We start from the raw sequence: 113,953 nt of genomic DNA on the forward strand, positions 1-113,953 counted from the left end.
GATAGGAAATGCTACTATTCCGATCCATACAATGCAACTCTCAGTCCATTCCGTTGCAGGACTATAAATGGACATCCTGGAATTGCACCACCGGGAAGATGGGCTCGAGGACCTCCTTAGGGAGGTCCAAGGGTTATTAGAACCCGAAGCCCCATGGCCATCGACCCCTTAAGGGCCGGTGGGTGGGACTTCTCCCTCAGGGACTCCACCGTCCACAGGGACGGAGGAGTCCAAAACGTATGCAAATCCGACTCCTCAATTGGAGTCGGAGACTTCCTCGCCCCCAGGGCCCGTCTGTGCTCCCCTGGCAGAGCCGGAGAAGACAGACCTTGAGGGCGACAACATTCCCCCTGAAACGTCTGGGGGGGATGCCCCTTCACCAACCCGGGGCCCCACTAAAACACCAAACCCGATATCCACCTTACCACCGCTTTATAGGAGCTGGAGGTGACGGTGGAGCCCCTAAATATCCAAAATAGAGAAATGCCTCCTAGGGTTCCAAATTATTTGTAGAACCTCAAGGGGGCAAGTCTTAAAAGTCTATGTAACCAGTAATGTGCACCGCGGGGTTCCAGTGGAACCTCAGCAGGCAGCATCCCAATTTATATTTATATACTTTATGAAATATCGGAATTCTCTAATTCTCGGAAGGAGGGTTTAGAGTTCAAGGCACTCTGGTGCTGATGGAACTTTAAGTCCCTCAAGGGGGGCGTGCAGTCACACAGAAATCTCTCCTCAATTTGTGGGTCCGAGAGCCTCTGAGGGTGTGCACGCTGCCACAACACCAACAGATTGATAAGGTGTGAGGTTCTATACCTCCAGCACAAGTTCTCAAGGTCACCGCAGGCTCCCCCCTTGAGTATTCAGGTGGAGAGGGAGGAATCTGTGGAGACAGGTATATAGCTTACCTGAGAGACCCTCCCCTGAGAACTAATACATATAATTAAAATTCGATCAGGTCATCAGGTAGCCATTGGTCACAGAGAGCACACCTCATCTTAAGAGAGGGGGTGAGGAATGGAGTACACTTCTAGTATAAGTAGTTTTTTATCAAGAGTGCTCTCCAATAAAAGGGGGGAGGGAATGGAGTGACTACACTCCTAGTATTTTTATCCTATGAAACTATCAGTTTTGGTTTAATTGGTCAAAATACATCTAATACATGTATATAGGATCAGTTATGGCTTAAGTGTTGCCCATAGAACCGTCGGGTACTGGGACCTACCACTTAGTAGTGGAACCGTCATCCGAGTGGGGCTGGGACTTAACAAGCAACTTAAAGCCTTTCCTCACATAGGGGAATGTAAATATTGTACATATATCAGTTGCACAAATAGTTATTCTTCATCTCAGCAGGTATAATTTCATGAAGTAAGTTGCATTAACCCTCAATAAAATCCCTCCACATAAAACAGTAAATGGTTGTTCAAGGAACCCCTGGGTTTTCTCAGGCTGGGGCCTTCGGAACAACCCCAACTCCCTTAAGTTTGGATATTTAAATATATACTCAGAGTTAAATGTTAGTTAGGAAGTCTGAGGATAAAAACCCTCTGACCGTCGTCTAACACAGCAGTCATATACATAGCTGCTATTAGTAAAACAAAAATAGAATTTCAGAAATTAGGATCTCGGCTATTCTGAAAGAATCTCCCATGTGAGTAACGGTTCCAAAGTGCACCGTTTCCAGTCATGGGAGTTAGACAACAGACATAGGATTAGATCTAGCTTAAGGAGGCCCACACCCTCGTCGTCCCTCGGAAGATCATCAACCCTAGAATCTGGAGCCCTCCATGCCATTGGAGCCATGAATGCTAGGACACCCACCAATTCTTCCCAGGGAGTGTACAGAGTCCAGGAGGGGGCCTTCATAAAACAGGGAGGAGTGTAGTGAAAATCGGGGGAGTTATCTCCCTTGGTTGGAGCTCATTCCGCACGTGAGCTAGTATAAAATCCCGCGGGGTGTCAGAGAGCGGTCTCTTTGATCCTGAACCCTGCAATGCACACATACAGCCACTAAACGTGAGTACTCGTCACTGTATTGTATGGGTTTTGGGATACGGGAGCATTCAATAGTCTTCTAGAGAAGGCTGGTGAGAACCCTACACCAGTTTTCTCTACAGTACCAACCATCCTATAATTTGATGATTTTTCTGTTTCTTCCTTTGGAACTTAAATAAATTATGAGAACATCCCTTAGTACTCAAAAAGATACATGTATTGTGATAGCATATTAAGTCCAAAATAGCTACGTACCCATCAGCCATTTTTATTTGTTCCGTATCAGTGTGACATTGGGTTTCCTCTCCATCGGCCTTGTACATATGCAACACCAAAGATTGTCGGCAATCTAGCGTCTTCATTCTTTTGAGTGATTTAGGTCACACTACCCACAATGATAAAAGACCATAATATCTTAGATAAGTTTGAGTTTCAGGGTTGTTGGGTCAATGTCAAGGCCACCATACTGTAACAAGTTTTAGAAAATCTTTTCTTTGTCAGAGCAGATTCATTTCTTGGAGGATTTTAATCAAACTTCACATACTTACAACTGAAAAGAACATAATATCTTGGACAAGTTTGAGTCTCAGTTGTTGAGTCAGTCACCGTTACAATTTTTAAGCAAATCATTGTCAGCACTCTATTGACTGTATTCCTTGTTGATTTCAATTAAACTTAAGATAGTTGTAAAGAACCATAATACCTAGTAGGGGACCGGTAGGGGACATGTATTGCTAAAGCTATTACTCTTAAAGCAATACTCAGTATGCTTGTTTATCCATCAGTCTCAAGATCAAAGTACTTATTGAGAAACAGTGCATTTAAACAAGAATTTAAAAGATGGAAATGATAATTTGAATAGTCACTATCTGATTATGGTGATCACTTGCAGTTACATGTACCTTGAATATCTTATAAAGTCCAAAATAGGGCATGCACATCTAGGACCCTGAAGTTCAGATAAGCCATCAGTAACTCCTGACAAAAGCAATGGAAAAATTGTTTACAGAATCAATCATCCACATGTGAAAACTTCACCATTTTATCACGATGGACTTAAAAACCATGACAACATGTAAAAGACGATTTTGTACATATCTGACCTTTCAAACGAGAACCCAGAGGGATCTTGGAGCCCACCATTGAATAATCTTTATAGGTTCCATGTCAGATTGATCTTCTCTCTCTTTTTCCCTTCTTTCTTTTTTCCTCTTACTAATCTGATAACATGAACACATGGAACCTACATGTGAAGTTTGAGGAATATCCCTCCAGTACTTTGAGAAATATCAATAACAAATTTCAATTGTCAAAATTCAAGATGGCCGCCTGTCAGCCGTTTTGTTTTCCTGATCAATATGCTAAATTCAAACGGCACAACTAGGGACCAAGGGGAACCTACACAAAAAGTTCGAGAAATTGTGATAGCAAACTTCAATTCTCAAAATCCAAGATGACTGCCTGTCGCCATTTTAGTTTTTCTGATCAAATTTAAAAAATTCAAGTGGCACAACTAGGAACCAAGGGAAACCTACATAATGAGTTTGAGGAATACCCCTCCAGTACTGTTCAAGAAATCGCAATAACAAACTTCAATTCTCAAAATCCAAGATGGCCACTTGTCAGCCATTTTAATTTTCTGATAATAAATATTACTTCCAAAGGCACAATTAGGGACCAAGGGGAACCTACACATGAAGTTTGAGAAATATCTCCCAGTACTTTTCGAGAAATAGTGATAACAAAAATTTGAATCTAATTCTCAAAATCCAAGATGGCGCCTGTCAGCCATTTTGTTTTTCTAATCAAAAATCTAAATTCAAATGGCACAACTAGGGACCAATGGGAAAATGTACATGAAGTATGAGGAATATCCCTCCAGCACTTTTCAAGAAATGGCGATAACAAGGATTGTTAACGGATGGACGGCCGATGGACCACAGAAGCTGGGCGATTTGAATAGCTCATCATCTAATGATGGTTAGCTAAAAAACAACAAATTCTGAAATCACATATTTTTATATTTATTATCATTAAAATCCATAAACTTCTAAACTGGACAAAAAATCAATTTGCTATCTATGAAAATAACAAAATCTACCATGATCGAATGACATTAGTTTGTCTTCGCTTTGAACTTTATCCACTTCACAGATAACTTACATGTATGAATATGGGATGCCTGGAAAGTTATGATTCGTGTGAAAAATAAAAAATGCCAAAACCTCATTTCTTCATCTATTACTTTCTTACAAGTTTAATAAATCTGAAGTGATAAAATACAAGAATTGTTATTTGAAATGGGTGCAATGCTACCTACATATCCCTATCTGGTGACAAAATAAACAGCAAGTTTAAGAGCACTTAACAACACAGTTGTAATTCCTTAAACTACAAGTAATTTGTGTGATTAATGACCTTGAACTATTGAACAGAGAGGTTTCAACATCTAGGATTCATCATTTCTATCATAGTACATCTCAAAATGTCTTCATAAAAAGGTAAAATTCAGACTAACAGGTATAATTTAACAAAAATATTTTTATTTTCAATTGGTAAATAATAAACTGGTTAGTATGTAGATTAAACCAGAATAAAGTTGAACGATCGTGTATTTCATCATCCTACTCAAACACCTTATACACTTTACTAGGTCTAAGCCTCCCGTTTATTCACCATAATTTACTAATTTGCTTAAAAATGTCACTTTTGAATATAACATTTTTCTGACACTTTCAGGTTGATAATCCTTATTTCCCAAAAATTAATTGTATAGATTATTGGGTGCTAATTACGTACAATACAATATGAATTTTGAATCACATACAATAACATCTCAAAGAGACATCTTTGGAACATTGGACAAAAACCTGGAAATATGAATAGAAAACATTTTTCATAATATTTTGTAAGGTGAAATTTTGAATCACTTATTTTTACAGGATACTTTTTTTTGTTTAATCACTATGTTAAGAATATTACAAACATTTATTTCATCAGACATTTTTATTACAAAACAATCATCTGTTCCTGTTACTTTCAAGTATATGAATCAAGCATGATCGTGAAAATACACATTTGCTAAAGTTGGCGATAAGTATGAACCTGAGACCAGGGAATCAACAGTACAGCCAGTGCATATTAAAGTTAAATAGACAGTCATACAGGTAAAGGAGGCAAACAATTTTTGCTGATATGATCACTCGTCAAGTTAATATGCAAGTATAAATGAATTAATACCAATAAACATTTAAATCAGTCATGAAATTGTTTACACTAACTAAAATTTGGGTGTACAGCAGCGTTTTACAACTTAGTTCAAAGCCTAAAAGAGTAATTCTTAACAATTCTTGCCAAATCTATTGCATCAAAAAGAGTAATTTGCTACTATTTCGAGAGAAAAAAGAGTAACGACCACCACAAAATAGTAAAGATTACTATAAAATAGCAGTAGTTGGCAGGTCTGTGTATATATAACAATGGTCAACAACAATAGGAATTTGTAAATTGTTTTGTAAACAGGAATTTGTAAATTGTTTTATAACATATATTTTCCCTGTATCGATTTCATAGCAGATCTAGTTCAGCACTTTTGGCAATTTCTTTCCAACAAATCCAAAATGCTGTTCATTAAGATGAAAAGAGGATAAGATATGCCATTATGGTGTTATAATCATTTTTTTAGTGTAGGGCCATAGCCTAAAATTACACAATTCATCTTAGTTTACCTTTAATGTTTTCTATAACAAACACTGTGAATGAACAAATTAATTTCTGTGCTACGATCCATTTAAATTGGACAACGATCCATTTAAATTGGACAATGAGCAAAAACTTGAATGCACTAGATATGTACATGTCTTAAACAATTTTCCACAAAAATAGCAAGACAGTTTAAAATAATAAAAAAAGCTTAATATTCAAAGATATCCACTGCTGAATAATGTCATTTCAGGTAATACCATTCAATACAAAAATATAAAAAAAAACAACAAAAAAAAAAAACCAGAAAACAAAATCACTTGTTCATATAGACCAAACATTAAAAACAGAGTTCCACAAGGTTACAAATAGAGGCCCCGGAACAGGGGACCATATAATTCACAATTTTGATTCATCTTTGACCATAAATGCTTCCTGCAAAATTTTATCCAAAATGTTTCTAGGGCTTTGAAGGAGATAAGTCAAAAATGTTAAAATGTTTGTGCATAACGGATCCTGATCGTTAGAAATCTTATGTACACTGGAGCATCTCTGGGGGAATGTATTTACCAGAACTGAAATTCTGCAAATCTAATCTAACACTACCAATCTCAAAAGATGCTAAATACAATGAAATGTTAGACCAACAAAACCTGATTCTTTATCCACCACTGGAGAAGCAATGATCTGATAAATATTTGGTTATACAGGTACAATGTAATAAGTTTACCTAAGAGTAAATCATCATTCCATGTCCCCAAATTCTGTGATAATTCATTTCCCAATTTTTAAAGATAATCATTGATAAGATAACCAGTCATGCTTTCTGTTCAATATTTCATTATTCTTGACCAACAATATTAAGAATTTTATATGTAAAATCAAAACCTTCAAAACATATTTAAGAAATTATTGTCAGAAATAATTACAATAAACTTTGAGTTACACAAGGAGTTAACAATAGTAAGAACACCAACCATCACTTAAAGGCAGCTATTAGATGTGTTTATAAAGACAAACAGTTTTGGTTTAAAATGAAACAAATTTTTTATGAACCTCTATCTCAAACAATGTCAACAAACTCATCATTCAAATTGTGGCTTATGTATTTTCATATACTCAGTATTTTGTGTTTTTTCTGTCATAGTTGTGCTGCAGTGATCATGCATAAAACCCATTATCCTAATATAAATGTCTATTGATAAAAATCGGAGGTATTTTTCAAGGCTAAGCATGCAATGAAGTGTGCAAAAATACACGCACTTTTCATTTTTTATTAGATTTGTTTGGACTATATCTGAAATAGGGTCAGTTACAAATATTCAGAGTTTGAACTATTGTTAGCTAGAAAATTATTGTTTTTTATTGATAAACTTCTGTTCCAACTTACCACCAAATCGAACTGACCAGCAGTTTACTATGTAAAAGACACCTGCCTATAAAGAGCACTTTTCTCTGTTTTCTTGACTGCCCCATATAGACAGGTTTCACTGAATACCAAGATATACCCAATTAATTGTATACAAGGTAAAAACTATGACAAAGGAATTCTTAATATATTGCACATAATTGGATTAAAAACTAGAGGCAAATTTAATACAGAAATTTCAGCAGTTCTTGTTTTTTTCCTAAATATAATAGCAGTATGAACTGGTAATCCAGAAATAAATTGATACTGTCAAGGAACCATAATCAAATCATGAAAGGTAGAAAAAAATCCTGCCCACAAACAACAAATATTACTGTGAATAAGTGTGTAACCTCAAAGAAAGTAACGTTTCGGCCTCATATGACAGGATGGAACAAACATACAGCGGCAAGCTTATTACATGTGGACCAATACAACACGAGTATTAACAGAGGTCTCAAGTTAGATTGGCCAATCTCATTACACCTTAAGGAAATCTTTTTAATTACTTTATGCCAGCTTAACCCTTACATTTTAGTGCAGATTATTTTTTAACGGGAAAAAAAATCTCAAATATAAATATCTTTTAAAGATAGAAATAATTTCTTAGAATTTTTTTTTTGTATTTTTACTAGAAATTAAATAACATTTCACCAAAATTCTGGTATTTGGAGTGCAGCTAGATATCAATTCCTCCAAATTCTTTCTCGAACACAGAAAGCTAATTAAAATACATTGTCTTAGCAACAACACAACACAAACACAACACAAACAATACTACATCTTGGATTCAGCCTCATAACACATCGATGAGATCAGATATAAACATACATTGTATCACATAATGCATATATATACAAATATAATGTTTATCAAGTAGCAGTAGTATATATATAATATATTTATATACATCTAGTCTCAAATATGTTGAATAAATCATTTTGGAGAATATTTTCAAACATTGCTATTTTCCCCTCTCTTTTCCTCTTATCATTACCCATCTATATTTACTATTTCCCTAGCCCACATTATTCTGATATCTTACTGATTTTTTTATATCAATCTGGAAGTGATTAAACCCAGACTAATTTTTTTTAAATCAATAAAAAAATCACAATTTTTGGGACTATCAGTTTCTATGTACACAATAAATGATGCATTGATAAAAACGTCACAGGTAAGTATGTCTAACTAACATTATGTCCTAATAGCAGGTAAGTCTTGTGCTATATCTATCAAATAGTTCCCGACTCGGACAAGAGCTTAAAAACATTCTCAACCAATGATTCATCAAACAGATTTGAGCATAGGTATATATGTATCCCTTTGGAGATAACAGAAGTAACTCTTGGCTTATAAAAAATAAATAAATATGTAAACATCATACAATCAATTAAAGCCACACAAGAAAACCATATTATTACATTATTTATTGGTCAATCAACCCTGTCCCAATGCCAATGTTCCTGGACATAAATTAAATCACAAAGTAACCAATTGACCTTGACCTTGTGAAATGTCCTTAAGCTCAAATGCCACCTACAATTTTACTCACAGCTATACAAGTTGTACCAAGTACACAACTATGCCATTGTTATGAGATTAAAAAAAAAATTAACATAAATATATTTTCATTATCATTCCTGAAGATTATCACAATAATGTATTGCGTTAACAGGTGTCTTTGTGAACTACACCAAATGAATTCTCAAAAATCCTCAAAAGCAGGTGTTTCTAGAAATGGATGATTATCTAGATCCTTTACTAATGTACCTACAGGTAATTAGAACAGACCTACTTCTTGGACAAATCATTGATATCGTTAATTGCTGAAGGAAAGGTTTAGTTCATAGGCCATTGGCAAGAGATGTGACTATCATATGATTAGCTTCCACATGATGTCATCGGTTTCTAGTTGAAATCTTCAGCTTCTTGTACCTGGACACCTCTTGGAAGTTATTATGTTCAGCTGACCAAGTCCAAAACATTGAAGAGAAATTGTCCGGATCCTTAAATATTCCCATGGCTGTTCCACAACCAGTGCTCTCCTGCCAGAGGAAACAATTCACTCACCAAAGAGTGTCATATTAAATTTTACTCACTAGGGAGCACCACCATCAGTCAAAGTTTCACTCACTAGAGGGTGCCACCATCAGTCAAAGTTTCACTCACTAGAGAGCGCCACCATCAGTCAAAGTTTCACTCACTAGAGAGCGCCACTATCAGTAAGATTTTACCCCTAGGGAGCTGTACCATCATCAGTCAAAACTTTACTCACAAGAGTGTGTCACCATCAGTCAGACTTCACTCACAAGGGAGCACAAACCTCGGTCAGATATCACTCCCTAGGGAGCGACACTATCCTTTAAGATTATACTCAATAAGATCATTTTATTAGTAATATGCCACCAGAGGGTGCCTAATATACCGGTATTTATTTTCTCGAAAGGAGGCCACCTCTGTCCCTCTGAGAGTCATTACTGCTTGTCAATCCCTTCACACCAGACAGCACAACCACTGTCTCTCTTCCTCCATCAGCAAGCAACACTATCTTAACTCAAGGTTCATCCCAGTGTTGTCATGGGCACCATAGCTATTTCCTGTAACAAATTCATATAAATTTAAACATACAAGAACTGACTCATTTACTACAATTCATCCTTTTGACTTGGTTTAAGAACAATTAACATTTGGGTATATCCTTACACAAAAACATGCTTTAAGATGAAATAAAGTGATTAGAATTCTTTCTCTCTGGATGGAATAATGATCATGAGATGTAATGCATGAAAAAGTGAAATGAGAAAAGCACCTGGTTACTTAAATTTTTAAAAGCATTACAATGTATCAGTTGATCGTTTTTTAGACTATAATAAAAAAAAGTGGTACCATAACATAAATTTAAGTAGAAATTTGAGTTGACCTGCCCAAGTGAAGGAGTATAGCATTAAGTACATGTTTGTAACAAGCTTGTACCGGTTCACCAATGTAGGAGGTGCTATAGTATTGTTTAATACTTTGATATTGAATTCTAAATATAATACTAGTATAGCATGGCCCCAGCAACTTATTTAGGTCCTTATTTCCCTTTAGTATCTACCTGTAATAATATAGCAGATGTGAACACCTCCAAAAACACCCAAAAGATATTACATTTACCTGTGTATCACGTTAACATTACAGTTATTAAATTTACCTGCGTATCACGTGCACGTAAATTTTTAAACATTACACTTATTAAATTTACCTGTGTATCACGTAAACATTACACTTATTACATTTACCTGTGTATCAAGTTAATATTACACTTATTTCTTACATAAGTCTGATTGAAAATTAATGGTATCAAATACATTCAACTTCATTGATAAAGTCTTAAAAATCTCTATATAGGTGGAAGCACACTTGCCAACGAAGAATGACAGAAAATGATGGGAAGAGCTGTGATGACAATAATTCACACCAACTGTGACATGCAGTAGCTGGGGACTGCAGGAAAGTTAACAGGTTAGTGGGATATTAGATATGGGATCCATGCTGTCGAAGGAAATCTACAGCAAACAATACATATCCTATTGTCTGAAACAATACATATCCTATTGTCTGAATTGTTAAGTATGTTCTGTATATATATTACATCTCCTTTCGACTCCTACAGTATCTGACTCAAACATTCCATCCCTCATACAAACTCTAATAATATTTATTTTTGGCTCCTACAGTATCTGGACTCAAAAGTTCCATCCCTCATACAAACCCTAATAATATTTCTTTTGGGATCCTACAGTATCTGACTCAAAAGTTCCATCCCTCATACAAACCCCAATTACATCTCCTTTTGACTCCTACAGTATCTGACTTAAAGGTGCCACCCCTCATACAAACCCCAATTACATCTCCTTTTGACTCCTACAGTATCTGACTTAAAGGTGCCACCCCTCATACAAACCCCAATTACATCTCTTTTTGACTACTACAGTATCTGACTCAAACGTTCCACACCTCATACAAACCCCAATTACATCTCTTTTTGACTCCTACAGTATCTGACTTAAAGGTGCCACCCGGGGCCCCTCATACAAACCCCAATTACATCTCCTTTTGACTCCTACAGTATCTGACTCAAACGTTCCACCCCTCATACAAACCCCAATTACATCTCCTTTTGACTCCTACAGTATCTGACTCCAGCATTCCATCCCTCATACAAACCTGATTTTTCCTGGTTTGGTAGTTTTGATTTTTTTTTTACCTTCGTTTTCTGACTTAGCAGATCATGGCTATTATTGAGGAATTTAGAGGTCTATAGTCATTGTTGATATTCCTTATTACTAAGCACCATCAACACCATATTCCTTATTACTAAGCACCATCAACACCAAAGTCAAATCAAAGCAAAATGTAATGCTATAATACTGCTAGGAGTTGTCTCCCCTACTACACTCAATGTGTAAGGCTGTACCCTATGAAAAGTGATCTGTGTACACAGACAGGGATAGAAAACAGGCATAGGAACCAATCACACCAGATCAGAAACTGGAGAATTAGACCAAATACATGCAGGCAGTCCAAACTGGGGAATGTTGGTACATCAAGTGTTCTAAACAGTCAATGTGGGAGTCGATTGAAGCAAATGGAATGAAGCTATCAATATATTTTCACTTTAAGTAAAGTTAATGTGTTTATAGAGAGTGGTGATCTCTTGGTCTCTTTATCAGGCTGGTGCAGTAACACTTGGTAAATTAACAAGTTAGAAATGAGGGAGATAAAAAGCAAACTTGGTCGCTGTACATGATATCATACCCATGCCTCCTCTGTCGTAATAATAGTTTAAAACCCACTGTTAATACCTAGCTTGCACAGTATCATCCTCCGATGCTATTATGAAAAATGAAATACAATGTATGATTTATGAGTCAAAAAATCTTGCATGATGGATCTCGAAATTGGAGAAAATTAAACAAATACAATTTCAACCAGGATTACAATAGTGTACAACAATAGAATAAATACAACAATGATGTAACAATGTTTCAGTAATGTTAATTGTGCATGTCCAAATTGCAACAATACAATGCTATACTATACCTAGGCCACCTGGTCAGACTCAGTGTCAATGATAGTGGAGTATACACATTAAGATGTAAAATGTGGGGACAATAATGCAGGCATACTGCTTTTGTTAATAACTTCTTCCTGACATATTCACTCCTTTACTGTATCCTATCAGGCACATGTTATTTAACAAGCATGTCCCCTACCAGCCCCCGCTAAAAATAGTAACATTGACCTTGACCTTTACCAAAAAACTAAAACTTGAACTTGGTCTGTAGCTACTCATACTGAAGTTACATACCAACTTTCACCATGATACCTTGCATGGCTGAGAAAAGTGCGGAAAACTGAGTGGATGAACAGACAGGCAGACAGAGAGACAGAGAGACAGACGAACAGAAAGGAAACCTATAGTCCCCCTGGTCTCACCGGTAGGGGACTAATAAATAGCTGAATACAAGTAAATATAATGTCTGTGTAGCTGAATTAGGAGAGAACAGCTGGCCGACTGACCACTTCTGTTCGACCCAGCTCAGGTCGCCCCTAGGCAAGTATTTAACCCCACTCAGACAACCAAATCTAGTCCATCACTGACACAATATTCCTACTTACAGGTATATATAGTATCTCCTATTCACAACATCACTGTGGTTGGCACATGCTCATTTATGTTTTAAAACAGCTGCTTCTTGGTGGCTTTTTTTGGTAATATGTTTAATTTCTATTCATTTAAACATATTATGAAGCAGTTATTTTATACTGTTGAATGAATTTCAATATGATTAAGGTTGATGATTATATCAGCTAATATCAAACTAAAGTAAACTTCTCCAAATCTTCTTGCTTTTCATTGAAAATATATCAGCTACACTGTAAGATGCCAACTTATGAAAACTAGACAATGTAATCAGGAGGAAATAATGGACGATTACCTTACAGACGTAAATTCTGAGGAATTTGATTCTACCTGACGATGTTTACAGAGAAGGACATACAGCATACGAGATATAATTTCGACCATATCTGTTTGTTCCATGCAGGTTTATAGAACACAGACCATGCAGAAACAACCAACTCCTACAAACCTGCAGCATCAATCTTGAGACATGGCTATTAACTGTTGACTAGAACCTGTACTGTCTCCTAAAACAGAAATCTCAGCTACACATTTTCATGTGACCCAACATGTAGGGATTCTAAGGTTTTTTGTATTTATTTATTCTGTAAGGTATCGACAACAGAAAACTTTGCTACATTTCATATGTTTACCAACTTCTAGGGGTTAAAGTGTTTTTTTTTTCATATCATCTTCCTTCATGGACACAATCCCCTTGCTGGGTTCTCCTAATTGATAGGGAGGTAACAGAGTAACAGTACCTTTTTTCAACAGAGACTATTGGTTTGGAGGGGAAAGCAGTTTCAAATAAAAAAAAAAACTTCCATGTAGAGACATACATTTGATATTACCGGGTAGCAACACAATCATATGGAGATCACTTTTATACAAACAAGAGAACTTGGTTTGATTGACAATTTATGGCATACCAGGACACTTATAATGGGCAAGCTGAGACGTACCATAGATCATCACAAATATATCACTAATTCTAAACTGTAATTAGAAATGTTGATGAATCCTCGGCACCAACAGAACTACCAGAACTATTGTCTGACCACAACAAACCATGAAGACTGTTATACAATGTTATCTTAATTCTGCTGAAGTTATCATTTCTGTAATTTTTTTTCCCTTAAAAAAAAAAAAGTTACAAAGCAAATTAGGATAAAAACGAATACATTTTACATGAGAATTCATTTTAAATGATAATATGAGAAAAATTGAGTTACTAAGTGAAAAATGAGGAGAGTGAAATAACAAGGGCAGTGAATACATAGCCTTCCACAATTACGCCTAGATTTATGTAACTAGAGACCTCATACAACCCACAGGGACTTCTTCTATACTAATGATATAATAACACCAAAACATCTTTAAAAAGAAATCATTTTCTTTTTCATCCTGTTTTACCTTTTATAAATTGAGGTTTTCTTAATACTTTTCTCTCCTAATATTTACATGAAAGTCTACCTGTACTTAATATTTACATTAAAGTCTACCTGTACCTAATATTTACGTAAAAGTCTACCTGTACCTAATTTATACGTAAAAGTCTACCTGTACCTAATTTATATGTTAAAGTCTACCTGTACCTAATTTATACATTAAAGTCTACCTGTACCTAATTTATACATTAAAGTCTACCTGTACCTAATTTATATGTTAAAGTCTACCTGTACCTATTTTATATGTTAAAGTCTACCTGTACCTAATTTATACATCAAAGTCTACCTGTACCTAATTTATACATCAAAGTCTACCTGTACCTAATTTATACATCAAAGTCTACCTGTACCTAATTTATATGCTAAAGTCTACCTGTACCTAATATTTACATTAAAGTCTACCTGTACCTATTTTATATGTTAAAGTCTACCTGTACCTAATATTTACGTTAAAGTCTACCTGTACCTAATTTATACATTAAAGTCTACCTGTACCTATTTTATATGTTAAAGTCTACCTGTACCTAATATTTACGTTAAAGTCTACCTGTACCTATTTTATACATTAAAGTCTACCTGTACCTAATTTTTACATTAAAGTCTACCTGTACCTATTTTATATCTTAAAGGGTTTTGGACACATAGGGTATTTTTCCATTTTCTGTTAGCCCGACACCATAAATGTTGGCCGACACAGGTTTCCCCTCGCCTTACAAAGCTGTTTATCTATTTTAGGCCAGTTGGGGGATATTGCTGCTGGCTGAAAAATTTTAATGAGCTAGGTGGTCACGTGGTCCGACGCGTCATCTGGTTCACCTCACCAGTATCACTAGGCTAGAATCTGTCTTGTTATATGCATTTATAGAGGGAAACTTCAAAGAGCCCCATATTATTTTGTAAACATTGAAAGCAATGACAGTGAATGTCCTGATTTTATCATCTTACATGTTTAGATTTTCTTTCCACACCTCATGTCTGTAATTGTATAATCAAAATAGTAGACCAGCGGACAATATCACAACCTTGGTAATTTACTAATATCACATTTCATCTTTTTATTTATTTTTTATTTTAAAAACCCAAACAATGGCATATACACTATAGGTCTACTCAGAGATGTAAATATCACATATGTGATATATACATCTCTGGTCTACTATACAGTGAGGTGACAAAATGATCTCACTTGTGCAGTCTTTTTACGGTGATTAATTTTCCTAGCATTGTTAACCATTTTATTTTTGGCATAATTTGATAAGATTTTGTACACTTTTAAGAACATGTTTTACCCTTTCCTGACGTAATATTAACATAAAAATATCCATTTCTTAATTTTGCAAGATAAAGATTTGATAAAAATGCAGTAATTTGAAATACAGTTGTCTCATCCTGATGTTATTTAATTAGATAGTACGTAATCACAGAACTGATTTTTTTTTATCTAAGACGATACATGGGTTTATTGTACATTGAACTTTGAGGATTTCCTTTGTACATATTAAATCAAGAATTTTTAAATATTGGTTGAAATTAAAGTGTCCAGATAATTTTTTACTCAAAGCATGTTATGATGACATGTTGGAAACTAAAGATCCTTGGATTCTTTATTTTGAATCAGTAACTTTGAACTGTCAGTCTTGGGTAAATGTTTGAAGAAATCAGTTACTGTTCTGATCAATTTTACAGTAATGTATTCAAACAACGCCCTTTTTTGACAATTTCCTTAAAGAATGCTTTATGAAGGTTATGAAGGAAATGTATTTGATGTGGTGAAAATGTTACGCAGACATTCGTATTGATTTGATTAAAACATATCATTTTAAATACTATAGTATGTTTAAACGTATTCAGTTACTCAAAGTAGAAAATATAAAAGAACTTAACAATTTAGGAAAATATTTATCACTAGCAAATAAACTAAAGGAAAGATTTTTTATAAGATTTTAAATAGAATATATTCATTTTTAATGATTATTTCTCTGTTTCCCTGTAACAAATCTGACAAATTAGCTTATTGAATTATAAATCATGTAAGAGTGGATGCCTTTGTCCATTAATGTTATATACTATTTTATCCAATAAGTTGTAAAACTTATGGAATAAAGTTGAATTTAATACAGTTGTTAAATGAATAACGGGATCATCACTGGAGTAAATGTAAAGTATTCCCACATCACAAAACCTTTGGTAGATAGTGTGTAAATAGTGATTTAATGCGACACACATTTGGGTGTTTATAACGTTAGTTATACTATCATCTCGGCAGCAGTGAACCTGTGACCTAGGAGGCTGACCGACCTCGTTATCAGAATGAAATTTTGCATATAGGTCAGTTGTCCAGATGGGCCCATGCTGTGCCCTGTATCTCAGCGTGTATATACACAACCCCAGGAGTGTGAGGGTAATTTGACTGGCTTTTCAGAAAACCAACCTATAGACAACTTTAACCTTTTTGTGTCTAAAACCCTTTAAAGTCTACCTGTATCTATTTTATATGTTAAAGTCTACCTGTACCTAATATTTACGTTAAAGTCTACCTGTACCTAATATTTACGTTAAAGTCTACCTGTACCTAATTTTTACATTAAAGTCTACCTGTACCTAATATTTACATTAAAGCCTACCCGTACCTAATTCTCCTCCTTCCTCCATCCACCTCTGTCTCTCAGCCAGCAGACCATCACTGTCCAGGTCCACGGTCCGGGTAGGGTAGTTTACACCATCCCCCACACTGTAACACAATTATAACATTGAAAACCATATTACATGAAATATTCAAATTTCCAGCTAACAATACATTCTAAACAATAACTTTATTTTAACCTTTTACAAGAAACTTTTCGTAAAAAGTGGTCATTTTTCTGTTTTATCTTGCATAACTGCTATTCTATACTAAGTACATGTAAACAGCAGTCCTCATGGAGACTACTTTACGATCTGGTAAGTCAATGAATCAAAAACAATGAATTTGGCAATCAGTAAAATATTGTATTGTAGTTAACAAATCAAGGCAATAAAAAGACTGCCTAAGAGTTTAAGCCTAAAACAAAGCTTAGAATTTTCCAAAGAATATTATTTAAATGTCTATATTTTTCAAGAAGATATCAGGATGTAGAAAATGTTTGTCACAATTTATTTAGACATATGAATTGGAGAAATAAGTTTCATGCAAGAGACACAGAGATGATTCAGTGAAAAGCTTAAATGCAAGACATGCATTGACTTGTAGAAGCTAAATGTTTCAAAAAGTTAATGATCGGGTAAAATTTATATGCTTAATTCAATCTGCAGATAAATATCAGGAGTGATTTAAATTATCATGTAACATGTATTGTTATTTTGATAAGTTTATAAGCATTAAAACATTTTAAGTGAAAAAGAAATATATTGGAATGTAACTGCATTGTCTGCATTAAATATAGAATTATGAACTTCCAAAGAATCATTTTATGTCTTTTAGTTTTTCTTGCTTAAACTTACGAATAAACCAAAACATAAAAAAAAAAAAATCCAGATTCTACATTATTTAGCATATAATACTATAATTTTTGGCTAAAGCAATCATAACATAATGACCGAAGCAGCTGACAGCTCCTTAATATTTTGAGACCAGAGTGCCCCTTCCAATCCCACAGCTACTGGAACAATATAAGGTTAGCTCTGTAGAGACGAGAAAAATAATGGCTTTCATATACTATATAGAAATGTAAATGTATATTAAGCTGTTTAGTATAATAATAATAATAAAAAAAAACAAACAAAAAACTCAACAATTTAATGTTGAATTTAAAATAGAAATCTATGCTACAGAATCGAAGCATCAATAATTTTACATATCAATGGGAAAAAAAATAAACGTATACATGGTAAATAAAATAAACAAACAGGGTTTAAGGTAAAACTAAGGCCAAATGAAAATCATTTTTTATGATGACTGTTATATTCTGAGAGAGATATCAATATGAATCACCTGGAGTTACATACATGGATACTTTCACCTTGAATAACGAAACATAAATAATTAATCCCAGATATTTCTCCTTCATAATTATCTGTAAAACATTTTACAATCGTCATCTGAGAATATTTGCATTCATTTTTGTACTTTAAATGACATTGACAAAAATTCCTATTGGGAAATGAGCAAACTTCTGTTGTTACATAAATTATATTCAAGGATAAGATATTATATAACAGTTCATGTATATAGAGGTGTCTAATTACAACAGAAGATACACCCTTAACTAAGTTAGACATCACTAGCAAAAGCTACTGTTGAATCGGGAGCGATAACGAAGCTACTGTTGAATCGGGAGCGATAACGAAGCTACTGTTGAATCAGGAGCGATAACTAAGCTACTATTGAATTTGGGAGCGATAACTAAGCTACTATTGAATTTGGGAGCGATAACTAAGCTACTATTGAATAGGGGAGCAATAACTAAGCTACTATTGAATTGGGGAGTGATAACGAAGCTACTATTGACTTGGGGAGTGATATCAAAGCTACTATTGAATTGGGGAGCGATAACGAAGCTACTATTGAATTGGGGAGCGATAACTAAGCTACTATTGAATTGGGGAGTGATAACGAAGCTACTATTGAATTGGGGAGTGATATCGAAGCTACCCTTGAATTGGGGAGTGATATCAAAGTCACTATTGAATTGGGGAGTGATAACGAAGCTACTATTGAATTGGGAGTAATATGGAATTCATCCAGAAATATGCAAATTGAAACCGATCATAATTGAAATTAACACCACAACTACTTGAAATTAGTTTGTTAGTAAAAAAAATATACATATAAACCTTAGCAACTACATTTTTTTCATTTATGTGAAAATCTCCAAAGATTGAGATGGTGGTTTGGTAATTTTCTTCTCTTTAACAGAAATCATATATATATATAGTATTACACTGTGTTTCCTATCTATACCACATCACCATTCACTGTATTAAAGAAGACACCCAAACGTTAACTCACTGTCAAATTAAAAAAGCATCATCAGTGTCTTCTTAAAATGTTGTTTCTTTAAATTTAACTTCATACCAAAAAATAAAGGAAAATCAGAAAATCTTCAAAAGCCTGTTTAAATCTGAAACTTTGGAAAAGACTGAATTCTTATTGAAATTTCAACAACAAAAAATGTTTTAATTTAACAATAGTACACAAATCCAGTTCGTTTAACCATACAACAAAAACAAATTAAAAGAGAAGAAAATATAAAACCAGCGGACATGCACCAGAGTAAAAGCAAAATGGTCAGAATTCTTAATTTACTTGAGACCTAGCCAAACATAGGCAAATGTATGCGAGAAATTGTATATATTCCATAAAGAAACCTCACACCAATTCACCAGCTACAACATTACAAATTCAATATTTTAACATCCCAACCACACTTTCTGACCATTTCCCTTCAACATACAATGGTAGGAAACATATATACATCAATAGAAAGATGCATTATCCTCAAGGACTGTTTGATAGAGTTATCTCCCCTCACAGGAAAATTAAGTGAAAACATGTTTGTGTGTGAACTGCTTCAAAACTTTATAATTTATATCTATGAGTCAAAGTATAGGCTGCTTAAGAACTTTTATAATTGGGTCAGGCCAGAGTGCTGAGATTAATGAAGGCCATAACATTATAAAGGCTCATCATTATAAAGCAGCATAAGATCACTAGATAGCTCCTTAAACCCTGGCCAGATGTAAACTTTAATGCGTGACAATACAAAAGCAGCCAGTCTGTGCATTGTATTCCAGAAGTGCTATACATACCGCATGTATAATAACAAACATAGAGTATGGTAAATACTATTATATCCCAGAAACATCAAAAATTGTATTATGTACTTTTTTAATTTTTAACAAGAAAACTGAATACACACAAACATATATATATAGCGCTATTATACTAGCTGATGGGAGATGAAATTTACAGTAAATAACTACATAAATTAGTCAATATCCAGTTTATCGTTTACCTGAAATCATAATAAATATAGTAAATATTACAGAATTCGCTTTTTTTATCTGGCATACACCAGGTAAAATAATATCTGGATATTGTATACATACATCACTACAGCAATTAGCAGATTAAAGTACCTGTTGGTGTGAATACCTAAACCAGTCAAGCCCATGCATTTAGTACCCTTAGTCAGACAGCACAACAGTGTCAACCAAACAGTCATTCTAGTGTAAGCTACAGACAAGGTACTATTAAATGGTTAACTGTTAAATTGGAAAGAGTTGTAAAAAATACTGGTGTTTCGAAAATCTGATAGAATACTCCACTCCTTAACACAACTTTCTTTTTATTTGTCAAGATCTATCAATACCAAAAACAAATCCAGTGAAATATAAACTTCAATGCATATTATTGTACATCAAAAAGATTCCCGGAAATGTTGGTTACAGTGAAAGGCAACCAGAATATGACTTTTAAAATTTGACTTGAAATTATTGTAGATCTCAACAAGTTCAGAAATAAAGTTTATGTTAATGAGGCGCAGTAGAATATCTTATTTTCATTCGACAGAGTTGCAGATGCAGAGCGTTAGTCTGGGTCATATATGACAAAGCTATGATAATGCAAATATATAGTAATGACGGTATCACACTACGAAGTGAAGTCAGAGCTAACCTTTGTGTTTTACCCATTGTTTGGTACGTATTAGCTTGCTTCGTGCGAGTAGGAAAGGACACCCCGTCTCTTTGACTGTTATCATGGTAACCAACAAAACAAACAAAAACTTCTGTTACATTTTTCAATACATTTCATACTTAAAAACATTCATCTTGATATCCATCTCATATCCTTATTTTTATTTGTAGCACAGATTTCTAATCGAGTTTGTATCTAGACTGAATGTTAATCAAATTTTTCACAGTACACACCAACATTTGGAACTTGTATCACAGTACAGTATATATATATTTCATACAGTACATGTACTTAAGTTTTAGTCATAGCGATATGGACTAAGAGTGTTGGGACTTATTTTCCATAGCATATTTGTATCTGGTACCTTAAAAGGCAACAAAAAAAAAAAATTTATACAGACTACCTTGATGCTACCTTTAGAGAATATCCTCGCTGTCAGTGTGTATATTTAAATTAGCATGCATATGGATTACAACGCCAATTATCAAATGTTTCACATTTTCAATTAGCCAGACTTTGTGATTTAAAAGAAAACAAAGTCTTTTTCGTTTTTTTATTAATTACATACTGAATGTAGGAAAACTAAACATTCATACTGTCACATGGTTTCAGTTAAAAATAAAAGTGATTCTACCAGAATCACAATGGTATAGTCTGACGCTTTGGTTGGATTGAAAGTTCATAAAACACATGGAAGATTAAATCATTACTCTTTCTTAAAGGTCATAACAAAATGGTTCAGAATTTTCTTATTGTCAACTTTTTAACAAGCAGGAATGCAAGGACTTAATGAAACATAGAAATATTTTATGAAATTTAAGTTGAAAGGAAATCCATTTTCAACAGAATAATGATCATTTTACATTGAAACGACAGGCAAACCAAAGAGAATTATTATCAAAAGCATAGCATAAAGCAAGCCTAGGTTTAAGGTTTCCACACATTGTCTTAACATCCAACTGAGTTGGATAGCAGGTACTTCAAATGAAAACTTATATCCTGTATTTTTCTTCAAACCTCAAGATCTGTGACAAATCTACAAAGTTTTTATGTTCATTGCAAGACAAAATAACATGGGCTGTCAGTAATTAACTGGGGCCTTTTTCAAAAATTAGAATTTCGCTCCCTCTCTTATTTCTGTTAACATTCGAGTCAGATAACATTTTCTATATACTTATCACCTCCTGTCCCGCGGTCCCGATATCTGTTAACATTCGAGTCAGATAACATTTCCTATATACTTATCACCTCCTGTCCCGCGGTCCCGATATCTGTTAACATTCGAGTCAGATAACATTTCCTATATACTTATCACCTCCTGTCCCGCAGTCCCGATATTTGTTAGGAAACAGATGCTCTCTATTGTTAGCTATCCAACATACACATTCTTAGAATCATGACAAGATTACTTACGTTGAAAATATAGGTAAAAACCATTGCTTCTTTGTTTCACCAAAGACTTCAATAAAGTTACTATACTTTCCCAGACTGAAGCCATTTTTATCTGGACCGCTTTGGAAAATAGGGGATCTAAACGCCTCTGAAAAACATAAAACAAAATACAATGAAATATTCAATATTTACCAGAATGTTGATTCAAGCTTAAACATTTAGGCAAAACAAAATGATGGGAGGTAAGAAATACTGCTTTTATGTAATATTTTTGCCATTTGTTTTTTGTTTATTTTGAATATTAATGAATGTTTTATCTGACAGTAATTTACTATTTACTGTGACTGTACTTCAGCTAAAAATTCTGTGAAATGCTATTTCATTATCCTATCAGGACACAATTAGTCTACTTTGTGTCAAAATTGATATGTTGGTTGTAAGGCTTAAAACAGTCATTTGTTTGAAGTAACAATGGTTTATTTGAAGTAACAATGGTATATTTAAAGTAATAATGGTGTATTTGAAGGTACAATGGTTTATTTAAAGTAATAATGGTTTATTTAAAGTAACAATGGTATATTTGAAGTAACAATGGTTTATTTAAAGTAACAATGGTGTATTTGAAGTAACAATGGTGTATTTGAAGTAACAATGGTGTATTTGAAGTAACGATGGTATATAAGATATATATCTGTAACTTCTAGGTTCTGTTGTAGTTTTGTTAAAGAGACGACATCGTGAAGCAGTGGTTTAGTGCTTCAGATATTCTTGGCTAGGCGGATCAGGAGTTTTTTTTAGATATTTGTCTTATTATAAAATATACATCAAATACAATGTTGCTGTTAATCTAAAGGATGTTAATTATCAATTGTAATAGCACTGTGACTAATATATACCTGTGGTGTGTAATATTTATCTGTGTAGGCTAATATTTACCTGTGGTGTGTAATATTTATCTGTGTAGGCTAATATTTACCTGTGGTGTGTAATATTTATCTGTGTAGTCTAATATTTACCTGTGGAGTCTAATATTTACCTGTAGAGTCTAATATTTACCTGTGGAGTCTAATATTTACCTGTGGAGTCTAATATTTATTTGTGGAGTCTAATATTTACCTGTAGAGTCTAATATTTACCTGTGGAGTCTAATATTTACCTGTGGAGTCTCATATTTACCTGTGGGGTCTAATATTTATCTGTGGAGTCTATTTATCTGTGGAGTCTAATATTTATTTGTGGAGTCTAATATTTACCTGTAGAGTCTAATATTTACCTGTGGAGTCTAATATTTACCTGTGGAGTCTTATATTTATTTGTGGAGTCTAATATTTACCTGTGGAGTCTAATATTTATTTGTGGAGTCTAATATTTACCTGTGGAGTCTAATATTTACCTGTGGAGTCTCATATTTACCTGTGGGGTCTAATATTTATCTGTGGAGTCTATTTATCTGTGGAGTCTAATATTTATTTGTGGAGTCTAATATTTACCTGTGGAGTCTAATATTTACCTGTGGAGTCTCATATTTACCTGTGGAGTCTAATATTTATCTGTGGAGTCTATTTATTTGTGGAGTCTAATATTTATTTGTGGAGTCTAATATTTACCTGTGGAGTCTAATATTTATTTGTGTGGAGTCTAATATTTACCTGTAGAGTCTAATATTTACCTATGGATTCTAATATACATCTGTGGAGTCAAATATTTACCTGTAAGGTTACACTTACCTAATGTAGATCTGTTACTGGCTGTAAGGTAACAGTGATATCCAAACAGAGAAATCAGACTGATCCCAAACATGATTGAAACGAAGAAGAGGAATAACACATGAAACTTGCCCATGTCTCTGTTTCCTTCACCCTGTCAGTAAGTAAATCAAAGCATTAAACATTTCTGTTTAAAAACACACACAAACACATCAAAACCTGACAAATACCTGCCTTAACAGTAGTAACATGGAAATGGGACCTGGTCTATGTTTCACTTTCATGTTTTTCATAACCACTTACTGACTAAAAGTTATTTTAATATAAGAATACAAAAATATATACAAGTCATATTGCTTTCAATTTGATAAAAATCTGCATTAATATTACATTGTCAGAATAAATTAGGCTATAACATCTTCCTATTTTAATTAATTGGATTATAACATAAATACATAAAATGAAATTGTATGAACTTACCGACCAAAACAAAATGAAATATTTCACAGATGTAGCAGCTACATAAAGACAGTATATAAGGGCGTAACCCAAAAACTGTACGAAAAACTTGTAATTTGTGAACCCCACACAATTGTTAACCCTGAAAAAACAAACACAAAAATTATATTGATAGTTTTATCAGCCCGAGGGCTATTCCAGTAAGATATACATCCCGCAGGAGGAAGCCAAACAAACAAAGACAGAAATTCTATACATGGTGGGTGCTGGAGAAAATACAGTCTATCATACAGTACTGTTTGAACTAAATCACATCTATGGGTGGTCCCTGAAAGACAAACATGGCGTCCTCCCGTTGGGTAGATATTTTACTGGAATAGCCTTCATACAAGTACCGGGTACGTACTAGGCTAAAAAATAAATGATAATTTCTAGGATAGTGACTGCATAATATTTTATATTCAGCAACATGTGACCCATCAGTCCTTGGTGGCAGGCAGCTACATATAAACCTAACTACATGTACAGCTACTAAATATTTACTAGGATTATCTTGTAATGACAGAAGATATTTTTCATCAAAAGGAAAGTATTAAACCTAAACAGTCTAAAAATATACCACAGTAACATTTGTGTGGATAAATATGAGGCATCACTTGCGAGGTTCAGCAAAATATTCATTAAATCACCATCAGACAGCCTTCCATTACACTTACCATGGACAGTGGTGGTCCATCTTTAGTACACACCTGGAATGATAAAATCATCAAAAAATTATGACTTGTCTACCTGAAACAGCTTTTGATCTTAAAAGGCTGAAAACCTCATTTGAAGTGATAAGGCTAGCTGTAGATATTTCTCTCTCGAAAAGTCATTTTCTTTAACTCTGTTATTGTTTCCTCAGAAATAAACAAATCAGTATCCTTTGTTAACACCAAAGGGGATAACTACAGTCATACTTACGCCCCACACACAGAACAATGATGACATCTGTCTGGTTTTATACATTTACACTTTTCACAATAACGTGGCACTGTAAACAAAGAGGAAGCAAAGTCAGAGATTGTAGCCCGACTAATTAGACTAACTAAACTATGAAGACACGGTGATTATTTTAAATTGTATTGTCTCTAGAAAGTTTGCAAGATTGATATTTGAACAACTGGCTAAAAACAAATTTACCAATTTCGTAACATGTAGAATAAGCAGATTTACTTACATCCTTACAAACAGGACATACCTTTTTTTGGTAATGATTTACTTACATCCTTACAAACAGGACATACCTATGTTTGTTAATGAATTACTTACATCCTTACAAACAGGACATACCTATGTTTGTTAATGAATTACTTACATCCTTACAAACAGGACATACCTATGTTTGTTAATGATTTACTTACATCCTTACAAACAGGACATACGTATGTTGTTGTTTTTATGATTTACAGTGCATTCCGCTTAATTGGGTAGCCTATTTGCGGGGCCTTTTTACCTGATTAACCGGCTTATGCGATTAGCCGAAAATGCATGTCGCCATCTTAGATTCGGTCCGTTATGTTGTCTTAATGAGTTGGATCGAGTTTGGATGAAAATATTGATGTTTATTATTGTTATTAATGGGTGTTTTTGTTTGTGGTCTTACCAATGTCGAATGGTCCAATTACTGTACTTACATCCTTACAAACAGGACATACCTATGTTTGTTAATGAATTACTTACATCCTGATGATGTTCTGTTCACTATTGGCAGATCCTTGGCAGCATTCATTAATATTGCCTTTTGTACGTCTTCATTTGTTTCTCTTGTCAGACGGTCCGAATCTTGTTTATTTAAGTAAAACTACAACAATAAAATTATTGCCAATCTAAATATCTTCTACTTCAAACAAAGTACAAATTAACAAATACGTTATTACTGGTATTTGAAATCATAAACATCCATCTTTGATGGAAACAAAATTATTTGTTTAAAAAGAATTTTTTTTTTATTGAAGTTCCTGTATTTCAAAATTAGATCTGGTCTACAATTGAACAAATAAAGACAATTCAGAAGTACTCATAAGATTATGTCCATCGCAAAATTGTACTGTAATTAGTGCAATCAAAAGACAATCCTTATGAAATAATCAAATTTTATTTTCAAACAATGCTGAGAGGTTGAACACAAGATGTCTTGCAGGACACAAACTTGTCTACTTGAGTACTGGGATTAAATCCTTCTGACTGGGCACACTGGTAAACTAGTGTAACACAGTTGTAAACTAGTGTAACACATATACCTGGTGTGTAATACATACCTGACGTGTAATACATACCTGGCGTGTAATACATACCTGACGTGCAATACATACCTAGCGTGTAACACATACCTGGCATGTAATATATACCTGGCGTGTAATACATACCTGGCGTGGGACTTTGCCTGGAGCAGCCATTATAGTTCGAGCATATGACCACATAAACAGGATCAGCAGTGGATGGTACAGGATCAGGTATACAACTGGAACAAAGTGTACATACTGGTCATAATATAATACACTACTAATTACATCAAAATTAACGTGTGATCATGATCAGTAGCTGCTGAGTATACAGAACAGACGCCGACATTGATATTGCTATTAAACTTTCAATGCTTTCTGATATATGTGTACTAAAATAAATATTCTTTTTACCATTTCAAAACATAGAAAGTTGTTTTTACAACAATTTTGATTGATATATTTGAATAATGCACAAGAAATGTAATACACAAACAATAATCATGATTACCTGTTTTTGTCTTGTGTGCAATTGCAATTGCATGGTAATTATATAGAAGTTATATGTTATTAATATATATACAAATCAAAAATACAGCTGTATATATCTTTTTAAATAATGCTCTATACATTAATATGATTTAATGGCATGTATTTTCATTTTGAATTCACAAAACAAAATTTACTATCGTTTATTTTCATCTGTACTGACCTTTTTCTATTATGCTGGGAACTGTTACTGCAAAACATAAAACAATGGCATTATCATTTGAACTCTTGTATATTTGTAATGATACATTTGGTTGTTTGTATATTGTAATGATACATTTGGTTGTGTGTATATTCTAATTATATAATGATACATTTGGTTGTTTGTATATTTGTAATGATACATTTGGTTGTTTGTATATTGTAATGATACATTTGGTTGTTTGTATATTGTAATTATATAATGATACATTTGGTTGTTTGTATATTGTAATTATATAATGATACATTTGGTTGTTTGTATATTGTAATGATACATTTGGTTGTTTGTATATTGTAATTATATATGATACATTTGGTTGTTTGTATATTGTAATGATACATTTGGTTGTTTGTATATTGTAATGATACATTTGGTTTTTTGTATATTGTAATTATATAATGATACATTTGGTTGTTTGTATATTGTAATGATACATTTGGTTGTTTGTATATTGTAATGATACATTTGGTTGTTTGTATATTGTAATGATATAATGATACAGTGATTTATGTCCCTGTCACACATACAGTCTTGGTATTGAACACTATGATATGTCCACAGCTACTATCTTATATGCTTGTAAACCTACACCAAAATGTAAATACATGTTACATATAATTGTTAAGAGTATAATGTACATTGTAGGTTGTGATGCACAATATTATTACCCACAAACTAGGGTAGTAGATCCAATAAGAACAATATATATTAGACCTGTGAAATTACCATATATTATAGATATGGTATATTTAGAGAAAAACAAAAATGGACATATTGGAATAAAAGAGGAAAAACAACTTCAGTTTGATTTTTATTCAAGTGTATGTTGATAAATAAACTACATTGATTTTTCTCTTTAATATGTTCGCAATCACAATTGCTTTAAAAAAAACTCTGTGGGATTTATTAAAGACTAAAATGCCACAAAATGTTCTTTACCCTTTTACTATACATATGGTCATATCGAGACCTAGATCACTAGTATTTTAATCTGAAGGACATTTAACGAACCGCATTTAACAAGCAAGTGGCCGAGTGACTATGCCAGTAAGACACAAATGTACAGCTGATAGTTATATCATGATGTCCAGCCCAAAATGATTGGATGATATTATCTGTTTATGTTAAAATCGTGTGTGTCCAAAAACATGCTATCAACAGACAAAGAGCGTGCGATTTTTATTACTATTTGGAGACATGAAGTCGAATGGGGGGGGGGGGGGGGGGGGGGGTGTAAACATTGTGATATTGCAGCCAAGAGTGATCCCTGACAAATGGTACCGTATGTTGGCCTTAGTCCTGCTTGTACATCTATCATATGAAATAACCGACACTGAAAAGTACAGTCATTAAATGTTCAGTAGTGCTGTCACGCGCATGAAGTGAAGTTAACTTAAATCCCGTGCTGATATCACGTACGTAAGGTTAAAACTACGTAATAACTTCTACATAAAACCTTATGGAAATAATAAGTACCCTTCTACAACACGGAAATGTTTCAATAAGGAATGTTATCAACGTGCAATTATCAGAGTTCAAAAATGAAGTTCATCTATATTGTCCAGAAACCAAGGATATCTAATCGATTTTACACCAAAATAGGCCAAAACATAAATAGTGTGTCAGATCAAGAAATGTCAAATCATGCTTTGCTTTAAATCGTTGATGGGAAATAATGTATCGATCATCGTGGAACTTACGAGCACAAAGTTGGACAACGTATGCATAATACGACCATACAACAACAGCCGTTATAAATACGACTGGAAACCATCGAACAACATCACAGCACAATCTCAGTGCGTTCGCCATTTCGATGTTTCTCTTCCGGCATCAAGTTTGCGATGTACGTCATCAGTTTTGTTTAGTTTACTTCATTTGCTAGCGGGTCATATGTACGCTTTAATAAAAGCGGTATTTGGTAGAGTATTACAAGCGTCAAATCTAAATTTTATATTAAAAAAAGAAATATTTAAATGTATCTCTATAAAAATGGCATGGAAATATATTATTTTTTCATTCATATTAACTCATGACAGTTTAACTAATTTATTTTATTTGTTTTTATTTTTCGGAGGGGGCACCTTACTCCCAGGCAACTACGGTGTAAACAAGATGGCGGCTGTTGGCAGGTTTGAGGTGTTGAAAACATGATACGGGTTGGCGTGATACTAGTCGACACTGAAAGTGAAAGATATTTCACGCTACCCTGGTTTTACCTGTGATGTAGCCGGGGTTTTGATTACGTGTGGATAAGTTATTGGAAAGTTTGATAAGCTTGATAGGCATCAAGTATTGGATAGAGAAAAGAAAACATTGTGAGAGGGGGGAAAGTGTGACCGTTGTTTTATCAGCGTGAAAACTGAAGACACTAAAGAGTAAAGATGGCTACTAAACTGATGGCATGTGAACCATACAAGAAGAATGCATACTCTGAAGGTAATATTAGACCTACTGTCCCCTGTTGACATGAGCAAAACAAAATGTTCACGTTTATTGCAGTATATTTGAGTATTGAAACAGTTTTTGTTAAACTTACATTTGCGTTGAAAATTATCTTTCGCTGATCTGTGACGTGTCAAGATTCCAAAGCAGTTAAACAATTCATTATTTCTTTTGTAGAAACTAATTGTGCTGTGTTTATTATATATATATATATATATATATTTGCTATTTCCTTAAAGTGACCTATAGCTATATACAGTTTGACAATTAATGATATGTAATTTGACAAATGAATCATTAATTGTTTGTGATACATGTGTACATGTTTCATATGTAGGCATTTTTCTGAAGACCTGTTTGGAGCTGAGAGTGGTTCACGCTTTAATTTCCAATTGATGTATTATCTTATGTATATTAAAACCATATTAATAATACCTATAGCACTTGCCTTCAAAATCATTCAATCTATCAATCAATTTCTTCTCATAATAGATAAAAAGGTCCCATTCCCAAAGCAATAAAAAAACAACAGGACACCTGTATTGATATGTATACAGACATATATTGTATCAACTGCAGACTGAAATAATTTGTCATGAATGTATGGGACATTTAAAAGACGAGAAAAAAATATTAACTAGATTTTAGAAACCAATTAATATGAAAGTCTGTACCATTGAGGATACTGTCCTTAGGTTAAACTCCTCTCAAGTCTAATTATGAGTAAATGTTCCTGGGCCTCAAGCAATATGATCCATGCTCCCATCCAGGAACAAGCAATAGTTTGTGATCACTATCACTATAGAAAGTGGACAGATGTGATGGGGCTGGGGGGGGGGGGGGGGGGGGGGGGGGGGGGACCTTTCATTTGTGCAGAAAAACTGCTTGTCACTTTTTTTTAAATGCAACTTTCATGCATAAATCTTGACAGACCTGCATATGTTAATTCAGACCTTATTGAAAGTATTGAAAGTCAAGGCTCATGTGAAAACAAAATTGGACCACTAGATCTGTCATTATTCCATAAGCAAACATCTGGTCTTGGAAAACAGTTTGGCTATAGAGCTTTGCCCAGTGTTTTTCCTGCCTGTATAACTGGGTGCACAAATTAAAATGACCCCATACCCAAAGCATTTTAGTATTGTTTTTCCCAAAAGGAAAGGAAACATTCAAAAGTGTGTTCATAATACCATAAACCTGAAAAAAACACTGAAAAATATAAGGGCAAATATTACACAAAATAGACAAAAACAAGAGGCCCATGGGCCTTAACGGTCACCTGAGATTTGAAATATTTCAGTTTATTTAATTGACCCTTTTTGCCCCCCCTATCAGCCCCTAGGGGTCAGTCAGGGCCAACATATGCATATTATCAAACTTTCATTCCATGCTGAAAATGTTAACCAGAATGAATTTCAATAGAAATCAAAACAAATCAGTCAAAAATGTGATTTCCCTATATAAACAATAGTAAAATTTACCCCCTCCCCAGGGGCAAACTTGTGACCCCAGGGTCATGAAATTCACAATTTGGTAAAGAACCTTCAAACCCAGCCATCTATGAAGTGTATTTGATTCTATCATATCTGAGAGTAGAGAGGAAGATTTGTGAAATTTCAGTCAATTTGGCCCTTTTTAGCCCCGCCCATCAGCCCCTGGGGGTCAGTCAGGGCCAACATGTGCATGCCATCAAACTGTCATCCCATGCTGACAATGTTTACAAAATTTGAATGAATTCCAATAGAAATAAAATAAATTAAAGTCAAAAATGTGATTTCCCTATATAAACTATAGTAAAGTTTAGCCCCTCCCCAGGGGCAAACATGAAACCCCTGGGTCATGAAATTTACAATTTTGGTAAAGCACCTTAAGACCCTTCCATCTATGAAGAGTGTTTGATTCCAGCATATCTGAGAGTAGAGAAGAAGATTTTTGAAGTTTTAGTCAATTTGACCCTTTTTGGCCCCGCCCCTCAGGCCCCTGGGGGGGTGGGGACCATATAATTTACAATTTTGGTTGACCTTTAGCCATAGAAGCTTCCTGCCAAATTTTATAGAATTTGGTTTGTGGGTTTTGGAGAAGAAGTCGAAAATGTAAATTGTTTACGGACGGACGACGGACGACGCACGACGACGGACAAAAGGGGATTAGAATAGGTCACTTGAGACTTTGTCTCAGGTGACCTAAAAAAAGGACAGTCTAGAGTCAAATATTTCAATTGCTTAGAGGGTACCTGTATGTAAATATAAAATAAAAGCTGAAAAACTCAAGAACTTTTAGGCTTTGTTGTTCAGCACTTACTGACATAGGTGTTATTTACTGGGTAAGTTTCACTGCACTTGATGTATCAGGCCAGGCACATTAATGATGGGAAAAGTCACAATTATATTCCTTACATATATTTTCTAAGTTTTGAGATGTTAATTTAAAATTAATAGATATCTTGTGATAATCAAACTAAGATGCATTATGAAATGTAGGCATTGTAGCATTTGAAATATTGATGTGATAAATATTCTTTAGTTGTTTTTCTTTCAATGATTAAATTAATTTGATAATTTTATTACTTTAACTGTCACAGATATTGTCATTACCATTTTATCCTAAATACAATGTCATTGTCACATATTTTGTATGTCATAACTTGCTAAAAAGAAAACATTTAGAAAATACATGATTATCTGATTTTAAAAAGCAGCTGGGATCTAATGGACTACATTGTATATATATTTATGGTACTATATATTCCTACAGCTATAGCTATATAGGTACTTAAAGTGTCTGTCCAATATTGTTTATTACATCATAAAACTAGCTCGCCTCTCCATTGCTCACACATTTTATTAATGAATACCAGGAAAAACTCACACTGATAGGATGGGTAGTTATGGACACTATTGATCAGGAAAATATTATATTGTTCTGGAACATCTTCTTCAGGTTGGTAGATATGGTAGAAGTTATATAACACACTAGATATTTACGATAAATATTACATTGTATTTCTATTTCCCAATGTAGCCATCAGCACAATTTCAGCATATACCATACCTCAGTTTCATGTACTTTTATAATTGATAATTCATGCAAGTTGATGAATTCCATTCTTAATTAGGAGTGTACATACTGATGAAATTTTATACCAGTATGTTCTGAAATATTTGTAGGTTGAATTATAAGCATGAACTATATTTATTCATATATAAATAAACAGACACTGAAAAATCATTTACAAGTGAAGATACATTCCCCACTTCACATGGGGGTTTTTGGTACCAATTCTCAAGTTCTCAACCCATAGTCTGTCCGTAATAATACAATTATCAATTTAAGATAAATTTACATTATCAAGATACATTATCTGTAGTATCAAGATTTTAAAAATAAAGTTTATAAACTTCTACACAAATTACAAACATATTAAAGTGTATCATCCTTGGAAAGATAATAACCAAGATCTGTTTGAAGCAGCAAAATATAGCCTTGATCAAAATATGTAATAAACAGATATTTTAAGTTTTCTGTCTTGGGTACAATGTACACTATGTACATGTACATATCCAAAGGATCAGTCAAATGATTTGATATGCAATAAAGCTGCTTAAGCATAATATATTCTTAAGGATAGTCATGAAAAATAAATGTTATTAGTTTTAGAAATATATATCCTATTTTTTTTCTTATGATTTTTTTCTCATATCAGGTGTAACCTTTGACATCCCAACCCCAACCCCAGCTGTGACCCAGGATGTGGAATATGACCCAGCCATTAGTGAGAAGAAGACCCCCAGCAAAGAATGGGAACTGGATGTTCGCTCTCTTATATCCACTAAGAAATGGCTGCAAAATTATGGTCTAAAGAAAAATAAGATCAGTCTGAAACAGATCCTTCCAACCATTGGATTTAAACATAGTGATGGTAGGTTCAAAATTTGTTGCATAATCTATATGAATGACTATTTCCACATTTGCGCTAATTCATGCATGCAGTTCAATGAACATGTTAGTCAGTTACTTCATACTCGCAGCACGGCATCCAGTAGACCCTTGAAGTATATTTTTGACTTGACCATATATTTGATTCTTGGGTTTGGAAGGATATGTCTAGCAATCTATTTGACATATGTTTTGACTCTCCAGATTTCTGAAAAATAGTGATTTTACCTCTGAATTTGTTAAAAGTCCAGGTCATTGGGATGCCATAATTACATGGTTTACCATCTAAATGACTTCTCCTATTACAAGTGGTATCATCTTGCTGACTATTGTCAGTGTTTTGTCTGCACAAAAAAGTTATTGAACAGAAACTGTATGTTCTTAATTTCATTTTTTTTTTCAAATGAAATATGTGTGATCATTAGTATTTATGGCACATTAACATAACCTATATCAGCTGCTGATGATATTAAAAATGGTGGTGATGTCGTAATACAAATATGATATCAATAAATATATACATATAAAATGTACGTATGCACCCAATTGTGACCCACTGAAAATTCATGACACTGAAGTTTTTTATACCCCGCCCAACAAAGTTGGCGGGGTATACAAATGGGTTCCGTCCATCCATCCGTCCGTCCGTCCAGATTAGCTTTCCGGACGATATCTTTTGAAGGAATGATTGGATTTTGATGAAACTTGCTTGGTAGACTTATAACCTAAAACCCTTACTCAAGTTCAATAATCAGTATATTCCGCGCATATTTAATGAGGCTGCTGTTACCTGATTTGCTGATTGCTTTCAGCACGATATCTTTTGGAAGGAACGATTAGATTTTGATGAAACTTGCTTTATAGACTTATAACCTGAACCCGTTGCTCAAGTTCGATCATCGGCATATTCCATGTATATTTAATGAGGCAGCTGTTACCTGATTGGCTGTATGAAAACAATGTACTGTGGATTCCACTTAATATCACCCCTGTTAATATCACATTCCTCTTTATATCATGTTTTTCCCAATCACCAGTTTTCCATCTATATAATCTATGTAATTTTATTTGATTAATATTATGGACTTTGAGGTTAATTCCTCTTAATATCATGATTTTCTTAGCTAATCACAGGAAATATCCAGAGGATTATGTCAATTTCATTGATTTCAGATACAACTTTTACAAAATATTTCATAGAAAATAGAAAAAATTACAGAAAAATTATTTTTAATAAAATAATAATATCTTAAGATTGAAACATCTTCATATATACATTGATTAGCTTACTTTTAGTTATGGAGATTGGAAATGCACTAGATGTATTGGAAAAACATGTTCCTTTTAATGTCACATTCCTGTTAATATCATGTTTTTGTCTGACAAATACAACATGATATAAAGAGGAATGCACTGTATCAACCATCTGAGCCTCACTGAAAAACTTAATTGTATGGTTCATGTCAAAACAGTCATCTGTTGATACACTTCAAACCATATTAAGTCAGATCTATCTAGTAGGAAGAAAGGGATAATACAAGCATGATCAGCCCATTTTGATAGTTCAATGTACAGTATAATATTTTATTGAATTGTTACTAATTATGTTAATTACTTTCACAGGACTTACTGACTGAACATGAATATAAATGTAATGATACTAAATGCTATATATGTCATGTTTTTTTAAATGTTGCCCACTTTAATTTCATGTAATACAATATTTGCATGGGCAGGGGATCTTGACGACTTTGTCCTTGTTATGAGTTAATGCTAATTTCCTGCCATTCTGGAAAGTAAATCTCCTGCATGCCATTCTGGAAAGTAAAATATGATACCCATGCATGCAGCCAATCGAAAGTCACAACTATAACATTTCTCAGTATACTTGATTTTTGATATTGCCTAGTCTCCTGACATTTTGGGACACATTGTAGTTTTTGTTTTACCTACAATATATGTTTTCAATCTTTAACATGGATATTTGAGATGCAGATTTCAGAGTTTTATTGCAACATTTGATTTCTATTGAAAGTGTATCAGATACAATTCAGGTCTACAGAAGCTTTATGTAAATCCTTTCCCAGCATACAATATAATTCTATATAGTAACCCACCCATTAAACATGTCTGAATGGGCAGTTTCCATATAAATAGGCCTTAATCCACATGAGAAATTGATTTAGAATAATGGTGGTTTAAATTGGATATAAATGTTGAGGTCATATTTTGAGGATAGCAATTAAATGATTTCCCAGTGTGTGTGACTGACTGTGTCAATAATGTGTGTATTGGGGGTGTTTTAAATAGTAGTGGCAGATCCGGATCTCAGATTGGGTGTTTACATAGTTACCCAGATACATGTACATAGTTTGATCAGCTTTTAATGTTAGCAGTAAAAACTTTCAAATAATCATTTCCTTTTCTTAATCATACAGTAAAAAAAAAAAATCATATTCATATTTCTTGTTGGAAATTTTATACTTTAAATTCGAACAGAGTTGATTTAAAACATTACTTTCAAGGCAGTGAATGAATATGTTTAATACCAGTTTTGTTATTTAATCAGTGTTAAGATAACAAGGCTTTAAAATGTTTGCCAGCCTAATGAGATCTGTGCGATATACCATGCACAGACACCTGTATATATTTCCTGTAACTTGTTATACCCAGGTGTAAGACTATGAGGATTACCGGTCTCCATAACTCCTTATCTACTCCATGATTAATACTTTATAAACGTATCAGTTCCTGGCTTTGTCCTAGTAATCTCTGTAGATATACTGGTGCTGTCTAGATCAAAATTATATTACCTGGGCTGGCCGCTCAATGAATCATTTATTGTCAGAATTTGATCGATCTGTTGATATATGAACATGACCAGGTAGACATTACATACGTGGGTGAGGGAGGGTGGAGGGGTGGGTGGGGGAGGATTGAGAGGTGGGTAGGGGAGGGTGGAAGGGTGGGCGGGGGAGGATTGAGAGGTGGGTAGGGGAGGGTGGAAGGGTGGGTGGGGGAGGATTGAGAGGTGGGTAGGGGAGGGTGGAAGGGTGGGTGGGGGAGCTTGAGGGTTGAGGGGTGGAGGGGTCACATGGCTATGAAAAAACCCCCACATTTTTAATGATAGAAAGTAAAACTCATTTGTGGAGTTGTATCAGATGTCACCATGTTTTTACATTTATTTATATCTAGTTATTTATAAAAGATGAACAGTCATGGAATCAAATCCAGTTCTTGTGTTCAAATTGAATACATGACGATAAAAGTATTCAGATTCAAACAATACTTACTTATTACACAATTCATACCCAACATAGAGAAATGAAGATCATGACTTGGAGTGGACACTTTAAATATTGCATGTAGGAGGATCAGTATTGTTTAAATAAACTAGGATACTTGCTGAAGAGGACACTTTTGGTTGAAGGGAGATGGTAAATCATGATCTCTTATTACTTTGGAGAACATTAGTTGTTAATTGGTAGAGAGTTCTTATTTTGCTGCCATGCGGCACTGGCTGACCTGCCAGAGTTCTAGATTCAAAGGAAGTCCTTTCTGTTATAAAATGATTGTTAGACCGAACACTAATATTTCTAAACAGGTTAACGTACTTCTTTGGAGTACCCATTAACAATGGCCATATATAGAAGATATAAATTACATTGATGATACATGATCTATTATGCTAGAAATATGCTTTTTGTTAAAAAAAAAGAAAAATACTTTAATTTTATTTTTGTTTATGTTATAACTGAACATGTTCTACACAGATTTTGACACGTCCTTGAAGCGACCGATCAGCTCCCGATACAGCTCAGGGTTATTCAGCAAAATATTCAGTCCTAGTGACGGAAAAACGTTCAACGTAAGTCTTAATCTGGTATTCATTTTGGTTTGTTATGTTTTATTTAGACTTGTTATTTTATACTCCACCCTCAAAGAAAAATATAACAGGTTACAGAGACATTTCAATAAATGTATTAGTTTGATTACTAAAGACTAACTCAGAATTTTGCATCTTTTCAAGTATCCTAGACTCAACTACTATCAAACCTTTTAAATTCTGAAATGTACGTTAAATGTATGCTGTGAAAACATAAGTGTGTAGTGCTGGTATGTGCCAAGAATTTAGAGCACATTGAGAAATTGAGGTTCAAGTAATGCTTTTTTAAAACAAAACTTATTACATATTCTCAGAAGGAAAAATTTTACTTTATATGAGTTTGTCAGTTAATTAAAAGACATTTCAGATATAATCAGCTTTATAGAATATTTGTTTTTTTCCGTAATACAATATGAATAATTATATTACTTCGATGAAATGCATTTCCTTTTTTATGAAATAACAACATATCAGCAAGTATTTGAATTCGAAAAATGAATTTTGAAATGTTATCGGATTACAGGTGACATGTAGTCGTCAGATGCTGAAACAGTTGGAAGGGAGACTACTCCAGGCAATAGCTCTCTACAAGAGGAGACTGGAATGGTTGACAACAGAGAGCAGACGGTTGTTTGGCGTGATTGAAGAAAAGGCTGTGACCATTGTGTTGGATATCAGGAACATGTCCCCACAGCAGTTTGATCAGTACAAAATAGCTCTAGAAAGGGTCATCTTTGAACAACTCACACAAGTAGCTAAATTTAACCTCATTAGGTGAGTTACACATCAGAATTGATGTCCTAACTTTTGACAAAGATAATTAAGCACTTGGTGTAATAAGTAATTAGTACATAATTATATATTTATAACTGGCCAGTTCTACCATGTGATACGGCTATGTCATAAATATCGTAAGATATATATGTATAATAACTCTATTGTGACATCATAGATAAATCATGACGTCACAATATCCATATGATATCATACGATTGTCTCGATATCTGTATAAAAATGTACCATCTGAGTCAAAGTCCCCTGTCTTATAAAAAAATTAATGTGAAAGTTTTCATCGATATATTCACATAAATATGTGTTGAGTCTGATCAACAGAATCTAAAATTCTTAGCTATGTCAATCAATAAATTACATGATATGATCACAGATATAAGATCCCTGTGATTGATGTTGTGTCATTAAATGGTAGATATTATGGGTAATAACTATATGCTGGTGTTTCAGGGCTGTGGACGACTTAGTTGGTTATCAGGAGGAATGTGTACCTGTGACCTTTGACACCATACAGGGAGCTGTTGATTGGGTGTGGTCAATAGACCGTCTCCAGTCAGTATCACGGTCTGCTGCTTGTGAGGCTGTACTCAAGGCAATGGCTGACAAAAACGTAAGTCATGCCAGTTGTCTATATATTGTCTGAATAAAGTTATGTTTGACTTAAAATGCCTCTGCTTAATTTCAATGTAGATAATTTTTTCATTTATTTTATATTTTTTTCATTCCATAAATTTTTTTCAGAATGAAGCTGTTTACCTGTTCACAGAAGGAACTTCTATAGATACATGTAAAGAAATCATGAAAGAAAAGGTGAGTTTATAACTTTGCTGGCATGTATAAATCAAAAGATAATCTGCGTAGTATGGATCTTACCTGGTAACTAATCTGAATTTGTGTTCATAAAGGGACAGGTCTGATAAGTCTGAAAACTTCCTGCTTGATTGGGTTTACATACCCTGGCCATCCTGCTTGATTGGGTTTACATACCCTGGCCATCCTGCTTGATTGGGTTTTCATACCCTGGCCATCCTGCTTGATTGGGTTTTCATACCCTGGCCATCTTGGTTAAAAGCATCAGAATCTATTATGCTGCACATCCTCTTAGCTGTCTTGAAAAAAATCCTTTCTCTTAACTGACCCTTTCACTCCAACTCTCCATGAATTATATAAAATTATTGATAACAAAGCCCACAATGCCTAATACATGTACTTAAGATGTACAATGTATATGAATTTTCTACAAAAGGGCAATTCTGTGCTAAATTTATTATGCTAATCAGTTTTGAGTTTCTGATTAATCAATTCAGAAAGTGAAACTGATTTCCATCAATAGCAGTACCCATCCAGTCTCAGCTGCTCTCTTGACAAGATCCTTGAAGTTATACCATGGTGACTTATTTCAGGTGATGGCACTGAAGCGTAAGATCCCAGTTCACTGTGTGTCTTACAACTGTGGAAGTTCAGACACTGTCCGTTTTCTTCGAGACTTTGCAGCATGCACAGGTGGCAAGTAAGTATATATTTTTAGTGTCTTCACAAAAATGGCAATTTAGCAAAAATATTAAATCACTATCAGTCAAATACAGGCATATGTCATGATTTCTTACACAAAAATATGGCATGCTAGTTTTCAGTGAAGAACACAGTCATCATATGATGAAAATTTTATTATCTTTACATGTATATGTTTCAATTTTGCTCTTTAAATTAGGATTGATTTTAAACCATTTCTAATTACTACCAGATTCCATGCATATGCTGTGATCATGGAGATGGACTCTTATGAAGGCGAGCCGTTAAACCCTCGTACCAATAAGGCTAACATCCTATTGAAGAAGAAGACCTACGGAGGAGTTCCTCCCGGATCAGGCATGAGGGAGGATGTCATCCTACTGTTTGAGGAACTCGAGGACGCTAAAAACAATCTGTCACAAATCCAAGCCCTGATGGAGGAGGTACCAGAACCAAAAATACAGATAGGTATGTCATCTTTGTTATCACCTAGTGATAGGTGTGTCATCTATGTTATCACCTAGTGATAGGTATGTCATCTTTGTTATCAACTAGTGATAGGTGTGTCATCTTTGTTATCACCTAGTTATAGGTATGTCATCTTTGTTATCACCTAGTTATAGGTGTGTCATCTATGTTATCACCTAGTTATAGGTGTGTCATCTATGTTATCACCTAGTTATAGGTGTGTCATCTTTGTTACCACCTAGTGATAGGTGTTGTCTTTGCTATCACCTGGTTATAGGTATGTCATCTTTATTATCACCTAGTTATAGGTATGTCATCTATGTTATCACCTAGTGATAGGTGTGTCATCTATGTTATCACCTAGTTATAGGTGTGTCATCTTTGTTATCACCTAGTGATAGGTGTGTCATCTTTGTTATCACCTAGTTATAGGTGTGTCATCTATGTTATCACCTAGTTATAGGTATGTCATCTTTGTTATCACCTAGTTATAGGTATGTCATCTTTGTTATCACCTAGTTATCAACATTTATATTGTATATTCCCTTAAATATGTCTATGTTTGCATTCTTTTTGAAAAAGAAATTGTTAAATTATGTTCATTGTGATCATATTTGGAAGTTAAGAAGTTTTCAAACCTCCTTGGTTGATAGTTCTTGATGTCCCTATCCTGGTTATAATAAAGCCAGCATGCACTCATACCAAGTCTAATATAGCTGGCACTCACACCAAGTCTAATATAGCTGGCACTCACACCAAGTCTAATATAGCTGGCACTCACACCAAGTCTGAGACAGCTGGCTCCCATACCAAGTCTAATATAGCTGGCTCCCATACCAAGTCTAATATAGCTGGCTCCCATACCAAGTCTAATATAGCTGGCTCCCATACCAAGTCTGAGACAGCTGGCTCCCATACCAAGTCTGAGACAGCTGGCTCCCATACCAAGTCTAATATAGCTGGCTCCCATACCAAGTCTAATATAGCTGGCTCCCATACCAAGTCTAATATAGCTGGCTCCCATACCAAGTCTGAGACAGCTGGCTCCCATACCAAGTCTGAGACAGCTGGCTCCCATACCAAGTCTGAGACAGCTGGCTCCCATACCCAGTCTAATATAGCTGGCTCCAATACCAAATCTAATATAGCTGGCTCCCATACCAAGTCTGAGACAGCTGGCTCCCATACCAAGTCCAATATAGCTGGCACTCACACCAAGTCTAATATAGCTGGTTCTCACACCAAGTCTAATATAGCTGGCTCCCATATCAAGTCTGAGACAGCTGGCTCCCATACCAAATCTAATATAGCTGGCTCCCACACCAAGTCTAATATAGCTGGCTCCCCATACCAAGTCAGAGACAGCTGGCTCCCATACCAAGTCCAATATAGCTGGCTCCCCATACCAAGTCTGAGACAGCTGGCTCCAATACCAAGTCTAAATAGCTGGCTCCCATACCAAGTCCAATATAGCTGGCTCCCATACCAAGTCTAATATAGCTGGCTCCATACCAAGTCTAATATAGCTGGCTCCCATACCAAGTCTAATATAGCTGGCTCCCATACCAAGTCTAATATAGCTGGCTCCCATACCAAGTCTAATATAGCTGGCTCCCATACCAAGTCCAATATAGCTGGCTCCCATACCAAGTCTAATATAGCTGGCTCCCATACCAAGTCTAATATAGCTGGCTCCAATACCAAGTCTAATATAGCTGGCTCCCATACCAAGTCTAATATAGCTGGCTCCCCATACCAAGTCTAATATAGCTGGCTCCCCATACCAAGTCTGAGACAGCTGGCTCCCATACCAAATCTAATATAGCTGGCTCCCATACCAATTCTGATACAGCTGGCTCCCATACCCAGTCTAAGACAGCTGGCTCCCATACCAAGTCTAATATAGCTGGTTCTCATACCAAGTCTAATATAGCTGGCTCCCATAGCAAGTCTAATATAGCTGGCTCCCATAGCAAGTCTAATATAGCTGTTTCTCACACCAAGTCTAATATAGCTGGCTCCCATAGCAAGTCTAATATAGCTGGCTCCCATACCAAGTCTAATATAGCTGGCTCCCATACCAAGTCTAATATAGCTGGCTCCCCATACCAAGTCTAATATAGCTGGCTTCCCATACCAAGTCTGAGACAGCTGGCTCCCATACCAAATCTAATATAGCTGGCTCCCATACCAAGTCTAATATAGCTGGTTCTCATACCAAGTCTAATATAGCTGGCTCCCATACCAAGTCTAATATAGCTGGTTCTCATACCAAGTCTAATATAGCTGGCTCCCATAGCAAGTCTAATATAGCTGGCTCCCATAGCAAGTCTAATATAGCTGGTTCTCACACCAAGTCTAATATAGCTGGCTCCCATAGCAAGTCTAATATAGCTGGTTCTCACACCAAGTCTAATATAGCTGGCTCCCATACCAAGTCTAATATAGCTGGCTCCCATACCAAGTCTAATATAGCTGGCTCCCATACCAAGTCTAATATAGCTGGCTCCCATACCAAGTCTAATATAGCTGGTTCTCACACCAAGTCTAATATAGCTGGCTCCCATACCAAGTCTAATATAGCTGGCTCCCATACCAAGTCTAATATAGCTGGCTCCCATACCCAGTCTGAGACAGCTGGCTCCCATACCAAGTCTAATATAGCTGGCACCCATACCAACTCTGAGACATCACTCATACCAAGTCTATGACAAACCACATACCAAGTCTATGACAAACCTCATACCAAGTCTATGACAAACCTCATACCAAGTCTCATACAGCACTTGTACCAAGTCTATAACAGCACTTGTACCAAGTCTATGACAACACTTGTACCAAGTCTAATACAGCACTTGTACCAAGTCTGTGACAAAACCTCATACCAAGTCTAAGGCAGCACTTGTACCAAGTCTATAACATCACTTGTACCAAGTCTATGGCAAACATAATACCAAGTTTAAGACAGCACTTGTACCAAGTCTATGATAGCACTTGTACCAAGTCTCATACAGCACTTGTACAAAGTCTATGACATACCTCATTCCAAGTCTTATACAGCACTTTAATTTACCAAGTCTATGACAAACATCATACCAAGTTTAAGACAGCACTTGTACCAAGTCTCATACAGCACTTGTACCAAGTCTCATACAGCACTTGTACCAAGTCTCATACAGCACTTGTACCAAGTCTCATACAGCACTTGTACAAAGTCTATGACATACCTCATTCCAAGTCTTATACAGCACTTTAATTTACCAAGTCTATGACAAACATCATACCAAGTTTAAGACAGCACTTGTACCAAGTCTCATACAGCACTTGTACCAAGTCTCATACAGCACTTGTACCAAGTCTCATACGGCACTTGTACAAAGTCTATGACATACCTCATTCCAAGTCTTATACAGCACTTTAATTTACCAAGTCTATGACAAACATCATACCAAGTCTAAGACATCACTTGTACGAAGTCTCATACAGCACTTGTACCAAGTCTCATACAGCACTTGTACCAAGTCTATGACAAACATTATACCAAGTTTAAGACAGCACTTGTACCAATTATATGACAAACATCATACCAAGTTTAAGACAGCACTTGTACCAAGTCTCATACAGCACTTGTACCAAGTCTCATACAGCATTTGTACCAAGTCTATGACAAACATTATACCAAGTTTAAGACAGCACTTGTACCAAGTCTATGACAAACATCATACCAAGTTTAAGACAGCTCTTGCACTAAGTCAACAACTTACTTAGCAGAGTCACCTGCTATGTCATTATACCCCCGCAACGAAGTTAGGGGGGTATACTGGAATCAGGTTGTCTGTCCGTCTGTCCGTCCGTCCGTCCGTCCGTCTGTCTGTCTGTCTGTAGACGCATTTTGTCCGGACAACTCCTCCTAAACCGATGGGCCAATTCCAATGAAACTTCACACAAATATTAATGATCATGTGTAGATGTGCATGCCACTTTATTTTTCTCAAAATTATGGTTGCTATGGCAAATGGTCACTATAAACAGGTTTTCCGATAAGAACCATAACTTTAAGTTGTTCGGACAACTCCTCCTAAACGAAATGGCCAATTTCAATGAAACTTCACACAAATATAGAGGACTTTGTGTAGATGTGCATGCCACTTTATTTTTTTTCAAAATTATGGTTGCTATGGCAACTGGTCACTATAAACAGGTTTTCTGATAGGAACCATAACTTTAAGTTTGTCCGGACAACTCCTCCTAAACCGAAGGGCCGATTTCAATGAAACTTCACACAAATATAGAGGACCATGTGTAGATGTGCATGCCACTTTTTTTTTCTTCAAAATTATGGTTGCTATGGCAACTGATCACTATATTACTGGGTTATCTTAGTTAGCCTCTAATTAACAGTTCCAATTCACCATTGACTCGTGCAGATTGCGGGGGTATTAGTCAGCCATCCTGGCAACAGTTCTAGTTACTCTTAGTTGAAATTGAAAATTACAAAATTGATTATTTTCAAACTTAAACAATCAAAATATAATTTGCATAAAGCATCGAACATTAAACTTAAGCACATGCCAATGTCCTAAGTAGCTCTTTAAAACTCCCATTCACCATTGTTTTCAAAGGATTTTAAATAATTGACCAACTATTTAATTGACCCCAACAGGTTTTACAGTACCGGCCTACAATGGCTCGACTATACCAGAAATTGTTTCACATAACAGACCCTGGCTGTTCACGGGGCGATAGACTCAACAAGCAAACAATTATCACTTCATAACTATAAACCAGATTATTAGTTTAAAGATATCAAAAACAAAAATTTGATAAAACCATCCAACCATCATCTTTATGCATAAATAGCAAAAATCATTCTCACCATAATTGAATATCAAAGCTACCATAGGGTATGTACACAGGTACACACACACCTATATGTAATTAGATATCAAGATAAGGTATAAATAATGAAGGTAGACTGGCTGCTGTCCAGTTAAAGCTACACGGATACAGCTCACTGATCAATAAAGCCTTGTTAGCTTTGCAGGAAAAAAAGAATATATATTATCATTTTTTGGTGTCACAATGTTTAATTTTGCATTTTCTTCTTTTTCTGCTATATATGAATACAAGATGTTCAAGCAATATAATATTCCTACAGTAAACATAAATATTGAAATTGGTATCAAAGGTAATCTTGTACAATTTATATGAAGCTTAATTACTTTATGAACTCAGTACTTGTAGCTTGTGATTGAATGAATTCTGCACAAACATAATGGAACAGTTACACCCAACTACCTGTTTAAACCGTAGTGTATATATATAGTATATACTGATAATTCTCTGCTGTATTTACAGACAAATCAATTCAGAAGTGACAATGGACCTGTTAATATATAGTCAGCACTTAGTGATCACACACAAACTAATATTATAGTTCTCATTGTTTATCTTTGTCATGTCTAAAACATTTGAAACTGATCTGTTGGATGGAAATAATTGGTGTACAGTTTTCTTTGTTTATGACGACGTTGGATTAATAATTGATGGATAACTTTGTTGTGTTGTTTTGTTTATTACCACACTGATCATGTTAATTACGTGTCAGGACGGCGATATATCTTTCAACCCCGCTTTGTCTGTTGGATTTTTCAATAGAATCTGTGATAGAGAGAGCACCGACAACAGATCCAGACGAGCAGTATATGAGCTCAAAAGACTGGCTGAAGAAATTCGGACTGACTGCTAGACGGCTTGAGTTATATGACGTTCTTGCTGGGGTGGCCTTTAAACATATGGATGGTGTGGTGGATATCAAACAGAAACCTGATCACAATACACAAACTGACGCTGTGAGTATATATACGATATGTAGACTGATGTTGTGAGTATGTATATACGATATGTAGACTGATGTTGTGAGTATACGATATGTAGACTGACACTGTGAGTATATACGATATGCAGACTGATGCTGTGAGTATATACCATATGAAGACTGACGCTGTGAGTATATACGATATGTAGACTGACGCTGTGAGTATATATACGATATGTAGACTGATGTTGTGAGTATGTATATACGATATGTAGACTGATGTTGTGAGTATACGATATGTAGACTGACACTGTGAGTATATACGATATGCAGACTGATGCTGTGAGTATATACCATATGAAGACTGACGCTGTGAGTATATACGATATGCAGACTGATGTTGTGAGTATATACGATATGTAGACTGACACTGTGAGTATATACGATATGCAAACTGACGCTGTGAGTATATACGATATGTAGATTGATGCTGTGAGTATATACGATATGTAGACTGACGCTGTGAGTATATACGATATGTAGACTGACGCTGTGAGGATATACAATATGTAGACTGACACTGAGTATATACGATATGTAGACTGATGCTGTGAGTATATACGATATGTAGACTTACGCTGTGAGTATATACGATATGTAGAGTATATACAATATGTAGACTGACGTGAGTATATACGATATGTAGACTGATGTTGTGAGTATATACGATATGTAGACTGACACTGTGAGTATATACAATATGTAGACTGAAGTTGTGAGTATATACGATATATAGACCGATGTTGTGAGTATATACGATATGTAGACTGATGTTATGAGTTTATACGATATGTAGACTGATGCTGTGAGTATATACGATATGTAGACTGATGCTGGGAGTATATGGGATATGTAGACTGATGTTGTGAGTATATACAATATGTAGACTGATACTGTGAGTATATACGATATGTAGACTGATGTTGTGAGTATATACGATATGTAGACTGATGTTGTGAGTATATACGATATGTAGACTGATGTTGTGAGTATATACTATATGTAGACCGATGTTGTGAGTATATACGATATGTAGACTGATGTTATGAGTTTATACGATATGTAGACTGATGCTGTGAGTATATACGATATGTAGACTGACACTGTGAGTATATACGATATGTAAACTGATGTTGTGAGTATATACTATATGTAGACCGATGTTGTGAGTATATACGATATGTAGACTGATGTTATGAGTTTATACGATATGTAGACTGATGCTGTGAGTATATACGATATGTAGACTGATGCTGGGAGTATATGGGATATGTAGACTGATGTTGTGAGTATATACAATATGTAGACTGATACTGTGAGTATATACGATATGTAGACTGATGTTGTGAGTATATACGATATGTAGACTGACGCTGTGAGTATACACGATGTGTAGACTGATGCTGTGAGTATATACGATATGTAGACTGATGTTGTGAGTATATACGATATGTAGACTGATGTTGTGAGTATATATGAAATGTAGACTGATGTTGTGAGTATATACAATATGTAGACTGATGTTGTGAGTATATATGAAATGTAGACTGATGTTGTGAGTATATACGATATGTAAACTGATGTTGTGAGTATATACAATATGTAGACTGATGTTATGAGTATACAATATGTAGACTGATGTGAGTATATAAGATAAATATATATATATACTCTGATGCTGTGAGTATATATACGATATGTAGACTGATGTTATGAGTATACAATATGTAGACTGATGTGAGTATATAAGATAAATATATATATATACTCTGATGCTGTGAGTATATATACGATATGTAGACTGATGTTGTGAGTATATACAATATGTAGACTGAAGTTGTGAGTATACAATATGTAGACTGATGTGAGTATATAAGATAAATATATATATATACAGTAATCCCTCGACCTATCGCCACTCGATAATACCGCCACCCTCGCATACCGCCACCTTGTCCCCTAAAACGGATTTTTGCACTCTTTAATTCCCCCGTTAAGTCCGCCACCCTCGCATACCGCCATCCGCCATATGCTTTCAAGAACAAATGTGCCGAATCACTGTATATTTCCCTCGATTTCACCGCCATGTTTTAATCGCCGTGGAACTCTTTAGTGTTCTATTTTTAGATACGGGTACTTCCCCATTCAAGCACAGGTGAAGTTACGCTTCAGTGATTCTATTCGCTGATCGAATCGTCATCGGTATTGACAAGAGGAATGTTTGTTTTGTAATAGAACAAGTTATGGATTCTACTCACATTGTGTATGAGTACGACTGACCGTCCGACAATTTGTTGATTGTCGATAAACAAAGAGAAATTACCGAAGTGCAGACAGAAAGCGACATCACTGACTCCGTTACAAGTTTTGACAACAGTGAAACGGACCTTGACTATGACGAACCACAACATATTCCAAGCGGAACAGAGGCAAAAGCCGCTATAGAAACGGTAATGCGATTTCTAGAAACGTCGGACAAAACAACAGAATTAGAAATAGACTCTTGCAGAATGATTTCAAAAAAAAAATATCGGAAATTATCACAGACAATATGCGACAAAAGCATATCAGTGATTTTTTTTACCAAACTACAAAAACAATAACCATATTTAGACACTTTTACTGTTCAGTACCTGAAATTGAAATGTTTGTGTTTTCTGATTTGATCACAATATAAGACATTGGATTCCTGCATTTTTGTTGTCAAATTATATAATACCGCCACCCTCTTTATACCGCCAATTACAACAAGAACAAAAGGTGGCGGTATAACGAGGGTAGACTGTACTCAGATGCTGTGAGTATATACAATATGTAGACTGATGTTGTGAGTATATACAATATGTAGACTGATGTTATGAGTATACAATATGTAGACTGATGTGAGTATATAAGATAAATATATATATATACTCAGATGCTGTGAGTATATACAATATGTAGACTGATGTTGTGAGTATATACAATATGTAGACTGATGTTATGAGTATACAATATGTAGACTGATGTGAGTATATAAGATAAATATATATATACTCAGATGCTGTGAGTATATACAATATGTAGACTGATGTTGTGAGTATATACAATATGTAGACTGATGTTATGAGTATACAATATGTAGACTGATGTGAGTATATAAGATAAATATATATATATACTCAGATGCTGTGAGTATATACAATATGTAGACTGATGTTGTGAGTATATACAATATGTAGACTGATGTTGTGAGTATATACGATATGTAGACTGATACTGTGAGTATATACGATATGTAGACTGATGTTGTGAGTATATACGATATGTAGACTGACGTTGTGAGTATATACAATATGTAGACTGACACTGTGAGTATATTCGATATGTAGACTGATGTTGTGAGTATATACGATATGTAGACTGATGCTGTGAGTATATATGATATGTAGACTGACGCTGGGAGTATATACGATATGTAGACTGATGTTGTGAGTATATATGATATGTAGACTGATGTTGTGAGTATATACAATATGTAAACTGATGTTGTGAGTATATACAATATGTAGACTGATACTGTGAGTATATACAATATGTAGACTGATACTGTGAGTATATACAATATGTAGACTGACACTGTGAGTATATACGATATGTAAACTGATGTTGTGAGTATATACGATATGTAGACTGATGTTGTGAGTATATACGATATGTAGACTGACACTGTGAGTATATACGATATGTAAACTGATGTTGTGAGTATATACGATATGTAAACTGATGTTGTGAGTATATATGATATGTAGACTGATGTTGTGAGTATATACGATATGTAGACTGATGTGAGTATATACGATATGTAGACTGACACTGTGAGTATATACGATATGTACACTGATGTTGTGAGTATATAGGATATGTAGACTGATGCTGTGAGTATATACAATATGTAAACTGATGCTGTGAGTATTTACGATATGTAGACTGATGTTGTGAGTATGATGTTAGTTTGGAAGAAACAGACAAGACCTTATTCAAAAACCAACTTTTCAACTGATTGTTGTTGTCTTCATACATATTCAGTTAATATGATCATGAAAAGGACTGTTTAAAGGAGAAAGGTGTTGTAGATGAATATAGTGTGATTCTAACCATCTCATTCACAGATAAATAAGCCCAAGTTGATGAATGCTAAGTACTGTGATCGATTTCCTGTGGTTCGCTGGAAAGACGGAGGAGTGGTTCATGTACAAGTTACACCCGAGATCCATCGTAGTTACGAACAGAGGATGAACGTGGCAACACAGGCCTTCCATCAGCGGTACGTGTCTAGCATTACAATTGATTGCTATATTTAACAGATCGCTTTATTTCACTTGTTCCTCCATGACCATTTAAGTTCTAAAAAGTCCTTTATTAAATTTCATGCAGTCAAAGAGAATAATCATCTACCCTAATTATAGAGTACTTACATGTAGTCATGATTGTAGTTAATAAATATTTTCACAGGTAGATAAATTTTTATGTTTACCCATTTGAAGTTAATAATTGTAAGTATAGATAACTTGTGTATACACATGTGGTATTTGTATAGACTAAATTAATTTAGATACCATATTGCTAATGAAGACATTTTACATATAATCTCATGTGTCTAAACCTTAAACAGGTGTCTGAAATCTACTAAAAACAAATAACAAAATCAGGAACTACAGTACAGTATTGTACAGGACCTGAATTGCTTTTATAATCACATAATCACATACCTAAAATGCAAATAATGAAATAGGTCATAAATGGTTTTTATTGTTTCAATAAATTCATTATAAGTGCTTTTGACTATATACATTTGTTTATACAAGTCATTGGCAGATTCTCATTTTTCCCGTGTTACAGGGTTGACTGGCTGAACCAGGGAAGTCGTGCCTTGTTTGGGACAGTGATTGAGGATCAGATCTATATCCTCATTGACACCTCATCCTCAATGTCACCTAGTATACAGTTTGTTAAGGATAAGCTGTTCATCCTCATGCAGGTAAATCTTCACACACTTCAGTGCCAGTTACTGTAGTCTGGTGGCTTGTCTGTACAGTACAGCAGTTCAGTAAGTCAGGACAGGTGTATCTAGGGACTAATACATCTCACCATAACCCTAATACAGACCTTCTTCTTTTCTCATGGTTCTTTTAATAAGGAAACCATCAAATTCATTTAAAAATGTAATTTTCTCTATGTAGGTTGGTCTGATGCTTTTGTTTACTGTCCTATCTACACATTAAGGTTTTATAAGGAGGGTACCTGTGTAAGATCAGGCAGCGCAAAAATTATGAGCTTGTGAATAAAGTGCAGTACATTTATCAATCAATTTAATTGACAGGAACAACTTCGACACAAGATGAAATTCAACTTAGTAGCCTTCAACTCTAAAGCCATATCCTGGCAGAATCGCCTGGTGGAGGTGAACGAGCAAAGTCTGAAGGGAGCGTGGAAGTGGATCCAGGGTCTGAGCTGCTGGGGGTCGACTAATACATATGCTGCCCTCCAGTTCGCTATTTCTGACCCTGGTACACAGGCGATATACCTACTAACTGACGGACGCCCTGACCAGGTAGGTACTTTATGTGGGCTGTGTTATACCTGGACTTTTTAATCTTAATAAAGGAATAAATAAAATCAAAAATAGATAAAACATGCATAAATTTAATGGATGATATCTTAAGCTGAACACTTCAAACTTTAAAAAAATTTTTTTTTAAATATACAATAATGTAAATGAATAAGAATTAAGTAATTAAAACAAAATATAAACAAAATAACAAAAATATACATATATTAACCAGAACCATTAACATATTTCTCAAAATTTGATTTTAAATTTTGGATTCTTTCAGACACAATTCTAGCTTTACCTAGAATATCTTACAGTGTAGATGTGACTGTAATCTGTAAAAGCTTACAGATTCTTATCTTTATCTCTAGCACACAAGTTGATACCCTTATATTTTATGTTACAGCCCCCCCGGGCCATCATAGCCCAGGTACAGATGCAGCACTGTGTCCCTGTACACACCATTTCTTTTAACTGTAACGATACAGAAGCTAACCAGTTCCTGTGTGACCTTGCCCGTAACACAGGTGGCCGCTACCATTACTTTTCAGAGAAAGGCAAGCTTGACCAGGACCAGCCGGCTTCATGGGAGGTATGTTAGACAGATTTTACAGTCAGATCTCTGCTTTTACATGTACTACCAATTATTCAACTCAAAGGTTTTTAGAAAACACAGTTAAAAAAATTTCTTGCTGCCAAACCAACAGAATTCAAAATCAGAAATAGCCCTACATGTAAGATATTTATTTGGAAATGCTGCACCCCCCTTCTAAGTACATGTATTATGTTCAGCATATAAGTAAAAGTATATAGATATACTATATATCAACATACAATGTATATATAAGGGTAAACAATGTTCAGTATAAATAGCTTGCTATCAAATTGTGAATAGTGCTTAATATTGTGACAGCATTATCCATTATCCTAGCTTATCATGTTATTAGACTAAAATGGCTTTAACTATAATATATAAAGCTAACTGGGACCAATTTTATCCTGTCACTGTAGAGTGAAGATATCCGCCTGCTCAAGGAGGAAGCCAGTCGAGGTCGGGAGAGCCTGTACAAGGTGGAAGAACTGCGAGATGAATGCTCTAATCTGTCCTGGAAAAAGGAAGTAGAGTCACTCAAACGATGTTCCAGGTATAGTGATCTACTGTGTTTACATTTATGGACCAAATTGTTTAAAGCTATTGTTTTGAAACAGAAATAATTTAAGAATTTGAATGATTCAGGAATATATAGAAAAAGCCTTTCTCTATATGCTGTTCTAGATGTTGCAGCTTCAACACTTGTACTTGCATATTGATCAAAAGTCTTGTTTTCCAAACTAAAACCTGTCAGACCGAAACAAAATTTTGCTTTATTTAACATTTTCACTAACCTGATTAAAGCATCAGTTTTCTATTGCTCACAGGAACCACACTAAATCGCTGTCAGACCGGGTGTCAGCTGTCCCACCACTTAACACTAATCATCTGTATCGATCGTCCACTCCCCCTCCCCCCAGGCCACTGAGTGCCTCTCTCGATTCCCCACTGATGTCTCCAGCTCCACCCAAACAATCACGGGCCTCCTCAGCCTACAGGTCTGTGGGTTCATCCCTCGACTTTCAACGTCCAAAGTCAGCCGTCCCAACAAGTGGATCCAAAACTGAACGTAGCCCTCTCTCAGCAAGTAAGTATATTTCCATGGCAAAGTTGAGTCATGTGATTATTACATTTTCATTAAGAGGTCATCAGAGAGGTCAAATACATACCAGTGATGTTTTTCATTACACTGTTATACAACATTCATGTAACATTCATCGTTGCATTTCCTGGAGATCTTCAAACAAATTTCTGTGATATTGTGTTGTCATGGTAACACCATATTCATGTCATCATAACTCAGTCAAGATAATCAATTTTTCACCTGAAACCTTCATTTAGTTATTGAATGAAGGAGCAGTAACATATTTTCTTGTCACCAGGTTGGGACCAGGGTAAGGCTACAAGTTCAGACGGTCTCTCATGGTATCATAGTTCAAGTTACTCATTTATTAAACAGTAATCTCGAATTACAGTGGAATTTTGTTCTTAGAGATCTATATAAACTGTTTCTTGTGGGAAGCTGGAAATAGTCAAACCTTTGATTACAGTAATGAAACAATATTTGTGATTGAAAATAGTAAATGCCATATATTCAGACTCCTTGGAGACACAAAGTTTTTCACTATGTAGATGTTGAAATATGTTATTTTATAGCAACAAGTTAACTTGTAATGTTTGATGGGACAAGGCAGAGGTCAGACAATTAAAGTTTGGCCACGGTATGTTGCATATGGACATGTGTTCCGCTGAAATTGATCTTGATTTCTGGTCAAATCAAATAAATGAAATTCCACTGTAAAGTATAACATGGTGAGAGATTCTTAGGTTACCTTTTATCAGGATGATTACATGTTTAACAATCAATCATAACTATGAATAATTCTATAATCTTCTCATCCTGCTGACAATCTGCTGCTGTCTGCCTCACTTATTTAAATTTTTACAGAGTGAATATTCTGTCAAATTCCTCAAGTCTTTGACCATTTTGTCATACTAATTGAGTTATTGGAAGAATATTTAGGAAATGAATGAAATATCTTTATCTGCAAATAGTACATGATCATTAATCTAATCCATATGTACAAGGGAAATGAAATTTGGAGTGTTTTATTAGTAATCCAAAGGTGTTTTTTTTTTATTTTCAATATCTCAGTTTTCTCCGATAAGTAATTACAGTAAAAAGATATACAACAATTTGTTCAAATCATTCACAATCCCGAAATTGAGAAATTAAATGAAGTGAGACAGACTATCAGTAGCAGCCTTTCTCCATATTTTACAACTGTCCTTGTGTAATCTATTGAACAGAATCCAAGTGTAGTGGGAAAGTTCGGTCTGGTCACACATCAACAGGTACATGGTTACACCGTATAGTCTATAGTTAGATGTATTGTGTACAGCTCATTGATTTGTACCATTTTGGTGTGATTGTGAGAGAGAGCTTCTATGTAGTTTTTTTTTTTTTGCATGGCTAAAATAGTGTTTACTTAATGTCACATTGTTAGTGTATTTTGCATGCAATATTTATACATACCTAATGATTGTCAGTCCTCCTGATTCATTTAATCATGTACTATTTGTTTGTATTAATATATACATCCCCCACCCACTCCAGTATTAATATATACATCCCCCACCCACTCCAGTATTAATATATATATCCCCCACCCACTCCAGTAAGATAAAGTTATCTCTTCCCCAGCAACCACGGAATTGTAAAGCATTTTCTTGCAGTCTGTAACTTGTCCAATTTGACCCCAAAGTCTGCTGTTCTCAGCTCCTCTTTCATATGAAAACTTCAATACAACCACCTGTATATTCTAAAATGTTGTTTATAACCTGATCAATATGTGGTGTCCCACTTAACATCAGATAAGTAGTTCTCCCTACCGTAAATCAAATTTCAAGATGATTACAAGGATCTAACAAAGAATACCAACTCATCTATCTTTCTCTCAAGGGTATTGCAGCTTTATGTTTTCGGTACATTCCTAAGCTACTTATATATTACGTAAATCCTTGATCACTGAATGGAAAGGAAGTGAATATCAAATATGTATAATATATGGTTGAAACAGAATATTTCTAAAAAAATTGCACACGTGATAATTTTGGTTTGTTATAATAATAGTATCAGTACATAAATATACTAAACTAGTTTACCAGTTAATTACTTTGTATTTAATAACGATGATTATATATACCTTATATCTAATCCCCCAGAATATTTTAGTTTGTCTGTGTATCAGTATTTATGTATATATTTGTTTATATATAATCCATGTGTATTTGATAATTTTTGATGTTTTGATTGTAATTGCATCCAGCTGGCTAGAATGTTGTTTTTTTGTAGAAAAAATGAAAATAAAAGTTCAGTTGTCAGTACACTTAATCAGATGTACTCGTCAGTACACTTAATCAGATGTACTCGTCATTACACTTAATCAGATGTACTCGTCATTACACTTAATCAGATGTACTTGTCAGTACAGTTAATCAGAAATAATTTTTAGTAAATTTAATCATAAATAGTCTCAGTACTATTAATCAGGAATAATTTTGAGTGCGTTTAATCAGATGTAGTCGTTATTACACTTAATCAGAAATAATTTTCAGTACAAGTAATAAAAGAAGTTTTTTGGTACTTTAAATAGGAAATAGTCGTCAGAACACTTGATCAGAAGTAGTCGTCAATACATTTAATCAGATGTAGTCGTCAGTACATTTAATCATAAAGCAGATTCAGTTCACTTAATCATCTATATTTATAAGTCCATGTATTCAGAAACAGTTATCAGTACAAATAATTTTCAGTACATTAAAGGAGTTGTTTTCAGTACACAAGTCAGAAATAGTTGCTAGTACACTTCATCAAAAATAGTTGAACGTACTCTTAATCAGAAATAATACTTATAATATTTGCACATTCTTATTTATCATATGATATGATTTTCTCAATTTTCATTTTCATGTCACAGGATCAATTAATACCCAGCAGTTTTTCTGCCTAAGGAATGAATATTTACTTTGAAGAAAGCAAATTTCAAAACTTAAATATTGTGTTGATATTTAAAAGGTTAAAAAATTCCTCAGTTTTAAGGCTACCCTGATGTAACCTAAGTTTCCTTCTTTTAAAGCAAAATGGAAAGAAAACTAATCTTCATTGACCGAAAAAGAGATATTTAAGCAGAAGTTTTTATTTATTATTTCGAAAATACTTTTCCTGAAATGTATAGAAAAGCAATCTTGGTGTGTTTTTTAATCGTGTTAATCGCATGTGTTTTCTTCCTATGTAGGTCACACGAGGACTAGCCTACTACGCACACTCAACAGTACTGGTAACTTCTCCCCAGAAGAATGGCTACTACCCGAGACTCGTCAGCTTTTCGAAAAACAGGCTGTTCGGCAGAAACAACTTGCAATAGGTAAAACCTAGGGTGTTCTCCTGGGGTCTTAACTAGAGAAAATTTGCTTGCATGCTTGACCCTTTGAAATATTGAGCTACTCTGGCACTGATACTCCTCTCTGCAAATTTTTCTCTAGAAGATCTACGTATTTCCTAGAAAATTTTCACTCAAATCACTTCTGATATGAAGTTGATCCATTTTCACACATTTCTAATTCATTTATGATTCAAAATGAAAAAAATGAATAACGTCATTCAAAATTCTTTTTTCCAATTACTGAACTTGTTCTTGATATATTGTTACTTAAAAACAATCATGTTACATTGTAGGTAGTAAAATATCCATTATGTTTATCTATTTTTTAATTTGAATTTGAAATACATTGTTTATATATTGTGTATGCTCTAACGGATTTTAAGAAGTCATTCTCAAACTATGAATCGAAAGGAAAGAAAAATTGACAAATTTAGCATTGAAAAAATTCCATTTTATTACTTGAGAAAATTTTGCAACTTCAATGCTTTTTTTATGAAGGCATTTGATTGTACATCTATATTTGTAAACATTTTATGTACATATATATCCTATATGTTTAGCTGTTAAATTGTTAATTTACTTTTCACCTTTACTGCTTTTTTTCTATCTTTTCCATTGATTTCTCTCTGTTATGCAGATATCATTGTGGAAGAAATATGTTAATGTCCCTATTATTGTTCTCAAAATCATATTTTAAAAAAAGACATTCCTGAGGTACATACACGTTAATCTATTATTTTTTCGAACCAAAATCACAAAAGCAGCATCTATACGATTACCCTTCACTATTGTTTTCACATGACCCTTATATTGTATTAAAAGCTAGTTGTCCGTGTCCATCGTCTGTGGTCTGACAATACTAGTCTGTAGAGATGACTTTGACTGTTTGTTTTCAGTGTTACAGCGCTATGATATGTCCCCTTACATCTTGGAAGAATATGGTATTATACATGTCCTGAAACATATAGTGCTTGTATCATATGCTAATGACCTAACTCAGCACAGTATTATACTGTCAGTTTAAAACATATGTTGTAACATCAGCACATAAGCTAGCTAGTTCTACTTATATTCCATCACACAAGTAGCCTGTCTGGTTTCTGGACAGAATTCTGAAGTTTTTGAAGATTTCTTTTATTGAAAATTAAGTTTCCATGTTTGAAACTATGGTACCAAAAAATGATCAGTGCATGAAAAATATTTCAGATATTAATGTTAAAAGTCATTTGGACTTGAATTGTCTGAATACTTTTCCCATTAGCTTTGATTGATATTTGTAGATAGTCATTTGCTTCAATGAACTTGAAGATTACATAGCGGGGGAAAAAGAAATGAGAATTTTTACTGGAAAATAGAAAAAAAAAAAGCAAAGATAATATTAAGATTTTGCAATGGACATGCATATTCTGTGCTGAGTTAAAAGTTGGCACTGCTACATCTGTGAATTGCCTGTAATTATCTTATGACATGCTGAATGAAACGTCTGATGTGTAATATGAATGGTAGCCTGCTAATGTATGGATTGTGTGTTTAAACCTTCAAATAATCTAGTATGTGTATATTTGTTTTGGTATATTTTTCCTTAACATTTGGAACAATATCATTTCCAATATTAATTTGTTGTTTAACAGAAAATAATGTATGGTTAACAGTATTGAAAAGTGAAACCTGACTTTTACTGATGCCTATAAGTGAATTTTATTGTTCAATGAAAACTCTCTGATCTGAACTCCGATTATTCTTATAGCCTCTAATTTAACATAATGACGCACGTCATGTTTTTATGAAAACTACCATATCAGTAAATTGCATTTTTGAACAGGAATTATTCAGGTTTCACACAATTAACAAATACTGAGTAATTGGGATAGCACTATAGAGAAGAGATTTTAAGGTTGCAAAAAGCAATTGAATGTAAAAAAAAAATTGCATGGCATGTTCAAATAAGCATGCACAAATGAGAGTGAAACACCGGTTTAGATGTGAATGCAGTAGATTAAACTTTCTTGTTTTATTTTAATAATGTATTATTCTAATGGCTACCGTAAATACTAAAAAAACACACAAATAAAAAATGGATCAATGCATTAAATCAATCTAAGTTGGACTTAGAATTTGTCTGTAAAAATGCATGTAATAATTTGGTTTTGTGACCAGGATATGATTGAACAAGCATGAAATAAATTGGTGCCGTGACCAGGATAATGCAAAAAGTAATCATTTATCATGATAGACCACATCGGTGATTTTGACAAGGATATTGCCAAACCTAATTGCCGAAAAATGTTGCTGTATTTAACAAATCGCTGCCGTGGCGAGGATATTACCGAAAAAAGAAAATTGATGATATGACCTAGTGGATATCGCTTAAAATTATCCTTCTGTAACAAATTGGTGATGTGACTTGGATATTACTAAAACGATAAATCCATAATAATAACGCTATTACAAAATATGAATGTTCAATAGCCATTTATCGGTATGTAAAATGTTACCAGGGTATGAATGAAAACTAACTATAAATTGAAAGTCTTTGCAAATATAACCAATGGTGCCGTGACCAGGATAACATTGTGATATGCTACATCTGCATGTTTAACTATATTTTTATATTGTTTTGATGATATGCAGACTATGTATAAATCTGTATTTGACAGTGATTTTGATTAATTAACTATATATTATGTTAGCCCCACAACTATAAAGTAGCAATGCATGATATACATAGTATGGCTCACTTGTACATCTGTTGGTTACACATTTGTATTGGCCGAAAAGGTTATTATATCAATCACAATAACAACTTGTTCTTTCAGCTTTGTTTTTAATAAATGTACAAAAATTCTATTTTTTACAAAACTTTTTGTGGCCTGATGGATATATGCTTAAATTTCTTAAGTATTTGATAAATTCTTTTCGGTAGCCGGTTTCCTGTTTTCATCTGACATATTTCAAAATAATACAAAAGTACTAAAATGGTATTTAGACGATTTTTCGCAGCATGAAAATAATATGACTGATCAAATCATTCTACTAAAGATATAAATTCTAGTAAAGCATACTGTATTAATGGTGTAAGCTTGTTTTCTACAGATGAAACTAGGAAGACTAGCAGCAGAAGAAGCAAGATAAAGAGAGGCCTTAAGTAAGGACATGTATTCCTAAGCACTGAATTATAACAGTTACCAATGAAATTTCATAAGCTTGAATAATTTTTGGAAATTAATATTATGTGTATGTTTATACTGTGGTATGCAAGATCCAATATCTGCTTCATTGTTGTGAAGTGTCCACCAGGTAATAGATTCTTAAACTGAATTCCTAGTCCATGCAATATTCCCGAGTCGAAAGGATAGCCACACCATTCAATGGAATGCATCACCGAATTTAATTAAAAGTTGACATGTATTTGCCCACTAGCTCATCATTTTCTTTTCCATACCATTTTGTGGATTAAAAAAATCTAAATCTGATCTATCATTTTGGATCCCTCCACATTTTGAAATAGTATCTAGCACTGGTTTCCCATCTTATTTATGTATCAGAATAGTAGATATGTATATTGGAGTAGTTCAACTTATCTACATGTATTTCTATAATGCTTACTAATGGATTATTTCATTTTTAATAACTAGACCACATTCCATGTCATCCAAATGTGGCTTAGCAAGCATGGCCTGGTGGCCAAAAAATTGACTATACTGGACGCACTCGCACCAACCTTCATTTCCCATAGCGCCAAATATGTTCCTATATTGGACAAACATGTGGTCGCCAAAGTCTTTGATGGGGTAAGTAACAATGTGAAAGTGCTCACACATTCGTATTTTACCAGCATTTATTAACAATTCTCATGAGTGTTGACCAATGACATTTTATTCTGTATGCAAGTCTATTGTTAGAACACATCTGAAGGGGGGATGGTAGGAAAGCCAAAACTATAATACATGTTTGACTAATTATTCAGTCAGTGAAATTTTTAATATGTTGGAAACACTCAACTTTCAATTTGTAAATACTATGATCACCACCTACTGCCCTTGATTTTATTTCTCGTCTTATACAATACATGGTACATGGGTTGTTAATATTTTCTGTTGACAGGTATTGCCCTTAGCCCATGTGTCATCCCGAAACAAGCAGAAAATTACACTGGTGAACCCGATGGCTGTTGACCTAAAGGGCTATGAGGATAAAGTGATGTCGGCCATTGCCCTCTACAAAAGGTATCGTTGGTTGTTGTGTAATTTTTTTATTTTCTGTTTTGTCTTATTTTAAATCCAACTGAAGAATATGAGGTACATTTTATTGGCTTCATTTATCAAAAATCCATTTAAGTTCTTGATCTTGGCTCAAAAACATCGGTAATAAAAGCATCCTTTCAACCGAGAGTTCTTCAGTTTCAACTCATGACAATGGAAATGTTACATTGAAAGTACCAATGTATTTATAAAACCTCAGTATGTAAAATGGTTTCGAAATGAGATGGCTTGTTCAGTTTAAAATTCAGCATAATTAAAATTATGTGCTTGTTTTCCAGGCGACTGGATAAGACGGTATGGGAAGCTCTTCCACAGGAAACAAAGGATGAGTATGTATATGGATTCATGTATTACTGAGTTGTATGATTTGATTTTATAGCTGGTTTTATAGCATATAGTTCACCGTCTTGTCATCAAAGTAAATATTAAAAGGAATAAATATATAATTTTTTAAACTGAAATTCAACTTCTGAGGAAAATTGTTTCGCATTTTTTAGGTCACCTGAGACGAAGTCTCAGTTGACCTATTGCAATCGCCTTTTGTCCGGCGTCGTGCGTCGTAAACAATTTACATTTTCAACTTCTTCTTAAAAACTGCTGAACTAAATTCAATGAAATTTTACAGGAAGCTTCCATGGCTGAGGGTGAACCAAAATTGTGAATTATATGGTCCCCACCCCCCAGGGGCCTGAGGGGCGGGGCCAAAAAGGGTCAAATTGACTAAAATTTCAAAAATCTTCTTCTCTACTCTCAGATATGGTAGAATCAAATACTTTTCATAGATGGAAGGGTCTTAAGGTGCTTTACCAAAATTGTGAATTTCATGACCCTGGGGTCTCACGTTTGCCCCTGGGTAGGGGGTAAACTTTACTATAGTTTATATAGGGAAATCACATTTTTGACTATTATTTGTTGGATATCTATTGGAATTCATTCTAACTTGGTTCAAATTATCAGCATGGGATGACAGTTTGATGGTTTGTACATGTTGGCCCTGGTTGACCCCCAGGGGCTGGTGGGCGGGGCCAAAAAGGGTCAAATTGACTGAAATTTCAAAAATCTTCTTCTCTACTCTCAGATATATTAGAATCAAATACTCTTCATAGATGGAAGGCTCTTAAGGTGCTTTACCAAAATTGTGAATTTCATGACCCTGGGGTCTCACGTTTGCCCCTGGGTAGGGGGTAAACTTTACTATAGTTTATATAGGGAAATCACATTTTTGACTATTATTTGTTGGATTTTTATTGGAATTCATTCTAACTTCGTTAACGTTATCAGCTTGGGATGACAGTTTGATGTACATGTTGGCCCTGACTGACCCCCAGGGGCTGATGGGCGGGGCCAAAAAGGGTCAAATTAACTGAAATTTCAAAAATCTTCTTCTTACAACCCAAATAAGGTAGAATTAAATACTCTTCACAGATCGAAGGGTCTTAAGGTGCTTTACCATAATTGTGAATTTCCTAGCCCTGGGGTCTCGCGTTTGCCCCATGGGAGGGGATAAACTTTACTATAGTTATAGGGAAATCACATTTTTGACTATCATTTGTTTTATTTGTTTTGAAATTCATTCTTTCATTCAAATTTACTGAAATATTTCAAAAATCAGGTGACCGTTAAGGCCCATGGGTCTCTTGTTTTTTATTCCAATCGCCTTTTGTCCGTCGTCGTGCGTCCGTAACAATTTACATTTTCGACTTCTCCAAAACCCCTAAACCAAATTTATGGAAATTTGGCAGGAAGCTTCTATGGCTTAAGGTCAACCAAAATTGTGAATTATATGGTCCCCCCCCCCCCCCCATTTACTGAAATATTTCAAATCTCAGGTGACCGTTAACGCCCATGGGCCTCTTGTTGAAATATAAAGTTTTTATTTGATATTTCCTATTAAATTATTAAATTATTAAATCTAATATCGAAATTATCACTTCTAGAAACGAATTGCTGTTATTTTTTCAAATTATAATTATTTTTTTGTAGACTTGGATCAGAAGAACCATTATCGTTTGAAAAAAATCGTTTGCTGCTTATGAAGGCTCTAGACACAGCTGGCTGGCCTATTGAAGAGGCGGATATCATACTTCTAGAGGAAGAAATTGCCCGGGGATACAAATTCCTCAAACAGTCTGAAGAACTCCGCAAGAAATCTGACTCGAAAAATCCTGACAGTGATGATGAAGTTCAAGTCTCTAAGAGAAATAGACGAAAGCATAGTCGTCGTTCTCGCAGCAGTATCAGCAGCAGTGGGTCTCGCTCAAGCAGGTCATCATCAAGGTCAAGTTCTAGGTCAAGGTCAACATCTCGATCAGTGTCAAGGAAAGGATCAGGAGTAATGATATCAGAGCAACATTTGGATGTGAACTTAGATGATGAACTTAATGTGTATGACGATAAAGCAAGCGTTGTGTCCAACCTGACCAACAATACAAATCAAGAGTACGAGGTGAGTCACACGTAATGAATGTAGCGCTGCAGTCCCAATCCCTAGATTGTCTCGCCCCACCCCCTAGAGTGTCTCGCCCTGCCCCTAGTGTGTCTAGTCCCATCCCCTACATTGTCTGGATCTACCTACAAAAATGGCTGACTATGCCCTCTGAACTCGTTTGGCCTGACTATTGAATTACCTGACCATGCCCTCCACCTTTTCTTGGACTCCTGCCCCTGCCCCTTTAGCTAGAGTGACCCTACCCCTGCATGGCTTTTATATATGTAACATGGGTGGGAACAGGACATGTCTCCACCAATATTCTGCTAGATTGATTAATGCATGTACAAATTGCCAAAATTTCTAAAGATGATATTCATAGAAACCAAAGCTAGTTCTAATTTTCTGTAAATACTGCTAGAAACATTTAACATTCATTATGGATAGCACAAGTGTGTTTTCTAGTGGCACATCTAACAGAAAGATGAGAACAAATATACATATGCATGAATACATAATCAAAAGTTGAAGAAATATGTATGCAACTGCATGAAAAGTCATTTATAGAATTATTTGATTACTTGCTCATTTATTTTGATAATTGCATTTACACGATGACAGGGTGTCTAAAAGAAATATAACAAAGAGCCTATATATGTAATTATGTTTGTTGATATTGATTATAGATAATCATAAAATGAACCTTTGGAAGAATCATGTTGCCAATCAGAATGTTATACTTTTTGGCAAGCGGCCATTATGATTAAAAGAACACTTGTTAGTTTAATTAATCAATAAAAATGAACAATGCAGTATCAAGAAAGTGTTACTAATTTTATATACACATATATATGTTACAATTAAACTATTTATAGTTCTTAAAAATAAGTGATATAATAAGTAGAAAAATGTGCTTTGTTGAAAATGGAAATGACGATAGTTTTAACTTTAACTTGCTATTATATAAATAAACCATGTTGTCTATAAGATAACTGCAGAATTGGACCAATATGTACACTAATTAAATGACTAGTATCAAAATCTACAAGATAAATTGAGCATTAAAACTTAAGAGAATGTATACCAGATGCATATTTATTTAAAACAGTGTATTATCAGCATATTATTGGATGATATCTGACTGGATACCAGTATTGTACTATTGCACATACTTAACTATATGCCTGTGATGTTTCGACATATTTTGGATATGTTCTCTCGTGTAAAAGGTTGTCTGTCCTTACCCATCATATAACTCACCAGGGGGATTCTTTGTAAACCTCCCATGAATCCTCTGCAGCACAATACATGGTTACGTGTGACTTTCCTTATGAAATTCAGCCTGAAACTTTCGTAAATATATAACCAGAAACTGCAATAGCACATTGTCTTAGTGTATTTCCTGAACATATTTCGGGGAATAACTGCACATTAGTTTTTCCTGATGTTTCAGCAATATTTGTTTGGTTTAAACTGTCATTTCTGAACCATGTTTATTCACAAACATTCTATTTGTAACAAGAAAAAAAATAAAGAAAACAATATACAAAGTTAAGATTTTGTTTCAGGCATCTATTTTTTTTTAAATGTTTAAATAAATAGTTCACAATAATATTCAGCTGACGTAGGAGATGATAACTGTATATATGTAAATAGTAACCTCTTTTATCATATCATTGCATATATCTTATAGAGTGTTTTATCCTTAAAAAGGAATTAAAATTTAATGGATTATCCAACAAATTACTGTTTAAGCTCAATGAGTTTAATAATTATCTAACTCAGTTAAGAGAACATGGATTTTGTAAAATATAATACTTGTATATGTAATATTAGGGCATAATGATAAACTGACATTTGATGATTTTCTTATCTTTCATAAAATGATTGAATCCTATCTTGACTCTCCAAATTGATATATGTATGCTAAATACAATTCGTACATAGAAGTAACAGTACAATATATCTTGGAGGAAACAGTGTTGCTCAAAAATGAATCTCGGTATTGAACTTAATATTAACTCATAATAATGTTTTTACCTGATTTTTTACCCCAGCGTTTCCTTAGATTAGTTTATGCCCTTAATTTATACATTTTGGTTTTACTTTAATGTGAATTTCAATTCAGTATTTCAGTCAATAAATGTGTTAACCGGTACTTTAGATATCAGTAAATGAAGTGAATGAATACGAACTAAAACAGAAGTTTTGTCATGGAAACAAAATGAAACATACATATAGGTTGGGTTTAAAAGTCACCGAAAGATTCCAGTGCATAAAGAAGATTTTTGTTTGCTATTCATATCTGAAGTTAATTAGATTAAAATGTTTACAGTATCCATAAATGTCACAGGGTAGTGTTACGTGTGATGATGTTTGTTAGTTGTAATACATTTGTTGTGAAGAGACAATTTCATTTCTAAACTGATCGTATCATCAGATTTGTATTGAAACTGAAATTTATTGTCGGATTTCTTTATTGTTATATATCTTTTTTTTCCCGTGTGCTTTTCAAAACCTTATCACTTGTTATATATATTTATATATATATTCTGTTAGTTGTTAAATTTGCTCATATTGTATGCTTTAAAAGTGATAATTATTAAATTATCTGTCAGATATACATGTATATACACTTATGTGATAATTGGCCTCCGTCCTGTAAATACGAACAAAAGCATCTGTTACCATAGTAACTAGTCATGTTCACCAATCAGTATTACTGTTCATGTAACCAAGAGAGTAACTGACCGTCCTCATATTTTTTATATGTTCTTTTAGAATTTCTAATCTTCTTTTTTCTTTTTCATATTTGATCAGTTGGAAAAACAAGTGTTATTTTTACATCAGTAATAACCATGCGCTTTTTGTTTGCTCGCATGTTATATATCCGTTGTATGTTTACTCTTTATTCTTTGAATAATGTGTCAATCTTCATATTTACTATGTTTTTTAATTATTATTATTTGTTGTTTTAGTAAAGTGTCATCCCTCATTTTCCATTTTTCATTCTGTTAACCCTTGTATTTATGTTTATGCTTTTGTTATGCTTATGTCTTATGATACAAAATGTATCAGCGCTCATATTTACGCTCATGCTTTATACATATCTTCACATGAAATAAAGGCATATGTATCAATGTGTGTAGTTATGTATACTTGAACCAGCAATAAACCCCTTTCCAGATTTTATGGCCTATTTTTCCCTTGGTGGAGGTTTGTTGCTGGTAATTTTGTATCCATCAAATGTACTAGCTAAACTTAGACATGGATAGGGGAACCCTGGAAGTCAAAACATTTCGATTGTATACAAATTTTAATAGATTGGAAGTGTGGTAGGAGATTGATCTAAATAATGTGTCGCGTTCTCACATTGTAATGACAAGATGCAGTATTATCAGAGGTCATGTATCATATAGATTTTCATTTCTTTTTATCTAATTATTTAATCGTTTCAAAGAAGACATAAAATGGAATTTTCCTGGAAGAAATTGTTGGATTAGAAATAAAGAAGATGCAATAAAGATGTTTTCTAATCAAATATTCTTGACATTATATAATATTATATAATACATGACTATTGCATTACCTATCAGAAATGTTCACCCTCACTGCTGTAGAGGATTTTAAATGATTCACCAAACAAATAGGGTTCCCTTGATCTAGTGTTAGTAGCTTGTATTACTCTAAGTACCCGGAGATATACACACTTTAAATCAATGTAGAGGCATGATAAGAATGTTAAATATCGTTGTAAACATACAGATGTAGTTTATGTTGTGTTGTAAACAATGTCTAAGTATTTATAAGTGACAGAATTCACATTATACACAATCTTGTGTAAAATGTTATAAAGTAGATAAAATCACTTAAGGTATTTTTGTAGCTGAATTAATTACTGGAGTTACTAGGGATTTATTTAAAGAGAGTGAAAAGTATTACAGCTAGTGTTGGAACACATGTAGTTCTCCTGGGGGACAAAGGTGGTCTAGATTTCTTAATAGGTTGATAAACCAGGGATGAAGTAATTAAGTTAAATGAAAGATTATGTAGAATTTCAAAAAATATTCTTTATTTTAGAAATTAAGAAAAATATAAAGGTAGGTTATTTTGTGTATTTACTGTAAAGAAACTTTACTACACTGTAGCAGACTGAGAACTAACAATGGGCTTAGATATTTTTGTAGAATATTTCGAGGAAAACGTTTGTACAATTTATCCATTAATCTGTAGGACAATGCAGTTTGATGTACAAGTATGTATGTGAAAGGATAAAATAAATGAATTTCTTGTTTATTTTAGAAATACTGTAAAATGTGATGGCGGGTGCTTGTAACCTCAGAACCACGAACCTTTTCCTGTTGGTATTCTTGTAGAAAATGTTTGAGTTTTATTTTATTTCATTTCACTTTGTTGATTCAATTTTTCTTTCATTTGCAGAAAATTACAATTTTATACTAACTGTTGAGGTTTTTTTTAAGAACTTCAAATTGTTACTAAAACAAATTGATCCTGAGGTTATTGGTTGATGTACAAAACAGTAAGACTATAACCTTGATAAGTGGATCCAGTTTTTACTTATTAGTCCACAAGTCAAGGGTTTTAGAAGCTAGTGTTGATATACATCAGAGTATATTATTTTGGGTAAAGTTTTGATGCATTAGATTTTGTGAAGCTTGCTTTAGAAATTGTAATCAGAATGTTAGTTCTTCTGTTGTCACAGAGCAGAAGTTTTTATTGAATAAAGTAGATGAAAATGGATGTTGACTTTCTTTTTCTAGAATTGTCATAGTGGCAATATTCACAGTCTAACTTGAATACAACATGGCGTCGGTTAAGCTTCAATATGTGATATCCAATAGTTAATCAAATATATACGTATGCCCTTGCAGATAACAGGTACATGTACTTACTTTTGACCTTATAAGCTCGACCTTGAAATAAAGATTTTGGAAAAATTATGTAACCTGTCAAAGGTAAAAAAATGTTTCTAATGTTTAAAAAACTGAAATTAAGTGCAATTCATTAAAAGCTAAGATATTCATTTGAGGTTTGGCCTCTTACTGTGACCTTGACCTTTTGGTTTTGTGTTCCTAGAGCGTCTCCTTACATCGGAAATTCGAAAGCTGCTCTATTCTGAACCTCTGGAATTAAGTGTTTAAGTGATGGACGTTTTCTTTAAAACAAAAATGAATTTGTCCAACACACTGAACAGAAATTAATATTTAGTGATTGACGTTTTCTTTAAAACAAAAATGAATTTGCCCAACGCACTGAATAAAAATAAATATTAAGTGATTGACGTTTTCTTTAAAACAAAAATGAATTTGTCCAACACACTGAACAGAAATTAATATTTAGTGATTGACGTTTTCTTTAAAACAAAAATGAATTTGCCCAACGCACTGAATAGAAATAAATATTAAGTGATTGACGTTTTCTTTAAAACAAAAATGAATTTGCCCAACGCACTGAATAGAAATAAATATTAAGTGATTGACGTTTTCTTTAAAACAAAAATGAATGTGCCCAACACACTGAATAGAAATTAATATTACAGGAACAGTTCATCACTCATGCTCTGTTCGCAGTGATCTCGATCATCTTAGTCTGAATGATTCTGAATATCTATAATCCGCCTAATTAAGCATAAAATAAAGTAGCTGAAAGAATTTTAAGTACCATCCACAACCTACTGTATATTCAAATGAAAAGATTGGTAGAACCATTCAGACTACATAGCGATGAATAAAACGTGATGGCGTACGCGTGTGGACCTTTTTTTCCCTGCAGTGACACGTGAATATGCAATTAAGTCTAAAAGTTGATGAGTAGAACAGTTAAAGGGAAAGCTGTCTTGTAATTCATGATCAAGGTAAAGTAGTCGAAGTTTTATCTTTTTAATGAAACTGGCAGCCGCTTTTGTTCAGTAAATCATAAATCAAACATAATTTATTTGATCTCATGATCTTGAAATTAAAAGGTAATATTGTTTCATTGTACGGCCAAATAGTATGACATACGACTGTTCTGAGAAAGTTGTTTTAAATATTTAAACATATTTTATTTTTGTGACTTTCAAATTAGGTACCTGTATACATGAATAATTTCCAGAATCACTTACCACCAAATTTCAGCTAGTCATGATCTTCAAGTATCAGCTTCTGTAAATCTAACATACCTGGAGAAGAAGTCAAAATGTCCCAATTTGCAAATGCTCCAAGGAAGAGTCGCATCCTTTATTTTGTGTGACTGTCTTCAGCAGAGCATACATTCTGTCTGACATTCATTATCGGACAAGTGTGTAATATCCTGACAAAAAGTATTCGACCAAAGGATTCTTGATGTCAATTTCTGGAAATAAATCAAATGTTTTACACTCGATGTCAAGGTCCCAGCTACACCATCAATAAATGATGATTGAGAAAATTGTACATTTATCCATTATACAAATTCGTTACTAATATATGACGGCCCCCCCTCGTCCCATCTATCCTCTTCTTGTTACGTAAGGCCCTTATACACTGTCCCCTACCTGTCTGACTGTTGTCCTTGATGACGCTCAACTACGTATACTCGATCCCAGCTTTCACCGTTCCTCCTCCATATTGTTTTGGTCAGACCTTTTTTTTCTCCTTCCTTCTGGATGCCATATCGGTGCAGTGATGCAGATCCTGGTGCTGCCCGTCCAGAGTATATAGGTGGTCGTGTAACACAGTAGAAACACACTTACCTTTCATCTTGGCAGTACTATGGTTTCCTCCCACAGTTATAACACTCCTCGGACGCTTCCATCCAGGCCAACAAGCATGATTAATATAAGTTCATATCATTTGCATTTCCTGTGTGGCATTAATTCGCTGAATCATGGTGTTTTTGTTACGGTGTAGCTCTTCTTTTGATCACAACAGTTGTCTAGGGAATCTGTTCTGGGAGGTGTCGAGCTTCGTCCTGTTTTCCATGTTTCATTTCATGGTGGAACTAGGATAACCCTGATACCTAGCTAGTCCTAGTAAAGTCCCTTCGCTCGCATACCCAATAACAACCTTACATTTATCCTAACGACCACAGCATCATGTGACTGATTCTCGGTTTGGGCAATTTCGTGGTTAGTTTTTAACGTATAGATTATATATAAGAGTGATACGCTCTACTGGTGTACTCTATGTCGGTTTATCTACAAGGTACGTTTTTTCTTAAAAAAGTGACACTGGTTCAGAGAACGTGCTTTTAAAATTGTTCTCTATCGGGGAAAAAATCAACTGATTGAATTATGGACATTTGTTTAGGTCCATTTTGATTTTCCAAACTTTCCTTCTGGATTTTCACACTTTTGGTTCCAAACATCACTGACGAATCTGAATCTTAGCATGACGAAATAGTTGTATGTTGTTCCTAATATCACTGACTAATGTTAGCATGACGAAACGATTGTATTGTGTCCTTGGTAAACCCACTTTACCGTATTTGCTCTGGATGACATGCGACGGGCCTCCCGTGTGCTGTTCAGTGAGGTAGTCACCAACTACGACAAAGAGACCCCACCTCAAAATAACCCTATCATAGTATTTTTTATATGCTTATAGAAGGAAAATTATTTTTAAAATTTGAGTTTTATTAAAACAGTGGACGATTACTCTGATATCGCACATGCAATCGTAATGTCGAAGTCCGAGGTCCCGAAATGTTTTTCCTCATTTTCCAATTTAACAATTCTTAACCAAGACCATTTACCATTAGTACACTACAACGTCCAAACTTTGTTACCTAAACGAAAGTTTTAGTGAATTACACCATTTTGATATTTTATCATTCACTGAGGCTTGATACATCACCAAATACAGAAATATCAAGTGAACTGTTTAACTATAATGTTCACGATCCCTTTGTAAAATCACGGTCAGATAGGATTGGCGGAGGTATTGTCGTGTCAATAAAGATATCACTGCAATTCGGCGTCCCGAATTTGAAATCAAAACTCGTGAATGTATTTTGATTGAATTACAAATTAACAATAAAATTATTATGTGAGGAACTAGGAATTTAATTGACCGTTCTATTGATATGGTCGCTAACTGTATATTAATTACAGGTAATTTTAACGGCATTTGATCGAGTTTGGTATAGGGGTCTTATACATAAATTGGAAAAATCAGGTATATCTGGAAAATTATTATCTTGGTGTGAAAATTATTTATCTGAGAGAAATAAAAATTTGTTATAAATGGATATTATTCTGAGCCACAACATATTACAGCAGGTGTACCTCAAGGTTCAATCTTAGGTCCTATTTTCTTCTTTTATATATTAATGGTATAGTGAATGATGTAGATTGTAAAATAAAAGTGTTTGTTGATGACACCGCCATGTATACCGGTATAATAGTTGAAAACCGTACTGTCGCTGTTATACTATCAATAATGATCTTTTTAACATAAATACATGGGGAAATATTTGGCTGGTTAAGTCGAATCCAGACAAAACAGAATCGTTGTTAGTAAGTAGAAAAACTAAACAAAGAATTTATAATTCTATAACTATGAACAATGATAACGTGACTAGAATCAATTATCATAAACACTTAGGAATGTGGTTGTCAGGTGATGGCACATGGAATACCCACGTTGATTATATATTGAAAAATTTCACCAAGATTTGTTTTCCGATCCCAAATTATAAAAATGTATGTATATTTTAATGAATTTTGAATAAAATATTGTTAAACTAAACCCTAGCTGTTCACAGGGCGATAAACCAAACAAACAAAAGTATTGCATTCCTAGCATCACTGACGAATCTTAGCAGGACGAGACGGCTGTAGTAATGAATGCAGTTTAAGATTTATTATCATTTCTGTAATAATTAACCATATATATATTACTATATTCACATCCAAGGAGTGCTCTGCACGTGTGTATTTCGTACAATCCATAAGTGATGAGGACCTCTGTCCTTCCAGTCCATTTGTCTCACGTACACACATGCCTATATAAGGTTTAAAATAGAGCAAAATGTATTGATTTTTCTCAGGGACGTATATATATATCTTCTTCACAACCAAGACTTTCAGTATCGATAAACCTGTCACTTCACGTAATTAACCATTTAGATTTTTTTTTCAACTAAAAAAGGTTGTTTTAATATCAGTTTTTCAGCGTGAGTTTAATCTATCTGTAAGACTGGTCTGCTGTGAGCCTAGTTAAAATTACCCGTCCTGCTAAAATTCGTCAGTGGTTTCCAATCCTATGCTGTTATAATGGACTCCTACACACCGGACTAACATTATTATAACTGGATCGAAATATTTAGGCACAGAATTATATGACAGTCGACTCCCATTGTCAAAGCACACACATTTCGTTAATTATTGTTGTAATTTCTAACAGTTTTACGGGTCTCTTTTTCCACAACCTTTACATAAACATGTTCACCAAAGCGTCGTCCTGGTCCCACTTTCATCAATATTCCGTAACTTTAGAAAATTACTTAGCTCAAGATTTTCCATAGGGAAAGCATAACATGATTAAAACGTATAGGATTTACGATAGTTCAGCACAAAAATATTGTCTGTTTTAATTGATAACTGGTGATCTGTAAGGTAAACGCGTATGAAACTAGGTTTTACCTTGACTATTTCGTGAGAAATGCGATTTTTCATGCTGATTATCGGCGATTAATTATTATCGATACGATACTAAAGAGTTGGGAGTAAAACAATCATCAATATATCCTTAATTACGACAGACTGTGAAAATAAGTAAGGCATTTTTTTAAATTCATTTATTCACATTGAGAGTCGTTTCCCTGAAAACTGGAGTCTAATTTTCACGTGAATGTCATAGATCCTCTTTCATGGCCAAGATCTTCCCAATATTTTTTCCCCGTGTATAAAAAATAGGGATTAGTGTTATCCCTATCACAAACAGTGTTGCACTTTACAAGATTTTATCATGGAGCATTTTTAAAATTAAAAAAAAAAAAAATAAATAAAAAAAACCTGAAATCTATAAGCTAATGGTCTTAGTCTACACCGAAAGGCTATCATAACACGTCAGTCAATGAGTATCACGAATTCACGCGTATTATTGATATTCTAACGGTATAAGTCTGTGATCTACAGATAATGCTTTAATCAATTCCCCAGGGAAAAGATCATGCTCGAAGGGAAATAACTCGTATAACAAAATGCGTTGTCGTTATGGCGACGAGTAAACAAATGTGTTAAATTGTCTAATGTCAATTTTATCGACCAGGCAAAGCCTCGTTTGTAATTAACAAAGTGTAGACCTGTCATATCTCGATAGACCCCAATACAGTATCCGAAACACAATAAAGTATGATAAGGCTGTAGCTGAAATCAGGATGTGAATACCTGCAGTGTGGAATACGAAGTACAAGTACTAACGCGCACCTGCCTGGTAACAGGTACGCTACATAACACATACATGTATTTGAAAAGGTAATATGTTCATGGCGTATAGTTTTCAAAAAGACAAATAGATTAGTTTTGTCATTTTTTAAATCTATATTTATTCTATATTTCTATTTTAGTTAGTATACACTGGTCTTGATTTATATGCTTGAATAGTTCTGTACGTATGACGGTTCATTAGCTGTCAAGAGATTTTGCGCTAAGTATGCAAATAAAAACAAGTCTCGTGTTGTTCTCGTTAAATAACGGCATACATGCGGTTTGGTAATATTAGTGTTTATTCATTAATCGTTGTTGGGGAAGTCAAAATAACATTTGGATCCGCTACATTGGATATATAAAATTCAACAGTAAAGGGTTGGACTACTTCAGTACTTTATTTAGTGATACGGCCAGTGTACGTATGTTTTGCCGGTGTTGACTACAGACAGTGACAGAATATAAACATTGGTGACAGCCATGTCTCTCACGACACATCCGGACGTCAACGTAAAATGGCGAGTGGATAAATACCCCGATACCCGGGGGTACGTCATCCAAACCAAATACTACAGGGGAGATATCGACACAGTACGTATGGGGGGCACACAGCTGACCATGGTCAAGGATCAGGTTCAATCATCGGGAGATGGTGGTCAGAGGAGGGGTGGGGGAGGTATATCCTCCGGGGAGGATCGGTCTCCCTCCTCCCTTCATTAACACTGATGCCATTAATTAGAGTGTGAATTTATACAGCATACATGAAGTTTCTCGTGGTTTAGAAACGTATATAACACATTTTTTTCCTTACGTACGTCCAAAGTATTCCTGTTACAGTGATCACTACAGCAAAGATACATTGTAGATATATGTGGTTGATGTAGCAACATGTACATGTATTGTCTATGTGGGTACTCATAACATGTACACACCATAATATGTATGTGTCCTTGATGTGAAATATAGGTAAATAGGTTCTAAACATTTTCAAATATATTTTTCATTTTTTTTTACGCAGGGATTTAATTCATTGAAGCAGAGACCTATATACACTATGTCTCTGATTGAAGTAATCTTTTTTTCACAGGGTCTTGGTGACGTGATGCATAACCGGACTGACAACAGCCCATACAGAAGGATGGATGGTGGTCAGTCAGGCCACAAGCCCCTAAAGGTCCTCAACACACAGATTGTGAAGAAAGTGCTGGACACACTTAAGGGACATCATGTTATTGCCCGAAATGATGTTGATGGCCACTACTATCCAGGTAATATAATTATATAAAACAATTTAATCAATAAGGGTAATACATGTTTAATTTTTTTTTCAATTTATATCAAAATCAATATTCAGTTTAAGTATGAACAAAAGTGCAACCTTGCTTCTGCATGATTCAGTATGCATTGTTAGTGTTTTGATACTAATTACCTTGGGCTATTTGAAACAACAATTTGTTTATTTACTCATACATGTACTTATATTTTAAATTTTAGTCTGTGATATAATTAAATATTAAGGATGGTCATTAAATTGGTTACTTTTTCTGACACAGGTTTTCTCAGGTTTTTCTGTGCTTGTGCTTTTTTTCCTTTTCTGTTTTTTAACATTCCTGTCAGCTCCTAATTAGGACTGGGAAACAGTGTTAGACAAATCTGCTATAATTAATTAATCACCACAGGTGCTGACATATCCGGTATAAATCTTCTGTCCAACAAGTTTACTCTGACAATCAATACCTCCCCGCTACAACAGAAATGATGGCGATACATTATTGATGACAACAGATGTAGACATGGTCTTATCTCGGACAATTACAGATGATCAACTTAGGTAGTTGTGTCTCTGGGGTCAAATTTTTTTTTTTTATTCCTGTATCCTTGTATGATTTTTTCATTGAAATTTTTCTCACACAACATGACATTCCTCACACCAGGTGCATGTTAATCCTGGTGTCTACATTCCTCTGTGTGTGTGGGGGGGGTGGGGGGGGGGGGTGGGGGGGGGGGGGGGGCTGTCTAGTCCATGTTTCCTATGTATTGTGTGTGTGTGTGGGGGGGGGGGGGGGCTGTATAGTCCAAGTTTCCTATGTATTGTGTGTGTGTATGTGTGGGGGGGGGGGGGGGGGGGGCTGTCTAGTCCATGTTTCCTATGTATTGTGCTGTGTGTGGGGGGGGGGGGCTGTCTAGTCCAAGTTTCCTATGTATTGTGTGTGTGGTGGGGGGGGGGGGGGGGGGGGCTGGTCTAGTCCATGTTTCCTATATGTGTGTGCTGTTCCATGGGTGTGTGTGTCTAGTCAAGTTCCTAGTATTTTGTGTGTGTGGGGGGGGGGCTGTCTAGTCAAGTTTCCTATGTATTGTGTGTGTGTGGGGGGGGGGGGGGGCTGTTGTCCAGTCCATGTTTTTCTCTGTATTCATGTTTGTGTTGTGGGGGGGGGGGGGGGGGGACTGTATAGTCCAAGTTTCCTATGTATGTGTGTGTGGGGTTGGGGGCGGGGTGGGGTGTCTCTGTCCATGTTTCCTTAGTACTTCAACATTATGACATTTAGAATATCATTACAGGGCTTTTAGAGGGCTTGTACTGGGTATTCATAAATGCACTGCTTTTTAGAATAAATGATGTACAGTATTGTTTGAATGGATTTCTTAAAAGATAGATGAGTATTTTCAATTTCTATGCTTCTAAAGGCTATTCAGACAGTTTTAACTGATTTTAACTCCCCTGTATGAGTATTTTCTCCATTTTAGGCATTTCACACTACACCTGTAAACACTACACCTGTAAACACTACACCTGTAAACACTATACCCAACATAAGCCAGTCCTTCTTAATATAATATTCAAAATAACAAAAGTTATGAACAAAATCTCTAGAAATTTCAAAGTTGTGATATCTTGTCACCTCCATTCCTCACAAGATGTCATTATCAAAGATCAAAAGACCATCTGTTTTTACACTCCTATTATTTTAATCCAAGTAACCTAATATATTATATCTCATGTAGCCACCACCATCAACCAGTTAGTGAAGTAGTATTTCGCCAAGTTATATTATTATACAACCTTAGTTGTTCAATCCTTGATAACAATCCATTGGTGAACACCACAGGGGCTTGACACGTTCCTATAACCCAAGATGAAAATATAACCCCAGAGTCTGACCCCTACATGTGTCATTATTATCGTACATATTTCAAAAGTCATTTCATATAACTCACTGAGTCTTAAAAGAACTAAATTTTGTGTGTTTTTGTGTGTGTGTATGTGTTTAGGTTTGACGTCCTCAGATATAAGAATTCTCTGTGCTCTTACCATTATTTTTTATTAAAATAGGAGTCGTACTCAAGTGTCCTGATGCCAGACACGCCCTGGTGGAATTTGCAGATAAAGAACAAAAACTGATCCCAACACGTATGGTGATCACTAGCAGTGGGGCCATACCTAGACCTATCCTTAGGGTAAGTATTGGGGCAATACCCAGACCTATACTTAGAGAAAGTATTGGGGCCATACCCAGACTTAACCTTAGGGTAAGTATTGGGGCCATACCCAGACTTAACCTTAGGGTAAGTATTGGGGCCATACCCAGACCTATCCTTAGGGTAAGTATTGGGGCCATACCCAGACTTAACCTTAGGGTAAGTATTGGGGCCATACCCAGACCTAACCATAGATAAGTATTGGGGCCATATCCAGACCTAACCTTAGGGTAAGTATTGGGGCCGTACCCAGACTTATCCTTAGGGTAAGTATTGGGGTAATACCCAGACCTAACCTTAGGGTAAGTATTGGGGCCATACCCAGACCTAACCTTAGGGTAAGTATTGGGGCCATACCCAGACCTATCCTTAGGGTAAGTATTGGGGCCATACCCAGACCTATCCTTAGGGTAAGTATTGGGGCCATACCCAGACCTATCCTTAGGGTAAGTATTGGGGCCATACCCAGACCTAACCATGGATAAGTATTGAGGCCATATCCAGACCTAACCTTAGGGTAAGTATTGGGGCCATACCCAGACCTATCCTTAGGGTAAGTATTGGGGCCATACCCAGACCTATCCTTAGGGTAAATATTAGTCTGTATATTATTATTTCCAAAATCTATAATATCTGCCTATTTGGTCATTATGTGGTGAAGTTACCAGATGATTTTCGTTTGTACAGGCTGGTGACTATGTGTTGGTGCGTGTTTTGTTGGATACATCAATCTCTGGTAGTGAATGTTACGTTCCTGGTATTGTACAAGTACCTCCTGTCAGGAACGAAGTCCAGGCCAAGTTCTACACTGTCCTGATGTACAATGGTCAACAGGTGAGACATTTGACTGAGGGGACAGTTCTCGGGTCTAAGGGGAGGTAATTTATGTTCCCTCCTACTGCAGATTGTCTTCCCCTTTTATGTTATTGAGTGGCATTAGAAATTGTTTGTCTACCTGCTGTTCTAAATTTAGTACTCTGGTGAAGTAGATGTAATCATGATAAAATGAAAGTATAGTTGTCAGAAGATAAAAATCTTATTTCCATTTTTTTGTCAACTAATAACTGAGATTATGCAAAGATCTTGTCCATTAATAAAACAGTCACTAGAACTGAGAACAGTGGGCTTGTATACAGTATAATCTAATACACTAACTGTATTATTGAACTGTTCTCTACTCTATATTTATATATGTATTACTGTAAAATTACATATGTCTGATTTGTCATTAGAATTGTATAAGAAACATTTGAATTTTATATAATCTGCCATTATGCCTATCTTTGATAGCCAATAAAAGTAGTGTTTGAATCCCACAAACACTGTAAAATAAGCCCTTATTTAAAGGAGATATACTTTACCAAAGGGAATAAACAAATATCAAAGGGAGATAAGTGCTTTTTTCAGTCAAGGAAAGGTAACCTGCCTGTGATCTGAAGGGGAGATAACCTGTCTGTGTTTCCTAGGACAAAAAACTGCTTATGTTTTGAAGGGTATATTGTTTGTGAGGTCTCGGGGAGATGACTTTGTCAGTGTATAAAAAATGTCAAGGATATGAGTTTTTTTTATATCAGAGGGAGATAGCTTGTGGAATGATAAAGAGGTAACCTATTTGTGTTGTCAAGGGGAGATAACTTACTTATGTTAAATGTTTACGTATGGTTAATTAAATTAAACTGTTTCTGCCAGGCGACCACACTGAGGAAACACCTGATGAAGATCAGCAAATCCAGATTTGAGTTTGCTATCCGATACATTGGTGAAGTTCAGAAACAGGACCGCAACAGGTTAGCAACATATTGATATTAGGTAAAATATTTTTTTTTTAATTGGATGAAAGGAGGCAACAGTCTCATCATCAAATCGACAAATAACAGACACCAAGCTAGGGTTGAGAATACAAGACTTTCTTGATAGAAAAATAATTAGTTAAACAAGCTTTTCTTTGTTTGTTACAGGATAGAAGATAAGGTTTACGTTACTCCTAGGCGTGAGAAAGAAAACCGAAGAAGTCGAAAACGATACAGGTATGTATACATTAAGTTTTATGTATACAGGTTGTGTATATAGTGTATAAGTAATGTATACATTTATACAGGTAGTGTATTACGTGTGTACAGGTAGTGTATAACATGTGTACAGGTAGTGTATGACATGTGTTCAGGTAGTGTATTACACGTACAGGTAGTGTATAACATGTGTACAGGTAGTGTATTACATGTGTACAGGTATTGTATAACATGTGTACAGGTAGTGTATTACATGTACAGGTAGTGTATAACATGTGTACAGGTAGTGTATTACGTGTGTACAGGTAGTGTATAACATGTGTACAGGTAGTGTATAACATGTGTACAGGTAGTGTATTACATGTGTACAGGTAGTGTATAACATGTGTACAGGTAGTGTATTACATATGTACAGGTAGTGTATTACATGTGTACAGGTAGTGTATTACATGTGTACAGGTAGTGTATTACTGTGTACAGGTAGTGTATTACATGTGTACAGGTAGTGTATTACTGTGTACAGGTAGTGTATTACATGTGTACAGGTAGTGTATAACATGTGTACAGGTAGTGTATTACAGGTGTACAGGTAGTGTATTACATGTGTACAGGTATTGTATTACATGTGTACAGGTAGTGTATTACATGTACAGGTAGTGTATTACGTGTGTACAGGTAGTGTATTACATGTACAGGTAGTGTATTACATGTGTACAGGTAGTGTATTACGTGTGTACAGGTAGTGTATAACATGTGTACAGGTAGTGTATTACATGTGTACAGGTAGTGTACTATCATTATCAGATAATATACAGGTAGTATATTGTGTGTTTGATATGCTCAATCAACGTTATGCTTTGTCTCACCAGAAGGAGGTTATTATCAGAATGACTTATATATTCCAAGATGATAGGATTTTGGGAATGTTGGATTTGAAAATAAAGAGAACGGTATTTAGGAACACAATAATTAAGTCTTGATTTCACATTGTGTCCTCAAGATCAAGTAAGCTGTTTCTCAGTAGAGTAATAATATCTCCTATAACACTATATCGTGCCTCCACCATCAACATACTCATGACAAGATATAACACAAAATCTAAAATGAAATGCAATGGGTCGACCATCGACCACGTTGAGACTGAGCAATGGGTCGACCACGCTGAGACTGAGCAATGGGTCGACCACACTGAGACTGAGCAATGGGTCGACCACGGCGAGACTGTGCAATGGCTCGATCTCGCTGAGACTGAGCAATGGCTCGACCACGCCGAGACTGAGCAATGGCTCGACCACGCCGAGACTGAGCAATGGCTCGACCACGCCGAGACTGAGCAATGGCAATAGCTCAAACACGCTGAGACTGAGCAATAGCTCGACCACGCCGAGACTGAGCAATGGCTCGACCATGCCAAATGCTAGTTTTATTACTATCCACCATCAAACACGATTTACAATTCTCAAAAACACCCCTCACTCGCCATATTTATGTCTACAAATATATATGAAAACAAAATTTCAGCCGAACTAGCATAGATGTTGGCCCTTCAACGTGGTCTCGCTGAATGAGAGATACACTTGCATTGTTCCCGCTTTCCCACTCGGAAACGCTCTGCACTTTCCACCACCGATACTCGCACACCACATGGTAGCCCTCTCCGAAATAGGAGAAAGCAATTTCCTTTTTATTCATTCCATTCAAATGACATTTCAATAATGTTTAAAGTTAACAATACCTGGATTTTCTTAAAATTACTTATCCCTTAGTTTTTTTCTTTCTTGAATATAGTATATTCTACTGTACAACTTCAAAGGACTAAAGTTAGAATACTATAACTATTCCACACCATTAGTAATGTCTTTACTACTACAGTCAAACCTGCTTGGAACGGTCACCTTGAATAAGTGGTCACCTGTATATCTTTGTAAGTCAAGGGATTCCAAATATGTTCGAATAATCAGTATTTATTTTTGATATGGAAAGTTTGATGTTTTCTAATCAAATATTAAAACATTCACATAAAGATTATACATGGAATAATCAAAAATGTATCTGTAGTCATGAGTATTTCAACATAATGAGCTGATGTAATTAAAAAGAAAACAGGTATTCGACAAAGTATTCTTGTTTTTAATGATACATAAAACTATTAATTTGAAAGGATAAAAAGTATGGTCTTGGCACTATATACAAATGTAGATAACTTTGAATTCATTTTTTTATATGTTTTTTTAGGTCAAAAAATAAAGAAAACCAAAAGAATGTAAGGTCTACCTCCAGCTCCAAAAGTAGGTCACCCACACCTGAAAAGAAAGAGTTTTTGGCTCCTGACAGACCAAGTAACCCAACTCCAGACAGCTATCGTCACCAGGATAAACAGGACCTTGTAACCCCACAATTATCCATGGCAAGCTCCCCAGTTTTTAGTCCAAAAGCTACATCAAGATCAAGTTCAAGGTCACCACCAAGACAAAGGTCAAGGTCACCATCATATTCACAGTCAAGGTCGCATTCAAGATCAAGATCACCTACTCCTAGTAAGGACAAATCAAGATCCAGGTCCAGATCTAGATCCAAGTCACGATCCAGATCTAGATCCAAGTCACGATCCAGATCTAGATCAAGGTCAAAATCAAGGTCAAGGTCAAGATCCAGTTCAAGTTCAAGTTCTTTTGAATCTTCTGTCCAACAACCAGGATCTCAGAGGTCAACGTCAAGATCACCAGACTCAATACGTCGCAAGGGAAGCAAAGAGAGGCTGCAGAAGAAAACACAGAAACTAAAGGCTCTTAAAAAACAGTTACAGGATCAGCAGAAAGCACATGCAGATCAGCAGGAGGTGAGTGTATCGTACATTTAAAGCTGCTGTCTTAGAGATTTTTAACTAATTTTTACTAGATGTGATGGAAACGTTAGAGGGATGATGGGCAAAAAAAGTTATCTGATGGATTTCACTCATATTTTACTACCTCTACCAGGATATATTTATTTATGGTATACAATGTATTCAAAATCTTTTTTTTTTTCTTCTTCGAATGTCAGGAAATTAAAAAACAGTCTAAAATGTTGAAGAAATTGAAGAAAAAACTGAAAAAGAAGAAGAAAAATGGCATAGAACAAGGACCATACTCTACAAAATCTCAGGTAAAAAAAAATACAATAAATTGTATAGAAATTCTGTATGTATGCTGGTGGAACTGGCTGCTATATATAAAAACAATGAGATTTCAAATCAAGCTAGCTGTTCTCTCTAAATTATGGAAAATAAAATATTGGCAAAATTTCCAATTGTGTTAATCTGATTATCAGCAGTACATGTAGTTGGTATATCATCCTTTATCTATATACCAAATGCTACACTTACATGGTGGGACATTTTTATATACGTTTCCAACATTGTTATTCATATTGATGCAGGTTGTTGAAGTAGAACGCAGTGCTGATTTTGATTCTGGTGATGAAAAAAAATCCACAGGTAAGTTTTGTCTTAGAGTCTGTATGAGGGATTGAACATTTTGAGGAAGGACAAAAAGGTTCTTATTCTATATATACACATTAATCACATATTGGCTACTGATGAAAGTCAGTGCACAGAAACAATTCTATGTTGACAAAATGAAGTCACACGGAATTTCCCCTCTACCACATCAGGATATCTAGAAGTTTGCAAACCCTGTTAGTATGATATTTTATTAGGTACACCTAAAGGAAGTTGACAGAGTATGAGATTTTATACCACTGATACACCTATAATTCTCTCACCTGTATATAAATGGTGTTGACAGAGTATGAGATTTTATACCACTGATACACCTATAATTCTCTCACCTGTATATAAATTGAGTTGACAGAGTATGAGATTTTATATCACTGATAACACCTATAATTCTCTCACCTGTATTTCAGGTAATGTGAAGGTTAAGTCTGGACTGTTGGAGTTAAGGAAATCCCTCCCTGTTCTAAGGGAGGGGGAGGAGGTACTGGCACGGTGGTCAGACGAAGGTTGGTACTTCAGAGGTAAGATGTGGATTTTGTTCAATGTCACAAAATGTAGGGACCTCTTCAAAAGATCATGGAATATTTATAAAGGCTCCTCTGCTGAAAGGCCCAAATGTTCCACACAACACCTATTCTTAAGAAAATCTCCAAAGTTTAGTTTTAGACATAAGGTCTTATTGTGTTATCAGGATTGTAGAAATGAAAAACAGAATCATGACTTCCTGGTTTACTGCCTACATGACTCTGTCTAAAGCTAGATTTTATCTCACCAACTACCTGTCAGCCTCATTAGACAAGACAAAGCTAGGTTTTATCTCACCAACTACCTGTCAGCCTCATTAGACAAGACAAAGCTAGGTTTTATCTCAAAAACTACCTGTCAGCCTCATTAGACAAGACAAAGCTAGGTTTTATCTCAAAAACTACCTGTCAGCCTCATTAGACAAGACAAAGCTAGGTTTTATATCACCAACTACCTGTCAACCTCATTAGATAGACAAAGCTAGGTTTTATCTCACCAACTACCTGTCAGCCTCATTAGATAGACACAGCTAAGTTTTATCTCACCAACTACCTGTCAGCCTCATTAGATAGACAAAGCTAGGTTTTATCTCACCAACTACCTGTCAGCCTAATTAGATAGACAAAGCTAGGTTTTATCTCACCAACTACCTGTCAGCCTCATTAGACAAGACAAAGCTAGGTTTTATCTCACCAACTACCTGTCAGCCTCATTAGATAGACAAAGCTAGGTTTTATCTCACCAACTACCTGTCAGCCTCATTAGACAAGACAAAGCTAGGTTTTATCTCACCAACTACCTGTCAGCCTCATTAGACAAGACAAAGCTAGGTTTTATCTCACCAACTACCTGTCAGCCTCATTAGATAGACAAAGCTAGGTTTTATCTCACCAACTACCTGTCAGCCTCATTAGATAGATAAACATTTGGATTGATCTATTACAGGTATAGTACAACAGGACTGTGGCGACTTTAGCTACATCATTGAGGACAGTACAAGGATGTGTGAAAAGATCTGGAGAGAAGATATCATCACCGACTACGACGATGCCAACCAGATCATACAGGTAAATATCCCTTAGTTGGAAGTACTGAAAGACATTCCCTACCACATATGGTTTACAGGTAACCTGGCTGCCTGTACAGTTGTCTGGTGATTTTTATATGATTGTTCAAGGTTTTAAATTATTGCATGACTTGTCATGAGTTTTTACATCATTTTTTAAAAGATATTTAAAAAAAATCAACAATGAAAAAAATCAAATATCAAAAAGTTATATAATATAAGAATAAAAAAATAATTAAAAAAAATAATAAGAAATTAAAAAGATAACATTGAAAGATGAAATATAAAGAAATATACATATAAAGATATAAGAAAAACTTAATTGAAAAAAAAAAATAATGAAAAAGACATTAAAATTAATGATGTAATTAAAAAAAACAATGTACATATAAAAATGATAATACATTAATTTAAAAAAACGAAAATAGAAAAAAAAATAACCATGAAACTGTAGAATACCAAAAATTATATATGAATTTAAAATTAGATAATTAGAAATTAAAAGAATTTACTCATTTAAAGAAAAAGTGATTTAGACATGTAGCACAAATCTATATACATCTTACTACATGTAGTTAATTTTTCACTGAAATAAATGTTATTTTTATGATATCAATGAAATTTTAGTCTGATAAACTTCTTCTTAAGTTCATTTAATGTGAGAGCTGAACAGTTTAACAAGTTTAACATTTTTACATTGTGCCTCACAAGTCGATAAAGAAGTTTTAACGTTTTGTACTTGTGTCTCTCTAGCCTAAGGATGCTGTGGTAGCCCTTCATCCACACTACAACTTTAGCTACGCTCCAGGAATTGTTCTCGAAGTCTACCAGGACCTACATATGAAGATCCGTTTTTACGATGGCGAGGAGTCGACACTTCCACGTGAAGAGATCTATAAACTTACTTCTGACAAGTTTGAACATGACGTCAATTATATCATCGAGTGCGAGACCAGATGGGTGGGACAGGCAGTGGTGGGGCGCAATGACGAGAGTGGGACGTACCATTTTGGTGAGTTTCCTCTTCTACATCATGAACATTTATTGATAAATATAGTATTGCATATTAATTATGTTTTTTCGTATTTTTACTGGAAATATCTTGATCATAATTTTCCAAATCAGTGAAAATTTTAGCAGATTTTGAAAAATATTTTTCGATATAATCATCCTCAACAAACATGTAGCTAATTAATTTATTAATCACAGAATTCAGTGAATGAAATTTTTTCTGAAGTGAGATATCTTGAATGCATTGAGGCCTTATTATATATCAACTTTGAGATTTTGTTTAATTTTCCTATGAAATTTAACCACATTCAATACCTAGGCCAAACAGTAGTAAAGCTGTGTTTGATAGGATATAATCGAAAATGCAGGTATAATATGCAATTCATGCAGTGCTTGTATGAAAATATATTTGTAAATACATGTATGTGCACCTTCATATAACCTTAGGAATGCAAACAATAGGAAAGGTAGGGTAGATACTAATGAGATATTTACATTCCTACAACATCATCTGAAGTTGAAGGTAAACCATTGAAGTCTGTTTTTATTCCCATAGCATCTGTGAAGGAACGGGTAGGAAATGGCCGTGAGTACATGCTGGAATGGTGTGACGGATCACTGTCACGCCAGAAGTCCATCAACGTCTTTGGGACATTCACCAAGCACCATCCTCTGGCAATCGGTGACCATGTACTGGCCATGGTGGACACACAACAACATGTCTATCTCCCTGGATGGGTCGCTGGTATTGTTGGAAACAAAATCAATATCAAGTTCTGCAATGGTGTCATGTGAGTATAGTAGGGGAGGAAACTATTTCTGAAATCATCTGCATCTTAATTTTATGATTTATAGATTACGAGATTTTAATTTTCAGATTATTTTTTAGGAATTGCAAATATTCAGTTATATATCAGATCAATAGATACACAGTAAACCAGCGAACATGTAATGTACATACAATTTAGGAAAAAAATTGTGTTATTTAGATTTTTTCAAAACAAAGTTAAATCTTGGACATGACATGACATGCTAAATGTAACCATTTTTTTCTGATTTTCAATTCCAGACAAAACATTGATGATGTTCTTCAGTGTTTCTGGCTCAGCAGTCGTTACTATGACTACGCCAAAGAATACTACCTACAGCGTAACCATGACGGCTCTATATCACCACAATAAGATCTATTGGAGTGGACAGATTTAAGAATATTTTATAGTATCTTCCTTGCGTCCAATAACCACCAACCTTTGCCTCTTCATGTATTGTTAGTCTGTCATAATGATTAAAAAAAATGAAAATTGCTGTATACTTACATTAAAACCTCATTTTTTGTGCATTCTTAGTAGACTATTTGCTATTCTAAATAACTTAAAGGGTTCTAGTAAAGGGAGGTACATAATGCTAGCTTATCCATAACAATACATTTTGTTCGTTGAATATCATTGGCATGCTTAGATTATCATAATCAAACTATTTTGCACTATTGTATCAAATACATACTCTGTTCCAGAAATGTCTCAATATTATAATTATGTGCCTGTTTTTCAGAGGATTTAATTTACAGATATATATTGTGTAACTCTTATGCAAAAATCTAATCTGTGATAGCTATTGTTTTAAAACTCTGTGTCCTGTGTGTAAGAGAATAACACTATTTCATTTTCACTCAATTATTTTTAAAGATGACCAATGCATGCCTTGTAGTATTTGTGTGAGGGATGCATAAGCTAATAATGTAGGGTAAAATAGAGTAGGAGGGGTGTGCGTTTTATATATAGGTAACATCTACCCTGGTATTGAACTGGAAGATTTATTAACAGTACTTTATATACTAAATAGCATGATAGAGCACAAATCTAGTTATTTAATTTATTTCGATCAGTTGATCAATTTGATTAATTAATAGCATGAAATGCATACATCATTAATTATAAGCCTGACCAATATCTATTTCTGTTCAGTATAATTACCAACAAATGTGATGTCATTGTCGTACAGTAAGCTAACCCTCACCCCCCATCCCACCCCCTGTCTCTAAATCAAAGATCATGTGTTGAACCAATAGATGTACCAATAGATAGCTAATTCAAATGAATTGATTTAGTTAATTATTTGATAAATCAATTTAACCAGTTTGTTCAAATTAGTTATTAGATAGATTGTTAATTCTTATGAAGATTAAGTTAATGTATTAACTTTAGTTTAATTGATTATTCACGAGGTTGCAGTAATATAAATTTAATGTAGATTGAAATTATTGTACATGTTTTGAACAAAACTAACCATTCTGTACATACTTGCAAGGATAACTATTTCCACTTTATTTGAAGTGTTACTGATATACTGTATTCACCATAATTCATGCCCTGTACAAAAACTGTAGACATGTAAGGGAGGCTGTCAGTAGGATAATAAAGGGCTGTTACTCAAAGAGGGGCACTAATTACGATGAATATGGTAATAATGATTTACCCATATTACATGAAATCATGATTTATAATAATGCTTGGCATGACATCAAGTGAAAATAAATATTATTTAAAACATTAAAAGAAATACACAGTAATATATCAAACTATTGATTTACATGTATTTGATGCTTGTTTTCATTCGTTAGTTGATTTTTTAAAACTGTATTAAAGTACTGTGTTATGCATTATTATATTGCTTTACATATCAATCAACTTTATAAGAATCTATTTTTATACATGGTACATTCCTCGTGAGTCTTCATGTTTGATTAATTTTTTTGTACATATATTTATCTTCAAATTAATCAAATAATCAGCTATTGAGAGTAGACTAGTTTGTGTATTGTTAGTCTGTTTATGAAGTGTGGTGATGGATCTTTTGTTTTAAACTGTTTTATAAACTCGGCCAATCAGAGACTTTGGTGTATCAGAGACCATCAATCATTGTCTTAATGTTTAGCCAATCAGAGACTTTGGTGTCTTAATAGCCTAATGTTTAGCCAATCAAAGACTTTGGGTGTATCAGAGACCATCAATCATTATCTTAATGTTTTCTCAAACACAAACTCTGTGTAAATGTTGATATGTTGTAATTTTCAAAATAAATCTGAAAACGCCATGAAATATAAAAAAAAAAAATTAAAAAATATGATATGAAATAGTTGTATTTCTGTACATTTTCACAAAGTGCTAAATCTTGTTAAGTCAAATTTTAGTTTGATACACATGTACTTTTAATAAAAATTGATTCATTTTTAGAGTTCCAAAATGGTTAAATCTTAAATCAAACTATGTTTTTATGTTCTCTGGTAAAAATGTAATAAAAGTTTATGTTACATAAATGTACATTGTTTTACCAGCAAATCAGTTTGATATCTTATTGAAGATGTTCTGAAACTTATGAATGTATATTTTTCATACATATATGTATCTTGATAGTCCAGGGTGTCCCGAATTCCTTTTGATGTATATTTACACTTTGCGAAATGTTCAAATTTTTAAATGACTTTTGAAAAGTATGCCATTTCTACCCTTCAGTCCAGAAAGCTTTTGTAAATTTAGCGATGATGATACATGTATTTTTTAACCCTTTTTTTATTTGTTAAATATTTTGCAGATTTATAAAAACAAAACAAAAACACGATTATTTTCAAAAATTGAAATTTGATGATCGCCTATATTAATTTTCTTTAATGACAAATATACCTATGCTTATTTGTGGAAATATTTTAACAATTAAAATGACAAAAAGTGAAACAAAATAACCAACTAAAATTTGATTGTTCTGATATTGATAAAGCAATCTGACTCTAGCACTACACTAACTGCCAAGACCTTCATATTGTTGATATGTGGTCAGTTTTGAATCTCATCAAAATGGCTTGTCCCATTGTCTATTTAAATGTCTTCATGTTTTGTTTCCCTCATGGCTCAGCTTTCTGACTAAGAAAGCCATCTATAAAATCAGATTGAAAATGAATTCTGATAAAATGCTGAATTTTCTTTAAATTGCACAATGCCCTTCATAGTTCAATAACTTTATCCTTCTAAATATCATCTTTATAAAAAAAATTGCAAAGCAAAGGACAAACTATAAATAGTTTAATTCATTAAATATCATACAAGCCACATGTAAAAATATCTCTTTATCCTGCATGCATACCACTATAACTGCAATAAAAACACCGATTAATCCTGATGTGTATACATTTAATCATTCTGGACCAGACGAGTAAGGTTTCTTGAACAACTTTTCAGCTAATATGAATGACATTATACATGTGTACTTCTGACCGACCACCTGTGTTACCACGTTACCACATCATTGTAATCATACTCTCTTTATGATAAAATGTACATACTGGTTTTAAAAATCCAAACATGTTTTCTTAAAAAAAAATGTTATAAAGAACTTATGAAGACACTATGTAATTAAGAAAAAAAATATATCTTAATTTAAAAAACAAATTTGAAATATTCTGAAACACATGGGTATTGTACCAATATTTTGAATACGTATTTGATCAGAAATAAAAGCTTGCAGTAAGTTTTCTTTAAAGGATATTTTAGGAGTTATGCTGTTACAGTATATAGATGACCAGAACCCCCTGGTCTCTTGACCAGTTTTAATTTAACACATACCAGATCTTCACCAACAGTAGTTGTGCAATTTTCCATTCCATGATTGATTTTCTATTGTTTTATGTCAAACCGGGTATATACGTGACTTACAATTCTAGCTGTTGTATATAGCTATTGTTCTTTCTAGGTAAACTATTTAAATGGAAACTTCAGTTGTTTTTACAGAGAATACATTCTTAGTTGTATGTCAACATTCCAAAAGTTTACAACTTCCAGATGTTTCATCAGATACTGAAGTTGTTGTGAAATTTTGATTGTTAACAGAATAAAAATAGGATGAGTATACCATTTTTGTTTGTGTGTTTGATTTTTGACTCTTAAGCGGACTGACAAAAACAACCATATTGAAGACCAGATATGATATGTACTGGGAAGCGATCTCTGCATACATTAAACATTTATCATCAAATTATCAATCGGGACATTCTCGAGACGTAATTCATACCAAAGTTTCTGTTCATGCCTGAAACATTTTGACATGTATTTTTTTTCTGTTGAAACACGTTTATAAGCTATACAGTATTAATGAACTATGCTAACTAAGATTTAGAAACAGGATGTTGTCAACAAGTAGTTTGCGGTTTCATCAAGGAAGGAATAAGTATTGGCGCAGCGAGCCCATAGCCTTCTCATATATTTTTTTCCCAACTTTAAGTAGCCTATACTAATTAATGCATATACACATGTTATATAATCAGATTGTCTACAGCCAGTAAATCTGGAAAGTATTCATAACTCGTGACAGGAAATTGTAGTTATGTCCGGTTTAGTAAGCTTTGTTTGATGGGTTTATCCACAGGTGCCTGACTCGTTTTATAAAATAATAACATAAAGGAGTACATAATGTACTCTTATTTGTTATTATTTTACAAAACGAGTCAGGCACCTGTGGTTTATCACTCCAACAGTATTGGTCATAGGACGGGTGTCTAGGGGGACTCCAACAGTAAGGGTCATAGGACGGGTGTCTAAGGGGACTCCAACAGTAAGGGTCATAGGACAGATGTCTAGGGGCACTCCAACAGTAAGGGTCATAGGACGGGTGTCTAGGGGGACTCCAACAGTAGGGGTCATAGGACGGGTGTCTAGGGGACTCCCAACAGTAAGGGTCATAGGACGGGTGTCTAGGGGGACTCCAACAGTAATGGTCATAGGACGGGTGTCTAGGGGGACTCCAACAGTAAGGGTCATAGGACGGATTCTAGGGGGTCTCCAACAGTAATGGTCATAGGACGGGTGTCTAGGGGACTCCAACAGTAATGGTCATAGGACGGGTGTCTAGGGGGACTCCAACAGTAACAGTCATAGGACGGGTGTCTAGGGGGACTCCAACAGTAAAGGTCATAGGACTGATGTCTACGGGGAATCAACAGTAGGGGTCATAGGACGGGTGTCTAGGGAGACTCCAACGGTAATGGTCATAGGACGGGTGTCTAGGGGGACTCAACAGTATTGGTCATAGGACGGATGTCTAGGGGGACTCCAACAGTAAGGGTCATAGGACGGGTGTCTAGGGGACTCAACAGTAGGGGTCATAGGACGGGTGTCTAGGGGGACTCCAACAGTAGGGGTCATAGGACGGGTGTCTAGGGGGACTCCAACAGTAATGGTCATAGGACGGATGTCTAGGGGGACTCCAACAGTAAGGGTCATAGGACGGGTGTCTAGGGGGACTCCAACAGTAACAGTCATAGGACGGGTGTCTAGGGGGACTCCAACAGTAAGGGTCATAGGACGGATGTCTAGGGGGACTCCAACAGTAAGGGTCATAGGACGGGTGTCTAGGGGGACTCCAACAGTAGGGGTCATAGGACGGATGTCTAGGGAGACTCCAACAGTAGGGGTCATAGGACGGTTGTCTAGGGGGACTCCAACAGTAGGGGTCATAGGACGGGTGTCTAGGGGGACTCCAACAGTAGGGGTCATAGGACGGTTGTCTAGGGGGACTCCAACAGTAGGGGTCATAGGACGGGTGTCTAGGGGGACTCAACAGTAATGGTCATAGGACGGGTGTCTAGGGGGACTCCAACAGTAGGGGTCATAGGACGGTTGTCTAGGGGACTCCAACAGTAGGGGTCATAGGACGGGTGTCTAGGGGACTCAACAGTAAGGGTCATAGGACGGGTGTCTAGGGGGACTGCAACAGTAGGGGTCATAGGACGGGTGTCTAGGGGGACTCCAACGGTAATGGTCATAGGACGGGTGTCTAGGGGGACTGCAACAGTAGGGGTCATAGGACGGGTGTCTAGGGGGACTCCAACAGTATTGGTCATAGGACGGGTGTCTAGGGGGACTCCAACAGTAAGGGTCATAGGACGGGTGTCTAGGGGACTCAACAGTAACAGTCATAGGACGGATGTCTAGGGGACTCAACAGTAAGGGTCATAGGACGGGTGTCTAGGGGCACTCCAACGGTAATGGTCATAGGACGGGTGTCTAGGGGGACTCAACAGTATTGGTCATAGGACGGATGTCTAGGGGGACTCCAACAGTAAGGGTCATAGGACGGGTGTCTAGGGGACTCAACAGTAGGGGTCATAGGACGGGTGTCTAGGGGGACTCCAACAGTAGGGGTCATAGGACGGGTGTCTAGGGGGACTCCAACAGTAATGGTCATAGGACGGATGTCTAGGGGGACTCCAACAGTAAGGGTCATAGGACGGGTGTCTAGGGGGACTCCAACAGTAACAGTCATAGGACGGGTGTCTAGGGGGACTCCAACAGTAAGGGTCATAGGACGGATGTCTAGGGGGACTCCAACAGTAAGGGTCATAGGACGGGTGTCTAGGGGGACTCCAACAGTAGGGGTCATAGGACGGATGTCTAGGGAGACTCCAACAGTAGGGGTCATAGGACGGTTGTCTAGGGGGACTCCAACAGTAGGGGTCATAGGACGGGTGTCTAGGGGGACTCCAACAGTAGGGGTCATAGGACGGTTGTCTAGGGGGACTCCAACAGTAGGGGTCATAGGACGGGTGTCTAGGGGGACTCAACAGTAATGGTCATAGGACGGGTGTCTAGGGGCACTCCAACAGTAAGGGTCATAGGACGGGTGTCTAGGGGCACTCCAACAGTAAGGGTCATAGGACGGGTGTCTAGGGGGACTCCAACAGTAGGGGTCATAGGACGGGTGTCTAGGGGGACTCAACAGTAATGGTCATAGGACGGGTGTCTAGGGGCACTCCAACAGTAAGGGTCATAGGACGGATTCTAGGGGGACTCCAACAGTAAGGGTCATAGGACGGGTGTCTAGGGGCACTCCAACAGTAAGGGTCATAGGACGGGTGTCTAGGGGGACTCCAACAGTAAGGGTCATAGGACGGGTGTCTAGGGGACTCAACAGTAATGGTCATAGGACGGATGTCTAGGGGGACTGCAACAGTAGGGGTCATAGGACGGGTGTCTAGGGGGACTCCAACAGTAGGGGTCATAGGACGGGTGTCTAGGGGGACTCAACAGTAATGGTCATAGGACGGGTGTCTAGGGGCACTCCAACAGTAAGGGTCATAGGACGGGTGTCTAGGGGGACTCCAACAGTAAGGGTCATAGGACGGGTGTCTAGGGGGACTCCAACAGTAAGGGTCATAGGACGGGTGTCTAGGGGACTCAACAGTAATGGTCATAGGACGGATGTCTAGGGGGACTGCAACAGTAGGGGTCATAGGACGGGTGTCTAGGGGGACTCCAACGGTAATGGTCATAGGACGGGTGTCTAGGGGGACTGCAACAGTAGGGGTCATAGGACGGGTGTCTAGGGGGACTCCAACGGTAATGGTCATAGGACGGGTGTCTAGGGGGACTGCAACAGTAGGGGTCATAGGACGGGTGTCTAGGGGGACTCCAACAGTAGGGGTCATAGGACGGGTGTCTAGGGGGACTCCAACAGTAAGGGTCATAGGACGGGTGTCTAGGGGGACTCCAACAGTAAGGGTCATAGGACGGGTGTCTAGGGGGACTCCAACAGTAAGGGTCATAGGACGGGTGTCTAGGGGGACTCCAACAGTAACAGTCATAGGACGGGTGTCTAGGGGGACTCCAACAGTAGGGGGTCATAGGACGGTTGTCTAGGGGGTCTCCAACAGTAATGGTCATAGGACGGGTGTCTAGGGGACTCCAACAGTAAAGGTCATAGGACTGATGTCTAGGGGACTCCAACATCAAGGGTCATTGGACGCACAGGAGCATGTCTAGTCTTATATATGAGAAATAGCCAGAAATACAAGTCTTTATATATAGGTTTTTCTGGCTATTCTTAATATAAGACTAGACATGCACCTGTGATCCGAGGTTCCCTAGGAATCCAATCTCGAAATAAGATGCAAGGGAACAAAACAATATATTAATTCTATTTAATTATATCAACAAAATATAGATGATATTTAATTAACAATATTATGTAAACACAATATAACAAATGTAAACATAATGTCAACAGTAAAAATGACTGTATTGTTTAACGTCCTATCAACAGTCATCAAAGGATGCTTTGGGAGGCCAGGCGGAACTAGTTACATTTCGATCTGAATTAACGTTAATGGATTCTTCTGACACAGCGCTATATCCATGGCAACCAGGAATGTTTAAAGCACAATGTTGATAGTTTTTAAACACGAATTACATGGACCACATATTATAGATATCGTATTTTCAATCTGAGCTAAATTGAATAAAAAGTCTTCCCTCCATCAGTGGTCACATGACAATAATGATGATTGGACCAATCTAGTGCCAGGGAAGTACTGTCATTGGAATGAAACCAAGCCAGTCATCTTAATTTAACAAATGCCTTAACAAATAGTCTGTCATTGTAGACGAATTCCTACAATAGTGCCAGTTGGTTGTGACGTCACCCGTCGCGTGATTTTGAGTGGCCCAGGCCTTGTTTGACCCCGGATTCTCACATTTCACACTGTGAAGATCGTGGCGTAGATCTGAGCCAGTGGAACTGTGGAAAAGCTGTTTTACTACGTCCGTATCGTTTTCCCCTCACCACAACATCCTTGAACATAAAATGACAGCTTTTATAAGTATGAATGAGTCATTACCGGATCACCTTTAATCAGTTTGTCATTGTATTTGTTAACATACAATAACTATTCCTGAATTAAAATGACAGTAAATGGAACTCGTGCAATTAAGATGGACAGAAAAGTTGAAATAGATAACGTTTTTTATCAAGTGTATGCAGATTATTATTGCTACAAAGTTAAAGCCACAATTTCTAAAATGTCCGCATTAACCACTTAAATACAATACCACTACAAAGAAGTCTTCAAATACAAGAATACCACCACAAAGCAATCCTTACCTTTTGGGCTCTAACACAAAGAATCAAATCCACAGGTGCACCGACACTTTAATTCTAACCCCACAAGCTGTTGTAGATTGCCTCATGGTCCGTGAAACATGAGCAGCATCACCACTGCGAGTAGTAGACTAACCAAAGCCAGGAGAAGTGATATATACACAGAGCTCCATCCCCGTCTTCCTCCCAGAAAACGTACGGATTTCTTTATATTACCAAGCTCCTTTTTAAAGCTTCCTTCTTGTGCATGTTTCTCAGCTTTTTGCATGTCGGCCAAGGCTTCCTCACTTTGTCCTCGGAGACGAAGTAGTTTGCTGCTTGCAACATAATACGCCACGTGCCAACGATTTTCCATTCTTTGCCAATTCTCTTCCTTTCGAATTTCTTTTAAAATCGTTTCAGCTTTTTTCCTGTCATCTTCTGTCACAACAACACTGTCTACGTTGTTAAGGAAAAGCCCTATCCCTAGAAGTAGAAGTGCTTGTTTTATTAACACCATTCTACGGAAATCCTTTCCAACCGTTTCTTGCTCTCGACAAAAGTGGTTTATTGACGCCCGTCCTATTTCTAACAGTCGATTCTTCATTTCAAGCGAAGGATTTTTCTCGTATTTCTCGGAAATCAACATATTATATTCAATATACATAACGACTCCAGATTCTCTACATGCAGGAAGTGTTTGAAGTCGTTGTTTCGCTTGTTCCACATAACTGAGTGCCTCTTCCACCGGCCTCCCTATCATTAGCAGGGCTGAACCATAACGTGCGAGATACATAGCTACAGGCAGTGTAGCGGATGAGGTATACAGGGACATCTTCTGCATTGTGTCGAACAATTCATCATCTTTATAAAGAGTCTTGTCGTACAATACTCGTCTTCTTTCCATGGTTGCGTCCAGAACCATGAAGTACATATCTGCAAGTTCTTTGTTATTGTCGAGAAATATTTGTGTTTTGGGGATAGCATTCCATTGATCTGTAACAGACTTACTCCGTTTAAGGAACATCTCCGCATCCCCAGTCATGGAGTAACGCTTGAGTTCATGTCGGAATAGTATCGCTCTGGCACGTTCTGGTGTGAATAATGCCTCTTTTATTTCGTAATGAACACACTGACCTGTTGATTCCACTTTGGATGTTTTGTCTAACTCACCCTGTAGTTTCTCTGCGAGAAAATCATATGCGTCGTCCTTTAACAAAGATTCAAGAAACAAAGAAAAGGAACAATGTTCAGTTACATATTCCAGAAACTTTTCCGCACGTAATGTTCTTACACGATCATCACCAAGAAAAGTCGGATTTGGGAGAACACCTTTCGAATACAGGAAAGATCTAAGTTCAAGAGGTTCAATTATCTCGACTAGATCACAATGACAGTTTTGTAAAGCTTTCCTCTCGCATTCGTTCATATCCTGTATGTGACTACATTCACTGTGTGGACATGCTCACAATATGGTAATCTGGAAAAGAGAATTGCATGACTTGATTATACTTCTTCACAGCAGTCCATTGTTATTGGGTATCCTTCACACATGATCCTGTTTTATCGAATTTATTGCGGTTGCCATGAAATGAACGGCACTGGTAAATGTAATTGTCATTTATATATCCTATGAAATACACCTAACTAATGTAAATGGCTGAAGGACCATACACTTTATTTCGTTGGTTTACTTAGAAGTATTACAATGCAAACGTTATGTATAATAATGGTTGTGAATTGTATATATTTTCTTATTTAGATTCCAAACAAATCCATAACAGTTCCATGCTACCAATTAATATCATATATTAAAATGGAATCTTGCCGAGCTAATTATCTGTCTAGCTTTACACTGACGCTACAAGGGAAGACCGGAAAGTATTTCATTTATAGAATTACACAAATAACATTTATTTATATCTGTATAAATAAATACATTTATGTCAGTCTGTAATTGTTTGTTTATTATATGTTGAGAGGGGCATTGGCACCACTCGCATCTCCCATTGTTTCTGGTTTTATGTAAATGGGCTAACATTGAGGGGTCAAGAAGGAGGTCCATGTCTGGGCCACGTGATGGAAAATTCCCAGGACTTAACTGACCTCTGGTCATTTTGGCTTAAGGGATAGAAGCGTGTGATTGGTCAGCCAATCAGCAGCCACGTAGCCCAGCCACCGGACCTATCACAGAGGAGATTGACCCTCAGTAGCGTCACCTCCATTGGGAAAATCAAGTGTAAAAGTTTATCTCCACTGATGGAAGTTTTTTAACACTTTTGATTTCCCACCCTTATGCCATCCCAGTGTAGCATGTATTGAACTGTCAATTTTAGACTCCTTATACTTGCTAATATGCATATACCAACTTTTCATCATGTTGAAAATGGTATCTTGAGGTTATATAATCTTTATATTGATTTAAATATATTATGGATGTACTGTTTGGGTATTATGTCATGCCTATTTTTTACCCCATCTTTGCTGTTATAGTCATAATTTCTCTAATGTATAACTTGGGGGTATATCTTTATATCTGAAATTGATTTGTCATTAATAAATGACCTTTTCAACACATATTATGTCTTCTTATCAATTTCTAGTGTTTCTTAACAGCAAACTAGCTGTGGTCACCTAGCTCGTGTACAAGACAGAGATGTCATAAATAACTAGCTGTACATGTGTATATGGGGAAAACTGTATAAAAGTGATAGCGTGTGAGTTTAGAGGGAGACTTAATTTGTTTAAATCTCTATACAGAATATGATGTACAGAGACTGCATGTTATATAACATCCAACAAACAAACGTTGTATCTATCGGGGGTTATACGACTTCTTAAAACAAGCTTTTATAAAGATACAAAGATTAGTATTAATTAGCTCCAAAGACTTAAAAATATTTGTCAGTGTTTAATGGTATTTTTCTACAAGAAGAGATAAATTGTCCCGTAATCAAACCGGTTCGGTCAGACATTATGGATTTCACCTCTGATTACGGTAATCAAGTGTTGTCGTCTTGTCATATTTTATCTATTAAATCTCCGGAATCGTCACGGGTTATGACAGCGACAAAACAACCCGAGGTGGCTGTAATCCGACACTTAGTGTGTATTATCTCACTCTGTTATTTACACGTGACATGTAGGGTAATTTCATAGTGAATTTTATGAAATTTGTTGTAATATAAACATTATTAGACATTTTACATTTTCCATAATTTTGGACTTCTTCGATGTCTAATTTCTCTTTGTAAAAATGTTACACTTACAAATTATTTAATTACATCTCAACCAGCTGTCTGTCTTTTGAAAGTGATATGTATAATTCCCCTTTTCTCATTGTTATCGGATTAAACCGCGCAATGTACATTTACCTTTTGATGTTAATTGAGTTAATTAACTGGTCTGGCCAGGTATGACACCTAGCCTCGGACAAAGGTCAATTAAGCTTATTATCTCACCTGTCTGAAATGTGACCATCTGAGTACTAAAATGCCACCTGTCAATCATTTGTATTAACTCTAGCTTAAATACTATGTGTAAGGTTTTGTAATTTTAATTAGAACCTAGAGTTCGGACTGCACGGGTGGATTTACGGACATTCCGGAAATCGCCTGCCGACTCATTCCTTTAATAAATACTACATTTTGGACCGTACCTGACCATCTTGGATTATATATTTTTTCGACAAAAACATCACAACAACCAGAAAAATCGTTGTGATAAATTGGTGCGAGAAACCGGAGTAACTTGCCACATTAATTTGTATAAGTCAAGTTACGTACAAGATTCCTGGAACCTCTACTGCCAAGCGATATTCCCACAAACAAGAGAAGAAACCGATCATCGGAATCACACGGAACTGGAACTACACCAAGACTGTGTTCGTCATATTTTGGAACTTTCCAGAATAACGTTATAACAGTAAGTCAGGATGACATCGTGCTATAGGTGTGGTAGAAACTTTAACTCTAACCACCTGATGCACTGTCCTGCAAAAGGATGTTACTGTTTTCTTTGTGGAAATGTTGGACATTTTTCAAGAATGTGTTTTGCACGGAGCAGACAATACAGCACAAATTGTGTTACAGGATCGTTTTCTTGGACCAGGCAGCGTCCACAAACGTATCGACGTCCTGTTCCTGTCCGCATATCTTCGGACAGCGAGTCTGTGGTGCAGGTAACGCATCAGAAAAGGAACAAATCTTCCTCTAAACGGCGACGAGATTCCGAAAGGCTCAGGAAATTCCGAGACACGAAACAAGTACTTTCTGTTTTACCATTTTATTATATTTCAACCGATGAATTTGACAACGAATTTCCGAAAGAATCTTCCATCACACATCAGATTACCAATCTCCAATCAAAACTTGTACGTGCAAAGTCAACAATTTCGACTATTTCTGTAAAGTGCGCGAAGCTTGGAGAAACAAACAGAATTCTAGAAGAGGAATGTACGCGTTTAAAAAGTGTCACCATCAACAATTACGTGTCCCAAATAAAAGAACTTGAAAAAGCTTTGGATAATAGAAAGAAAAGAATGAAGAGCAAGGACGAGACAATAAACAGCCTTCACATAACAGCCAAAGAAAAAGAACAAACAAGTAGACAGATATCAAATTTAAAATCGAGGATTTCGGAGAAGGACGAGCAAGTCAAACAGAAACAACGGGTGATTTTGAGCCTACAAAATCAGCTTAGTGGATATCATGGTCAAACACAAAATAACAATTCACGACAGCAACGATCGCGCATATCTTTGGAGCAACGAACAGTTAACTTCCGGCCGAACTTTAGACATACAGTAGTGGACAGCTAAGATAGATATTAAACAAGTCGCGGGACGCGACTTTATAGGAGCCGGAGGGATATTTCATAGTGAATTTTATGAAATTTGTTGTAATATAAACATTATTAGACATTTTACATTTTCCATAATTTTGGACTTCTTCGATGTCTAATTTCTCTTTGTAAAAATGTTACACTTACAAATTATTTAATTACATCTCAACCAGCTGTCTGTCTTTTGAAAGTGATATGTATAATTCCCCTTTTCTCATTGTTATCGGATTAAACCGCGCAATGTACATTTACCTTTTGATGTTAATTGAGTTAATTAACTGGTCTGGCCAGGTATGACACCTAGCCTCGGACAAAGGTCAATTAAGCTTATTATCTCACCTGTCTGAAATGTGACCATCTGAGTACTAAAATGCCACCTGTCAATCATTTGTATTAACTCTAGCTTAAATACTATGTGTAAGGTTTTGTAATTTTAATTAGAACCTAGAGTTCGGACTGCACGGGTGGATTTACGGACATTCCGGAAATCGCCTGCCGACTCATTCCTTTAATAAATACTACATTTTGGACCGTACCTGACCATCTTGGATTATATATTTTTTCGACAAAAACATCACAACAACCAGAAAAATCGTTGTGATAGTAACACAAGATCGTGTAAAATGTCCAAATAGGTTTGTACCAAATCCTTGTATACAAAATAAAAAAAAAACAAAAAAACACGACAATTTTGTCTATTCAATACAGTCGTTACTGTCTAGTACCAGTGCATAGCTCATATGTCGAATGTTAAAATTTTGACAAACAAGAAAGGAAAATAAATATAAAGACCTTTTTTAATATCTCGCCCCTTTTATTAAACAATGGTGTACATGTAATATGAACAATAAAAAACGTTTGACTTAATATAGGATTTTCGCTTGAACCCATACTACAATAAAGTTCCTATTAACCTTGAATATTATGTGATGTAAAATGATGTTAATCAACAGCGGGAAGAGTAAGGGTCTAGTACTACCACGGAGTACTACAGTTATCAATTTCAGAAGTGAATGTATCTAATTTACAAGTACATTTATAAAAGAATATGTATGCACTTAATAAAGTCAGACATTTCCTGTATAAATAATTTGATATACAGTGAAAAAGTAGACAAACATGAATTAAAGAATAGATAATTTGATATACAGTGAAAAAGTAGACAAACATGGCTTAAAGAATAAATAATTTGTTATACAGTGAAAAAGTAGATAACATGACTTAAAGAATAGATAATTTGATATACAGTGAAAAAGTAGACAAACATGACTTAAAGAATAGATAATTTGATATACAGTGAAAAAGTAGACAAACATGACTTAAAGAGTAGATAATTTGATATACAGTGAAAAAGTAGGCAAACATGACTTAAAGAGTAGATAATTTGATATACAGTGAAAAAGTAGACAAACATGACTTAAAGAATAGATAATTTGATATACAGTGAAAAAGTAGACAAACATGACTTAAAGAATAGATAATTTGATATACAGTGAAAAAGTAGACAAACATGACTTAAAGAATAGATAATTTGATATACAGTGAAAAAGTAGACAAACATGACTTAAAGAATAGATAATTTGATATACAGTGAAAAAGTAGGCAAACATGACTTAAAGAGTAGATAATTTGATATACAGTGAAAAAGTAGACAAACATGACTTAAAGAATAGAAAACTGATGAGCCACTACCTATCTCAAAAAGGCCATCTGAGCCCAGTTGTTCACACGGTGATTAGCGTAATCAATTTATTATTGATCATATCACTTCTCCTTTACTTCAAAACCCGTGTATGTATATTTCTTAAAATAGACAGGTAGGAAGAGGGTCAGACTGACGTGTGCGACAGAATTTCATAAAAATTTGTCGAGAGAGTTTTCACAGAAATGATATTATTAGGATAAAAAAACTTGTTAAATTGCTATCAGCATACTGACCTTTCGAACAGCCGGACTCTGTATGTACTGTAATTAGTAATATCATTTGTCACTAGTTTAGGTAACATAAATCGGTATGAGTTTGTCAATTTCATATGACAACATTTTATATATAGAAATATATTTAGGATTTGTTTTGCTGTATCAAAGATATCCTTATATATTTCATCTGACTCCTGATTGGTAAGACGCAAATTGACGATAACATTTTGTAAGTCTTTTTTTCTAACACATATTTGAACCAAAAAAGAAGATTTTTTTGTTATATCATTCAAAGTAGTCTTCAATCCAAACTACACTTGGCTAAAATCCAACAGTTTTGTTAGCACGACACCATTTAAATAAGAGAAAAAAAAACCCAGAAATAAATGGATCCAAAACGGTCTTCCATTAGCATTAGTTTAATTATAGCACTACCTTATTTGTTAGGAATAAACTGTAACCACCCCATCGTAGGAAACACACGATACTCTGCTATATTATCTTTTCCTTACCACACCTGCTGTTCTATCTGTAGTTTACCACCCCTGCTGCCCCATCTGTTGTGTGTCACCCCTGCTGTTCTATCTGTTGTGTGCCACCCCTGCTGTTCTATCTGTTGTGTGCCACCCCTGCTGTTCTATCTGTAGTGTGCCACCCCTACTGTTCTATCTGTTGTGTGCCACCCATGCTGTTCTATCTGCTGTGTGCCACCCCTGCTGTTCTATCTGTTGTGTTCCACCCCTGCTGCTCTATATGATGTGTTCCACCCCTGCTGTTCTATCTGTAGTATACCACCCCTGCCACTCTATCTGTTGTGTGCCACTCATGCTGTTAATCTGTTGTGTGCCACCCCTGCTGTTCTATCTGTAGTATACCACCCCAGCTGCCTTATCAGTTGTGTGCTACCCCTGCTGTTCTATTTGTTGTGTGCCACCCCTGCTGTTCTATCTGTTGTGTTCCATCCCTGCTTACTGTAATACACCACAGTTCATCTCTCCTTTTATAAAGTAATATTTGTCAATTAAGGTTCTCCAAACATCTCGTATCTGGATTTCCACACTTTTTGTCTCTATTCTCGCTAGCCTTAAAAGTACAAAACAGTTGTATCATGTAATCATATTGATTTCGCCGTCATTAGATGTATGTTTTACGCAATTAGTGATCCATATGTGATATTTAAATGGGGGTGTATGTGGGTGTGTGTTTTATGTCATGGTAGGGCTTACATAAATGTAGACACGTTTTTAAGTGTTGACACTGACATGTCCCAAATAGTGGTATCTTGTTTAGCCTAAGACTTATCTGTGTAGCAACAGATTAAAAATCCTTGATTACGATTCATAAAATATCATATGGAATTTTTACTATGCGTCATTTTATGTGTCTTCACTAGAAGTGTTTTACCTACCTTGTATTGCCCTGTAGACTATCTAGTACAAAGGCATGTACAGCTCAACATTATGTAGCATGTAGAGTTCAGTGTATTCTGGAATGCTGGAGAATGTCCTGACTAAAATCCACGAGACAATCCCAAATTTAACTGGAAATTTTGATTCCCGGAATTCCATGTGAATGTATAAAAATAACGCAGATCTTGTTCACGCTTGAGAAGAAATGCACAAGTGTATGTGTGGTGCATAAAGACGTTTGTATTACATAGCATGTTTACTTGAGAATCGTCTGCTATTAATAACGAGATTCATTCTTCTTTAATATGTGGTGATTATCAAAGTTCTGACTGAGTAAATGTCATCAAAATACTTTACACTAAATATCGCTGTTTTACCTGGCATACGTAAGAAGAATAATGTTTTGCTACATCTTATATACTTACGTTATTTCATGTCTATGAACAATATATTTACACGGTTATGCCACAACGAGAAAGTATATACGTATGTATACATACGTTAGGACAAAATATGGAGGATTATCGACGTATTGGTATGGTCTCTGATTTACCTTTGTATTTTCAATTAATTCATGGGCTTTACCGGTATCCGGTAATTTGTATGAAATAACTCAGGTTCGTCAGGTAATTTACGTGAATTGGTACCAAATAATTCATAGGGTTCGTCAGGTAATTTACGTGAATTGGTACCAAATAATTCATAGGGTTCGTCAGGTAATTTACGTGAATTGGTACCAAATAATTCATAGGGTTCGTCAGGTAATTTACGTGAATTGGTACCAAATAATTCATAGGGTTATTCAGGTAATTTACGTGAATTGGTACCAAATAATTCATAGGGTTCGTCAGCCATTTACATGAATTGGTACCAAATAATTCATAGGGTTCGTCAGGCCATTTACATGAATATTGGTACCAAATAATTCATAAGGTTCGTCAGGCCATTTACATGAATTGGTACCAAATAATTCATAGGGTTCGTCAGGCCATCTACATGAATTGGTACCAAATAATTCGCAGGGTTCGTCAGTCCATTTACATGAATTGGTACCAAATAATTCGTGGTGTTCCTCAGGCCATTTACATGAATTGGTACCAAATAATTCGTGGCGTTCCTCAGGCCATCTACATGAATTGGTACCAAATAATTTGTGTTGTTCCTCAGGCCATTTACATGAATTGGTACCAAATAATTCATGGGGTTCGTCAGGCCATTTACATGAATTTGTACCAAATAATTCATAGGGTTCGTCAGGCCATTTTCATGAATTGGTACCAAATAATTCGTGGTGTTCCTCAGGTCATTTACATGAATTTGTACCAAATAATTCATAGGGTTCGTCAGGGCATTTTCATGAATTGGTACCAAATAATTCGTGGTGTTCCACAGTCCATTTACATGAATGGGTACCAAATAATTCATAGGGTTCGTCAGGTCATTTACATGAATTGGTACCAAATAATTCATAGGGTTCGTCAGGCCATTTACATGAATTGGTACCAAATAATTCATAGGGTTCGTCAGGCCATTTACATGATTTGGTACCAAATAATTCATAGGGTTCGTCAGGCCATTTACATGAATTGGTACCAAATAATTCATAGGGTTCGTCAGGCCATCTACATGAATTGGTACCAAATAATTCGTGGTGTTCCTCGGGCCATTTTCATGAATTGGTACCAAATAATTCGTGGTGTTCCTCAGGCCATTTACATGAATTGGTACCAAATAATTCGTGGTGTTCCTCGGGCCATTTACATGAATTGGTACCAAATAATTCGTGGTGTTCCTCAGGCCATTTACATGAATCGGTACCAAATGATTTATTGGGTCGTCAGGCCGCCTACGTGAATCAGTACCAATTAGTTCATGGTGTTCGTCAGGCCATTCACATTAATTAGTACCAATTTTAAATACATGCACTTAATGTCAGGTTTGAATACATTTCGGATTTTCAACTGATTTTCAAGCTAAATCGAACTGATCTTTTTCTTACTGGGTAAATTGCGAAGTACATACAGTGTGAATCTTATTATTACAACTCTTTAGAAATAAAAGTAAATCTTCTTGGTGTAAAAGCTAGCAGAAAGGAACCATTAGTCCGGTGTCCTCACCATTCCTTAAACTTAAGGATATCCCTTAACATGAAATCATTACAGAGTTGAGAAAAGTTCCTCGACAAGATTGTTTTCTTTAATCAAATAATGCTTTCCTATTTTAGAGTTCTGGAGTTTCCTTAAGTAACACGATGATGAAGACTGGATGTCACCAGCCACTAGCAAATTATTCTAATTTACATGTATGTTGGTTATAGTTGCTATTATTTGTACCGTAGCTATTTTTGTCCTTATAAAAGCTACATATTGACTACACTTGGCTAAAATCCAACAGTTTTGTTAGCACGACACCATTTAAATAAGAGAAAAAAACACCCAGAAATAAATGGATCCAAAACGGTCTTCCATTAGCATTAGTTTAATTATAGCACTACCTTATTTGTTAGGAATAAACTGTAACCACCCCATCGTAGGAAACACACGATACTCTGCTATTATAAACAGTAGTACATGCTACCATTTAGGTGCCAATTTTAATTCAATATTTTGTTGGCAGGTGTTACTCCTGCTACAGGTATGAATGATCGAAGAGGTTAAATGTTATATTGTTTAAAGAGTGTTTCAAATAATATATTTTCCACAACTTGAAATTAGCACTTGTTTCTTGTTGCTCCGATGTTGTATTTGCACATATTTTATATAAAATAAGATAAAGAAGAAAAAACTCTTTCCTCACACTCACATTTCTTAAAACATGATAACTGTAATTCAAACAATATACTAAAGTGAATATATTATCAACGAAAATGTTAGTATCGAATGTGTTATTTTGATGTTAGTATCGAATGTGTTATTTTGATGTTAGTATCGAATGTGTTATTTTAATGTGTTATTTTAATGTGTTATTTTAATGTTAGTATCGAATGTGTTATTTTAATGTGTTATTTTAATGTTAGTATCGAATGTGTTATTTTAATGTTAGTATCGAATGTGTTATTTTAATGTTAGTATCGAATGTGTTATTTTGATGTTAGTATCGAATGTGTTATTTATGATGTTAGTATCGAATGTTAGTATCTAATGTGTATTCGAGTGTGTTATTTTAATGTTAGTATCGAATGTGTTATTTTAATGTTAGTATCGAATGTGTTATTTTAATGTTAGTATCGAATGTGTTATTTTAATGTAAGTATCGGATGTGTTATTTTAATGTTAGTATCGAATGTGTTATTTTAATGTTAGTATCGAATGTGTTATTTTAATGTGTTATTTTAATGTTAGTATCGAATGTGTTATTTTAATGTTAGTATCGAATGTGTTATTTTAATGTTAGTATCGAATGTGTTATTTTAATGTTAGTATCGAATGTATTATTTTAATGTTAGTATCGAATGTGTTATTTTAATGTTAGTATCGAATGTGTTATTTTAATGTTAGTATCGAATGTGTTATTTTAATGTTAGTATCGAATGTGTTATTTAATGTTAGTATCGAATGTGTTATTTTAATGTTAGTATCGAATGTGTTATTTTAATGTTAGTATCGAATGTGTTATTTTAATGTTAGTATCGAATGTGTTATTTTAATGTTAGTATCGAATGTGTTATTTTAATGTTAGTATCGAATGTGTTATTTTAATGTTAGTATCGAATGTGTTATTTTAATGTTAGTATCGAATGTGTTATTTTAATGTTAGTATCGAATGTGTTATTTTAATGTTAGTATCGAATGTGTTATTTTAATGTTAGTATCGAATGTGTTATTTTAATGTTAGTATCGAATGTGTTATTTTAATGTTAGTATCGAATGTGTTATTTTAATGTTAGTATCGAATGTGTTATTTTAATGTTAGTATCGAATGTGTTATTTTAATGTTAGTATCGAATGTGTTATTTTAATGTTAGTATCGAATGTGTTATTTTAATGTGTTATTTTAATGTTAGTATCGAATGTGTTATTTTAATGTTAGTATCGAATGTGTTATTTTAATGTTAGTATCGAATGTGTTATTTTAATGTTAGTATCGAATGTATTATTTTAATGTTAGTATCGAATGTGTTATTTTAATGTGTTATTTTAATGTTAGTATCGAATGTGTTATTTTAATGTGTTATTTTAATGTTAGTATCGAATGTGTTATTTTAATGTGTTATTTTAATGTTAGTATCGAATGTGTTATTTTAATGTTAGTATCGAATGTGTTATTTTAATGTTAGTATCGAATGTGTTATTTTAATGTTAGTATCGAATGTGTTATTTTAATGTTAGTATCGAATGTGTTATTTTAATGTTGGTATCGAATGTGTTATTTTAATGTTAGTATCGAATGTGTTATTTTAATGTGTTATTTTAATGTTAGTATCGAATGTGTTATTTTAATGTTAGTATCGAATGTGTTATTTTAATGTTGGTATCGAATGTGTTATTTTAATGTTAGTATCGAATATGTTATTTTAATGTTAGTATCGAATGTGTTATTTTAATGTGTTATTTTAATGTTAGTATCGAATGTGTTATTTTAATGTTAGTATCGAATATGTTATTTTAATGTTAGTATCGAATGTGTTATTTTAATGTGTTATTTTAATGTTAGTATCGAATGTGTTATTTTAATGTTAGTATCGAATGTGTTATTTTAATGTTAGTATCGAATGTGTTATTTTAATGTTAGTATCGAATGTGTTATTTTAATGTTAGTATCGAATGTGTTATTTTAATGTGTTATTTTAATGTTAGTATCGAATGTGTTATTTTAATGTTAGTATCGAATGTGTTATTTTAATGTTAGTATCGAATGTGTTATTTTAATGTTAGTATCGAATGTGTTATTTTAATGTGTTATTTTAATGTGTTATTTTAATGTTAGTATCGAATGTGTTATTTTAATGTGTTATTTTAATGTTAGTATCGAATGTGTTATTTTAATGTTAGTATCGAATGTGTTATTTTAATGTTAGTATCGAATGTGTTATTTTAATGTTAGTATCGAATGTGTTATTTTAATGTTAGTATCGAATATATTATATTAATGACTCCCTTTTTAGTGTTGATAAGGCGATGTTTTAAAACCATTTGCTGATATGAATCCATAAAACGTAAATCTTTATTGCCAGGTTCCCTGTTGTGGAAAGACTTGTACCCTTGAAACAAAAAGATGTTCTCATTGCCCCATCTTAATATATTTGGTATAGTTTCCCTGGTATAAGTCTATTTTGCATTTGGTTTGATGCTAAATAATACTTATTTGGTACCGAATATTTGAGTACCTGACCCAATCCAAGTGGTTTGAGAGTTTGTTAATATTAATCGATGAAAAATGAAAAATGAAAAATGCTAGCATATGACGTCGATTGGTGTGTCGCGCGTGAGTTTTACAGCTAAATTATCTATGTATAACGTAATCCGTTACATGTATCAGACACACTGTTTGCTCAAGGAGGTGGCTCTGTAAAAATAAAACAATAATATCGCTACAATGACTGTTGTATGAGAACCACTCAATTTCGTTATCGCTACAGTAGATTACGTAAGACTACAGTAATGTTACTAATTTCAACATATCTAGGTATGAATCATCAGCTGAGAGTTACCTCGTATCCTATAGATTCTCTGGAAATTGATTAATATATATCCTCCGATACATTATTAGCAAGAAATATTTTATTTCAATACTAATGTTTTTATTTAGTCGAGTACACTCAAATGTGGTACAAAACACGTTCAACTAAAAAGCGCATTCAGAAACAATATATGTATATATATCAATCTTGTACTGTCGTTACATATAATTCATAACGTATAGGTGCCACAAAGAGCAGTTAGGATCGAATTAAAATAGCTATAGGCCGCTATATCATTTTATACATAAACAAAACCTCTGTTTCTATATTGGATGTGACCTTTGATCTTACAAACTACTATTTTATGACGTTTTAATTAATTTTGTAATTTGTTGATGAATTATATGTATCTCCATACCATGAGTAACTTTTTGGGTTTTTTTTTCCATTAATTTTTAAATTTGTTTTTGTGATTAGTAGTATATACGATGTAACATATCTGTTTTGATTAAACGTTTCTTACATTTGACTCTTTAAAAATACCACAGTTTGTTAATATCTAATAACGCCTATATGTTCTTTCTAGTGATGACATTAAGACTTTCATAATAAAATTATGTCAATGTGTGCTTTACTATTTAAAACATGATTTAAATAATATTATAATGAGGATCATTTTCAGACAGAAAGGGCATTCTTACATTATAGATATCATTCAATACCTAGAGAAATTAAAGACTGTGTACCATTAGTGAATTTTAAAGACAATCTATAAGCTAATCTATAACTGTCTTACTTACAGACTGTTTAGCTTCGTGTAAATGTTTATATATTTTGTCATGTTCTGTATCAATTATCGACTTAACTAGTTCATGTTTACAATTATTGTTACTTTGTCGGCTTTGCGGAGAGCAGAATACTGTCAATTAGGAAAACAACATTATACGTGTGTAATCAATGATAATTGTGTTTCATGTTAATGCCCAAAGTAGTAACGTGTTTGTGATTCGTCGTATAATCTAGAAGTAGTTTCTATTTCAATTTTATTTTTGTCATGTCATTTTCGTAAAAGTTATGTGAAGTTCATTTCATTTCAACAAATTTTATTGACATGGTGTTGATATCAATTGGATCGAATAACAGGCAAGCCTATATAAATTCTTTCCATGGTGGATTGAGTGATCGAATATAATTATAATCTTTTAAATTACAATTGTAATTGGTCTAAATATTTTGAAATGAAATACATAATATAAACAAAGGAATTAAGGGAAGTAACTATTTTTCAACACAAGATAAACACAGAATATGTTACATAAAGCACTTGCACACACACATACACACTTTAATATCAATATAAACAAATATAACAGTGATTCAGTTCCGAAGGAAATAAATAAACAATTGTAGACATCAAAGTTAATTAATATAGAGACAGTAACAGGTGGCTAGACCAAAAGTCCATGTGCCTATATTGCACAGGTCATCACCACCTGAGCTGTATAGGAATTTTCTATGCATATAATTTATGTAATTTTAATAATACTGTAGTTAATGACTTTATTCACACACTGATTTAATATATAGAAAACAGGAACTAAACTCAATGCAAGTATATTTTAATACATAAATAAATATATATCAGCTATGTTCAACTGGGTTCATATATATATATGATATTAACTTACATTAAAAATTATTAATTTCATTAAGAAGTAGTATTTTTCAAGATGAACAGTATGATGGCTTTCTAGATCTTATATAAGTTAAAACGATGAGATTTTCCTATAAAATTTTGGACATCATTAAGTATTACTCTGTTAATATTTCCATCACAACTAGGACATCCATTTAAAATAATGTTAATACAAATATGGTTATGGTCAATATTAAAATTATTGAGGGAAGTAAACAAATTTATCCGCAAGTCATTATGTAGAGGACAATCTAGAAAAAAATGAGAAACTGTTTCATGGTCATCTGAACAATTACATAAAGGATTGTCTGTTAAATGGTCCTGGTTTAAATCAAAATTTAGATCACTGCAATAATTTTTAAGCTGAGTTAAAATTATGTTCGCCCTTCTGTTTCCTTCAGTTTTAAAGATTTTAACAGATTCAATTTCCAATGTGTTATTATTATTTAGTTTATGTTTAAAGCTTGCAAGTGAGGGATAATCAGAGTAGTTAGTATCTGTGTTGTTAGCTGTGCGGCACATAGACGGGAAGAAACTATCAAAGTAGCTATTAGTTCTGCATAAAGGTGGGTTAAAAAGTCTGATGTGTCGGAGAGGATAAATATTATCGTTAGGATTGTTAGTAAATGGAATCAATATATCTTGTAAATATTGCGGTGCGAGTCCATGCATAAGTTTATACATCATAATATGTTTTGTTTCATTCTTCTGGCAGCCAGAGTTTTCCAACCAAGTTCTGTATACAGTTTAATATGTGAAGTGCCAGAGCGAAGGCCTGTGATGATTCTTGCTGCTTCTAATTGTATTGATTCCAGAAGATCGGCAGATTGTTGTGTGCAGTTATCCCAAACAATGTCAGCGTATTCTAATATTGGCCTAATAAAAGCAGTGTAAATTTTAATTAATGTTTTTCGATTGACTTTTGTTTTTATGTATCGAAGAATGTTAAGTCTGCTGTATGCTTTTTCATATATGTTCTGAATATGTTGTCTCCATGATGCATCATCTTTAAGGGTAAGCCCTAGGTGTGTATGTGATGTAGTGTCAGTAATCTGGCTGTTATGAAAAGTTAATGTTGGGTGATTTGTGTCTTGTTTCCTTGAAAATATGACTGATTTAGTTTTATTGGGGTTAAATTTGATGTCCCATATGTTTGCCCATTCACTAATATTAGTAAGGTCAGAGGTTAGTGCTTGTGCAGCTTGAGCGGGGTTTTCATCAATAATTATGTAAAGGGAAGTGTCATCTGCAAAAAGCTTAATATTAGTATTAACATTTTCTGTGATATCATTTATGTAAAGAAGAAAGAGAAGTGGGCCAAGAACAGATCCCCGAGGAACCCCTGCATTAATAACCTTGAATTGAGAGAAATAACCTTCAGTGCTAACTCTTTGTAATCTATCTGTAAGATAACTTTGAATCCAGTCAAGTAAATTACCATCAATTCCATAATTTTTCAGTTTTTGAAGAAGACCTTGGTGCCAAACTCGGTCAAAGGCTTTACTGATGTCACAAAATACAAACCTTAACTCCTTTCCCTGATCCATATTACTAACAATTTCATTATATATGAATAATAACTGATTGACTGTAGAGTCGCCTGGTGTAAATCCAGACTGATGCTTAGTTATGATAGAGTTTTCAACAAGGTAATTATGAAGATATTTAAAAACAACTTTTTCCATCAATTTACTAAAACAAGAAGTTATTGATATAGGTCTGTAATTTAGGACATCATTAGTAGAGCCATTTCCTTTGTAAATAGCATTAATATTTGCTTGTTTCCAACTGTACAATCCCTGATTCTAAAGATTTATTAAATAATAGTGTAAGTGGTAGTTTTAGAGAAGAGTTCAGTTTTTTTTAACAATTTTTGGAATAACGCCATCAGGGCCTGGTGGCTTATTAGCATTAAGAATGTTAATTTGATCAGAGACATCTTGTTCAGTGTTTAGTAAAATTGGGATAAAGTTTTGTGCAGTTTGGGGGAGTTCAAGGTTAGGTGTTGAAGTAGAGATATTAGTGAAGTGATTGTTCAGGACTTCAGCTTTATCAACTGGGTGATGAATGACCTGGTTATTTAATTCAAGAGGGGGGATAGAGGAGGATTTATTAGAGAAGTTAGTGATAGATTTTGCTATCTTCCACCATTTGTCTGGGGAGACCAAGTTATCGTTCAGAGAGTTTTCAATTTTTTTATGTAATTTGCCTTTGCTTCATGGATCAGGTCAATAGTTTCATTTCTAAGAGTGCGAAATCTTTGCCAATAGTGAGGATTATTATTTATTTTAGCCTTTTTGTGTATTCTGTTTCTCTGCCTCATCTTAAGCCTAATGTTGTTATTTATCCATGGTTTATCATTCGGTCGTACTGTTATCTCTTTGGTTGGGATAAAATTATTCACCTGTTCCGTTAAACAATTTATTATGGTGGCATTAAATGACTCAGTATCCTGAATTAATGATAAATTTAACCAGTCATAATTAGAAATGGCATTATTCATACTATCAAAATCAGCTTCATCATATATCAGAATAGTTTTTTTTATAGCTCATATGTTTAAATGTGTTAAAGGAAATTTGGGCATGGACGGATGAATGGTCACTACAGAATGGTGGAGATACATGGGTGCTTCTAATTATGTTACTGTTATTGGTAAATATAATATCAATGGATGTTGCACTGACAGGCGTTACTCGTGTAGGTTCAAGAATAATACTAGATAGATTATGTTTGATAAGGAGTCTTGATAAATGATCATTTAGTGGCACATTTAGCATATTAACATTAATATCACCTGTAAGTACAACATCCATAGAAGTATCAGTGGCTCTAGTTAAAGTGTCATCAAGTTTGTTC

The 113,953-nt window shown here is 34.8% G+C and overlaps 3 protein-coding genes across 11 annotated transcripts; 1 reads left to right on the forward strand and 2 right to left on the reverse strand.

The window, feature by feature from the left end:
- Positions 1 to 7,122: 7,122 nt before the first annotated feature.
- LOC117329290 (palmitoyltransferase ZDHHC15B-like) lies at positions 7,123 to 29,323 on the reverse strand. Of its 8 annotated transcripts, XM_033887164.1 has the most exons (14): positions 29,176 to 29,322; positions 27,437 to 27,463; positions 26,869 to 26,963; positions 26,183 to 26,303; positions 25,424 to 25,493; positions 25,177 to 25,209; positions 24,482 to 24,602; positions 24,023 to 24,155; positions 22,317 to 22,443; positions 20,883 to 20,957; positions 16,858 to 16,958; positions 13,249 to 13,306; positions 11,959 to 11,986; positions 9,553 to 9,708 (listed from the first exon to the last, which is right to left on the reverse strand). In XM_033887164.1, the coding sequence occupies exons 1-12, from the start codon at positions 29,285 to 29,287 to the stop codon at positions 13,257 to 13,259; spliced, it is 1,065 nt and encodes a 354-aa protein (XP_033743055.1). In that variant the 5' UTR covers positions 29,288 to 29,322; the 3' UTR covers positions 9,553 to 9,708; positions 11,959 to 11,986; positions 13,249 to 13,256. The 8 variants fall into 8 exon arrangements, with proteins under 8 accessions (XP_033743053.1, XP_033743058.1, XP_033743055.1 ...); XM_033887166.1 differs by lacking the exon at positions 13,249 to 13,306; XM_033887165.1 differs by lacking the exon at positions 13,249 to 13,306 and having other exon boundaries at positions 11,912 to 11,986.
- Positions 29,324 to 29,464: 141 nt separating this feature from the next.
- LOC117330106 (von Willebrand factor A domain-containing protein 3B-like) lies at positions 29,465 to 90,611 on the forward strand. Its single transcript, XM_033888324.1, is given in 38 exon segments — positions 29,465 to 29,914; positions 33,624 to 33,839; positions 37,630 to 37,724; positions 38,266 to 38,516; positions 38,985 to 39,144; positions 39,276 to 39,344; positions 39,938 to 40,044; positions 40,279 to 40,514; positions 46,173 to 46,366; positions 50,544 to 50,698; positions 51,274 to 51,412; positions 51,755 to 51,985; positions 52,392 to 52,577; positions 52,997 to 53,130; positions 53,405 to 53,664; positions 54,888 to 54,932; positions 56,876 to 57,004; positions 57,919 to 57,963; positions 60,116 to 60,167; positions 60,658 to 60,675; positions 60,678 to 60,813; positions 61,127 to 61,248; positions 61,563 to 61,613; positions 63,268 to 63,742; positions 74,592 to 74,714; positions 75,211 to 75,391; positions 77,455 to 77,579; positions 78,288 to 78,434; positions 79,290 to 79,387; positions 79,559 to 79,627; positions 81,845 to 82,448; positions 82,652 to 82,753; positions 83,027 to 83,084; positions 83,516 to 83,626; positions 84,576 to 84,697; positions 85,450 to 85,708; positions 86,264 to 86,498; positions 86,777 to 90,611. Coding segments are annotated over 38 exon segments (5,907 nt in total). The 5' UTR covers positions 29,465 to 29,859; the 3' UTR covers positions 86,889 to 90,611.
- Positions 90,612 to 95,306: 4,695 nt separating this feature from the next.
- On the reverse strand, positions 95,307 to 103,980 carry LOC117329292. Of its 2 annotated transcripts, XM_033887171.1 has the most exons (4): positions 103,778 to 103,980; positions 102,388 to 102,414; positions 95,632 to 97,087; positions 95,307 to 95,322 (listed from the first exon to the last, which is right to left on the reverse strand). In XM_033887171.1, the coding sequence occupies exon 3, from the start codon at positions 97,034 to 97,036 to the stop codon at positions 95,714 to 95,716; it is 1,323 nt and encodes a 440-aa protein (XP_033743062.1). In that variant the 5' UTR covers positions 97,037 to 97,087; positions 102,388 to 102,414; positions 103,778 to 103,980; the 3' UTR covers positions 95,307 to 95,322; positions 95,632 to 95,713. The 2 variants fall into 2 exon arrangements, with proteins under 2 accessions (XP_033743062.1, XP_033743061.1); XM_033887170.1 differs by lacking the exon at positions 102,388 to 102,414.
- Positions 103,981 to 113,953: the final 9,973 nt, after the last annotated feature.

Source organism: Pecten maximus, chromosome 6 (assembly GCF_902652985.1).
Source record: "Pecten maximus chromosome 6, xPecMax1.1, whole genome shotgun sequence".
NCBI classification, from domain to species: domain Eukaryota; kingdom Metazoa; phylum Mollusca; class Bivalvia; order Pectinida; family Pectinidae; genus Pecten; species Pecten maximus.

Excerpts from the sequence above, each read along its gene's own strand:
- LOC117329290 (XM_033887162.1), bottom strand. The coding sequence starts at position 29,287 with ATGGCGAACGCACTGAGATTGTGCTGTGATGTTGTTCGATGGTTTCCA. Across the intron at positions 27,464-29,175 it reads CGTTGTCCAACTTTGTGCTC|TAACAGTTCCCAGCATAATA; the intron begins GTAAGTTCCACG and ends TATGTTTTGCAG. Across the intron at positions 25,210-25,423 it reads CATTGTTCTGTGTGTGGGGC|GTGTGTACTAAAGATGGACC; the intron begins GTAAGTATGACT and ends TTATCATTCCAG.
- LOC117329292 (XM_033887170.1), bottom strand. The coding sequence starts at position 97,036 with ATGAACGAATGCGAGAGGAAAGCTTTACAAAACTGTCATTGTGATCTA.